Raw genomic sequence first — 143,440 nt, 5'->3', positions numbered from 1 at the left:
ACAAAATAACCAATGAGCAAAACTGGAAGAGCAAATGAGCAAAACAAGGAAGAAATTAAGCAAATATTTTAAATAATACATTATAAAAACAACTAATAATAAAAATTATGTAAAATATTGTTATATCAACTTATATAATCAATAGTCTTTATTATATGATATATATTATGTAATAATAGATTATACCAAAAATAATCAATTACCAGAAAAATGCAAAACAAGGAACAGAAATGTAGCAATAAATAAAAAATATTAATATTTATATATATATATATATAATTGATGACTATACACACTCAAATCACTCAAGTCCAGATAAATGGGTAGGATTGCATCAGGAATGGCATCCGGTGTAAAACGTGCCAAATAAAAGATGCAGATCATCTGCACCTGATGGGAGCAACCGAAAGAAGAAGATATATGCTCAAATCAAATCACTACACTGATCAGTGAACACACATAACACATACAAAATGACATCACAAAGCTCTGCTAGCATCAAACCTCATTGATTCTAATTGACGTCATGATGTCATAACATTAGGTTTGATTTAATGGCAATGTTGTAGTTTTTTTTTATATGCAAGTTAGAATGAGTGTCATGATTTGATTTGAGAGTAAATAATGAGTTATTAAAATCATATAAATCATCATATAAAATGAATGTATTGCTTCAGAACACTTTTGATATACGATTTGAGCCACATGGTGTAATTGTCGTTTTTGGAGCTTGAAAGTTTTGGTTTGGTTGCTTTTGAATGCATGGACAAAAACAGCTGAGCTCAAATATTTTAATTTATGTTCTGAAAATGACCAAAAGTCATGCAGGATTGGAACAACGTGAGGGTGATTAAATGAAGACCGAATTTTCAGTTTTGGGTGCACTATTCCTTTAACTCATTATTTGCTCTCAAATGAATTTTTTTTAAAATAAAAATAATAATTGATCAATTCAAGCCCTAATCAAATATGGGGTAATACCAATAGTATAGTTACAGTATATTATGTTTTATTTGTAATTTTTTTTTCCAGATAGGTACCAATATGGCTGAGTATCTGCGACGTGCAAAAAACACCACTGAATTTCCATATATCCTGATGCTTGGAGACAAAAACCAGTGCTTTCAAGCCTTTGTTGTTATAAACGGAGAATCACTTGAGCAAAACACATTGCTGGCAGCAGTAGATGTTTGCTTAAAGGCATTCTACACCTTAGATGTCAATTTCCCCAAACCGTGTTCCCCAGTGTGGGAATTTTCACAGACTGTGTGGACTTTCTGGAAATGAATCCCCCGCTATAAGGATTCCGCAAGCATACATTTCTCATACATCTGTCTAAACTTCTTATATTGCTGTAGATGTTTGCATTTAATGCATTCTACTTTTAATGCATCAGAGCCAGGGTCAATGAAAGAATTAATATTTTTACTATGACTACAAAAAATGATTAACTGATTATTTTGACTGTGATTTCCTGTGCTTGTTACACAGCTTGTTGTGTGTTATATTAGAAATAGTGGTTGAATGCAAAAAGTTAATTTTGTATCCTTTATAATTGCACTTAATTTGCACAAACTCGTACACACACTGAGAACTGTTTTTAGTTGTGCATATTGTATACTGAAATGTGTTCTCGTCAATAATTTATTGCCATTTTATTTTTACTCTAACACACACACACACACACACACACACAATTACTAAAGTTGTTTAAATGACCAAGATTTCTGTGTAAATTTCCAACCCAGTTGGGTTCATTTGAACCCAGCTTTTTAGTCATTTTTAACCAATAGTTGGGTTAAAAAACATTTAATGGGTCATACATTTAACCCAACCCATCTGGATCAAAACAACCATACATATATATGTATATATATATATATATATATATATATATATATATATATATATATATATATAATAGTAAGTCAATTAAACAACTAACAAAACAAAACTAATGTGAAATATTTCAATGTCAATTAAAACTAATGAATAATACGAAAATAATTAACAAAAAAAAAATCTACTGTTTCTGATTATTTGTTAAAAATACGATATTATATATTAACAACAAAAAGTAAGAGAGGAATGGACCTTACCTTTGTGGAAAAAAACTAAAAGACGCACAAAATTAAGGCACTCAAAACATCTACTTCTGAGTATAACTTCTCTTCTCCTAGTCGGTCAATAAGAGACAAACTGCATCATTAATTTCTCGCATCTCCCCGGTGAAGCGCGTAAAGACAGCGCTTCATCATCAGCGCTCAACTCAACAGTGCGCGCGCATGATCTGAGCTGATAGAGGTGTAATCACATTATCCTGTTGTGAATGCGCTGTGTGTGAGAGAGAGACGCGCGCAGGAAAGAGTGCTGAGTGTGCGCGCACTCGCGTTCTAAATGACTTCCTTTATGCTGAATAAGAGACACGCCCTCTTTCTCAGAACACCAGCCTCCGAGTTACCGTTGCTAAGCAGCCGGCGGGCGAGGCGATGTGGAAACGCCAAAAGTGCTTTTTATCAGTGACCATCTGGTTCAATTCATTTGTCTATTTTTTATTTATTTTTTTTAACCTTGATAAGAGAGAATAAGCAAAAGGTGATTGTTTATTAGTGGTTAATAATTGTTTACTTGATTAAAAACAGACAAAAAAATCCAATACAATTCAATTATTGCAATGTGTAAAAAAAGATGGTCGTTATGATATTGTCTTTATCGTGACATGAAAAAATTATATATTTCAATTGTAAAGTGTTTGAACATCATATTGGTACTCCTTTGCAACTGACTTTAAGCACTTTTTTTATTTTTTTAAATAGTGAATATTAAAGTGTTAGTTCGGCCAAATGAAAATTCTCTCATAATTTTCTCACTCTCATGCCAGCCCAGATGTGAATGACTCTCTGTCTTCTACAGAACACAAATTAAGATTTGTATAAGAATATTTCAGCTCTGTAGGTCCATACAATGCAAGTGAACGATGGCCAGAACTTTGAAGGATCATTAAGCACATAAATGCCGTATAAAAGTAATCCATAAGACTCCAGTGGTTTAATCCATATCTTCAGAAACAATATGATAGGTGTGGGTGAAAACAGTGTCAATTATTAAGTCCATTTTTACTATAAATCTGCACTTTCACTTTCTTCTTTTGTTTACTGGCAATTCAAATTCTTCATGCATATCGCCACCTACATGCCAGGGTCAAAGGTGGTCAAAAAAAAGTACTTAAATATTGATATTTTTCTCACCCACACCGATTGCATCACTTCCGATGATATGGAATTAACCACTGGAGTCTTATGGATTACTTTTATGCTGCATATATGGGATTTTTGAACCTTCAAAGTTCTGGTCACCATTCACTTGCATTGTATGCACCTACAGAGCTGAAATATTCTTCTAAAAATCTTAATTTGTGTTCTGCACAAGAAAGTCATACACATCTGGGATGGCATGTGGGTGAGTAAATTATGAGATTTTGGGTGAACTTAAATGTCCTGAAAATAGTAAAAATGCAAATAAACTTGATGGTCCTAAAAGTAGGCTTAAATATGAACAGGACATTTTCTTGTCAGGTTTCGTGAGAACCAAACGTATATAGATGTAAGCATAATAGGCTACTTACAACTTATTCTCACTGAATTATATGTACAAATGTCTCCAATAAACCCTCAATGAACTGATAGAGCTCTTCTTCTTTTTTACAATGGATTACAGGCGACTTTTACTCCACACAAGCGTTCACGAAGAGAAATATCTAGCCAATTAAATCAGAGCAAAGCTAGAAAGATTTACACTCGCCACAGAAATTTCCAGTAGGCCTACAATCATTTCCAGGCCTGTACGTTTGTACGTTTTTAAAATTCCCAGATATTTCCATATTTTACATAACCGTGGGAACCCTCTCATTACATCCAAAAACACCACAGCAAAATCTAGTGACAGTCTCCGATGAGAAAGAGATAAATGATGATGAAGAGAAAGCGCGTTTATCTCTGAGGGCGATTTGTGACTGTGTGCACGCGCGCTCAGTAAGAACAGCGCGAGAGCGAGGAGCGATGAAACAGCGACACCTACCGGCACATCAGCTAAATTAAACGAACGCTTTGTGGTCATATAGAATGTTGTGTGCAATGGAACAGTGCAGGATTGGTTGCATTATAATGGATTGTTAGATTCTGCCCGAGAATGTTCCTAAGAGCATCTCGCGTTCTAACATGGCCAGTGCGTGTGCCCAAGAAACAGTGCAGAATTTAGCATTTCTAATATTTAATATTTGTATATCTTCGATCAGACAACTCTAATGTAATATCTGGCTGCAGACAATTAAGTCGCTGGACTATTGAGTACAGATGTGACATTCGTAAGGCAGTCAAATGAACATTTATTTGAAGAATGCTTCTTAAAGCAAAGACTTGATCTGATGGAAGATGGTCCTATTACTCATTCGGGCTGAGTTAGAAAGAAAAGAGAAAACAAGAGATGTATCTTAAAGGCTGTTTTTCAAGAGAAAGCCTAGACATGTCTGCACAACACTTTTGATAGCCTAAGAAGTAAAAGTAAAACATTTTGCAGTTAAAAAAAGAGCAACATTTTTATCTGTTGTATTGGGGTTTTAACCCCTGTCCACCCAGACAATAATGAATCTAAAAGAAAGAAAGAAAATTAACATGCGTGTTTTCTATACATTCCTCATTCCTACAATAAAACAAAATCAAAACAATCAAATATGGAAAATGAATTTCATTTATACAGTTGCTATGACCTAAAAGCACAGACAATAGAAAAATAAACCATACCATTATGCTCAAATCAAACGGATTCACCAGAACAATAGAAAATCAGAATAGCCACTCTGGCTGATTACATTTAAAAAGTACGTTATGCCGTTTTTTAAATGTGTTTTGTGACTACATTCCTTATTTGCGATAAATGCTCTCTCGTCTAAAATTGACCGATATAACTGTTAGCCGACTTTAAAATCAGCCCTGCATAAATGGCACATTACTGCTAAAAAACAAAAACAGAAAACTTGGAACACGTCACAATGTCGTATCCATAATGCACATCTCACTTGAAGCACTCATCACATGCATTTATTGTCACATAACATCTGACTATTCCCTCACACACACTCTCGCAAACACACACACACACAACAAACATAAAAACTTACAGTTCCAAGCTTTTATACAAAACCAGGAATGCAATGCCTCTGGTGTATAGTTAAGCATGAACAGAGAAAGCCCTTTTTACAATGTTTGTATTCAGCGTCTGCGTATTGGCCAAACGGGACCAGAGGGATTTCATCAGTAACTGAACGTCTGTGCTGATAGAACCGGCCGAGATCAGTCTGTAACGTCTCGGTTCTTTTACAGCAATACGCTTTTAGGAGATCCAGAAAGCAGCAACAGGTTCTGCTGGTTGATAAAAAGCAGCGATTGGTGTCCTTTCTTCACACCGAACGAGGCCCCAAGAACATGCAGATCTTTACACTGCTGCCAATGTAGACAATGTCTTTACAAATGAAAAGGGAAAGTGGAAACATAATAATAATAATAAACATGGACGCAACACTAACAGATTACATTTGGCTTGATAAACTAGAGTGGAGTTGTAACATTACAGTCACTTCATATAATACTACACCAACTGAAATTCCACCTTTTAAAAAGTTTGTATATTCAAAACATAATAAGCTTTAATTTGAACACTATGATTTGCACCATTTGAAACCAATGATATGCATTAATATTCAGAATCACAAACTAGCCAGGCAGAAAAGTTCAAATCAAAACATTTAATAAAGAGATAGCATGAAAGCCTCAAAAATCAAAGAAATAAGGTTCATAATAGCTTTTGAATTTGCTGAGGCAAAAGGTTTTCATTCATTGTTATAAAATATACATGATAGAAAATTAAAATAAACGGTAAAATACTTCAGAAATAATCATTATAATAAAAAAAATGCCCCCATCCATACATTTAATTGGTAACATGAAATATTGTGACCCTTTTACTCGAGGTGGATGCCAAATGTCAATACAAAGTGCATAAAAAACAGCAGCATAAGAGATGTGGTGTATCAGACAAATGGTGCAAACTAAAATGAGATCCTTTGAATATAGAGGTTCAGTGTTCAGCAGAAACCAAACTGTAAAGTTTCAGACCAGTCCTAGATTAAATGACCATTACTGGTGATTCTGTCAAGAATTAATGAAGAGAACTGATGTAAATGGGTGTTTTTTGGCATTCCTCACAGTAAATGTGGGCCTTCAGATCTGTTGTTAATGGCTAGCATTGTTCGCAGCACCTGATATGTAGATGCAGAGCACAACACTGTGGATATGGCAGACAAGTAAACATAAAACCAATCAAAATCAAGCCGGACAGAGACCCAGAGTCATAGCACACCTTTAAACTGATTCCGAATGGTTGCTTCAATGACATTGCCCTTTGGGTGATAATCATGAAAACTGTCAAGAAAATGTGCTGGTCATATTTAGCCTTAACTAACTATTTTGCATACAGAAAATTCCGATTTTTTGCATTGTGATTTCAATGATTCTGAATCATTGCATCAGTGTCCGGACATTTTACTTTTAGTATTCCCATTAATTTCAATGATGATTCCGATTACTGTAATGTATCTGGACGTTTTACTTTTACTGTTCCTAATGTTTTAAATGACGATTCTCATTACAGTAACTCATCCAGATGTTTTACTTTTACTGTTTCCACTGATTTCTGTGACAATTTTAATTACCGCAATGTATTTGGATGTTTTACCTTTACCATTCCCACTGATTTCAATGATGTTTCTCATTACCGTAACGCATTTGGATGTTTTTACCTTTACTGTTCCCATTGATTTCAATGACGATTCTCATTACCATAATGCAACTTTTACTATTCCCATTGTTTTAAATGACAATTTTCCTAACCGTAACACGTCCGGACATTTTACTTTTAAAGTTCCTATTGATTTCTATGACGATTCTCTTTGCCGTAATGCATCTGGACGTTTTAATTTTACTATTCCCATTGTTTTAAATTATAATTTGCATTACCGTAATGCATCTAGATGTTTTACTTTTACCATTCCTATTATTTTCAATGATGATTCTCATTATTGTAACACGTCTGGACAGTTTACTCTTAGTGGGGGAGATGTGTCTTGAAAAAAAAAGTCTTAATGTCCCTAAAAACAGGCATACATTTTTTGTATGCAAATTATAAATTAGTATAATCTCTTTTGATTTAAGAGTAAAATAGGACCAGGATATTTCCTTAACAGGTTTTGTTACAATAACCCCTCTAGTTCGAAAGACCTAACCAATTACCTTAACCTGATTGTGGTCAATTCATTTAAAATTTTCATTTAACTAAGTTGCTTTGTTTTCACATAGTTTGATTATGCAGAAAACTGAAGAATCACTGGGAATGGCAGATCTATACATTTTAAATGTCAAGCGTAGCCCAACATATAAGAGGAATGAATATTAAAAAAGCAACTGACAAAGCAATCAGCAATAGTTACAAAATGAAAATAACTCAATAAACGATACTTCTGCAAATTCATCCTTTTTGTATTAAAACGTCTTGGATAATTATGTTCAGACACAAACCACCCAACTGCACTGAAAAAGGCACAATTTCTATAATAATAAAAAAAAGAAAATGAAACACTAAAATTTGTTCACTGCTTCCAAACATGTCCTCTGTACAATAAAAATCTTTTGGTTGTGGAATAAAAGAAAAAAAAAAAAAGATCTGATGCAAAAAAATAAAACAAACCAACATACAGTATTGCGGCAGCAGCAGCAAAAAATTAAGTTGTAAAAAAAATTTTGTTTTGTTTTTGCATACAACTGTTTCCTGGCATCAAATCCACTAAAATTACTTTTGATAAATTGGCTAAGTTATTTGAACATTTGAAGAGCGCCTCTTTTCTTAGAATCACTAATGTGTATAATCATTCATTCAGGCAACAGAAGCCTAGACATTGTTTTCTACTTGACTGTGGGGTAAAGGGGACCTAACTGGCTATGATTCCTCCATTTGGAAGCCAGAAATAGAGTCCTGTCCTAGATATAATGATGACGATATATTCAAAGATGACATTGAATAGCGATGCAGTTTTTCCTCTTTGTTGGCTTTGTTTGTACAGTGTTTGAGCCTCAGACAGTGGGTATCAGACCATGGCACGGTAAGGTCCCTGCATCTTGAGGAACTGGATGATGAATGAAGGGCCTCCAGCGACAATCTGGGGCGGAAGGTGGCTGAGGGGGCAGTTCTCTATGCTCATGATGGACAGCTTACTGCATAGGGCCAACTCAAATGGCAGACTATGCAAGTTGGGGTTGTCATTAAGGTACAGGTCCTCAAGGTTCTCCAGTGTACCTGTGGTTGGAGGAAAATGGAGAGAATGGCTAGTTAGCTTCTTTTAATTTGACATTTAAAAATGTGATGCTCCACCAAGATGCGCAGGTGTCTATATGGCTTAGCCAACTATCTTGCGTTCTCATACACACTGCGATACCATTCAATACGTCGAGAGTCATAATTGGATAAAGACTAAAACTGCAAGTATAAAAAAGTTATTCTGCAGGATCACTTGTCGGTACGGAATCTAAAACAGCTCTGATCACACTGAGAAAAGCTCAAGTCTGCACTAATTTAGGTGATTCTTACAGTCCTATTTTTTTTCCAATATCAAAAAGACAAATGTTACATACAGAAAATTAAGTCAATTTTGGGGCCATCAAGATTTTGTTTTAGATTGTGAAATTTTTATGACAGTTGCGAGCATTTTACCCCCCAATTCTCATTACTGCAATGCAAAAAAGATGGTCATTATGATATTCTCATTATAGCCATGTGAAAAAAAAATTGGAATGTACTTATGCATCATAGTAGTACTCCCTTGGTACTGCCTTTTAATTTAGCTGATTTTAATAAAAATATATTTTGTTATGTAATGACAGTTGGGAGTAAAATGTGCAAAAAATGCAAGAAGTCATGATGGTCCTAAATCTAGGCTTAAATTTCTTTTTGCAAAATATAATTGTATTGAATTATTCAATAAATTATACATTGATTTGTGTTCAATATGACCACGTCATATTCTTGACAGGAATCGTGAGATTCACGCATTAGGCGACCTGCTTCATTAATTGTAGTGAAGTAACTTGAACACACAAATAAAAAATCATTTATACAAATATCGATCTAAAACATTAATAATCGCAAGAAAAAGGATGATGACTTGTTGACATTGTTTTGCCAATTTTTTTTTTTTTGAGGGCAGCAGTAACGATATACCAATCTCTTCAGGTAGATGCTGCAGTAGGTTCTCTCCCAAGCCCAGGTACGTCAGGTTGGTCAGGTGACCGATCCCTCTTGGCAAAGTGGTCAGCTGATTATTGGTCAACACAAGTTTCTGAAAATTAAGATGAGAAATTACTCAGAATACCAAAACGATCCACATCCACTCAGTCACCCTAGCACAACCTCAGTCAAACCCTCACTCAAGCACACACATTACCTTTGTTCCAAAATCTAGTGATCTGCCAACCTAGAAGGCAATGTTAGGCATCAAAGGCATTTGCAAAGACTGTTCCAAACAATAGCAGACAGCTAATTTTGGACAAAATCTTAGGCAGCAATGTGTAGTTAGTTATCGCATTGTAGAGTAGAGTATTGCATTGTTAGCTTAGCAGCATGCTAATGTAGGACCAAAGGGCAGATCCTTTCTACTTGAATGAGGGAACAATCTCAAAAACAGTTGGTTAAAATGACTATCAAAGAACAAATTTCAGGGGGCCTGGGTAGCTCAGCGAGTGAAGTTTTAATTAACTTAATATGTAAACAAGTTATATATCTTGTTTACAAGTTATTATTACTAACAGTAATTCTTTAACAGTAATTAAACAATTGACAAATTTGTACTAAACACAGCCTAAATGTATTAAAATACACTGAACAAAGAATATTAGAGGACAATGCCAATACTAGCATTTCTTGAGTATAATAATGTTAATTATATTTAAACAGTACATGAACATATTATTTGGAGTCCTCCATGTGCATTTTGTGGTATTAATGTTAACAATTAACCGATTAATTGATCGTTCATTCCACAACGATCGATTGTGAAAGTTTACATCCATTAATTCTAAGTTTTCATTTCTGTTAGGATACTTAGAAAGCAGCTGCCAATGCAGACAATAAGGTAAGTTTTTGGAACACAGCTATAAGGTATCTGCTATGGATCAGGGCACTGATACAATTGTCCTACCTGTAGATCTTTAAGGTAGGCAATCTCATTCGGGAGACACTCCAGTTTGTTTTCTTCGAAGTCAAGCTCTCGTAATTTCCGTAAATTCCCAATCCCATGAGGCAACTTCTTCAGGAGATTGTTGGACAATATGAGGACCTAAAAGAAACAAAATCAAAACAATGAGCTAAAATAATGACCCTGAACAACATGAGACACTGTGCCCAACTAAATCTCAATGTATCTGTCTGCTGTAGTAAAACAACTATGTGGAAACAATGTAGAAAGAACTAATAAAACAGAATGCTACCTCTAATGACACAAGTCCGCAGATGTCCTCTGGAATCTTGGTGAGCTGGTTTGTTGCCAGGTTCAGCTCCACCATGCTGGTCCATGTCCCAAAATCTAGCGGGAGGGACGTTAGCTGGTTGTCCTGTAAAAATAGTTTCAAATGAATTGAAAGACAAGTAAACCAACTTTCTTAGCTATTTTAACATAAGTAATTTGCAAAATTCATGTCTCTATGATATTATGGTCCTTAAATAGGGCTTGGGTCCCTCCTTCAATGCCAGTCTAATGGGACTTTTTTTCCCATTTTATCATCCACAAGGTGAAAATCAGATCAGTCTGATCACTTGGAAAACTAATAGAACATCTCTCCTCAAAAAGCCATTCTATTTGAGGTGTTATTCATGTTCAAAATAGATTTGTGCTACAGACAAGTGTCAAAGTTTAATATTAAGGGTTTGTTCAAATCCCTTACCAAAGTATGACCAATATTAGTGATGCTTGCACTCAATATGAAATCAAATTTGTGGGCTGCACATGTTCAACAGTACTCTATGACCTCCTGTGAACCAGAAAATGTGTTCTTACCTTCATATTGAGCTTGCTGAGCACTTTTGCTCTGGAAAAGATGCCAAAAGGGATCTTGTTGATACGGTTGTGCTCCATGTTTAGAGAGTAGATGGTGGAGAACTGGGATGGGCCGCCCACTGGGTAAGACTGGAAGCAGTTCCGTGCCAGCGTCAGACTTGTCAGGTTCACCAGGCTGGAGAGCAGCCCCTAAGGAGAAAAATTTATGTAATACATGGGTGACAAAGAATAGAGAATACAAACGGACAATGGCGCACAGTCAGCGCTGACAACAAAATAATGCTAATTATTAAAAGCACAGAGCACGACAGCTCTGAAATCTAGCCAGGCTGCATAAGACTCACCTCTGGTAACACTGAGATGTTGTTATTTTCGAGGTTGAGCTCTTCCAGCTCTCGGCACTTGGCTAAAGATCGAGGGATCGCTGATAGACGGTTGTACCTCAGGCCTAAACGGTTTATACTTGACAGGTTACCTGCAATAGTGAAGTAACATGATAAACACCGACTCCACTTTTATGCTTCAGTTTGTGATCTAAATGATCCCGTTTACACCTGGTATTAAGATGCATTTCTGGTGATCCAATCACATGTGGTCAGCGCTACACACAGGTCTAAACGGGGTCCAAAACATTTTGGATTGGATCACAAAAACCAAATACGGAGGTAGTCAAAAACTCATGTGACCAAATCACATTTAAGATGTAAACTGTAAAATAATGGTAAACAGTAATGGTGCTAAAATTTGATTTCAGATGAATCTGGAAGAAACAGCGTTCTGTTTTTTTTTTACGCATCTTTTATGACTTTGTTGCTCTTTAATATCATGTAGTAACACACTGACATAGTGATTTATGTGGTCACAGGAGATAGAAAGAGTTGATCTACTAACAGCTTTCAAAATAATCCTATAATCTCTTGGCATGCAAGGCCACTGATCCATTGTACTAAATTAGGCCTTTTTGAAATACTATTTAATTTCTAAAAAACAATAAGTGACAAAGCAAAAATTGTAAAGGAAAAAGCTTTGCCCCCCCATCTTGAATAGATCCTCACCTATAGTTTCAGGTAGGTCAAGAAGTTCGTTGTGCTGCAGGTCAAGGTTGGTGATCTGAGTGCAATTGCCAATCTCTTTAGGAAGGTGCTCCAACTGGTTGTGGGCTACGTCCAGCGTAATCAGGTTACAAAGCTCGCCTACAAAACAACCCAGAACATTGCGATATTACTATTTATATTAGTGACTGAATACACTGAATACACAACATAGTACACTGAATAAACTACATAGTACACTGATGTTTGTACTATGTTGTTTTTATGTAGCACCATGGTCCTGGAGGAACGTTGTCTCGTTTCACTGTACTATCTGTATATGGTTGAAACGACAATAAAAACCACTTTACACTTTGAACTCTGTCAATTACCAGCATTATTTTTGTCTATTACTATTAGGTGTTGTAAGTATAAATTGTAATGGTATGCAGATGTCCTGCACTCTGTGACAGCACTAGACTCTTTAAACAACAAATAAAAATGTGGCCACGGGCAGTTGTCAAATTATTTGATAAGCATATCAGAAGACTTGGATGTGCTTTCTGTTCATCAATAATTCTCATAACAGGAAGCTGAGTTTGAAGAGGATCATTCAGGTTTAACGGCATATTCAGATACATAACAGTTGTCAGCTGAAGGAGCTATTTTGCTAGTGTTGTTTTTGACAACCGTGAGAGGATGCACTACTGCTTGGTGATGGTTTCAATGGAACAATTGTGTCTAAAATGGTGGCCAAGTCTGACGGATGTTCCAGAACTGCTAACATCACTTACATCACCTTTAATGGACAGTTGAATCAGACTAAGTATTAAAATAATTGCTCTCCAAAAATGAAAGTTTGGTTATCATTTACTAACATCGTTCCTAACCTGTATGAATTCATTTCTTCTGTGGAATACAAAAGAGATGCTTAGCAGAATGACCTTCCCTCCTTCTCATATTACAATGGCACACAGTGACCAGCGGCTGTCTGGCTTCAAATAGGACAAAAAAGCACCACAAAAGTATTCCATATAAAATTTTTGAGGTCTCTAAAGCCATATGATAGCTTTAAAGGTTTAGTTCACCCAAAAATTAAAATGACTTACAAACGCTCATGACATCCCTGATGTGTATGACTTTTTTCTTCTGCAGAACACAAATGAAGTTTTTTAGAGGGATATCTCAGTTCCATACAATGCAAGAGAATGGCTTCCAAAATTTCAACCCTCCACAAAACACAAAGGCATCATAAAAGAAATCCATAAAACTCTAGTGTTTTAATCCATATCTTCATAAATTATATGATAGCTGTGGGTGAGAAACAGATCAATATTTAAGCCATTTTTCCAAGAAATTCTTCTCCCTGCTCAATGCATGAAGAACATGAATCACCAAAAACACAAGAAGAATGTGAAAGTTAAAGTGGAGACTAATGTATAGTAAAAAAATAACTTAAATATTAATCTGTTTTTCACCCACACATAACATCCCTTCTGAAGACATGTTTTTAACCACTGAAGTCATATGGATTCCTTTTATGCTGACTTGTGTGATTTTGGGGGCTTAAAAATTTTAGCACTCATTCACTTGCATTGTATGACAAAAAGAGCTGAGAAAAAAATCTTGATCTAAAAATCTTCATTTGAATTCAGCAGATGAAAGAAAGTTATACACATCTGGGATGGCATAAGGCTGAGTAAATGATGAGCTAATTTTCATTTTTGGAAAAACTATCCCTTTAAGTCATTATTTACCAAAAATATAAACTATAATAACTCTAAAATATAATTCTCGCATGTCCATATTCAAACTTAAAGACATATCACATTAATGTTGCCCAAATGCAATTTGTTCAGGTGTGTCTTGTACCAAAGAGACAATAAGTGCAAGTGAAATTTGTAGAGCTCGACCAATATATAATTTTTTTTTTTACAACTGATACAAATTATTTGAATGTTTACGTGTCCGATATTAGGGTATCTGCAGATTTTAAAGAATTACATTTAAGACTTTTTAAAGGCCAAATTAAAGAAAAATTTAAGACCACTTTTGCAATTAAAAAACCCCAACAATAATTCATTAGCTGGTAAATACAAAACCACTGAGGCTACTTGAATGTCTCTGGACATGTTGTTTTTTCATATTTTATTGTGCATTTTACAACTAGTTAATAGAACATTAAAACTCTAAATGAAATCATTAAGAATGCATGTAGCCTAAAGTATTTAGCCTTTATTGTGACACTTCTCTATAGTCACTTGCTTTCTAGCAAGACATGATGCATTAGACCAGTGCTTTGGCAACGTCACCACTTATGTCAAACACGGAAGTGGTGGAAAAAACCATGTGCAAAAAATAAACGTTTATTGGATTACGTTGTTGAAAAATTATTCAGAGGGCTCTAATTGACTGCTGTGGCTTCAAGATCATCAACTGAGCTGACTGGACTGAGATCATTTCAACTCACAAGCTTGCAGCATACATTTATAGTGAACATGATTACATGTTTGTTATTAACACCTCTCATCTGTCAAATCTAACAACAGTCAGCAGGCTTTCTCCCACCACTTCCTGCACATGCGCTGACATTTTTGTAAATAAGTAGATTGGTCTATAGACTTTATTCATAGTAGCACCATGTTTGATTTTTAATGGTAATGGAAATTAGGCTGTGAGGGATAGACTTATTATTTCTTCAATGGCATGCATGGTGTAAATCTGTAAAAACCTCCAATATCCCATCTGATTTTCCACAACTCATGTTGTCTGGAGTTTTTCGTCTACCGAGTGTCCTTGAAAATATATTTTTTCAATGCTTTGTACACGGAACGATCCAAAAACACTTTAAACTGCAGTATTCTCATCGAAGAGACTGTACGTCTATCCCACACAGCCTTGTTATCATTATCATTAAAAAATAAAAGATACCGCTGCTGTGAATATGGTCTAGCATGTGCTGAATAACCTTTTTATTTAATTTCTTGGCAGATACATTTAACAAATACTTTAACAGGTAGTTCATTTAAAAATTATATTTCTGTCATCACTGCTCCCTTAAGTCTGAATTAATTTTTCTCTGCCACAGAACAAAAAAGGAGATGTTAAGCAAAATGTTTAGTCTCAATTCACTGTCACTGCATCTTGTTTTTCATTCAATGTAAGTGAATGATGACTGAAACTCCCTAAAATCTCCTTTTGATATCCACTGAAATAAGAAAGTCATACAGGTTTGCAACAGCATAAAGGTAAGTGATGACAATTTAAACTTTTTATTATAATATCTCAAATAAAAACTCATCAGTTACCTTAAAAATGGCTGTTTAAAGTGACAAGATATATTGTAAATGTTAACAGATTCAATTATGAAAGAGAAGGAGAGGAAGATACGCTGTGCTGCTTTCCCCCTGATTGGTCTGAATAACTCGCAGCATCATGCAGGATGCTCTGTCTTGTCTGTCTGTGCGCGGTCAGTGTACTCCGCAATGTTTTTACTGCATGAGAAAATGGACATGTGGCATGAGAACAGTGTCAATTGCATTGGCAGCCCTAGATCTAGGGAGATGGAGATGAGCGATATAACTGGTGTAACTCTGCAGCTGAGTAGGTCTGTTAGCTTTACAATTATTGTCAAAGGTAGTGTAAAATAAGGAAGCACAACGATTTGAAAGGAGTCAAATGACCGCTCCAACCTCGCACGCTTGCAAATTGTAACGCTGACCACTTTGTCGATTATAAGCTGGAGCGACAGTGTTATAGATGCAAAATAATGCCGTTTGTGTTGGTTTATGCATGAGTAACATCGTAAATTCAGTAAGAATACACTTCCCTGCGCATGCTCACACTAAATTCAAGCGTCAGCTGCTAAATGCTGGATGCAACAGAGAGAGAGAGAGATGATTTTTACTTGCGCAGATTCTGCTGTTTTAAGTGTCTCCACTATTCATGCCCCAAAATTTAAGACCTCAGCAAACAAAATGTTCTTGTAATTTATTTAAGATATTAAAGACTTTTTAAGGCCTTAAATTAAAAAAAAAAGTTGGACACGCAGATACCCTAGATATGCAGAACTAATCTTTTTTTTTTTTTTCTCATTTCACCTTTTCACCGATCTGCCACAACATTAAAACCACCTGGCTAATATTGTGTAGGTCCCCCTCATGCCGCAAAAACAGCACAAACCCACATCTCAGAATAGCATTCTGAGATGATATTCTTCTCAACAAAATTGTACAGTGTGGTTATCTGAGATACTGCAGAGTTTGTCAGTTTGAACCAGTCAGGCTATTCTCTGTTGACCTCTCTCATCAACAAGGCGTTTCCATCCACAGAACTGCCACTCACTGGGTGTTTTTTGTTTTTGGCACTATTCTGAGAATATTCTAGAGACTGTTGTGTGTGAAAATCCCAGGAGCAGTTACAGAAATACTCAAACCAAACTTGAACCAGTGAGTATTGACGCTGACTACCACCCCTGGATTTGCGAGTTTGAATCCAGAGCATGCAGAGTAACAAAATTGGCCCGGCTGCAAGGGAGGGTAGAGTCACATGGGGTAACCTTCTCATGATCACTATAATGTGGTTCTCGCTCTCAGTGGGGCATGTGGTGAGATGTACGTGGATGCCGTGGAGAAAAGTGTGAATCCTCCACACGCTATGTCTCAGCGTTAATGCGCTCAACAAGCCACATAAGATGCATGGATTGACGGTCCAAGACACGGAGGCAACTGAGATTCATCATCGAGAGTCACTACGCCACAACGAGGACTTAATTGGGAATTGGGCATTCAAAATTTTGGAGAAAAAAAGAGAGAGAGAAAAACAGCCCATCTGGCACCAACAATCATCCGTGCGATTATTTAAATCCTGCACAACAGTCTCTACAATTTACTCAGAATGGTGCCAATTTCCAGTGTGCGGCAGTTCTGTGGATGGAAACACCATGTTGATGAGAGAGGTCAACAGAAGACTGGTTTGAACTGACAAAGTCTTCAGTAACTCAGATAACTGCTCTGTACAATTGTGGTGAGAAGAATATCATCTCTGAATGCTGTTCTAAGATGCGGGTTGGCGTAGTTTTGGCGGCACGAGGAGGATCTACACAATATTAGGCAGGTGATTTTAATGTTGTGGCTGATCGGTGTATATTACAAGAGTTAAAAATAGAGCTTGCACTCAAGTAGGAAAAATCTCAGATGAACATATTTTTTAAGAGGCCCCAACAGAGACGTCAAAAAACACACAATGTGCAAAATCTTAAACAATAAATATGTAATATTTTAATAAATCGCAACAACAACAGCAGCAACAATAATAATAATAGGCTAAATAAACTGGCAATGTCTAATGTTTTCAAACTGAGAAAATAAAATAAATAACAAGGGAGTCTAATAATTTTGCATGAATGTAATTGTCATTATAAACTACAATTTTAAAAAGGTTTAGGGGTTGTTTCATAGGCTAAAAACAACAAGTTCACTGGGATAAGTATGTATTCACAGGAAAGTGCAAATACATAGTAGCAATTACAGATTCCATCTCGGGGCATCAAAATGATTAATAATTCATTTGTAATTCAAAATTATAGAGGATGTCTAACGAAATACATGCTGACAGGGTGCTTTTTTTGTTTTACAGTGAGCAATGCATCTGCAGTCTTTTTGGCATGAATTTCCACAGAGCTGTAATTATGCAGATGATGGTTAATAGCTGGATAATAGACGGTTAAAGTTATATAGTAAATGTTAATATAATGGCTATTTTGTTGGAACATGCCTGAGCATCAACCTGGTGAACAGCAACAAGACTAAAGATCATAGCCAACAGAGAATTATATTAAACCATTTTATTTCCAACATGCACTCATCCAAGGCTCATCAATTTAATTAATTTAATGTTACACCTTTGGGACAAAAATTATATCAGATTAAAGAACAATGCTTGAATGTTGGAAGAAAAAACTAATTATCGGTCAATCTCTAGAAATTTGAGCGCATAAAGCCTTCAGAAGATATGGAATATTTAACTTTTATGGCTCCTTTATGTCATTTTCCAATGCAAGGATAAAGAGTCGAGTGAAAATCTTCAAATCTTATTTTGTGTTCCAAAGAATAAAGAAGATCACATGTTTTGGAGGGTGAGTAAAGGACAATAGACTTTTCATTTTTCTGTGAACAATCCCTTTCATATTTTAAATTTCCAATCACATAGTGCACTGTTTTTGAAGGAATGGATTTAATCATCATGTCACTCACCAATCTCTGCAGGCAGCTGTTTGATTTTGTTCTCTCGGATGCTGAGCATGGTGAGTTTGGACAGGTTCTTGATGTCCTTCTCCACTGTGGTGATACGATTAAAGCGCAGGTAGAGCGTGGTGAGGGAGCTGACGCGGTAGACCACAGCGGGGATCTCCCGTAGTTTGTTATGCCGTAAGTCAAGCATGCGCAACTTCTTCAGGTTGTCTAGCGAGTCGGGTAGGCTGGTGAGAGAGTTCTCGCTGAGTGCCAGCGTCACCAGTCCCGACAAGCATCCCACCTCTGGCGGAAGGCTTTGCAGCTTGTTGCTGTACAGGTAGAGCTCAGTCAGCTGGGTCAGCTCCTTGATGGAGGAGGGCAACAGATGGATGGATCTCTTGGACAGGTCCAGGCGCATTGAATTCTCCTCGCGACACTTGTTAAGTTCCTTGATGACCTCGGCATTGCTGGATTTTTTGCGTGTGCTAGGCGGCGGGTTGGGGCGCTTTATCGTACTATCCAAAGTAAAGGCCACCGCGGGCGAAGCACCGCTTGTGTCTTTCTTCCCATCTTTGGCATCTTTCCCTTTGGTTTTGGATTTCCCTTCGGCTTTGGGTTCCTTCTCCTTAGAGTCTTTATCTTTGCCCAGAGTACTGCTCATGGCGAAAGTCCCTCGGCCCAATGGCACATGGGACTCTCAGTCTCTCTCACTTTCTATCTACTTTTTTGCTCGTTATTCAAGGGCCGTTCTGGTGTTGAACCAAAGGGAGAGGCTGTTATATCTGTGTGTGTTCATTCATACCTGAGTGTTTGTGGACCGAGGCAGTCAGTACTCCTGTTGGGGTTAAAATTCCATAAAGGCAATGCGTGTTTGTTGTAGTTGGTGTGGCATGGAGACCAGTAGCCTCATGCTTGTTTGAACTGCACTCCTTCCTTCAGCTGCTGTACACAGACAGGTTGCCAGGATTCACATCCTTTGGCTGTTACAAGAAAAAAAAAAAAACATTTTTAAAATTTTAAACATTCCTTAAAGTGAAAGGGCAGGGTTAGAGCCTTATAGACAAAACTTTCATTCAAATTTAGGATGTGAAAAAGGCATTTAAGAGCTTCCCTCAATGACGCAAATGTATCAGTTGGTAACCAATAAACATACAGTTGTTTCCTGTACATTTACACCACAAGAAAATTCAGAAAGGAGGCCAATTAAGCCAAATCAGATTCAAATCAGTTTCATCTCTTTTCACAAGATGCATCAGATGCTCCTTGGAGGAATTGTGGGAACTTCTTTGCCAACAAATCTCAACCACAATATACATCTGAAGTCAGAAGTTTACATACACTTAGGTTGAAGTCATTATAACAAATTTTTTAATCACTCCACAGATTTCATTTTAGCAAATTATAGTTTTGGCAAGTCATTTAGGACATGTACTTTGTGCATGACATGAGTAATTTTTCCAACAATTTTTTACAGACAGATTGTTTCACTTTTAATTATCACAATTCCAGTGGGTCAGAAGTTAGCTGTGCCTTTAAGCAGCTTGGAAAATTCCAGAAAATGATGTCAAGCCTTTAGACAATTACTCAATAAGCTTCTGATAGGAGGTATACTAGATTGGAGGTGTACCTGTGGATGTATTTTAAGGCCTACCTACAAACCCAGTGCCTCTTTGCTTGGCATCATGGGAAAATCACAAAACCACAAGTCTGGTTCATCCTTTGGAGCAATTTACGTATGCCTGGCCTATGTTTATCTGTACAAACAATAGTATGCAAGTATAACACCATGGGACCACAAAGCCATCATACCACACAGTAAGGAGATGAATTCTGCCTCCTAGAGATGAACATAATTTGGTGCGAAAAGTGCAGATCAATCCCAGAACAACAGCAAAGGACCTTGTGAAGATGCTGGAGGATACGGGTAGACAAGTATCTATATCCATATATAGAGTCCTATATCGACATAACCTGAAAGGCTGCTCAGCAAGTATGAAGCCAATGCTCCAAAACCACCATAAAAAAGCCAGACTACAGTTTGCAAGTGCACGTGGGGACAAAGATCTTACTTTTTGGAGAAATGTCCTGGTCAAATTTTTGGTCTAATGACCATAGTTGTGTTTGGAGGAAAAAGGGTGAGTTGCAAGCTGAAGAACACCATCCCAACTGTGAATCATGGGGATGCAGCATCATGTTGTGGGGGTGCTTTGCTGCAGGAGGGACTGGTGCACTTTACAAAATAGATGGCATCAGGAGGAAGGAAAATGATGTGGATATATTGAAGCAACATCTCAAGACATAAGCCAGGAAGTTAAAGCTTGGTCACAAATGGGTCTTCCAAATGGACAATGACCGCAAGCATCTCAAGGACTCTCAGTCTGTGAGAAACAAGATTCTCTGGTCTGATGAAACGGAGATTGAACTGTTTGGTTTCAATTCCAAGCATCATGTCTGGAGGAAACCAGGCACCGCTCATCACCTGTGCAATACCATCCCAATGGTGAAGCATGGTGGTGGTAGCATCGTGCCGTCTGGGTGTTTTTCGGCGGCAGGACTGGAGGACTTGTCAGGGCTGAAGGAAAGCTGAACGCAACATCTTGAACACCTAAAAATGGCTGTCCACCGATGCTCCCCATCCAACCTGATAGAGCTTGAGGGTGAAGAATGGCAAAAAATACCCAAATCCAGGTGTGCAAAGCTTGTCGCATTACACACAAAAAGACTTGGAATTGCTGCCAAAGGTGCTTCAACTAAGTACTGAGTCAAGGGTCTAAATACTTATGTCAGTTTGATATTTAATCATTTGTTAAATTATCAAAAATCAGTTTTTTGCTTTGTCATTATGGGGTATGGAATGTAGACCGATGAGAAAAACAATATTTTAAAGCATTTTAGTATAAGGCTGCAACATAACAAAATGTGAAAAAAATGAAAAGCAGAAAATCATGCAGATACTGGTAAAGAGCTTCAGTTAATGTTCACAAAATCATTACCAAGTGAAATTCAAGGACTTTCAAATAATTTTTCATTTGTTTTCAAGGGCTATGTTCCGAGATTTTTAAATACAAATATTTTATTCATTCAATTTATGTATACAACACTTACAACAAAAGTGTATAACTTGTTCCGTAAACAGTAATCCATGTGACTCATGTGCTATGTTCCATATTTTCTAACAAGGGTTAACACTAATGAGGGTTAAATGGGTTATATCATCAAATTTGTGTGAAAAAAAAAAAAATATATACTATTTAAATTGTGAATTAATAAATTTTTAACATGCTGGGAAAATCACTATATGCTGCCTCTGAACTTTTCCACAACATTTTGTATTTAAAACAAATATTAAAATTATTAAAAATATTTAAATAATAAAAAAAGGTTTAAAATTGATAACACGACCCTGCACTAATTCTTGTATTAACATTTTGTAAGAAATAACCTATTTTGTGAGACACAAAGCTGTCTTTACACAAGGGTCACTAGACCACTCTCAAAACAGAATCCTCCATTGATCTGCATTCAAATCTCAGAATGTTTTATATCTCATTGAAGAATTTTTTCACTCTGTAGAGTAATTTGTAATTAGAACTGATAGAGATTAGGGCTGGGTATTGATACAGATTTCCTCAATTCACATGGGTTTATTTCAGTAATCATGTCCCTTTTGCTTACATATAAAATAAATTATTTCCCAGTTAATGACGTTATTTATCCAGGGGACCTTTTAACTAGGTACCGGTACATTTGGAGAATATAAATATTACTAATTATATTTTATAACGTTTTTCATAATTTGTACTATTTACAAGTATTTACATTGATTTGTTGAACATGTGCTAAAACCTCTTTAACAAAAAACTGCATTTCTGTAAACAGCACCTTTAAATGAGCGTGTTAACTAGAGAGCACTCGAATGGCTTTACCTCATCTCTGCGATGCGTGATTAAAATTAAATGTTTTTTGTTATTGTTTTTGATCAACAACTGACCGTAAAGAGCAGAAAGGGTATTAAAAGAGCCATTATTCAATGACAAATTGGTCATGTGGATCTCTTCTTTGAATACACATTTCACGGAGCAAGTTTTATTCTCAACATGTTGTGAAAGGATCTCGCTGCCCAACACTTCACGACTAAACTACACAATTACTGGTGAGTGAAATTTAAATATTTACCAGCCAGTTGCCAAATATATTCACTTTAGTCACATTGTGCGAAATTTGTTTGCAAATGCAAGTGATTTCCTCTCATTGTAATTGAGTGAAAGATCGTTCTTGGGATTTAAGAATCAATATCGAGACCAAATGAAGATCGCAATTCATATAAAAACAATATTTTTACCCACCCCAAACTGAGATCACATTTTTTCCCATTCTGATGGTTAATGTGTACATTAACTGAAGCTCCTGACCCGTATCTGCATGGTTTTATGCATTGCACTGTTGCCACACTATTGGCTGATTAGATAATCCCATGAATAAGTACTGGTGTATCGTAGGGCTGGGCAACATGTAAATATTTTAGCGATAACTGCCTTAAAAATATTGCAATATCTGATTACATCGTCAACCCCCCTGCTGAGGGTTGGTGAATTTTTTTGCTTTAAAAAATTTATTAATTTATTTAAACACGAATAACTTAAACAAAATACATTTCTAAATTCAAATAGCATTTTAAACCAAACGAAGAAAAAAAAACGAATAAAATAACGAAGTGCTCAAAAAATCTTATTTAACCACCAAACAAAGACAATTATAAATGTAAAGACAATAATAATCCAAATAAATAAGCCTAATAATATCCCTTCTGTTCCCAAAATAATGGTGCCAAATGTGTTATCGAATTTGTGTTTTGGAAATACAGCTAATGCTACCTAAAGAAAAGAAAATAAAACTAAATTTTATTTTCAAGGTAGGGCTGGGCGATAAAACGATATCGATATTTATTGCGATAAAGAAACAAAATCCACAATAAGCTTTTGAAACAAAATCCACAATAAGCTTTTGAGGAATTTTATTTACTGTGTGTCGCTAAAACACAAGCAGTTCGGCTTTCTCAGGCTGCGTTTCCACTGGGGCACGAAATACACTCAAAGGCACTCACAGTGCTAGGAGAGAGCTTGCTCCGCACCGCTGCTAATCCTACGATCCACCTTGCGAGCATGACGCTCGGCTTTCATATGAATTCATTGAAATTGCTCTCAGCTTCGCTCACAACGCGCCAGTGGTAACGTAGGGTCAGACTGGATTAACTTGCTAATGCTAGCTGCCTTGCTAACAATTAGGTTATGTCAGACACCGGATTGATTCCATCCGCACTGCAAGAATTCATGACAACGGTTGCACCCTCTCATCATCTCTAGTGAAGAGCGCGACAGAACAACAGTGATGTGGACAGCAGCTCTGATCTTTCTGCGCTGTGATCTTGAATATTGATCTCTAGCACCAAACATGCATAATTTCTGCCCTGTCCCGTTCCGCATGCATTGCCTCTTTTCCCTGCATGCGTGTAGACATGAAGCACAGCATGAGTTAACGTGGTTTCAAAGCACCTTCTAGACAATAACTTTTTCCCTTCTAAATGTAGCTTTATTAATCAGCATGTTACGAGCCTTTAATAATAAACAAATTGATTTCTGTTCTAATTTTGTGAAAATTTATTCGATGTCTGGAATGGATAAGGAAAGACTAAAATTACTAATTGGTAGACTAGTCTCTCACTTTAATGAAAATATACAAATGTTTTTAAAAAAATTGTTTTAAACGTTTTCTACATTTTCTCTCGGGACACCCCTGAACCCACATTCAGCATCATTCCACAGTCACAAGGGCTTCTATGCCCCAAACTTGGGTATCTGAATCTAAAGAAATATAAAAAGATTTATCCAACAAATACTGCACTGCTGTCACTATGCTTCAGAACAAACAGTTGATCTTTTAACGTTCATTTTCAATTGTTAAATTGGTAAAAGATCCCACAGACCCCCACTGCTCTGGCCGTCTCTGGACCCCCGTGCAGTTTTGTAGAGACTATTTTAACTGTTTAGAATAAATTTTTTCTTATTTTCTTCCATCAACTTTGAAATAAAAAAAAAGAAAGTGCAATGTGTAAATGTATATCATGATAAATATCAATACAATATGAAAAAGATTATCATGCTAAATATTTTGTCCATATCACCCAGCCCTAGTACAAGGTGAACGTGTCTTGCATTACTTTATGACTTAATCACTTTCGTCTTTATTTCATACAAATACATATATACATATACCTTATACAAGTTTTTCACAATTCCTGACATTTAATCATAGAAAACATTCCCTGTCTTAGGTCAGTCAGGATCACCACTTTATTTTAATGTGAAATGTCAGAATAATAGTAGAGAGAATGATTTATTTCAGCTTTTATTCCTTTCATCACATTCTCAGTGGGTCAGTTTACATACAATTTGCTAGTATTTGGTAGTATTAACTTTAAATTGTTTAACTTGGGTCAAACGTTTTGGGTAGCCTTCCACAAGTTTCTCACAATAAGTTGCTGGAATTTTGGCCCATTCTTCCAGGCAGAACTGGTGTAACTGTGTCAGGTTTGTAGGCCTCCTTGTTCACACACACTTTTTCAGTTCTGCCAACACATTTTATATCATATTGAGGTCAGGGCATTGTGATAGCCACTCCAATACCTTACCTTTGTTGGGCTTAAGCCATTTTGCCACAACTTTGGAGGTATGCTTGGGGTCATTGTCCATTTGGAAGACCCATTTGTGACCAAGCTTTTACTTCATGGCTGATGTCTTGAGCTGTTGCTTCAATATATCCACATCATTTTCCTTCCTCATGATGCCATCTATTTTGTAAAGTTCACCACTCCCTACTGCAGCAAAGCACCCCCACAACATGAATTTGTGACTATTGGGATGGAGTTCTTTGGCTTGCAAGCCTCACCCTTTTTCCTCCAAACATAATGATAGTCATTATGGCCAAAAAGTTCAAGATCTGGCTTTTTTCTGGCTCTTTTGGAGCATTGGCATCTTTCTCGGTGAGCAGCCTTTCAGGTTATGTCGATATAGGACGCATTTCACTGTGGATATAGATACTTGTCCACAGGTTTCCTCCAGCATCTTCACAAGGTCCTTTGCTGTTGTTCTGTGATTGATTTGCACTTTTCGCACTAAACTACGTTCATCTCTAGGAGACAGAATACGTCTCCTTCATGAGCGGTGCGATGACTGCGTGGTCTCATGTTGTTATACTTGCAAATTATTGTTTGTACAGATTAACGTGTTACCTTCAGTCATTTGGAAATTGCTCCCAAGGATGAACCAGACTTGTGGAGGTCCACCATTTTTTTATGAGGTCTTGGCTGATTTCTTTTGATTTTCCCATGATGTCAAGCAAAGAGGCACTAAGTTTGAAGGTAGCCTTAAAATACATCAATAGGTACACCTCCAACTTAGTACACCTCTATCAAAAGCTAATTGGCTAATTGTCTAAAGGCTTGACATCATTTTCTGGAATTTTACAAGCTGCTTAAAGGCACGGTTAACTTAGTGTATGTAAACTTCTGACCCACTGGAATTGTGATAGTCAATTAAAATCTGTCTGTCAACAATTGTTGGAAAAATTACTTGTGTCATGCTCAAAGTAACGACTTGCCAAAACTGCAGTTTGCTAATATGAAATCTGTAGAGTTATTAACAAATTAATGGTATTAAATGTATTTTGTGATAAATATCAATATCGAATAAATCGATTCAGAATCGTTTGAGTATGAATTGCGATGCATCTCTGAAACTATTTTTCCCCCACCACTAATATAATGGCCTTTCAACTTTAGATGCTTACATTCTTACAATTTTACTCTTTTAAATTGGACGCAGGTAAACCCAGCATGACTGAGACTGCAGCCTCAAATAAGCTCCCTATAAATCCTAATGCTGTCAGCAAGACGCTGGTTTTACAGAACACGTCTGCCATGAGGGAAGTGTAAAACAAAACGAACATTAGCAGATTAATATCTAAAAAAGCATAGAAACATTCAACCCCATACACATCAACTTTTATACAGAGAAATCACTTTGCTGGCTTTTAAATTATGTACCATTCATAAAATGGTAACAGCTAGTTCTTCCCTTTTGAATTGAACCATCTGAAAAAAGGGTAGAACAATAAATAGGTCTCTATATTATTATCGGCCAATATATGTGCCTTTATTACTGATGATTTAGCTGATAAAGGAAGCAGATTGGGCTCCATTTTCCAGTTCAATTCAATTAATTCAAAATAAGACTCTCTTTAACTATGTCAGGTTACAAAAGTAATTTAATGTTTTCAAATTGTTGTCTTCATACAGTAAAATGTTCCGATGTCCAATTTTACTTGAAGATTTCAAAATTCTAGATTGGAGATTTCATAGTGAACAGTTTTTCTAAAACAACAGACAAAAAAATATAAATTCATAATATTGATCATCGTAGTTTTTCTGCCATGATAATGTGCTTCTTCACTCCAAAATCAAAAGAAACAAATAATAATTATATTTTAATTATTTCATAATCAAGCCTGTTAAGACCATTTCGATTTTTTACATTGTGACATTACTTTCATAAGTTACACACATTTTACCCCAAAATTACTTTTACCTCAACACAAAAAGATGGACATTATGATGTTTCATTACACAATGTGAAAAAATATATATTTAAATTTTAAAATATTTATACATTAAAGTAGAACTTCTTTGGTATTGCCTTTTAATTTAGCTGATTTTAATTAAAAAGAAAATTGTAAAACATATTTTTTGCTGTAATAGAGGGGAAAAATTACAATGGGAATAGTAAAATAAAACGCCTGAAAGCATTACGGTTATGAGAGTTGGGGGTAAAATGAACTTAAAGGAATAGTCTGGGTTCAATACAAGTTAAGCTCAAACGACAGCATTGCAGCATAGTATTGATTACCACAAAATGTGGTAATGTCAACAAAACCTAAAACTACTGCAAAAATGACAATTTAAACAACTTTACAGCTTGAATAATAGAGGAGTTTAAACGGACGAATTAATGTGTATAAAGCTTCACATTTCTGCATTTAAACCCACCAAAAATTGGCTCCATTCACTTTCATTGTAAGTGCCTCACTGTAACCTCGATTTTTGATCTTTTCTTTTTAAAAGAAAAGGAGGGACTAGCTGAAATAAATTTTTGTGGTAATCAACATCATGACACAAATGCCGTGTCTTTATGCATTTGCTTAATAATTTGTGATTTGTGTTACAGCAAAACACATAAACAGTAAACAGACCATAGATATTAATTTCTCACTGGAGTAGTTTTAGAGCTTGTATGAATATATTTGCCTTATTTTTTAATGTATCTCTGCAGTGTGTGATGCTTTCATGGTTTTTACTGGTTGTCAGTATGTCACAATAGAATTTTGTTAATGGCAACAGAACTATTAATAACGGTTTCATTATTGTTGAACTTGGGCCTGTTCAAGTGTAACTGTTGACGCCACTTTTAAGTGAAATTGCGAAATGTAATTTTTTTTTTATAGAATACATTTTTTGTTGTGATTATTCAAGTCAAGCTGATTACACCATTTGTAAGTGTATGTAAGATTTCTATTTATCCATACAGAACTCCAGAAGTGGATTTGTGGAAATTTATAAAAATGCTAGCTGCACCAAGTTAAATGCATTAAGCTGAAGACATCTTTTAGTTACTTTGTTTACTTAGATATTTTTGTAAACAAAACAAAAAAAACAGTATGCAGCTCTATTATCTAGGCAAGTACAAGTATCGGATCGGGACTCTGTATCGGCAGATATTTAATATTTAAATATCGGGAGCCAAAAAAGCTGATTGGGACATCCCAAGTGTAATTTTCAGCATAAGCCAAGAAATATATATTTTTTTTCATATGCAAGCAAAATTGGCCTTATCACTAAAATATACCCAAATAAATCAAATCAGGAAATCTGTATCGATACACAGCCCTAGATTATTTATGATCAGGACATGTTCTTGACAGATTTTGTGAGAATCACCCTACTGGCATTGGGGAAGCCACGATTATACAGTTTCACTATTAACCACAATTAAAGGTGCAATATGTAACAATTTTCATGTAATATTTGCCTTTTTTTGCCAATGTGTGAACGGCTTGTAATGCAACTTCAAAAATGAGCCCTTCCCAGACTTCCTAGTTTGCCTATTAAAGCCTGTAGACTGATTTTCATGCAAAAGGAGAGGGTCACTTTTGCCGGAAAAATCCAAAGGATGTGACGTTTATGCACGCTCCCGAGAGCCTCGCCTCAGACAGTAGCTTAATTTCCGCTATTCAACAGGGACGACAAACAAATTGCAACACTAGGTAACATTATCTTAGAGATGGAATCCAGCAAACGGCCGGCTCCCAGCACAACACCAACTCCTACACAAACTCAGAGTAGGCTAAAAAAACAAAAAACATTTGTCCATTAAATCCAGTCTGTCTAAGCGGAAATGTGATCATGGTCGAGCGAAGTCTAGAGTAAACATCGGCAGGGCATTTGATTGATGGAGGGACCTTCATTCGGTTTTGGGGATCAAAACTGACCCTGAATTGTTGTTCATCTTATTGCACAGGTAAGCTTACATAACTGCAAAGCATGTGAAATATAACGCCATAAGGATAGATCTGTGTTTTCTAATTTTTTAATTTTAGATCATTTGATCTTGAATGCAAAGTAACTGTCATAATGTTAATCTGTTAATCTGTAATTATTCAGCCGGGTAAACTACAATAACACATGAAATGAATGCCAATGATAAAAATTAATAAAGATAATGCAAAAAGCTCCATTCATTAGTGTAACGGAACTTGGTTATACAGAAAATATATACATTCTATTATTATAAAACAACAGCACATCGATATATCAAAATGACAGTTGTGATGGAATCACATCATTACCGATTTATGTATCTATTTTATAAACAGCTAATGTCACCATCAACCAAATTTAGCTAACAGCTATTGATAAATTTGGCTAGCTAGCTAACACCGACAAAGGCTATCGTATGCAGTCAATGTATCATGCAAAGAAAAGTGATTACTTCCAAATACAGTCTCTCATAGTCAGACTCATATACAGTCTCAAAGATTGTAGTAAACAAATCATAACTGTGTACTCTTAATTATGCTACCTCATCTGTCAGCATGATGTCGGTGAATCACGTTGTCTCTTTGTACGCTACGTAATTGTTTTGGATGCTCGCTCGCTCGCGTCCCTATAGAGTGTGTGCACGAGCAACAGGTAGCTGGCTGCAGTTCACTTAATGGCCACAGGTGTCATTAATAACAAGGTTTTCTGAATCTTACATACTGCACCTTTAAAATGTCACGGTTAATTTAACTGCAAGGATTTAGAATCCAGGGTTAAAAACCATGAAATGCTTTATTTAGACATGGCAAAATAGAATACATAATGTATAAATAAATAATGTAAAGCTATTCATAAGATTTTGTAAGCCTAAATGTGAAAACTCTTCTGCCTCTGTACTGCAGCTGTTGCTATGGTTACGGACGGTGGTCGCATGGTGCTTAGCAAGGTGTCACAGACTGAACATGAACTTTCGTTTCATTTGAAACTGGGGCTACTACACACAAACACCAAAATATATCAGAAGAATTCTAACAAACTCATATCCACCAAAAAAGGCAACTTAATTCAGCTGTTAGGGAGCATTTAAATGACTGACTGAAGACAACGGGTGTAAATTATGCAGACAGAAGTCATAGAAAGATACACATCCTACAAATGGGACCGGATGCTCCACTAGTCATCCATCAACAAACTTGTACATTTAATATTTTTAGCTGTGATGATTTTAAAGTGATTAAGAGATGCTAGTTTTGATTAAGCGTGCAGACAGCACGTGCAGTTACTATCAGCAAGTAAACTTTGAAAAGTTGCGTCTTTTTGTCCTCATTGTTTAAAGCATTGCTGCTATACAAATTATCACAATTATCTTTTGAAGCACATCACTGAGCTCGGGATGCACATAAGTGTTTTCATGCCCTAGATTGGAGCATCTCTTATTGTACATCTCCTATTTATATTTTGTGTATTTATCCGTTTTCTTATTGTAAGTCTGCCCTCATATCTCCCCCCGAAATACATCCACTAAGACATTAAGTTGTGATATGATATGCATTTTTGCATCAGTGCTGTTGTATAAAAAGAAAAATTGCAAATATTCGTGAACTGGTTAACCGCTATCTTTTTTTCTCAGATGGTAATTTCACCGTCAAAAACTCACACCGCAGAATCCCTAAGGTGCATCTCTAGTTTGAAACATAAAACAGAATAGTTAATATGCAGAACACTGCAGCGAATCTGGATGCGTGTGAGATGCATGTGTGTGGTGGGCGAAGACAGTTCAATAGCACTGCAAGGCAGGGGTGATCCTGCATTACTTTCTCCAAATATTGCATCTGACTGCAGGGAAAATCTCATTCCTGAACACATTTTGACCCTGAAACTAGATGCATGTGAAGTCTGCCCTTCTGAACAAGGAAAGCTGCAAAGGACTGTTTGTTTTCAATAAAAATAAAGAAATAAAATAAAACATTGCTCATTCTTCATTCTTAAGCATCTGACACATATGTATCAACACAAGTTAAAATGTGTATGACATCCAGCCTTGTTCTAGAAACTTTGGGTGCAGACTGCTCAATCACACTGACAACAAATCAACAGAAAACAAACACTTTGTTTGAGACAAACAAATGAGATACACTCCAGGGTAACTTATTTTGATATATAGATACTGGGCCTTCATGTGCAACCATAGAGAAGGTGAGCTGAATTTGTCGAGTTTTGCATGCTGCACTTCTGGAAGATCACAAAGCATACCAGACTGTTCCCCTACATAAATCTCCATCCATAATAAAAGGATTAAAGACTAGCAGAAGTGAAAAACAGCCTTATCTGATGTGTGAGAAAGCTCAGAGTGCAAAGCGTCTGTTTTGATGAGGCTAGCTTGCTAACAATTCCTTGCGAGAAAACCACACAAACCTCACCGTCATTTATATCAGCTGACATGACATACATTAAAAAGAAGAGAGGAAAATACTCAGTCAAATCACTTCTATACGACGGCACAGAGAGCAAGATTGAAAGCTTTCTAAGGAAATCTCAGAGCTAACATTAGCCACCCTTCAGCTGCAGCTAACAGCATTAGCCTCACACACACACACACACACATACATACTAACACAGACACACACAAACAACCACACAGACACACACACACACTAACACACAAACGCACGCACGCACGCACACTAACACAGACGCACGCACACTAACACAGATACACACAAACTCACACAGACAGACAGACACACAAACCCACACACTAACACAGACAGACAGACAGACAGACAGACAGACAGACAGACAGCACACACACACACACACACACACACACACACACACACACACACACACACACACCACTATCACAGACACAGACACACCACACTATCACAGACACACATACATATCCTAACAAAGACACACGCAGACACATTCACTAACACAGACGCGCGCACACACACACACACACACACACACACACACTAACAAAGACACACACACACACTAACAAAGACACTAACAAAGACACACACACACACTAACAAAGACACACACACACACACACACACACACACACACACACACACACACACTAACAAAGACAGACAGACAGACTAACACAGACACATACAAATAACAACAACAAAAACACAAATGTCACCTCATTTCTCACCAAACCCGTACATTTTGAAATAAGCGGTCTCATCTTGACGGGACGGCAGTGTATTGACGTGTTCAGAACCGTAAATGTTCGTTCTTGTTGTCATACAGGCCCTCTTTAAAAACAAACTGTCATCCGCCAAACGGAATTCGGAGCTGCTCGAGCTCAAAGCGGGAAGAGCTGAATCCGCAGCGCGTGAGCGAGCGAGCGCGCGCGCGTGCGTTTCTGCGTGAGCGCGCAGCTGCTGCCGTGTTTTTAAAATGTGTATTTATTTTCCATTATTTTTTTACATATTACTTTTCCCTTACTGTCTTTGTTAACTCCACATAATTGATTTATATATTAAATATTTATAAAGTACTTTAAACGCTTTGGAAGCATTGCTAATGCTGTTAATGCCAATAAAGCAATGTTGCCTCTGACTCTGTATGACCATTTTGAGACAAATCACTCTTTTGTTTACTGTCGGGTGGCTGAGACCAGACGCATTCCGCAAGCATAGTTGGGTGTCTCTCTTTCGCAAGCCTACGGAACAGCGCACGCACGCAAGCACGCATACACACACACACAAAAGCACGCGCGCACACACAGAGCAGCGGCCATTCCGGGACTGAACAAAAGAGTACGTTCTAAACCCCCGATAGCAGCGTCGATCGCGCTTGACCGCCGAACGTGGACCTTTGTCCGGCGAATACACACTCGATCCAGAGCCGCGTTGAGCCGTAAAAGTGCGTTACCTTTCAGAGGTGTGACTCGGCCATCCTTGTTTCCTCCTTTCCAGCAGTGCAGCTGCAGCTCGCGCTCCCCTCCCCAGCCGCCCGCTAGCTCGCGTCACACGCACGCATTTTAGACGCGTCACGAGACTTCTGGAGCACCCTTTAATTTTTGTTTTGGAAATATCGCAATAAAGACAAACGTAAGATATAGCCCGGGGCGTGATCAGCGGCAAATGCTGCACATTGAAGGACAGGAATAATACAGCGTATTGACGAATGAATGCAAGAATTCAATCATTTTTTCATGTTGTTGTAATTAATGTGTAATTATTCAGTAATATTGAGCTAAACGGTGTGAATCGATGAGAACTAAGCATGAGCTTAATTGTCATGAAAATAACACATCACACTGCAAAAACATTAATGGTTCAAAATATGGGAACTGTATTTTCTTTAGGTAAATGTAGTTTTTCTCATATTTTGGAGTGAAATATAACCTGAATTAATTCTACACACTTTTGGTTGTAGATATAGCTTATTTGCTATGTGGGTAAATTATTTATTGTTAAATACATATTAGGGCTGTCAACTGAGCAGAGAAACTAAATTTGAATTGTTACTTTAAATATGTTAAAAATTCGAATAATATTCCAATATTAATGTCAGATAATTCTTAAATTGATGTTGTTTCCTTAGTCCACAAGAGGGTGCATTAAAAACATAAAACCATTCAGTACGTTATTTTATTGCAAAGAACATTCCTGGCTGTTAAAAAAGAGCATTCCATTTTCAACTAATGTGCATCAATATTTATAAATAGTGGGGGTATTCGCAGTGGTATTTGGCTGAATTCGGTGGTGAAGTGGCTCAGAATATGAGCCCAGGCCAGGGGCTGTTCAAACAGACAGAACACAACAGACTGGAACCGAACGTGATTTTATGTCACAACTAGCTCGTTACAAGCCACAACATAAAAGAGGGATCAGACAACAAGTCTAATTCATTCAAAAGAAAATGTTTTTTTTTTTTGTCATTAAACAAATACCACCACAACCAATAAATAGTAAACATGAGTCTAGGGATAACGAAGGGAAAAACACAGAGTTAGCAAATTATATAACTATAACAAAATCTTTATGCTACACGATATCAGAAAAGCAAAACAAGAAAAGAGGATAAATGTCAATGAGGTCTTACTGGGACCAGCCACTCTTAAAATATAAAACTATCCCAGCGAGGCCCTTTCCCAAATAACCCACAACATTTTATACTTCTTGCTAATTAGCATGGGGAGAACCAATCAAACCCCCCCACACTCTGCTCCAACTGAATCACAAGATTCAGGGACATCACACCTCTCACTCCAAAAGGAGGTTCCCCTAAAGAACCGACAAAAGAAAAGAAAAAACAATTGCACACATACAAAACTACTGTTTAAAATGCGAATGTACAATAACATTGATACTTATCTCCTTAAATTCTACTCGCTCTCAGAATCCTGGGCCCTCAGAGAGGGAAAAGGAGAGAAGGGAGAGAGAAAAAAAAAAAGAATAGATGCCCACCACTAATGGGACATCTTATATCCGTGAGAGAGCATCAGCAATTATGTTATCCCTGCCACGTATGTGTTTAATCTTTAAGTGGAAAGGCTGTAAAATAAGGCTCATAATTCTTTGATTCTTACCACGCATCCGATCCAAGAATGTCAAAGGATTATGGTCAATGTATACAGTAATGGGACCACAGAGTGAACTCAAATGTTGAACGGCTAAAACAAGGGCTAAAGCCACTTTTTCCACCGTTGAATACACTTGTTGGTGACGATTGCATTTTTTTAAAATATAACTGACCGGATGTTCAATTTCATTAGAATTTTTTTGTAAAAGAACAGCGCCAGCACCATAAGCACTAGCATCAACTGCAAGTAGAGAAGGTTTCTCAAAGTTAGGAGTAACTAATACAGGTGCGTGCATTAGCCAACAGAGATTTGGCATTATCGAAGGAATACTGACATTGTTCTGACCATTTAAAGGGTTTCTTTGGACTTAGCAAATCGGTCAAAGGGGAAACTACATCCGCAAAGTTCTGACAAAACCCTCTATAGTAACCCACCATCCCAAGAAATCATCGTAACTTACGACGGGTAGCTGGCATGGGAACACTACAGAGAGCATCCACTTTTGCGTGGTTTTACACAACCCCGGCCAATCACCTTACCCAAATATGTCACAGTGGCCTTTCCAAATTCACACTTGGCGAGGTTTATCGTCAGATTGTCTTTAACTAGACGCCCAACAAGTTCTCTAATTTGACAAAGATGTTCCGACCAAGAAGAACTATATAGAACAACATCATCCAGGTAAGCCTCACACCCTGTCAGCCCGGACAACACGTGATTGATTAGCCGCTGAAATGTAGCGGGAGCATTTCTTACCCCAAAATGCATAACGGTGTACTGTAGAAACCTATCGGGTGTAACAAACGCAGAAAGTTCTTTAGCACGAGATGTTAGGGGAACTTGCCAATATCCTTTCAGGAAGTCAAATTTGCTGATGAATTGTACAGAGCCAACACGGTCAACACAATCATCAATTCTAGGCAAATGATAACAATTAGGTTTTGTCAAGGAATTTAGCTTCCTGTAGTCGGTGCAAAAACGATACGAATTATCAGGTTTGCTCACTAAAATACACGAAGAGATCCAAGAACTAAAACTGGATTCTGCTAAGTTATGAGCAAGTAAATACTCCACTTCTTTCTGGAGTAATTTTCTTTTTACAGGGTTGAAGTTGAACATCTTTCCTGACAAAGCGTTTAAGAACCTCATTGCTTAATCTGAGAAATGCATATAAGAGTGCAAGACACAATGGCCAAAGACCTCCACCAACTGTTGTTGTGGGCTGTTCACACCAAACGCTTTTGCAACATCCATTTCTTTTTCTAAACACACGCTAGATGAACATCTTGTTTCGCTTTGTTTTTGTTTATTCAGCATATCGTGCAGGAGCACTGTTTTAGCATTTCTTTTAAACTGCATTTGTTGCACTGTGTCTTGCCTTTTTAGCGCAAGAATGCGATCGATCTGAAATCATCGTCAGTTCTTGGCACACATCCAAAATTTAAATGCACAGTTTTAGCATTTGAATGTGCATTTTTAACTTTTTTTAATTTGATGTATATTTGAATTTTAATTTGACAGTTTGAATACAGATTATAGGCTACAAATCTCTTCTTTCTTAGGCTATGTTAAAATCTCCAGAATATCATTCTTTACTCTAACTGTGCCAAAAACAATCTTTTTCATTCGTGTTTTTTAGTTAATTCGGTAGTTAGGCAAAACACAAAATGGAGACATGCATAAAGAAAAAAGGGGGAAAAAAATAAAATGTATCCAAAAAATATTCATTAGTATGGATTGTTTTGTTTTTTATTAAAGAAAAATCTATTTCAGACATTTTTGGATCGTGTTTGAATTAAGGGCATTTCGCCTTATGAATGTTATTTTACCAATCATACAAATAATGCATAAATTATGATTTAGCCATGTTCATCAGCCATAAATATTTCACATTTATTCAAAAAATATTTTCACCTATTTTTAGGATTCATGCATTTCAATTTCATAAAATTCTATAAAAAGTAATTCTATAATGTTTAACTAACTTTAATTAATAACACAAAGTATTTTATCACTCAAGTTAATTGATGTTATTTATTGATGTTTAATTTAATTTGATGTAATTTTGTTATGAAATTAAAATGTAAATCATATAATTATTTTTGAGTGTTGTCTGTTTATAATAATAACAATGATTATGTTTCGTCACAAAATTAATAACATGTCAGTGGCACGAGGCGGCAGCAGCGGTTTGTCTCGAGACAAACGCGCGAGTAGAAGAAATTAGACCGGAAGTGCGTATAACACCAGCTGATGAGATAAACGGTAAATCCATCTACTGCCAAATATTGTATTAGTTATATATTTATTTAGAATGAAGTATTATTATTGCAAACTTTTGTCTACCAGAGTGTAAATATATATATAAAGAAATAGATTTTGGGGTGAAATTTCACCTGCACATGTTTTTGAGATTGATCCAAATAGCCACATATCCTGCATAATTATTATTCTGCCTTTGCATTAACAGCTACCCAGAGGAAGCACCATGCCTGAAGTAAAATCAATGTTTCGAGAGGTTCTGCCTAAACAAGGTGAGCATTTCAGTCTTTTGTGTTTTGTTTTACCTAGATTTGCATCAGCATATGAAGCCTTTCACAATCTCACCCTTATACAGACTGAGCGAAAGACATCCCACATGACACAACTGTGTTATGGTAAATAACAGACAAAACAAAAGCTGAAAACAACATTGGCCAGCTATTGGTCTCAGGACCGGAGATCACAACTGATCCTGATTAAATTAAGCCCACCCCTCCATGTTTAGCTGCAAGCACCCACTACATGTTGTTTAAAGTTTGTTCGATTATATTGATCAGTGTTCGTCCCATCTGCGCAGGTCAGCTTTCCATGGAGGACGTGCCCACCATGGTCCTGTGCAAACCCAAACTTCTCCCACTGAAGTCTGTGACGCTGGAGAAACTGGAGAAGATGCAACAGGAAGCACAGGAGCTCATTAAACAACAAGAAATGGCTCTTAGGGAAGATCAGCAACCAGAAAAAGCTGAGTAGGGTAAACTATCAAGAGATGAAGCGCACACTTCCATTACAACCTAATATCAGCACATATCACTGATAGAGTCAGTCATAATTCATGTATGGTCAACTGCAACAATGAACTGTCAGATTAAATCTATCATTATCTTTGTTAATTTGATAGATATATATTCCTGCATGGGCTTACTTATGCTTTTGTTTGAGACCATGTGTTTGTTAGATATGTTTTCATCACTATTTTTTAAAAGGCAAGTCTAATATTCAGAATGGTTGCAGCTCTAAATGGATTTAATGTATAGATTCTCAAATATGTTGTAAATATATGTGCAGCACTGTAAAACTGCTCTGACATCACTGTGAATAAGGCATTTCTTAAAATCCGCAGCTCATGAATTCGTGGTTCTGCACAGGCTTTATAATCTTTCTGGTTTTGTCAGCACATTTTATTCTGTTTCTGTCATAGTTAAATATATTTCTCTTCATAACTACTTGTGTATTTTTTTTTTTTTTTTTTGCATTATGGTAGTGAGAACAATGTCATGATGTCCCAGTAATACACTTCATTTTCTATCTGCAAAGTAAAATTTAAATTTTTTCCCTTAGAGGTTGGAATGCAAATATAATTACAAAATGTGTGGAAAAAATGGTAAAACTGGAATTACATTTATGACTCCAAAACTAAAATGACTTAAATGTAAATGTTTATATTAAAAATGGCACTAAATAGCCCTGAAATTTAACACCATTAACTGGTATCATTTAAATATGGTTAACACATTAAAGGAATTTTCTAGGTTCAATACAAGTTAAGCTCAATCGACAGCATTTGTAGCATAGTATTGATTACCACAAAAAAAAAAAGAAAAAGAAAGTACAAATCGAGGTTGCAGTTAGACACTTAAAATGAAAGTGAATGGGGCCAATTTTTGGAGGGTTTAAAGACAGAAATGTGAAGCTTATAATTTTACAAAAGCACACATGATTTTATTCTGTCAAAACTCATGAATTATTTGAGCTGTAAGTTGTTTAAATTGTCATTTTTACAGACGGTTTAGGATTTGTTGACATTACGTTGTAAAATTGGCTATAACTTTACACAGATAAGATTAGTAAGTGATTTTATCACATTAAAAGCATGTTTCCATGCATTTTGTTTACGTCTTGTGGCTATACTTTTGAAAAGGTCATTCAAAAATTGGCCCCCTTTCACTTCCACAGTAAGTGCCTCACTGTGACCTCCATTTTTACTTTAAAGAAAAGGACGGACAAGTTGAAATAATTTTTTTGTGGTAATCAACATTATGCTATAAATGCTGTTGATTGAGCTTAACTTGAACCCGAAGCATTTCTTTAACTTCTGCAGCCTTTTAATATTAAAATAAATATATTGAAAAATTACAACTACTAGAAAAACGTAACAAAAAAAGAATAATTTTAATTTCTATACGACTATCATATTTACATATCAAAATAATTACTCTGAATTGACCTGGGAATTTCTTTGAGGTTCGCTCATATACCTTCACAAAATTCCTCCTAATCAGTGAACACAATATTTGTTTTTTATTATTTATTTGTCACGCACAAGTACATTAGGTACATTTCACACCCACCACTCTACCGAAATATAAAAATAAATGTTCTTGACACAGTTCTGTGAAATGATCCCAGCTGCTATACATTGCTCAGTTTCGCCCTTTTGCAGTGACCATCTGAAATTAAATCTTTGAAAGGTCAAAGAAAAAAATTAAAGGAAAAATAAACTCAAGCACAGTATACAAAAAAAGCAGCCTAGAAGGGAGAGAGAGCTCTGAACTTATGTGCCTGCTCTCTTCCATTTATAAAGCTTTGTACAAGTCTCTAGAAACACTGCTAACTGGAGAACAGGAGTGGCAGTGAACTCAGGAATACAAAACACAGAATGACGAAGTCATTTTAAGTGTGGCACTTTCAGGATTAGTTTATAGAAGTCGCATATCAGAAGGATTGGGGGAATTACGTCTCCTTCAGATTTAAAAGTGCATGGCCCTTTGGTACCATTGTGTTCTGACAGGAGGAAAATTAAGTACTTTAGCCTTCATGACAAATACAAGCAACTCAAAGAAATATAAAGCTCCAGTTAATGCTAAAACTGGAGCAGCTGCCATGGAAATGGCTTGTGAAACTCCTGAACTCAGTAGCTTTAAAGTTTAAGGCGCCCGCCATCTCCTTCACTGATGAACCTCTTCCGGCCCCTGGAATAGAAAAAAACAAAAAGGTTAAATTCAAGTTAAGATCAATTGACAGGATTTGTGGCATAATGCTGATTTACCACTAAAAGTATTTAGCAGCATATAACTGCATTTACAGTGAGGCACTTACAATGGAACTGAATGGGTCCAGTCAATATACATTCAAATACTGTTTCAAAAGTATAGCCACAAGACGTAAACAATATGCAAGGTAACATGAATTGAATGTGATAAAAACATTTACTAATCTTATCCATGTAAAGTTGTATTCCATATAGCGCCAGTTATCCCTGTAATCTGGAAAACGCTGCAACAGTGAATTCCTGATTTTAATCACACTAAAATCATCTTAACACAATGCAAAGTATTCAGACCGCTTTTTTCACATTCTGTTGTTGCAGCCTTATGCTAAAATTCTTAAAAAATAAATAATTCCACATGAATCTACACTCCATAATGACAAAGAAAAAAACAGATATTTGTAACTTTGCAAATGTATTAAAAAAGAAAAAACTGAAATATCACATTGACATAAGTATTCAGACCCTTCACTCAGTACTTAGTTGAAGCACCTTTGGCAGCGTTTACATCCTCAACTGTTTTTTTGGGTATGATGTGACAAGCTTTGCACACCTGGATTTGGTGATTTTCTGCAATTCTTCTCTGCAGATCTTCTTGAGCTCTGTCAGGATGGATGGGGGCCGTTGGTGGACAGCCATTTTCAGGTCTCTCCAGAGATGTTAGATTGGGTTCAAGTCTGGACTCTGTGAATGAGTGGTCCAGCCAGAGTTGACCCTAAGCCACTCTTGCTTTGTCTTGGCTGTGTGCTTTGGGTCGTTGTCCTGTTAGAAAGTGAACCTAGCTCCGGACCAGGCTTTCATTAAGGATATCTTTGTATTTTGCTACGTTCAGCTTTCCTTCAACCCTGACAGTCCTCCAGTCCCTGCTGCTGAAAAACACCCCAGACATGACGCTTGGAATTGAGGCCAAACAGTTCAATCTTCGTTTCATCAGACCAGAGAATCTTGTTTTGCACAGTCTGAGAGAACTTTAGGTGCTTTTTTGCTAATTCCAAGTGGGCTTTCAGGTGTCTTGCACTATAGAGAGGCTTCTGTCGGCCCTCTCTGCCATAAAGCCCAGATCGGTGGAGTGTTGCTGTGATTGTTGTCCTTCTGGCAGTTTCTCCCATCTCCACACATGATCTCTAGAGCTCAACAAGAGGAACCATCGGGTTCTTGGTCACCTCTCTTACCAAGGCCCTTCTCCCCCGATTGCTCAGTTTGGCCGGGTGTTAAGTTATAGGAAGAGACCTGGTTGTTCCAAACTTCTTCCATTTAAGAATTATGGAATTCACTGTGCTCTTGGGAACCCTCAATTTAAGCCTTCCCCAGATCAATGCTTTGACACAATACTGTCTCTGAGCTCTGCAGGCAGTTCCTTTGACCTCATGGCTTGATATTTGCTCTGATATTCATTTTCAGCTATGAGACCTAATATAGACAGGTGTGTCCATTTCCAACATACAATGTGAAAAAAAAAAATGAAGGGGTCTGAATACTTTATGAATGCACTGTATAATGTTTACGTCTCGTGGCTATACTTTTGAAACAGTATGTATTTGAATGTTTATAGACTAGCCCCATTCATTTCCTTGTAAGTTACATAAAGTTTACTACTTAAGGTTAGGGGTTTGTTGTGAGTATAAGCAATAGTGGTGCATTTCCTTCAACTCACCGACAGGGACAGAGGTCTCTGAGTTTTTTATCGATGACACCAGCATTAAAACTCTGTTCCACAAACTGCTCAAGGAGAGAGTAGGCACATGGCACGTCAATACTTATATCTGCCATGTCGAGGTAGACCCTCTCAAATCCCTGTATGAGAAGGATGTCCTGATTACAGCGAGCACATGTAAAGCTGAAATTATTTAAATGACCAGGAGATGGCACCATACCCGTCTCAACTGATCCACAGTCATGACTGTGGAGGCACTGAGAGACTTCAGCAACTGTAGTATCATTTGAAGTGTTCTGTCACCTTTAGATTCCAGAACCATGATAAGTGCCTGTAAAAGTGCCACAACTTGATGAAAAAAGAATATCATTTGTAGCTTTACAGCTTTTTTTGTTGGTAGTCTTACCTCATAAACAAACTCATGATGGAAATGTGGGACTTCCAGTTCTCTCAGGCACCGTTCTGCCTCCAATGTATCACCTGACAACAGGTACTCCTTTAGCAAGAGGTTAACCTGCAACAACGATTACGCAATCCATCAGTGACATTTCACAAGCATTCTCGAGTTATTGAGGCTGAATGCATGTGTTGATGCTTAATGTACTGTAAAGTATTTCAGCTCGCCCTTTTGACAACAAAGGACGACGTTATGTAATTTAGCTGTTGAATGGGTGGGTCCTTGCCTCTTTGATGAGTTGATTGACGGGTCTTTGGCCACCGCCTGAGCCCCAGAGGTTGTCAATGCGTAGGCCGGTCCATTGGCTCATTCTCAGCAGCACGGCTGCCCGATCCAGAGCAGCTCTGACAAATCAAACAAACATAGATCAAACAAAGTGCCATTTTTATGACTTTTTGCACAAAAAATTGGAAATGCTTAATTTCTGCCTCAAACAGAATAGATTGCAACAGTGCCCACACACTTTTTAGGCGTCTTGGTTCTGAAAAATATTTTTCCAATAGGGAATTCATAAAATCCTTTATAAGAGTTTAAGCCATGAACCAAACCAAACAAGTCAGAAGTGAATCACAAGATTATAAACTTTGATTTGAAGCAAAAAAGTATTTGACAATCAGATAAAAAGTCAAATGTTACAAGACTCTGTACTTAAAGTATATATATATATATCTATATATTTATTTGTTTATCCAATAACTTGTTTGAAACAGCACAAGCCATGATACTATTTCTGAAGTGACATTTTTGAATTACTAACGGAGGCTTGGACGCATCATTTGGTTAGAACCAGCAACGGCAGATTCTGATCTGTTGCGTAAGAAAGTAGTTCCATGCACAAATGCGTTTTTATGACCGTAATCAGTTTTTCCTCATTTTTAAAAATGTACTTGTTCATTGAACTGTTGTATATAAGCAATATCACACTCGCAATTGTGCTATATGTCCCTACATCAGCACTGCTGTGATTACCTAAGGCACTCGGCCTGCTGATGTAGAGCCATATCGCACTCTTGGTCATGTAATATTGCTTAAATATATATATATATATATATTATGTGTGTGCAAAAGTTTTAGGCACTTGTGACAAATGTTGCTTAGTGAGGATGTCTTGAAAAATAATCCCATAAATATTTTCATTTATCAATTAATATCATACAAAGTCCAGTAAACATAAAAAAATCTAAATCAATGTTTGGTGTGGCCAACTTTGCCTTCAAAACAGCACAGTTTTTCTTGGTTGTTGGCAGATAGGATGTTCCAAGCTTCTTGGAGAATTCACCACAGTTCTTCTATCTATTTAGTCTCAATTGCTTCTTTCTCTTTATGTAATCTCAGACCGACTCAATATTCAGTGGGGGGCTCTGTGGGGACCATGCCATCTTTTGCAGGGCTCCTTTTTCTTCTATTTGTAAAAGGAATGTTTGGAAGTCTAAAATGTATATTTCCTATTGACACAATAAAGCTGAAGATATAAGTAACCATCCTAAGACAAATGTTTTTGGGAAGCATCTTATGTGCCCAAGACTTTAGCACAGTACTGTATGTATGTATGTGTGTGTAATATATATATATATATATATATATACACACAAACACACACACACACAAATATCTGTGTTATATAAGTAATCTGACTTGATTGGGTCATTCACAGTGTGTCATGGAAAAGCTGAAGAGCTCTTTTGGCGCACTTTGTTTGCCATGATTCTCTGTTTGGTGGATCTTTCAGGATCGTGGGTAGTGTAGTTCTTTACCAGGAATTCCATGATTAAACTTGTTTGTTTTTTTTTAAAGTTGAAATTACACCATCATTTTTATGGTAGGCGCATATACAGTTGATTAACAACCTAAGAGCTCACGGTAGGTCTGTCTTCAAAGGTTTATAGTTTATCGTTAAAAATCAATTCCACTATGGAAAACATTTGAGATTTATATTTACAGAACCGAATGTTGCACTCTATTACAAAAATAAATACAGATTTCAAACAGGTTTCTTGAACATTCCCCCTTCTGCCATTGTTTGCCAAACACATACTCCCACCCCAAACTCATGCCATTGGTTGAGCCAATTTTGCTATGTCGGGCTGCTTGAGATGATCAAAACACATTTTAACATTCGGTCGAATAAACCTACAAATTAATGCTATTGTACTTATAGGACAAAGTATGTTGATGGTAACAAAATTACACACGTCACCTTTAAAACCCACTAAAATACCTGGCATATTCACAATCTACTCGTCCTTTGTAGCCATCTATGAAGCTTTTGGGCAGGATGTTGTCCGCAACTGCTCGAGCAATGAACTGGCCAAGCATCTGAAAGACAAAATAATATTTTATTATTTTTAGGTAGAGATCACTCATTCTAAGAGCTTTCCACTGAAAGCGACTCAATCTGTCATGTTTACACAAAATCCTCAGGACCCATGAGCTCATTGTTTTGCACTAGAATCCAAAAAAGGAACTTGAATCAGTTAAATAGAAAATTATAAAACAACCAAAGTTCCTTATCAAGACTTTGGAAATGAGCAATGGGACTTTTTGTAAATACCACTGGAATTTTATTTGTCCTACTTTAAATGTGTCTTGCAGTAATACACCTCATTAAAATGTCAGTAAATGGCAGTATTTTCTGTTTTGGGTTAACTATTTCTTTAAGGGCACAGTTGAATTTAACAAAGCCAGCATCACTGGCATTTTCACATTCTAGCTCTTGAACAACATTTGCACTCATGTCTAGATTGGGCGATGACAGGAAAGTGTTGGGTAAATGTGTTTGTATAGCAGAGAGTGTTTGAAGGTACAGCGCTGACCCAGCATTCTGCTCACAGCGAGACAAAAGCACAAGCACTGGTGTTTCTATGAAGCCAAAGGAAACAGCTGAAAGTCTCTTCTGACTGGCTGATCTGCCCCACCAGATATGCCACAGAAACCACACAGTTTTCATTGTCAACCGAGCAAACTCACTTTCAGCAAAATAAACATGACACAGGAAGACACACCAGAGCTTAATAAAAACCGTGCAATATGTCACAGTGCAAAAATTAAACCGATGCCTCTACAATTTTAGTATGCAACGCGTTGGTGTTGTTGCTATATAATACTGATACAATTAGATTTTACATTTTCTGGACAAAATGCCACCACAATCATGATTCTGGTTGTTACTAGGGATTTGCTATGTGTTTGCTAAGGTTAAACTTATGCACATTATCTCTAGTGTGTTACCTGTGGAGCACCTGGCGTGTCCAGCACCAGGTCAGGTAGCTCTTTGAGCAGTTTGTGGAAAGAGGCTTCCACATCGGCAGCCGTCAGTACACAACCACAGAGCTCACTGAGCAGTTGTGACGTCAGCTCTCTGTGGCTGGCTTTCGCCTCAAGTGCAAGTGATATGGCTAGCATAGGCACATTGCCACGCATACCACCCAGGTTCAGCTCGGCAAGCAACTCCTGTGGAAACAGAGCAAACTTCCTTATTAAACAGCCAATTGGAGTGCAGCATTCTCTAGGTATGTTTACTCAAAGTAAATTGTGCAATAATGATTAGATATCTAATGGCAAAAGCTGAAGCCTCATGATAATGCAACACAAACAGTCATAAAACAACGATAAATGTAATCCTCCCCACAACTCACCACCACTTCATTAGCATCACCGTGCTCAAAGTACTCTTGTACGATAGGAGTGACCGTCTTCTCGAAGATCTCTTCGTCCAGAGGGAGGACAACTGTCTCGTACACGCAATTTTCCTGGTGGAACACAATTTTGGATAGGTTGTTACTTGACTTTACAGTTAAAATGTTTCAATCTTGTATTGGTCAAGTGTCTTCTGATCATACAAATTCACAGGTTAAAGTTGGCCAAATATTTGCACGAAGCAGAATGCAAAATTTCTTCGTATAAGTTTGCGTTTCTGGCCTTGTGCATTTGGATGTGTAGGAATAGAAGTAAATAGAGTGCAAAATGTAGTGAGACCATGACTATTCCACAGATTTTGGCAAACATTCAGCACAGAAAATGCAGTAAAAGTCTGCAGATTCCATCTGGGCCTTCATACAAGCAAGCATTGGGAGTCAGAATCCAGTGGTGTTCTCACCTGTTCCGCATCGTAATTGGGATCTTTGAAATCAACCTCATCTTCGTCGTAAACTTCCCCAGGCGTTCCCCAAACACCTTTACCACCTGCTCCTCCTACGGTAAAGAAACGAAAATAAAGATCTGAAATATGAAATACAAAACAAAGTGCATTGGGGGAACTTTATTGATGTCATGTGCCTCCTACTGAAGTGAAAGTACATACTGTTCCTGCCGTTGTTATGTTAACCACATAGGGTCGTCCCCTCTTAAATAATTCCACAAATTAGAGCTGGGGCACTTTAATTCACAGCTTGCAACATCATCTCTCGATATGTGCAGAGTGAGCTCTAACCACAAGAGCCAAACTGATACTGAACTGAGAAAAACAAACCAATTACAATCCATCATATTCTCTAAGGCTATAACAAGGGATTCTTTAGATAGGTGACTAATAATAGATGGCTGAGCACCAACATTTACTTGGAGGTCTTATTAATAATAAGCTTAGACAAGATATGAAAATTGCAGGTTGAGCACGTTCTTGTCTGATTAGTGGTTATCAGAGTAACAAGGGAACTCTAACAAGAAAATTTGACAAAAATAATTACAGCAAAAACAGCCTGCAAGCGGACATTCCAGCATGACATTAGTGAAATGTGTAGACGCTTTGATAGATAGAATAAGTGTAAGGGAATACATGTAACAGCTTTGAATCCTGCTAACTTTTTCAATAGCATAACAGTAGCTCAGCCATTTTCACAATATTGTAACTTTTCCAGTAACAAGTTACTTTTTCGAAAAAGTAGCAGTGTAGCATCACAAAAACAATTGACATATTTTATATTGGAAACTCCAATTCATTTTAGTGAGTCTGTTCATTTGGATGGTAAATTAATCACTAAATCACTTGAGCCGCTGCACAGCCTTAAAGGGATTTTGCCATAATATAAGTCAGTGTTTCCCAACTTTTTTCTGCCACGGCACACTTTTTACAACTAAAAAAATACTACGGCACACCACTATCTCACAGGCTAACCATCGTCAATATTTTTCATTTTCAAGATCTTGTCCACTTGTCCACCCATCTTACTAGCGTGTTTACTTGTAATGTTTGAAATTCGGCTATGCAAAAAAAAGATGTGGCAAGTCACATGTGGCAAGAGCGCTAAATGGATAATGAAAAAAACCAAACATTTGCTTATTTTTTTTAATTTGTAGATTTTCTTCTTGCAATGCCACAACAAATTACAGAGATGCAAACTCATGAAGGGCGAAAAAGACAATCACTGCTCCAAGATTTTTTTGATCTGTGGATAACTTTTTTTTTAAAGAATAAGCTAAAAGCGCCAATTCCAGCTATTTTAGTGATTCAAGTTTATTCAAATTTACAATTGTGCAGAATTATCTGCAAAATAAAGAGTATTTTGGTGAGGCTTGCTTCTGTATCACAAATTTGTTCAATTTTATTGAAACGTCACTAGGTGGCGACAAATGAGCATCTTATATGCTACGAGTGAGTCAGTGAATAGTTTTGAGTTATTCATGACCGAAATCTACCAAGAGATTTTATAGTGATTAAGCATTAAAAGAACAAAGCAGATCTATAGTCTTCCTTCAGCCTGAGCATCATTTTTCATCCAAAAAGACAACAAAAATAGTCTTGTAATAGTGAGTTTCAATAAAGTCCTTAGCTTCTTTATTAAAACTTGCATGACTACAAATGTACTGGCTTCAGTATAAGAATTATAAACACAAAGCAGATCTACGGGATCATTTTCCTACAGTAGCCTATTTAAACTGCTGTGCATGGCTTTTATCAGAAAAGACCACAATAATAATATTATAAATAATGTTTTTGGTCATTGTAAAGTGCATTTCACATGAGTTGAGTCGAGGTGTCAACGGTCCGTTCAATGCCAGCATCAAGCGCCGCACTGAGTTGCAGAAAGCGTCACAGAGGGGTGATTTTACAAGTTTGCCATGTAAAAAACGGGGAGGTGTGCACAAACTTTTAAAACGTGTATTTGGAATAGAGAAAAAAGCTTGCAGTTGCTTTGATAGCAGAAAGTAATAAACGTTATTTATTTAGAAATGTATTTTTAGGTCTAAGCGTTTTCTTGGTGAATTTAAATTAGTTCTATAACTGGGGTCTCTGATATTCGTAAATTATAAGGTAATATTTATTTAAAAGAAATGATGAGACATTCGATGTCTCCCCAAATTTGGACACTTTTTAAATATTTCTTGTTGTTTAGTACTCTCAAAGACATTATTGGTGTGAAAGCACTTTGGTGTAATGTGACGTCACTTCATAGACTTCAATGTATTCTGCATCGCTGACGTGAGTCATGTGAAAGACCCTTAACGTGTATAAACATCACTCACTATTACACATTAATCATTGCTCTTCACAATCACGAAAGTGACCGAATATGGTTTCAAAATGGCAAGTTTGGATCCCTGAAATGATCATTTTTTTTTTTCCATACATTTATTTTGTGGAATTTGATCATTTTCCACAGCACATCTGTCAATCCATTCATTCCCAATGTGGCCCAGTGGTTGGGAAACACTGCTATAAGTCACAGTCATCTTTCTTTTTAAGTTAAATATTTTGTTAATTGCTGCCATTTATCACTTTATTTTAACTCTGTTACATAATTACTTTATATTTAACCCTAACTCTTAATGTTGTCAGCCTAATTGTTCAATGTCACCCTCATTTAACATTCAGCAGGATGTCATTTAATTAACTGATAATAAATGACCATCTGATATAATAGATATATTTAAAATATTTTCTTCTTTAAATAGCTTCAATGTGTTCAGTCAATGCTATCTGTTAAAATAACACCTCATTCGAAGTAAGAAAAAGATGCAGCCAAGAAACTGATCTCAAATAACAACAACTCTCTAGCACAACTGCAAAAAAAAAAAAAAAGTGGTCTCAATTCTGCACTTAAAAGATCAGAAGATGATTCGATTATTCGAATGATTAATCAACTAATCAGTTGATGCAATTAATTAACAGCTCTTGGCTTGAGTTTGAGATTGTATTAGGCATGTGCTAATGAACAATTTTGTTTGTATTTTTTTTTTTTTTTTTAAAATAACTTTAAAATGTTTTACTTAATAGAAAAAAATAAAAGGTCTACCCTCTAAAATATTCTGGACATTTTCTTTTTGAGTGCGAGCTGCGCAATAATCTTCCTTTCCGGCTGCATCAGGCTTTTGGGTTACAGCAGGAGTATGTACATGAATACATATGTCGAAAACTTTAAAAAATATTCTCCGATTTAAGGGCCTTTCAGAGTGACTGGGAAAATAACATTACTGGCGTTCGCTCAGTCTGAAAGCAAAGCCTCCAAAGAAGATTGTCAATATGTCTTAGTACACTTTTCAGGCCTCGTTATGGAAGCTGTTCATATGTGCAGGAATGATATCCTCTTGTGTTTATACCTACAGGCTTTGGAAGAGTGTTTTGCACTTCCAAACCAGGTAAAACATTTTGCTGAGGTTTCTGGCCAAAATGAGTCAACAGAAACTCCTGTTCTGCTAGTTGACTTATACAGCACTTATATTATGGGAATGGGATGGACAGGGCCAACTGTGCCAAGCCAGAGAGCATAAAAGAGAGAACATACCATTAAGTAATCTTGTGGGTGGTCATACACAGGGTGGAGTCAGGATGGGGTAGGAGGTGAAGAGGTCAGGAAAGGGAACCACAACGCAATAATCTCAGCTAAAACGCATTCAATCTCCCACCCCTCAGTGTAATCATGCATCTCAGATGATGAAATTATCACAGTCAGACAGAAAAAGAGTCAAGACTTACACAACAGCAAAAGTGTATTCTGCAGGCTGGGAAATGTGTTAATGTACACAGAATCAACGCATAATCAACGCAGCTCTGTCTGTCTGTGCTGACTGTATGTAGGAAATCTCTGCAAGCAAGCCTTTTCCAATCAATTCTGGTCTGTTTCACTCAGGGGCATTCAACCCTATACAACAGACCACCAGTGGGCAAAACAACAAGTGTGTGTGTTTATGCAAATATATGCTCTGCTGTTTGTTTGCCAATTAGCATATTTACGATATTTTAAGCTTCTACGATGCCTTGGTCCTGCCACGGAAGAAAAAAAAATGGTAATTTTGATCTCACAATTAAGACTATTTCTTGTAATAACAAGACATAAGCTCACAATTGCAATAAAGTTGCTATTGTCAGTTAAAAAAAAAGAAAAGCCACAATTACAAAAAACAGGTAAAAACTGTGAGAAATAAACTCACAATTAGGAGAATCAAGTCACAACTGCAAGATATCAACTCGCAACTATGAAACAAGTTGCAATTGTCAAATATAAACTCGCAATTAAGAGAAATAGTCAGTACTGCGAGATAAAGCCTGGTCGTAATTATGAGAAACAAGACGCAACTGTAAAATATTAAAGTGCAATTACAAATAATAAAATTGCAATTGTGAGACATGAAGTCAGAATAATTTTTTTTATACAATGGCAGTATCAAGGCATAAGATTCTGTACTATTTATAGACCACTATTTTAGGGCCCTATGATTTCAGCGTTGCAGAAGACAAGGACAGAATCGCGAAAATACAGTCATAAAAACAGAATTAACTATAAAACATGGAAGGCCACAGAATTTGACATATTTGGGATCAAATGAATGTATAAATGCACAATTAATCAGATTAAACGCATGATATATACTATTGTGTTTTTTAAACCACAAAAGGCTGAGATTTAATTAAACATGTATACGGTTTGCATTAGTTGCACACTTCAACGGTAAGCGATTGTAAAAAAAAAAACAAAGAAAAGCTGCTTAAACACTAAACGCATAATTGACATCATATGCGCTCAGTGTGTATAAATGACAAAGAGCAGAGCACTTTATTCATTGTGATGCATGTAGCACATGCAGACTATATATTTAAATCATAACGTTTAGCAGTTTAATAAGCACATTAGCCCAAGAAGCTGCTTTTCCAGAGGTGAGAAGTGGTCATTGAAAAAATTTGTTTTTTTGCCAAACAGCAAAATAAAATCTCCATAAAAATTGATGCGTGAAATTGAAAACAAATAAAAATATATATTACATCTGTATTGTAAAATGTAATATTCAATGTAGAAGTAGTTATAATGATAATAATTACATTATATTTAAGTAATATCTTAAAGTTCATCACTGCTTTCATTAATGTATTCCAAAATAAATAAATAAATAAAAAAGGGGTTTTGGATTGTGCTGTGGGAATCAGCATAGAAGCATTTCATTTGTTAAAAATAATGCAAGTGTATGTTGAAAAGTGATTGTTCTGTTTTCATTTGATTACAATTCTATGAATTTGTTTGATTTGAGAGGTATTTTAATGATAAAATGTCATTAAAACCTGGAATTCAGAGAAAATAAAATGAAAAACTGTGAATTTAGTCAAATATAAAATATTTCATAGGGTCCTACTAACGTTAGTGATGCTGAGAGCAAAGCTACCGTGACCACAGCTGTCACTTCAACGTCCATTGTAGCCGGTGGAGGGAGAACATATAGATTCAATGCAAATTGTCTTAAAATGTTCCCATGGCTAGAGTTCGAAAACAACGTCATATTCTGCAAATATTGTAGAGGGCAGAAACAGGTGGGCATCTCGTCCTTCGTGTCAGGAAACACGCATCTGAAATAGTGATGGTAATTTGCAAACGAGTCTGCTCTTGTAGGTGAACGTTGGGAGCCGGCTCTCATATCAGAATCTATTTATACAAATATATAAAAAAAATTAAGATATGAATAATCAAAAGATTTCAAAATAACGAAAAAAACAAATTAAATAATATAGGCCTCAATGCTCAAGCGCACACATTAGTTCTGACTGTCAGCTCAGACTAAAAGCCTCACCTGTTGTTCCTGTCAATCAGACACGCAGTGTCAACCAATGAACCAAAGATGCGTGAGGGAGGGCGGAGCCAACTTATGTTGTTCAGATTGTATTTGATTTGTTACATTTATATGCACTTTGTTTATATACATTGAAAAGTTATACTTTAAATGCACACGTGAAATAGCATCCTTCTTTTTTACATTTATTTCAATTCGTGGGATGCTGCAGTTTTGCAAATTATTTATTTTTCTTTGATATGGTGCATTATTCTATTATCAGTACCGCCGCTACCTACATGCATACTACGCAGTTTGCGTAGGGCATCAACTCCCTAGGGGGGCACCATCTTACCCTAGGATGGCACCAGAAAGTCCACCGCTGCCCTTACTTGTTCGCTATACGTTATTCAAGGACCCGAAATCAGTTGCGGAACACAGACAATAGCTTCACGCTCATATCACACGTAGGGCATCAATTTGGCCAGCGGTGGCCCTGTCTATTATGCTGTTCAGACTGTATTCGTTTTGAATGGTTAGATTTATATGCACTTTGTTTATATACAATAAGTTGTACTTTAAATGCAAATGTTTAATAGTATTATTTTTCTTAACAAATCAATGCATTTTTAAATACATTGTGGTTAAGGTAGAGTGTAATTTCATTTAATAATTTAATTCAAATTGTTTTAACACCAATTATGAAAAGAGCCAGAATGCCCTTTGCTAATCTGAAAAGAGATAGTGGAGCGAAACATCTCACGGCAGAGAACCATCAAGCTCGGTGTCAGCAGCCTTGAGGAGGCAAGTGCTGCAGTCTGAGGAGGAGAAGAGGAAGCAGCTGAAAATAAAGATAAACATTGCATACTTTATCGTGAAAGAAGAAGAACCTTTCATCAAATTTGGGCCACTTATCAGACTCCACCACAAAAATGGAGTTTACATGAATCCCACATACGACAATGTGTGGAGATGATCGGTCAAATTGCTGACATAATGAGAGATCGCTGGCTGACCTCTAAGTATGCCTGACGGTCAACATACAAAAGCAGCTGGACAACTGATATCCTTTGATTTTAGTAGGCATGGGTTCAATGTGTGATTTGGGAGGTATGAGCTGTTCCACAGATGTGTGTCCCTTAGTACACGCACACACACACTCATACACACAGTATAAATATGTATGTAATAAATTGTTTGTTAATAAATTCTGTATTTCATTTTCAATGTGCTCCTAAATTTCTTTGTGTGCTCCTAAATATTTTCATTTAGGAGCGCATGTACTCCTTGGGAAAAAAGTTAGCGTAGAGCCCTGTAGTGGTCTCAGACTTTTGAACCTCACAGTATATCTCCATACACAGAACGCAGAAAAACCTACATATACCCTATATGGATCTTGCAAATATTTATCTACTCGTGTTTACAGAAAAACGTAATGTGCTCTACAACCATATAAATGAACCCTACTCCCACATGCACTGGACATCCAGAACTTTCCACCAGCTCCAAACAAACAATCCGCAACAAATTCCAGATGTCCAAGTTCAACTTATTGCTATTTATGTGCATTCCAGAACTTCAATTGAATCCAAATATCTGCATTCCAGAGAGAAATCACTGTGAATACCTTTCTTTGGCAGTCCTCGTCCCTTCCCCATCCTCGACCTCCTGTTCAGCAGTTTGCCCTTAGGACTGGTGGGAGGAACCGCAGACCGTACCACTTCTCCGTTATCGCTGAGCGAGTCGCCCCTGCCCGAGTCCCGGGAGGAGTTCTTCCTCAGACGTCTCTTCACCTTGGCCTTGAGTTTCGCCTCATGAATGGTGCCGGTGGGGGCCGTTATCCAGTTTCCATTGACCTCAGTTTCAACGTTTCCAGTAAAGGCGCTCTCCTCGTCCCCGGAGGGGAAGGAGTCGCTAAGATCGACAACCTCTGTGGAAGGAAAGGATGACAACAGTGTTTGAGACTATTGGTGGAATGCAGCAAACAGTGATGCAGATTATCAGCTGTTGGAGAAGAATAAGTGCAATATATAGTGCAAGACCTTTTAAACATATCTAATAAGAAATATAGCATTAGCAATTATTCTGAACGAGTTTAGGCCCCTTAATTAACATTAGCTTCAAATTAGGTTTGTGGATTTGATTCCTAGAGGACACATGCACTGATAATATTTATATATTGAATGCACTGTAAATCACTTTGGATTAACAATCTTCTGACAAATGCATAAACAATCAATGTAGCCTAGAATAACACACCAGCCTTTGTGAGAGTAAAAACGAATGCTTCTATTTGCAACTTCGCACACACTTATCATGACAAATACCACATCTGAGAGCAATGTGGCTAAAGCACTTAACTATAAACAGTAGGGCATAAAATCACCAAATATTGCATTAAAAGTCAACTTACCAACAGGGTTTGCATTGAGCCATGCCTCACAATCAGTTGCCATGGTAGAAAAATGAAGTCACACTGGGAATGGAATGTGTTATAGCACCTAGGATGTAAAAAAACAACATGAATACACTTATTTCTGTCCACTGCATGATGAATGAATACATGGAAATATGGACTGCAGTCAGCTGCTCCAATCAGCTTCATCCATCTGGATCATAATAATGCAAGACCAGTGCAATGAATGGATAAAATTACCATGCAGTCCCAAACAAAGTGTATTGGCAAAGACATTTCAATTGTAATTACCGATTTAAAATTTGATGCAGCGTATGCATTTAATGCATGTAAATGAGTGCACGCGTAAAGCACGAGCGCAACATAAACAAAAACAAAGCCTGGCTAAGAGCAACGGGCAAACGCAGTTCTTTTACTTTCTTTGATGACGCAGGTGACCCTAAATTAATTTAACTCTTACATGTCGAGCAAGAGGTTCATTTTAAACAACACATAGTCGATAAAGGACACATCCTACGTACCTACTTTTTCTCGTTGTCCAAGTTTGCACGTATTCTCCTCCGTTGATGTTGATTTTGTGTTATCTGCCCAGCAACTCGATAGCGTAATGCTGACCTCCGAGCACTCTGATTGGTCAGAATAATGGAGGCGGATGGTAAAGTGGCCAATGAGAAATAAGATGCGATGAGGCAGGTCTTTCTCGTATTTTCGACGGGGTGTTCGGTGAAGCTCGGCTTGTTCCGCCGCCCGGTGTTAGACATTGGAACTGCAGTGATCATTATGTAATAGACTGCGCATGGACGATCATGAAGTCTGTCTATGTATCTGTCTGTCTATCTGAAGGACTCACTCATACAGTAAATTCATAAATCTGGCAAAATTATTTTCCCAAATGTTTATTTCAATATTTTATTTACAACCAAAGCATCCCGAAGCAACTATATAGATTTTTTCTTCCAGAAATCAGGATGCCATTAATACCACAATACAAAACAACTGGGGAGAAAAAACCTTCCAGAAACATTCCAATATTACTAGCATTAAAACACACACCCTGCTTTGTCTTTACACAAATAAATCTGAAATTAGATAAATTAACATGGTCCAGTTCAAGTTTCCTTAAAGTCTGAGCTTTGCAATGACAAAAAGCAAAAATAAAAATAATATGACAGTCACTACATATAAATAGCTTTTCTTTTTATGTGTTCAACTGATTTTGAGACTGAAGGCTTTGCACTTTTAATATAAGGCACATTGTGAATATTTCAAGCATGAATAAACACCTGCATTTAAATAGAAACAATTCAAAAATGATGCAAATAGACAAAAAAAAAAAAAAATCCTTTAGAAAGCATTAAAAGAATATTCACAAGTATAAGTACTGATTAACCTGAGGATAATTTACATTTCTTTACATTTAAATACAAATTTAAATTAGGCACAAAGTTTATATTTGTCCACCACAGAGGAAAATCAACAAATATGCAAGCTTTAGAGTATGAATGAGGCGCTTTAGACATATGCAAATAATGTAAACACTACACTTATCAGTGTATTTCACATTCTGATACATATTGTTCACAGTTACTGGGTTTCCATCCAAAATGTTTAGCACTTTTAAGCACATTTCGTAAAATGTTACTTAAGAAAATACGAATTGTTGCACGTTTCCATCCACTAAGTAATGCACATTATAACTTGTCATGATGGAGCAGCTGAATGACCTCTCCCTGCTTTGGGGACTTTTTTATTAGCAAGATTGGAGCAAGTATCTCATTTTATTAAATGCATCCATGAGACACTGCAGAATAAGTGTAATATCTGATATAATGTGGGCTGAAATACATGCGATGCACACACAACACCACCAGTCTCTGTATATCTGGGAGCGCCCAACCTAAAAATTGTTCTGGCAGATTGTGAGGACCAGGGGTGTAGATTCCAGGGGGAAGTATAGATCCCCCCATGATCAATGGAAATATGTAAATGCTTCATGCTACAACCCGCCAATGTTCAAGCCAAACTACGCACTTGTGAGAACCCACTTTATCGACCAGCTGTGGGTTAAACACTTCCGAATGACAAGTGCTACGTTGTGCTAAGGTCGGACCTTTCTGTGGGCTAGTCACATCAAGCTAACGCACACTCATGAATGAATTGTCAAAACACGTCATCGTTTCGTGAATAAACCATTTCTATCACTTTAACGTGCATTTTAACTAAAGCAAAACTCTAGAAAATCCACTTCTCAACTCAACTCAACTCAATTTTATTTATAAGCACTTTCAAAAACCACACTGGGTACCAAAGTGCTGTACATGGAGTAATAAAAAATAAATAAAATCACATTAATACAGCTTAAGAATGCAAAAAAAAAAACATTTAAAACCTATAAAACAAGAATAAGATAAAATCTACCTAGTACAAATTATAATGCAATTAATTAAAAGCTAGGGAAAATAAATACGTTTTTAAGGCACCCTGGAAAGAGAATTCTTCCTAGCACATTACATTTTAAGCGAATGTAGAAAGTTTATTCGCATATCAAGCGTTTCCATTCAGGTTTTCTTTTGCACAATTTCTAAATTGTGCAAATTGATGGAAACCTGCCAAATGTGATAAAAATGTCTGGACCACACAGGATACACACACCATCTTGTGTCAAAGACATGAGGGTGAGTAAATGATAACACAACTCTGAACTGTTTCTTTACAAATTGATATTCTTGACATTCTTGGGCATACTGAGGATCCAAGCGCTCTCTTTCTTAATTGATTGTGTCTTTCTGTCTCACTCTCCATGGCTTTTTTTAGTATTCCCAGCAGTGCTGTCCTCTCATGAGTCTCACGTTAGCTTCATTCAGTGTTTGGCGACTCAGTGTGAAAGTTCAGGAGACTTTCCTCCGCCAGCTGCGACAGATACTTCTGTAAAAACACAAAGAACCTGAAAGTTAATTTCTCAAATGGCAGTTTACCATTAAATTACAGGCATAATACTATGCTCAAGAGTGAGCAGTGCAAAAGCAGGTGTTTCCAATTAATTCTCTGTGAGTTAATGCGTTGACGTCTTTCCGAAACATTTTGAAAAATGCATATAGCACTGAAGTGTCTGATGAATTCAGAGCTGAAAACAAATTCTTACATGTTACTTAATTTAATTTAGATTTCGAATGCAGTTTGTGTGCTTTTATTGAGGCTAGGCTGTACCTTAACAAGAATTTATTAAATTGATATTTTAGGGATTTGAAAATAATGTTAGCATTTTTTTGTACTGTAATCATGCAAATATGATGCCATTTTTGGGCATTATTGAAGGCAATCACAGACCAGTGGTTCTCAACTGTTGGGGACCGGGTGCCAATCCGTATACATTAAAATACTCACTGTTTCAAAAGTTTAGTCATTAGACGTAAACAATATGCATGTTGACATGATTTCAGTGTGAAAAAATCACTTACAAACCTTTAATGTGTAAAGTTATATAAAATGTTACATCTTCGTTGCCATGACGGCATAACGCTGTATTCCTGCAAAAATGATGACTTAAACAAATTTACAGCTCAAATAATACTTGAGTTTTAACACAGGAATTAATGCAAGTGCTTTTATAAAATTACAAGCTTAAAGATTCTGCCTTTAAACCCTCCAAAAATTGTCCCCATTCACTTTTATTGTAAGTGCCTCACTGTAACCTCGATTTTGAAAAGAAGGGAAAAAGATTATGCTACAAATGCTGTCGATTGAGCTTACACTCCAATAGCAGCAGACTTCTGACAGACACATATGGTAAGAGCAGCCATACATTTAGTGCAATAGTTTGGTTTCTCTGTCAAAAATGGCTGACGGCATCTATTCTGACTTTACATTGAACCAAGTATATGGCGCATTGTGTATAAGCGTTTCACGAGATGTGTTACCATTAAACAGTGAGAGTTGAAACAGAAGAAGGTAAAATATGGGAAGAATGCAGGTGTTTCCTGTAGTGTTTACAGTGTGTGTCTGTCTCTCTCATCTGATTTGCTCTTGTGGTGTTAAACTCTCACTGTAGTTCACAGTAGAACACAACACATCTGGCAGACAGTGGCGGCGAAACAGGTTTTGTAAATGTTGTCATCGGAACTGTGCACATGGTGTGCCTGCAGTGCCTGTAATAGAGCGAACAATGCCTGCCCACTTTTTCAGCCATCTTGGTTCTGGAAGTATTTTTCCCATTCATTTTTTCCGTAGGGATTTCATAAGATTCTTCATGAAATTGCTGTAAGCCATGAACCAAACCAACAAGCTCTGAGGTGAATTGTGCCAATACAAACTTTGACTTGAAGAAAAATAGTACTTGAAAATCTGAGAAAAAGACAAAGGCACAAGACAGTGTACATGACGTCTTTTATGAGGGCATGAACTACAATTCTATGAAGCATCTAAAGTGAAGTTATTGAATTGGAAATGTCTAAAGCAATTGATTTAAAATGGTTGATTTTGAGTTTATAAACAATATATTTTAAGTTTATTGCAAAATATTCATATCTACACTAAAATATCAGCAGTTTGAGAGTGTAAGAAGACACACTCGATTGCATGGAAGTGAATGATCGCTACAGAGCTCTTGTGGTGAGCTTTGTTGGCTGCGATTCACTGATTGGTGGATCGTATGTACTTATTCAGCACAAATTCCGCAGGATGTATTGATCTGGAAATCGAGTGTGTGGAGTATTTGCTGTTCGATGAAATGACAAAATTGTAATGTCAACAATGGGAATGGGATGTAATGGGATCTCAGGCTTCTTGCTGTGAAGGAGTAAAGGACTTGATAAGAAACTTTATCCCACCTTGAAGACTGTAAGAAGCTCCTCAATCTTACACTGTGATCACACATATGGATCATTTTTCCAAGTGGAGACACGGACATACACGCAATGCACAGATCAGCTATCATTTATCTCACACACTTCGCTTGTAAAAAATCCCAGAGCCAATCCAGGGCCAGTGCCAAACTGGGTCTCGTTAATTTTCCATCCAACAACAAAATCACAAACTTAGGCCCAAAATATCTGTCATTGTATTCTGGCATTTGACCAAACGCAATTCATAGCGTAACACTATAACAAGCATTGGAGTAAACTGTCTTCTGCTATGGTCAGCTTTCGATTTTAGTTTTGCATCTGTGCTTGCGTACATATAGGGTATGTTTCTGGCCTAAATCTACGTTTCTTAGATCAGTTTTTTAACCAAATGTCCAGACATACTGACTACGTTTATCTAGCCACTAGCAAGCAGCTTATTGCGAGAAAGTGTTCCAGTTTACATGCACTGTATAAGCATGTGGTTCAGTCAGTAAGCACCTTTCTCCACAGCACCGTAATTTCCCCACGACGCTTGTGTAAAATCCAAACATGGGTTCCGAGGAGACTTCACTATTTTATTATCCGTTGCTTTGCTTTATTTCCAGATATTCCAGACTTGTTGCTGTACTTGGTTTCTTACTTTCCGTCACGACCTGCAGCTAAATTGCACTGCAATAGTGGGGTTTCCCTCTTATGTAAAACTCCAGGATTTTCCCAAAGTATGAGTGCATATACACGAATGTGACGGACAGTCAATATTTGACATTTGTTTGTATTAATGAGTCTAGTTTAAAGTGTGTGTTATTTTCCCACTGTACTCCCAGAAATGTTAAATTCTTTCCACTGAGTTGGCATGTTGTTAGGCTCTATCCTATGACGTTTATCATCCCGGTCTGTTCACGCACATGCACACTCTTCAAACACCAAACATCACTTATGCTTTTACCTGGCAACATTAAGCTGCGCTCTTGGAGAGAAACCTAGGTGTGTTAAAACGCTTTCTCTTAATCCCGCCTAATAGCAAGAAAATCAGCGTTCTAGTTTACATGACAATTCAGAACGGCACTTTCTGCAAAAACCCTGGAATAAACCATTTTCTAAGGTGCATGTAAACGTGGTCACTGAATCTAGATCACTGGAGTGGTGGTGGCATAGTGGACTAATGCACATAACTGGTACTCAGAAGGTTGCTGGTTCAATCCCCACAGCCACCACTATTGTGTCCTTGAGCAAGGCACTTAAGTCCAGGTTGCTCCAGGGGGATTGTCCCTGTAATAAGGGCTCTGTAAGTCGCTTAGGAGAAAAGCGCCTGCCAAATGCATAAATGTAAATGTAAATGTAGATCAGAGGCCAGAAATTTAAGTTTAAGCACTGACCCTTACTGAAAGTTTAATAGTAAGAAAATCAAGCATTATTTCCAGCCTGTAAGCATTGTAATGCAGAAATCTCTCTGGTCCATGTTTTGACTCTTGAATGGACCAATGTTTGGTGCCATTAACCATAACCTGTTCTTTACGTTTCTAATTATGTCAGATCTGATAAACTTGGCTTGTGTGAATGATGTCATCCAATGGTAACACTAATATGTGTATATTCCGCTGGTCATTTGAACAGTGGTCTTTGATGTTTTACTGATGCCGAGGGGTGTAAATGCAGCATCACATAATCACAAAATCTTTCAGGTAGCGATTCCATTTGTCATATATGACTTATTGTCATATTTGATGAACATATTTAATATTATGATGAATTTATTTCACAACCGAAAGTGTCTATTAATTATGAGGGTAGTATTTTATTGGTCATGTGATCACAAAATGGCGGCCTTCGTGAGGGGCGACCCACTCTATGTTGAATCAAACATTCTCCTATCCCAGCTTAATATGCAGAGCCAACTATAAGTAAGTCATTCATATGTTAATGTTCTTGAAAACTGTAAGCACTTTGTCGCTACAGCGCTATGAAAATCCTCTGTTTGTTTAAGCGACCAGTCTATACAACACAACGCCATTGACTCGACCAATGGTGTGAGTTGGGGCGGGACTATCTCTTTATTAGGCTGTTTTGAAAACAACGTTTATTTTTGCAATTCTATTTGGTGGTGCTTGTGGTGCAGAAATTACACACTTCAGCTTTAAGTTAGTGTACGTTAATTTCAGCAAATTTGCAAAAACTTCTATTTTCATTTAAATTTATGTCAAAGACACTGTATTTTTCAACATTTTATTTTGTGTCATTTAATTAAGCCATTTTAAACTGGGAAATGTCTACTCTGCTGGATTATTCAACATTGACATGTATTTTACAATTATATTGACATGTAATTTTAACTAATTGTAATTAATAAAGTTTTATTTTTTTATTAATTAATAAAAAAATTAAATATTTTTTTCTATACTGTATATTTTTATATTTATATTATTACAAGTAACAAAAATATATGACAAAACCTCCATTTGCAGACACTGTAGGCACAAAATATTATTTAAATAAAATAATGTTGTTGTTTTTTTTATTCTAAAATGCTAAATATTTTTTGTTTAGGGTTAGGTTATAGTAATCAATTTTAGCTGCATTTAAAAACAATAATCATTTGGACAGCCAAGCAAATGTGTGTATGAATGACCTGTAGATTCCTGTAGTGAATAGTGCTCCGACAGTGTGATGTCTTCGCTGTCTGTTCGCTGGTGTAAAACAAGCCACACAGGTTGCAATAAAATCCTGTCTTTGGCACGATGAACTCCACACCTGCCAAAAGACAAAATGAGAATTCAGAACTATGTCAGACCCATGCAACAAACATTCTCAGCAGTTCTGATGTGTGCACATGCTGCTTTTGGGGCCATAAAAATGTGTGTGTATAGGGCTGTAAAGTCAGCTCTTCAGTGAGGGAATCTGCTGTGTAGCGAGTGCACAAGCTTAGGCCTCCAGGGTGTAATTCACACCTCACACTCTAAAACGGGATGACAAATGCTCCACTGACATCAGCTGGCCTTTAATGTCTGCCCATATCACAGCCAGAAACTTTCATTTATAATCACAACATGATCAGTGGTAATGTGATGAGTCCACTGTCCACTTCCTGCCAAAGACTGTGGCTATTAACTGCTTGTAACAAAGAATAAAAGTTGGGAAAGGAGGAGGCGAGAACCAGCTTGACAATATAAATAATCTTTTAATAAAACAAAAAGACACATGCAGGGCAGCTGCCCGTAACTCTCTCTCTCCTGAACTGCTGCCTCCGGTCGCCTTTATCCCTCTTGGGCTTGATTAGCCTGATTAGGGGCTGGGCATGCAGCATCACGACCTGGCCTGCCCTCCTACCTGCCACACTGCTCCTTTCTTAAATTAATTGTTAATGTTTATTAGAGTTATTGGTGAAGACGTGTTCATTTGAAGTCAAAGTTTGGTTGGTGTGATAAGTGTGAAAGCTTATTTACGAACTTGGGTGCTGTTCCTTGGTTCAGTTTTTGGGCGTTTTCACATTAAAGTTTTTGGCTCCAACCTGCATTCATTAGATGTTAGGGTTCTTTTAATTTCATTAGTGTGAAAGTAAAGTTTTTATTTGTTTATTTTCGAGTACAGTTCATATGGATTCATGTACAGTTTGCAATTGTTATGGAAGCAATTAGGCCTAATTTGAGGAAGTTAACTGCTATTGATGTTGAATTAGTTGCCTATTATAGTATTCATGCATTCCTCATTGATGCTTTTCAGTGTATAAATATTAAGGTAGATGATGATGACATTTTTTATTTTTTAGCATCAAAAGTTTTGATCCAAACACAGGGCTCAGATCAATATAGTGCTGGAAGTTGTGAGTCAGTCACCTAATGATATGCTGTGTTCACTTATGGCTTTCTCCTGCTCTTGGGAGGGTGAAACAGCAGAGATATCAGTCATCTGAGGTGAAGGGGCAGGCAATGATCCAGGAATATCTAGAACAAAAAACATGGGTGAAATGGAGTGTTTCAAATATATGTTAATCATATATTTGAACCGGCTTAAAGAAATTAACCATTCAAGTAATGCTAAACACACTAAACACTATTGTGGAGAAGAAAAAGGAGACTTTGAATGTTGGATTGCCTGAGTTTCCAAAAAAAAAATTTAAGTTTGAAGGTTATATGCATTAGGTCTTACAGACAGAGAGTCAGATAGATTGGTTTATTGATTGTCTGCAAGGGGAAAACCATAAGTCTGTTCAGTAAGAAACAATACAGCACACTAAGTCAGAACAGGTTGAAGGACTGTGTCAAATTTTGTGGATATATCTTAAAAGCTCTAAGAGGAATTACATTCAGACATTTTGGTCTTGGTTAAGGGTATTTGAAAAAACCCTAATCCTTAGTTTGCACAATAAAAATGTGTAGGCTTAATTAAGGCAACAAATTACAAGTAGTGGAATTTCAATACAGTGCTGCCTTGTAAACACTGTAAGTAAAAGCGAGACAATTGTATTTGTATCTCTACCATGCCAACTTCTATGATTTAACAACAGCCAGTTGTACCTCTCTTTTGACTTTCTTGTTTGTGAAGTGGTTCTTTGCTATCCTTGTCCACCACCTTTTTTGCATCATTGCATGAGTCCATCACTTTCCCACTCTCGCATGTGCTGTTGTGGTCTGGAGAGTCCACCAATGTTGGTGTTTTTGTTTTTATCTCCATACCTATGGAGGTGCAGGTCTCCAAAGTGCTTTTAAACTCCTGAGAGGGGAACTGGTTGAGTTGAGAGACCAGATGCTCTGGGAGAGATGTTCCTGGGGATGTCCCACTAGAGCTGGGCGGAATACCACTGGAGCTTACTTCTGTAACCAAATCTAGAGGTGGAAGTGTAGTTGGGTCCATTGTAGGCTCCTCACCTTGTGTTGGGGGCTCTGATTTGGAGATTGGGCTGACTGTTGACTGACTAGGCTCCACGGGCTGGTCTTCCTCGTGAAGATCAGGTAGATCAGGTTCAATGATGGAGTCTTCTTCTCCTCCAACTTCATCTACTGTTACCAGTTCCTCCATGCTTTTAGGATACCAGCTCTCCTCCTCTCCATCATCTCCACTATCCAGTTGCTGAGAATCAAGGAACAGTGCAGATACAACCTTTCAGCAACAAACAATGGTACACATGGATCTTTAGGGTATGGTTATGCTAAAAATAGTCTAGCAAGCCAGACATTTGACAAACTGACCAACATGTAAAACTAATAGGTTTTGTATTCAGAACTTGTCTCAAGTTTCAAGCATAGCTCTTGAGTATTTTTCAAAACCATGAACCTCACAAACTTGGGTAGATACAGCAACTACAGTAGTTCTACCTTGGAAGCATTGTAGCAGCCCTGTTTAACATAACTTTTTTGTTGTTGCCAAAATTATATAAATCCCTGCACCCAAAAATCCATACAATCAGATGCTAGCAATCTTAGTGTACAATACACATCAGTTTGAGACTAAGATTATGCTACTTAGTTGGCTGTATTTTGATGGCTTATGGTAAACCAGTGGTGGTGCTGCAGTGGCTAAAGCACAGGGCTGTTAATCAGAAGGTTGCTGGTTCGAACCCCAAGGCCACCACCATTGTGCCCTTGAGCAAGGCACTTAACTCCAGGTTGCTCCGGGGGGATTGTCCCTGTAATAGTTGCACTGTAAGTCCCTTTGGATAAAAGCGTCTGCCAAATGCACAAATGTAAATGTAAATCAGAAAATGCAGGCCATCAAATAAATTAATGGGGGTGTTTACCTCACTGTCACCATTTCTTTCTGTGGACTCTGAAGGTTTGCTTTTCAAAGGAGATGCTGATCTCTCTTTGGTTGGATATTCTTCCTTCTGTGATACACAAACAAACTGCACAATAAATAATATTGTCCATATTTCATATTGAATTTTTTTATATATATAAAACACAGCAGTCATCTTCCCAAAATAATTTCATGTCAACTGCCCATATAGTGTAAAAATGTATATGGAAAGACAAAGAACATTATTAAACAATTTAAATTTGAAATATGGAGGACATGCCTGATTCTCAGACTCCCTCTCCTCCTTCTCTTGTCTCCGACTCGGCCTCTTGCTGCGTCCTCTGCTCTCGGCCATCCGGTTGGATTCATCCGTCATGTCTGACTCTGAATGTCGAGGTCTGTGATAGTCTCCACCCTCCCGCCTTTTAGATTTCCCATCATGTCTCTGATGTGGTGCCCTACTCAGTTTATCAGTCTTGTAAAGTGACTCCTTCTTGTAGAAGTCATCTATGGAGTGGTAGGAAGAAAAAGAGGATCCCTGGGGGCTTCCACGGGAATACCAGTCCCTTCTCCGGTCGTCTCCAGGCCCCATTCGTGAACTGATCCGGTCCCCAGTTTTAAGGTAGGACTTCCTGCGCTCAGGAAGCCAACCGTTGGGTCTTTCTTCCTCATCATTCCTCCAATCATCTCTCTCACGTGGGCCATCGTCGCCTTGAGGGTGGGATGTCCAGTCCCAGGAGGCCCGGCACGGCCCCATGCCGTTGATCCAGTCAGGCCGACATGGCAGTACCGGTGGACTGTGTGCGGAGCTACAGGAAGTGAAGCTCGGACTGTGGGAGCGAGGACTCAGAGAACGACTGACGGGACTGCGTGATCTTCCTCGTTCTGGTAGGTACCTACACGCATAAGCAACCGTTTTAAAACTAAAAGTTTTAAAAGTAGTGTCTTATAAATATGTTATTGTGATTCTCACCTGTCAGCTTCCTGCATTTCATCTCGATCTCTTTGTGAATTTATGTCTTGTATTATAGAGTCAACATTTTTACCTGGTTTCTGGATTGGAGAGGCAAACAACATTTTTTTAGGGAACCCATTCATGAAGTAAACAAAAAAGTAGGGCTTCATTTACACTGTCAACCAATTGAACCTTCGCTAAGCCCCGCCTTAAAAGGGCTTCTGGCCAATTATGTCTTAGCAACTGTTGCCCTGCCACCATTTCTCTGAAACGAGTTGGCTATTTTCCAATGACAGCCAATGGAAATGTGTGTTTGAGTACTTTTAAGTGGGATTTTATCAAAATAGTAAAAAAAATATAAAACATGTTGTTTCCGTGTCATTTGTAATGGTGACACAAATATGCATCACAATGTCACTCTTCATACCAGCCAACGTTATTCAATCCAGTGCGGAGTTATGCAGAGCTTGTCAGAGCGAGCGACCGTAACTAAGTGGGAGGAGCTTGGCGAATGGTCAATTTATATGTTTTCACAGATATCTGGTGCAGATTGTTACATGCATGTATCCAATCAAAGCACTTATTAGATCATATTTTATTTGCATATTTTAAAGGTCACTTTCAAATGTGGATCTAAATCAAGTTCCAGTGGGCACTTACACTGAAGTGAATGGGGGCCATTGTGTGAATGTTAAAATACTCACTTTTTCAAAAGTTTAGCCACAAGACGTAAACAATATGCAATTTGTGTGCACCAATATCCACACGGACCCACAAAATGGGGCAAAACGAATCTATTACTTGCGTGACCCACTAATCTGCAGTGAAGATCACTTTGGGCGACAACACATTGTATGCCGGTGCATTAACGTAAATGGGAAGAAAAAAACAAATGTTCAAAATATCTGATCTGTGCATTAGGATTTGCAGTTTAAATGCAACCTAATTGTACAAAGACCGCTTGTTCTGTCCAAGTGAAACCTACCTTTAACTGTAGTTCCTTGTATCTTTTGGACATGCGGATCAGTAGTTTCTGTCCATTGAGGGTGGCTGGCTGCAGCTGGTAGTACTGTACCATAGCTTGAGCTGCCTCCACGTATGCCATTTCAAGAAAAGCCTGATGAAAAAATACTGCTAAATCAAGCATCAAACATAAAATGTGTCAAATGAGATCCAAATAGATCATTTGACATACCGGTACTCTTTTTAATAGTGTAGTAAATCTTCAAGACAGTTACAGGAATATTTTATGCACATGTCAAACTTGGTTGGCACTGAAGTCAGAATTCGAACCATTAGGATCGGTCCTAATGGGACTAATCAAAAAGTCAATCTAAAATTTGAGTAATGAATCACGGCAGGTGATTGAGAGATCATCTGAGTCAGGGTTCCAATGTACAAAGTGTTAAATATCATAACATGCTTGCCTAAATCTATCTCTGCTGATTATCAGTCTGTCCTGCCAAGGCGTTAGTTATGACAAAGTATACGATACAGACTATGATAAGTCATTACATTTTATAATAGGTTTGAACAATTTTAAAGATCCCATGGCATCAAAACTGCCATTTTGAGGCTAATTTTGATGAAATTAACCTTAAGCAGATAAACACAAAATTTACAGTCTTTCTCTTCTGGGAAAATGGACCAAAAGTCTTTGACTCATCTTCCACTACACAGATTTTTGTCCAATCAAATGCTCTCTAGACTGAGAATGCCCCTCCCCCTAATGCCACCTCACACCGACTAGCAAGTAGCGAATTATGGCTCATGACTGTGACAAAGGACGAGACCCTTTGATATATCCTGCCCAAACCTCCTGTTTCATAAGGAAATATGTCAAAACAGGGAAGAAAATACTTTTTTTATAGAAAACATGGCATGACATGAAGTAGAGAATACAGTCTCTACACTAGGACTGAATTGTACAGTACCTGATGCGTTGAGCGCATGAGGATGTAGTTGGTCACTTTGCCAAAAGGCAGGCCAAGGTTGATGACGTCATTCTCTGTGCAGCTTCCCTCCGGTAAGTTACAGATGTGGATGACGCGGCCAGGAAATGCTTTACGCTGAAGGAACTGAGAGAAGACAGAGAATGACACACAGTTCACATTTTGAAAGACTTCTTTCTCTAGAGTCTATATTGTTTAAGATCAGAAGTTTTTAGGTTGTGCCTGACAGCATGGTTTTGGGCTCTGATTGGCTGTAACGTTTGTTTGAAAGAAGTGATTGTAATTGGCTGCGATGTTAAGAAGAGAAAGATTAGTGGTGGACATTTTTAATTTCAAGAGAATTTTGAATTTCATTTATTGCTGAAACATATTTGAACGTGTAAAAGGTTTGTGAATCCCAGTTGTATTATGTGGTTCATACAGGATGTTTGGAGATAGAGGCAATTAGATTGCTTGGTTAGGGATGCACATCATCTGGAGTTATCTTCACCTCTGTCTATCTTGAGATGAGATGAATTCAAAATGATTTTAGAGCATTATGCATCTGTCGTGCTCCATAACTCCCCCTTCTGGCACAGAAATAAAACAGTGGCCTGCAGTACAGAGGCTACCCTTGAAATGTATGGATATCATGGTAACAATATGATTAAGTGGCATCTGAAAATAAATGATGCTAGAGAGCTTTTCTCAAAACCAACTTTTTACTTTACACCAACTAGACCAGTTTTAGACAAAGGTCAGTTTTAGTGCATGAATGAAGTCAGGTCCCCTCAAGTTCACACAGATGTCCTATAGCAGAGTTTTAATATGGACATGTTCCAATGACAACCAAAATGTGTCCAGATACTTCTTTAGGTCATAATTTGTTACTTAAACCAAGCTTATAAAAAAAAAAAAAGAATACTTCAAACCTTAAACCCAATTTGAAACTTCACTTGTTTTGCACACACACAATTTGTTTTTATACATAATTCATATATATATATATAAAATTATTTTAAGATTTTCCCATTTTTATATATATATATATATATATATATAAACGTGAAAATCTTAAAATAATTTTTTAGAGCAATTTGAGGTATAAGGTGTTTTATTTTAAACATTTGAGTGGTACATTTGACTTTTTAACTGATGTGACATTATGATAGATTTTCAGTAATTCACTTATTACAAATAAAACAAATAAATAAATGACTATTTATTAAATTAGACCATAGGTATATTATAATAATATAATATACTAGTCTCATATATATATGAGACTGTTACAGTGCATCCGGAAAGTATTCACAGCGCTTTTTGATTTTTCCACATTTTGTTATGTTACAGCCTTATTCCAAAACAGATAAAATTCATTATTTTCCTCAAAATTCTACAAACAATACCCCATAATGACAACATGAAAGAAGTTTGTTTGAAATCTTTGCAAATTTATTAAAAATAAAAAACAAAATAATCATATATACATAAGTATTCACAGCCTTTGCCATGACACTCAAAATTGAGCTCAGGCGCATCCTGTTTCCACTGATCATCCTTGAGATGTTTCTGCAACTTGATTGGAGTCCACATGTGGTAAATTCAGTTGATTGGGCATGATTTGGAAAGGCTATATAAGGTCCCATAGTTAACAGTGCATGTCAGAACACAAACCATGCCATAAAGTCCAAGGAATTGTCTGTAGATCTCCGAGACAGGATTGTATCGAGGCACAGATCTGGGGAAGGTTACAGAAAAATGCCTGCAGCATTGACGGTCCCAATGAGCACAGCGGCCTCCGTCATCCGTAAATGGAAGTTTGGAACCACAGGACTCTTCTTAGAGCTGGCCGCCCGGCCAAACTGAGCGATCGGGGGAGAAGGGCTTTAGTCAGGGAGGTGACCAAGAACCCGATGGTCACTCTGACAGAGCTCCAGCGTTTCTCTGTGGAGAGAGGAGAACATTCCAGAAGAACAACCATATCTGCAGCACTCCACCAATCAGGCCTGTATGGTAGAGTGGCCAGACGGAAGCCACTACTCAGTAAAAGGCACATGACAGCCTGCCTGGAGTTTACCAAAAGGCACCTGAAGGACTCTCAGATTATGAGAAACAAAATTATCTGGTCTAATGAAACAAAGATTGAACTCTTTGGCCTGAATGGCATGGGTCATGTCGGGAGGAAACCAGGCACCGCTCATCACCTTGCCAATACCATCCCTACAGTGAAGCGTGGTGGTGGCAGCATCATGCTGTGGGTATGTTTTTCAGTGGCAGGAGCACTCTGGACCTCAGACTGGGCGAAGGTTCATCTTCCTACAGGAAAACGACCCTAAGCACAAAGCCAAGATAACAATGGAGTGGCTACGGGACAACTCTGTGAATGTCCTTGAGTGGCCCAGCCAGAGCCCAGACTTGAACCCGATTGAACATCTCTTGAGAGATCTGAAAATGGCTGTGCACTGATGCGCCTCATCCAACCTGATGGAGCTTGAGAGGTCCTGCAAAGAAGAATGGGAGAAACTGCCCAAAAATAGGTGTGCCAAGCTTGAAGCATCATACTCAAAAAGACTTGAGGCTGTAATTGGTGTCAAAGGAGATTCAACAAAGTATTGAGCAAAGGCTGTGAATACTTATGTACATGTGGTTTTGTTGTTTTTTATTTGTAATAAATTTGAAAAGATTTCAAACAAACTTCTTTTACGTTGTCATTATGGGGTATTGTTTGTAGAATTTTGAAGAAAATAATTACTTTAATCAATTTTGGAATAAGGCTGTAACATAACAAAATTTGGAAAAAGTGAAGCGCTGTGAATACTTTCCGGATGCACTGTATATTATATTATCTAGACTATATATATTTACATATATAAACAAGGTGTCAGGATTTAATTGACAGCAGCAGGTTTTAGATAAGCTCAGCCCACATGAGTGCAGAGGCAGAGAGGGGGGTCAATATTTACACTACAATTTACACATGGCAGGAAGAGTATTATGGTATCATAGTGTAAGTACCACAGAGATCAGCAGCGTGCATGAAAACAAATTAATTATCACGACTGCTGATCTTTAAACAATGAAACTTGTGAAACTTACAAAGGTTCTGTTTACCATGAACATAATTCTGCCAAGATCAAAGGGAAATGTTATCATACTGATGTAATATCTGACCAGATCACAGCTAATGTATCGTACGTTTTTGTACTGCATGCAAAGATGAAAACAGAAAGAAAGCCATATGGGTTTAGGATGAAACGAGTGTGAGTAAATGATGAAAGACACTTTTTTTATCTGCCTTAAACGGTTTGAGCAGCAGAGCTGGTGATAATTATATGAATGGTTCTCTGCCAGATCTTCTCTTCACCAAATGTGCCGAAAAGGTCATGTTAGATCTACCTCCATAAACAGATACAGAAATAGCCCTTCAAACAGGCTGTTTTTATGTCTGCTATATAAGACAGAGCATAACTCTGAGTGGCTTCTATTCGCCAGTCTCACAAATAGCAGCTGCAGTGTTTTGGAGCTTGTTAAGTTAGTAAAATATTGTTGAGTGGCTAGAGGTTCTGGCAAGAAACAAGGTGATTATTGAAACACTGAGTCAAACATAACTCTAGCATTACATTGAACCACTGATGCGTAGTGCTTGATGTTCATTGGCTAGCATGGAATGCAACTCATAGAGACTAGTAGGGATCTTAAAGGGACAGTTCACCCAATAATTACAATTCTGTAATTTACCCTTGTTGTTCCAAATCCAAACTCCAAAAAATGAAAGAAAAAAAAAAAAGAAAAGAGTATTCTGAAGCCATATGAAAGATTACAGATCAGTTACACATGAACATTTCAAAAAGTTGCTCAAAATGTAAGAAAATCTTCCCAATCGCCAGAGCTCACCAATTTCATTTGCACTTATGCATATTCCAACTTGCCATGTCAAGATTTGTCAAGAAACATGTTTTGAACAACTTGTTCTCTGGAGTGATCCGATAATGACCAGCAACATACTGTGCTACAAATACATTCCTTTCTGCTTTCTTTATCTAGAGAGGGTTTACACTTCTTTACACTTGCACTGCAACACGTTCCTCTAAAAGCTTTTGAGGGCAGTTTCTGTATTTCACAGAACTCCTGGCATTCCCCCTGCCTTTATCCCCCAAGATCAAGTTACCAATCTGTGGGCTGAAATTGAATTCCCAGCCCTCAAAGAATTCTGGAACACAGCACATACATCTTGATTACTTGTCTCCACAGTTGGGATGGTTGAAAGTGAAAATACTGAACCCCCTTTTTCTTATATTGTCTGTGTATGTTTAAGTGATGGACAGATTCAGCCCGATCTCATGAACATTGATCATGGTAACATTATTGCAAAGTGAAATTACGTGCTTCATTACATGTTTCGCGTCAGTTTACCATTGAAAAGTCCGGGGTTGACCCGGTGTCGTAATCAGACTAGATTTTTAAGGTGAATATTATCTCCAGTATATTCACCAATGGATATTAAACCAATAGTGTCTTTAAAGCAAATGAGAGGTAACAAAATAAACATCCTTACCCTAAAGCAACACCTAAACCTAAACTCATTTTTGGAAAAAGCAAAAATGACATTTTCTGAAGCAACCATATCATCTCATGCCACTTCTCGGACACTTTCGTCTCACGTGTCAGCTTTCGTGTTTGCGTGTCTTCAAAGTCCAACACTCTATCAGGGATGCCTTTCCAAAAGCATCAGCATTAGCCAAATATGGGTACAAGTTCCACCTGTGGTTGGATGCAAAGCTCCAACTTTGACTTCGCTGAGGCTTCTATATTTTTCATTCTATTTCTGTCAGTACTTTGACCACGTATACATGCATTTAAGAAAATGGGGTTTGGGGTTTTCAGGGTTTTGCAAAAGCCATTGAAGGGATTAAAGACTCTTTATAGAAATTGCTTTATCGAAACATGGTTTTTGTCGGAGAACATGGCTTTTATTTATTTATGTTAAGGCATAAGTGTCATTTATGTTTTTAAAGAGTGTGCATGTGCGTACATGCTCAATTGCGTCGGGGGAACACCGAAGTCTGATGTAGAGGGAAACCCCACTATTGTAGCGCATGTACAGTATTTGTACCATTACACAGTGCAGGCAGCGTTCCATGTGTTCAGCAGCTTTCTCATATTAACCAGCTTTCTGGAGTACATGTAAAGGAGCTTTAAAATGTAATATTTGTGTAAGTTATTACTTCATCCCCCCTGTAACATCATTAACGACAGCTCCAATTTGTTGAAGCAACGTGGTTTGAACGATGGATGTGCGACATGGTTATTACGGTTTCGGGAAAAGCTTCAATTGATCTTGACAAGCTACAGTAGTTAACTTCTCTAACGATGCATCGTACTTTTGTGATTTCAGCAGTGATTTACCTCGTTGTATGGGAACCACACCCCAGACGAGCAACCGTGGATGCTAATAACATTGGAATAAATGTGTGTCGGTGAATCTGTAATACAAGTGTTACAACTGATAATTTTTCCAATGATGCGTTACAGTAAAAGTGTTTGATATAATAAAATAACAGTGTGAGTATTAAAGCAAAAAATAAGCGTTTATAAAGTCACTGAAGTCGTGATTTGTGTGAAAGTGAATAAACAGTTGTTTTAGTGCATACAGTGTTCATTTACTCAGGAAACTTCCACAAAACGTAGTATTCGGCATGTAAAACTCACTTTGCAAAAATGTAGTTATAGTAACTTTCATTCTATGAGACTAGGTTGGAAAGATTGCATGGAAAATGTGGATTACATGGATATAATTCAGGACCCTTGTGTCTATTTTTTTTATTTAAAATGTTATATTAGTTTACATACAAGGACTATCCTTTCGGCAACTTTTCCTTTGTATCTGACATGACTAATCTTAAACTGAAAACACTCCAGTCTGAGTTTGTTCAGCCGGTCAAACTATAAACTGCAAAGTACAAGTGCTGCCAACATAAAGCTGCTGTAAGACAGGTGGGTTTTATAGGAGCTTACATTAGCCCATGACTTCACTTTGTTCACCTCCGAACTAAATCATAAATAACGACTTTAAAGACCTGTTTCTGAATCAAGCTGGCCAACTGCATCAAATACCATCCTGGACAGAACATCTATTCAATCATATGAACAAGGTCAGAGCAGCACAACTATAATCTAAAACAATGCTTCACGGCGTCCATATGTGAGGATCCATCAATCACACTCAGCATACATAAACAGCCGTCTGTCTGTAAGCGCTACTCGCATTACTACAGTCTATAAAATCACAGATTGTGTGCGAGATGATTCTCTGGCAATGAGATCAGATCGATCAAAATAGACTTTAGATCAAAAAACTTTGGTGTAGTACATGCATGCAATATACAGTGGCGCAAAAATATGTGGTCACTTATGCTACACTTAAAAATGTATTAATGTTTTGCATTACAAAACACAATATCAAACTATGTGGCATTTACTCAAAAGCACAATTTTCATTTACATTTATTTGATTATCATATGCAATGACACTGTTTAATTTACATGTATGTTTGGTGTAGCAAATACTTTTTCTATAATACAGATTGCAATCCATTGTTACTTCACATAAATAGTTTTAACCCCAGTTATATTACACTATGACACATAAATAAAGTACATATTCATGTTGTTATAGAGTATGCATTATTTTAACACATTTTTAGTCCTAATCAAGTGTTAGAAAGCATTTTTCCCTTGAAAAATATAGCTTAGTATATGTACTGTGTTAATGTACTGTATAATTTTACAATGCATTATAATCGAGGTTAAACCAATTACAAGAGTGTGCAACTGATCATAAGGTACGTAAATAAAGTAAATATAGTCCAAACTATGTTTATCCATTACAGAAAATAATAGTGTGTTTATGCCCGAGGCAGTCTGTCTGGAGCAGTGTGTGGACAGTTGTTATTGTTTCAATGTCAAGGCCCTATTTTAGAGTGCTAGTGCTAAACTCAGCACTATACATTAATTCATAATTCACAAAGTCAATGGGCATGTCCATGAACTTTTGGTATTTTCGTGCAAGCATACACTATGTCTAGGCGCAATTGGGTTTTGGCGAAATTCCGGGCGCAACATGCATAATGGGCTTCTCCGGTTATTGGACCAGCAGCGTCCTATCATATAGTCGATTCCCTGCCAAGCACCAGCGATATAAACAAAGACAGCACATTCATAAGAAGTTGGAAATATGGAATATTTCTACATTCAAATTACATTTCAAACGACAACAAAAATATAACCAAAATCATACCAAATTCAAACATTTTATCCACTCCAACTTTCACCGGCACCTTTTGCAGTGACTTAAAAATCCCTCCTCAACAACAGGTGAAAAAATACCAATACAAAGAGTTTGGACATGAACTTTATTAGCACCTGCTGTTGGAATCTCTGAACTGTAAATGCAGGAACTTAATTTAGACTTTGTGCTGAAAACAGACCAGCTTTTGAAACATTTTAGCACAATGGCATATTTCTCAGGAAAACAGCAATTTGCACTTTATTAACATGTGATACACCCACAGTTTGAACGCATAAACCCAAAGATAGTGCAAACACTCCCACCCTTATATATATATATATATATATATATATTGTTTCTATACTTTTTAACAACTTTAAATCAATGGTTTTACATTTTCCCCTCTATTTAATTTGATAATGTCATTATGGGATTGTAGTTCATGCCCTCATGAAAGACAATAATTACATAGTCTTGTACCTTTGTCTTTTTGTCCAATTTTCAAATTTCAAAATCTTTTTGGTTAAAATCAAAGTTTGTAATGTTGCGATTCACTTTGTAGCTGGTTAGTTTGGTTCACGTTTTCTCGCGCTTTTATAAAGGATTTTATGAAAGATGGAAGAAATTAATGCCGAAAATACTTCCAGAACCACAACCAAGGCTGAAAATGTGATGGGCACTGCTGCGTTCTATTCATTCTTAATAAGATTATGAAAGAATAAAACCCCACTAAACAGCCGATCTTCTTTTGTTACCATCAATCATTTTGATGTTCTAAATTAAATCCATCATTCAAATCATTTTTAATTGATATGTCACAATGTCAAAAGTCCAAAATTAACATTTAGCAAACATCAAATGCAAAAACAATTAGCTTTCCTGAGTAAATAAAATACAGAATAACAGGCCTCTTGGCTGGTAATATTTTTAGGAAATGGAACATAATTTATGGTTTAAATCAATTTAATAACAATAGATCTCCCTCACAGACACAAGCAAATCAAATTCAAGACACTTTATAAAGAAAAGCTCAAAACAAAATGCACCTCGGTGAAAATTTTCCTTATACATTTACTGTAGATACAGTGTCTGGTTTTTTTTTTTTTTCATAATTTTTGGACTCCAAGTGGCGATATATAATCGATAAAAGCATGATTTTAATAGGAAAATAACTTTAGTGTACACGCAGAAAAATAGAAAACTTTGCAGTTTGAAGCTAAACGAAGGAAACAAATTACAGGTTATTGACATACATCAGTCATTTGTATTGCATAAATACATATGGAATGAGTAATTGTATTTGTTCAATGGCGTTTCTCAAAATAAAGTGTTGGATAGGAGGCTAGCTAATATTTGATTTGTAATTCTGTTTGTTAGTTGATTGGTCTCTATGGAATAAAAGTTGTGCCTTTACGAAACGAGCCAGAGTGGTATATCATCTCACAATTTCACCATCTTGAACGAATTATTATGAGCTGTTATGAGACTATGTTGGTGGTTTTGTGCTAAACTGCATTTCGCCAAGAGACTTTATACTTAGAAGCATATTGTTCTGCACTGTGGAAAAACAGCTAGATCATTTTGTTGTCATTTACATTTACGCATTTGGCAGACGCTTTTATCCAAAGCGACTTACAGTGCACTTATTACAGGGACAATCCCCCCAGAGCAACCTGGAGTTAAGTGCCTTGCTCAAGGGCCCAATAGTGGCATCTTGGTGGTGCTGGGGCTTGAACCCCCGACCTTCTGGTCAGTAACCCTGAGCCTCAACCACTGAGCCACCACTGCCCCCTATGATGTTGTCATCACATCATAATTGTGGCTGATGAATTTTCACAAATCACTCAGCATTGGCAGGTGTGACAAAATGTTTATTTTGGATATCCAAGACAACAAAAACAAGTGTTCAGTTTTCACATGGAACCAGATCTGTCTAGCAGAAATGAAGCCTGGTGCATTCCTGCCTCATTTCACAACAGCTTAAAAACTGCTGCTTGAACCAAGTACAATCAGCCACACATCTCTTACAGATACAGAAAGTATCCTCTATTAATGCTTGTGAACCACAATTTGCGCCATTCAATTCTGCTGGCTTCCACCTGTTCCCTAATGTTCTAGTTGTGAAGATGGCTCAGTTGTCCCATGAATAATAACCATTAGACAATGCGATAATAAGCAGTAAGTAATTTGTCAGTCAGTGAAAACAGCGTGACCTACACATAACACACTCTTATCTCCATTCTCTTGGCTCCATTACAAAGTCAGTGAGCTAAGAGCGGAAAATAACAACACTATGAGTTCAGCCGACAAACATTCAGAGAGATAACAGCCTCTTCAGACAGAGTTGGGTGAAGTTTTCAATACTACAAAACACTAAAAAGTTGTTTACCCCCCATATCTACCTTATATATCCATTTTGCTTAATGTGTCTTTGTGCCGTGCTAACCTTTGTCCCTGATTGGTGCAAAGTAAATCCCGCCCCTGAGAGAGGAAACGAGGAAGCACTTCCAGTTGAAACATCTGTGGAAAACAGGAAACAAGCATTTCAGGTATCAATTTACAACCCCAATAACAAAAAAGTTTGGAAAATGCTAATAAAACAAAAAGAAGTGATTTCTAAATTCTGTTATTTGATGTTTTACCTTGTTGATTGCAACACACTACAAAAAAGTTGGGACAGTCGAATGTTCAACGCTGTGTAGCATCAGCATTTCTTCTAATAACACTTTTGAGAATGGTGCATTATGAATTGCACAATATGACAACGAAGGATGAATGGGTAAAAAAAAAATGGATGAATGGGGGAAATACTGCTTGCTAAACTTAAACTTGTGTTTTCATTGACCGAACACTTAATAAGTGTTATTAGAAAAATGGTGATATTTCACAGTGGTAAACAATCGACTGTCTCATCTTTTTGGAGCGTGTTGCTGATTTGAATTTATCTGATTTGAAATTAGTGTATATTGAAGGTAAAACATCAATAATGTGTAGTTGTAGTGCTTTCAATACAGCAGAGGCTCAATAGAATTTACAAATCACTCCTTTTGGTTTTTATTAGCATTTTCCATACTGTCCCAACGTTTTAGGAATATAGGTTATATTTTTAAATGACAAATGTTGACTGCAAGTGTTTAGAATATGATGTGCTGAAACTGTTCCAGTTTCTTGTAGGTAAAATGGTTTGACAAATGCACATTTAATGAACAGTAAATCTTGTCACATAATATTTAGTATGGATAATTTGTGAATAGAGACCCAGGGTTTCTCCCCTCATAGGGCCTGGCTTGTACTCTTGTTCATTGTAGTTGAACATTGTAGAATTTTTCGCCATTGAAATACAAGTGCCAGCTTTACAAGTCACATTCACAGGTTGTGTGACAAATAACCGACAGACAAACCACGTATGGCGATCTCTTTCACGCCATTACAGTGGCAAAGGGCTAACATACAACGCGAGAGAGCACTTTGAAAGAATAATCACATAAGGACACATTAACACGTGAAAACTGGTGCACAGTATCAAATACACCAAATGTAAGATAGTCGTAACTTTAGAAAACACAAAGACAAATCTTAGACATTTTTCACCAATTTTGAAATTCTCGCTGGATGCTTTATTTGATCGAAATAGAGGACATGTCCAGGAAGAAGAGGACGTATGCTCACCCTATATTAGTTGGAGGGGGCGTTCTCCTTCTAGAGAACAAATTATTGGACAAGAACTTGTATAGAGTATGCCTCTACCAGCAAGATAATCATTGATATTTTCGGTCCATTTTCTGAAAGAGAAATACTAAATTTCAAACGTGAAATCTATTTCCGTCAACTTTTAGGAGTACACCAGCATACAGATGGCCTCAAAGCTAACAGATATGATACTAAAAGCCACACAACTTTGATTTCAGACCATCTATGCCATGGCTGGGTCTAAGGGGGGCTAGTGGGGGCATTGCTGGTCCTATGAAGAGACAACCACTTGCCCACCCTGAAGATCAAAATAAGCAAAGTAAGAACAATTTGCATTTCTTTCTTAATATGCAATTTCACAGACTTGATTGAAATATACAGTATGTGGTCATAACTTGTTTTAATATTCATTTATGAGAAGAAGACACCAAAACATGGAACCTTTTCAATGAAAATGATCAAAACTTTGTCTTCGCCTATTCAAAAACAACTGTTGTAATAATACACGTCAGCCAGTGTGCCACTCTGTTCACTGTCTACTCCCCCACTACCAAAACGATGATCCTAAAATTAGAGTCGTCTCTCAAATCACGGCCCATACCCCTCAATCTCTTGAAATTTCAGCACTCACGTTGTGAGGCAAATGAGGAGATTTAACTTACCTTGACCGGCAGCTGTTGAGTATGCCATAGTGTTGCTCAATGCTATGTTGAAACATCCCTCAGACGACGTTGGAAAGTGCACTGCTCCGAGCGTCAGGCTGCAAGGGGGACAGCACTGCTTTTAGATCCTAAATCCCACCACAACTGGGCTGACTATATCTTGTGACACAGTTCGAATTCAGGTCATAACATCTTTATATGGTAGAAAACTCTTTATAAAACAATAACTGTGTTCAATATAGCGACTGGTCGTATTCATAAAACGCTTAACAAGAGTTTCACAGGCAATTAATGGTACAAAACAAGGATTTAAATAGACCACATTCATACAAGACCTTTAAACATATTTTGTTTCTCACCAAGTTGGCAACGATTACTGTTTACAAAAACAAAAACTAAAAGAAAACCGAAATGAAAATAAAAACTAGCATAATTGGAAAAACTAAACTAAAATACTTATTCATTACTCCACAAAGCTAAAATAAAATGCCAAATTAATTTTAGTTTTTGACCCACAGTGTATTATAAAATTTGAAGTCTTTACATCCTGCCTTCACTTAACATGAAAATGCCTCTAGATGGCACAGAAATCGAACACCATTTATCTAACAAACATATTTAAATTAGTTAACGTATTAACTTTGGTAGCCCTATAATACCCTATAATATAGAGTCTAAATGAATGAATACTATACTAAATTTAGAGGACAAACTCAAAACAACAAATAAATAAAAAAATTATAATAATTCAAAACTTACCATTATCAACTAGCTACTAATATCAACTAATATGAGTTGTAGCCATTCATGTGTCGGAATATGTGGATTGTTTATCACCATTATAGACATTGTTAGTTCCCCTACCACGACACTATACATCCATCAATGAAGGTTTTAACATAGTATATTCCTCTGTACTCACCTCTCAGTGTAAAGCGAACAGTTTTGCAGATGCAACTTGCCCTTCACATGCTGGTCCCAGTCCTGAGAACAGCACACACACAGAAACACATAAACACACAAACACGATATGTCAGACAGATACTCTGTCTTCACTGTGATCTAACTACATGAGAGCGAGAGATTCCACTGGCGTAGCCGCTACGTGGCCATTTAGAGAGTTCATGGTGGAGAGAGGGAGAGTGACCATGAGAATGAAAGCAAATACAACTGACTTCTGCAGAACAACTGTGTCCTCGCCCTCCAAACCTGTCTCCTCTCAACACATGCCAGCTGACACAGAAACATTCACACCCTACTGTAACCAGTGAGCCCACTGATTTAGCCAAGTATCATGAAAAAAACTTGTCAGTTCTGCAGAAATATCATGAAAACAACTATTGCTGAAGTCAAAGGAACAGAAAAAATAGATGAATTGGACATAATAGTGAAGTATAAGCAGCCAACAAATCCCCAGTATGCATGGTATTCCTTAAATAATGTTGATGCATCTCAGGAAGTTGGTTGAGAGAATGCCCAGTTTGAAGAAACTAAAATATAAGATATGTTGCATTTTTTGGACACCACATAATTCCCATACTTTAATATTTAAATATGGGGTGATTAGGTGTGTCCAAACTTTTGACTTGAAGAGTATCTGGAATTTCACATACGTTGAACTCATTGCTTGCGATACATTTTCCATATGTAAAATGACGACCATTGTGAGATGGCCTTTTAAAGAATATTTGAATTTTTTTCAATCTCACAAAGCAAGTGTGATCTACTCACCTTCAAGTTGTAAACCTTCTTCTCACAAATGGTGCACTGATAGGGTAGGTGTGAAGGAGTTGTCCCGTGATAGTCATTAAGCTGGTGGGGTTGTAAGGACAATGTCACCCTCTCATCACACTGGTGGAGCTGTGGCTGCTGTTGAAATCCCCCTTGCTGCCCTATGGGTGGCCCAACCCTAGCTGGGCCACATGCTGATTTGAACTTGGGATCTGTTGTGGGTTCCTCAGGGTTATAAAGCTCTGCTCTTGGGCCCACAAACACTGGTCCGGTTGGTACCCAAGGCCCAGAACCTGCTCCTGTACCGATGTCCATTTTGCCCAGGTTCATCTGGCCTTTCCATTGCTCCTTAGGGGCTGATGAGGAAAGAGATCCCAGGTTCTGATCATTGCCTCCTCCCAAGAATCTAATTTGTTGAGTTGGGGTCTCCAAGGAAAAGATGTCTCTCTGAAAATTGCTTTGGGCATTGTTCCTGGGTTGTGAAGTTGCTCCACCATTCTGTCCTGCATCACATGCCTTATTAGTAACCACTGAAGCCCCTCCCAGATATCCAAACGGCAAGCGATGTTCTGTGTCCGTCAAATATGTTCCGGCTTTTTTACTGTAATCATTGTGCTGGTTGAATTTCTGATTGGACGCCCCTAGTGTGGTAGTGGGCCTGATCCCAGTAGGATTTGGGTTAAAACCACCACTAACAAGTGTTCCAAAGCCAGCCTTTGGAGGTGGGAAGGTTATAGGTGGTGGTGGGAAGGCCCCACCATGTGCCTGGGCCATGCTGGAGCCCCGGAGCTGGTTGAAGATAGGCTGGGACATGGCAACATTGGAGAGGACCTGATTCAGGACAGTGGCTGCAGCAGCGTTGTTGGTGGTCTGGGCGAGTTTGAGACGGTGGAGGGTGAGCTGGGCCTGAAGCTGAGCCAGCTGAAGACTGGCGGGACTCAGCAGCAAGTTCTGACCTACTCCACCTAGAGCTCCCCCCAGAGGACCAGATTTACTATCAAGCTTTTCTCCTGAGGTACTGTGAAGAGAAACATGACAAATAATCACTTACATGAAAACAAGCCCTAAACAAAGTTAATCCAGGGTCATGTATACCAACATGTATACCACATAACCTGAACTATAGGCAGATGTAATTTCACAACATTGAATTTTAGTTAAAATTGAATTGTATATATGCAGTACAACATAAAGGTGCTGGTCATATAATTAGAATATCACCAAAAAGTTGATTTATTTCAGTAATTCCATTCAAAAAGTGAAACTTGGATATTATATTCATTCATTACACACAGACTGATATATTTCAAATGTTTATTTCATTTAACTGACAGCAAATGAAAATCCCAAATTCAATATCCACGAAAATTAGAATATTACTTAAGACCAATACAAAAAAAAAGGATTTTTAGAAATGTTGGCCAACTGAAAAGTATGAACATGAAAAGTATGAGCATGTACAGCACTTAATACTTAGTTGGGGCTCCTTTTGCCTGAATTACTGCAGCAATGCGGCGTGGCATGGAGTCGATCAGTCTGTGGCACTGCTCGGGTGTTATGAGAGCCCAGGTTGCTCTGATAGTGGCCTTCAGCTCTTCTGCATTGTTGGGTCTGGTGTATCGGATCTTCCTCTTCACAATACCCCATAGATTTTCTATAGGGTTAAGGTCAGGCGAGTTTGCTGGCAATTAAGGACAGGGATACCATGGTCCTTAAACCAGGTACTGGTAGCTTTGGCACTGTGTGCAGGTGCCAAGTCCTGTTGGAAAATGAAATCTGCATCTCCATAAAGTTGGTCAGCAGCAGGAAGCATGAAGTGCTCCAAAACTTCCTGGTACACGGCTGCGTTGACCTTGGACCTCAGAAAACACAGTGGACCAACACCAGCAGATGACATGGTACCCCAAACCATCACTGACTGTGGAAACTTTACACTGGACTTCAAGCAATGTGGATTATGTGCCTCTCCTCTCTTCCTCCAGACTCTGGGACCTTGATTTCCAAAGGAAATGCAAAATTTACTTTCATCAGAGAACATAACTTTGGACCACTCAGCAGCAGTCCAGTCCTTTTTGTGTTCTGATGCTGTGTCTTGTTCAAGAGTGGCTTGACACAAGGAATGCGATAGCTGAAACCCATGTCTTGCATATGTCTGTGCGTGGTGGTTCTTGAAGCACTGACTCCAGCTGCAGTCCACTCTTTGTGAATCTCCCCCACATTTTTGAATGGGTTTTGTTTCACAATCCTCTCCAGGGTGCAGTTATCCCTATTGCTTGTACACTTTGTTTCTACCACATCTTTTCCTTCCCTTCGCCTCTCTATTAATGTGCTTGGACACAGAGCTCTGTGAACAGCCAGCCTCTTTAGCAATGACCTTTTGTGTCTTGCGACCAATGGTCGTCTTTTGGACAGCTGTCAAGTCAGCAGTCTTCCCCATGATTGTGTAGCCTACAGAATTAGACTGAGAGACCATTTAAAGGCCTTTGCAGGTGTTTTGAGTTAATTACCTTTTCACAATATTCTAATTTTCTGAGATACTGTTTTGGGGTTTTTTCATTAGTTGTCAGTTATAATCATCAATTAAAAGGAATGAACACTTGAAATATATTAGTCTATGTGGAATGAATGTATACATTATCCAAGTTTCACTTTTTGAATGGAATTACTGAAATAAATCAACTTTTTGATGATATTCTAATTATATGACCAGCACATATATACAACGTTATCACTTGGGAAATGTTGTTTTCAAATGTTCATGCACCCTGAAATCAACCCTACTCTGCTGAAAAACTGACAAGTGGAATCCTCCATCAGACATTTTTGTATCAATTCAAATGAGTCCACATTTTCCTGTGGCGTAAATGATAACTTTTAAAAACACAGATTCTGGTCCCATGAAAAAATAGTGTTCACAAACAATGGTGAGCACAATTCGGAGGTTGCATATTCGCTCTTAAATAAAAAATGTATAATCGCTGATGATCTACTGTTCATACTGCTCATTTTATAGCTTTTATATTGAAATAGATTTTTAAATTATTGTAATAGTACACATTTTGTTTCCCTAATCTGTTTGTGAGAGCACCTGGGAGTCCAGAGTGGAGCCTTGCATGTTTGTGATATCTGAGATAGATGGTCCATTTTTAGCAATAAACTTCAGTGTATTAAGGCAGTTAGGGTTCTGATGTTCCACAAGCTCAGACGATATTATCATAGGATTATCACTTTGCATATCATATTATCCAACAGCTCATTGCGTATCACATTTTTTTCTCAGTATCGTGCAACTCTAGTGTAGGCCACTTCCAGCTTCTGCCACTGGGGGCAGTGGTTTGTATTTCAGTAAACAGACTGATTTCAGCAGCAAAACTTTTGACCTACTGTTGCCGAATTGTCAGTGCGATCAGTCTGATAACCAAGTTCAACCATTTATATGCTTAAAAAAGTCAAATGTTATTGTGGTAGCTGCGAAGTTACTAAGCAACTATTTAAATAATTCAAATCATTAATAGGTATTACATTGTAATGCCTGAAAATACTGAAATTGTCTTTGTTCAACCCAGAAACATTCTCAAGAGTACAAACTCTTGACTCCATGTCCCTGTTTGAGTGGACTGATTAATGTGCTCACATGCTTGCTAAATTTAGCAAGTGCTACTATCAATCAAAATAAATGTGCAAGTCTGATACCATCCTCACTGAGCGAACACCCTCATAGCCAAGAGCCAGAGGTGGCAAAGAACCAATGGAAAGTTCTTAAAAGTGCAGAAAGAAGAAACTAATGTCACTAGCCATGTTAAAGAGATTTTCATAGATCTTTAGCCTCAACAGTTGTGATCTAACTAAGAGAAGCAACAAACTTAGCTAGTAGCATGACAATAGTTCAACAACTCTTTTCAAAACACTCTAGTTTTTGTGTGCATGTGAGACATGTCAATATTAAGTGTACAATTATCTGTTCAATGCAGATAAATTGAATGTATGTTTTATGCCATCACCCTTATTGTGATACCCATTGTTTTTGTGCTAGATCAATGCTGCCTTATTTAAAAAAAAATTAAAAATATATATATAGTGATAGCTACAATGTAGTTAGCTACTTCTCTTTAGTAGCTTGTTATTGAGATAACTAGCTTTTCTTTAAAAGGTTATCTTTACTTTAGTGCGATAATGTTATAAAAACTGTCAAGAAATCAAGATGGAAGAAGACAGGTTTCTCAGATCAACTCAAATCTGAATTTGTGCAACTGAATCTTTTGGGGATGGATTAACACCTCTCCACTGTGGTGCTGGAGTCATTTAAGATTATGATATGGATTTACAGATCGTAAAGTTCACACATCAATACCAGCTCCAAAAAGCTATGCCATCTTTCTGCACACCAGAAGATGGAAGTTAAGATAATAGATTATGTCCGAATTTCTTTACTAAAATACTGAAAAAACAGCTGGACATGGTGCAATGGTCAAAGACATCTGTCTTATCCATGTTTAAACAAAACATTGGGAAAAGAAAGCAAGCGGACACAAAAATTAAATTTCACAAAAAAAAATTATTCTGCATCCTCTTTGCTACCTCAATTTATTTAACCTCAAATTCAGTCACTGAATTGAAATATAAACAATATTGGAAACGCTTTACAGTGATGTTTCCATTGTTAAGGGTATATAGGGGTTCAATAATGACTAATAAGTCATTTACAAATGCATTATAAATCAATATTACATGGCTCTCTGAAATACTCGGTTCTGATTGGTCAATGGCACCATCTATTGGTCTGATATTTCTCTGTAACAACCGCACATGCACATTTCAGACTGCTTATGCAGGTATTATGAACCTTTGCTGCTTCTCGGATCACTGTGAGATCTCTACAAGTAAGCTAATAAAATAGTATCAAATCAATGTTTCAATGCATTTATGTATTTATTGGCAATTAGTCAAACGAGGTGGATTTCAGCTATTTGGCGATTTCTTTCATGTCACATAATTGCCTATTTTCAATGCAAATAAGGATTGTATGTCCATGTATTTATTTATTTGGTTAGTAGATGTGTAATAAGCAGGATAATGTACAGTCCGTCAGCCGGACGTTATTGCAAAATAAACCCTTTCAGGCTGATAGACCCCTCCGGTTCGCATCAGGGTCCTGATCACTCTGTCTGGGTTTATTTTGCGATAACAACTGGCTGACTGTACATTATCATTTATTTAATATGCAGTTTTAACAACATTTAATAAAATGGAGACTTTCATGTAATACTTGCTAAATAGTGAGCCATTTTACCTCACATCTTATAAATGCTTAATAACACTTAATCAACATTAGTAACCTATGGAAATGTACCTTAATTTAAAATGGACTAAGGAGTAAAATTATTAGTTTCCAACAGTAGAAACCTATGTACATAAATTTAAAAATTGTTTATTTGTTACCAGGGTTTATTATGTAGGCTGTGAATAAGCATGAAGAAAGTTGTTTTACTGAGGGCTTTAGATAACAAGAACAAGTTTAGTTGGGACACCACACACACAGTAGTTAATATAAGCACAAAGTAAAAATTATATAATCCCTCTTTTAAATCTGATTTATTTATTAAGCATTTATAACATGAAAGCAAAAATATTCATTGGGAAGTATTCCATTAAAAATCTGCCCTTTTTATTCATGCTGTTATAACCAAAAATGTATCATTTATAATTCATTTGTAAATGGTTTATTAGTCATTAATAAGCCTTTTTATAAACTCTTAACAAAGGTAACATTAATTTAAAGTGTTCAAAATATATTTTTACTTCAGTTCAGAATGGCACATAACAATACTGTAAATACATAACCACTTGGCATTGATTAGCATATTGTAGACTCTTAATAAAGAGTGTTGTTGGACATTACACCAATACCATTCTACCTTCATGACTCCAAAAATACAACCTTGACGCACACTCATCTACCACAGAAAACCAATACGGCTTTCACGGCTGCCAGCTTGAAGCAGTCCTGCACTTGAGACGTCTCATAAAAACATGGGATCTAAGTATCAGATGCCCTTGTCCAATTAATGCCAGCCATTCTTGAGACAGTAGATGCTGGGCATAATTGTACACAATTGTGTGCGTTCAGTATCTTTACACCAATCAGGGTCATGGGATAGACCATGCTGCATGACTCTGTGTATTTCTAGCTAATCCAGGGATAAGATAGCATGAGTACAGATGTCACTTCCCGCTGACCTAATGATTTAGCCACTGTTGTCCTCATAGCAACTGTTCCATTTTTATTAAAGCTGATTGTCTGGCTGTCATTGACTGGTTATGAGTCACATGTTGTGGCACCATACCTCAGTTTATGAGACAACATGTCTTGATGGAAGAGTGGACATTAAAACAGCACTGCTACACATATATAAACTAAATATACTCTGAAACATGGGTTTGAGTCCAATGGAAACCAGAAACTGAATTCACATAAACAATGAAGGGAGAGAATCCGAAGTTGCATTTTTGCTTTACGTTTTTACACCACGGACATTTAGGTTTAGTGTTGGGGTAAGGGTATATAGCTCATAAAATATAAATTTCTGTTGATTGTATTACATAATTCACAACTAAAACAACAACTTGCTTTTGGCGCCACTCTGTGGACATTTCAATTCAACAACACTTCCAACTTCGGCCACTGGGGGCAGTGTTTCACATTTCAGTAAGCACTGACTGATTTCAGCTGATCAGTCAGTGCTTACTGTTGCTGAGTTCACAATTTAATCAGTGTGCATGTAGAGACCGATTTTCACAATCAAATCAATTCCAGATGGACACAATCAAGTCCTAGCCAACATTTTATTCTTGTTTAATATCTTGTTTCTCTCAGAAATATGGAGTTATATATAGAGTTTTAGATGCTTAAACATCTTAAACTCTGCCTGTTACATATCATTAAATCCCTAAATTTAAATTAATATTCTGTACCAATGATCTTAAATAATAATAATCTAATCTAATACAGGTAATCTCAAAATTGGCCAATAAATTGGCCTGGCTGACTTTATAAATTAAAAATGGCCTCCACTTCGCATCAGGGTCCTGATCACTCTGTCGGGGTTTATTTTGCGATAACAACTGGCTGACTGTACATAAAATGGAGACTTTCATGCAATACTTGCTAAATTGTGATCCATTTTACCTCACATCTTTTAAATGCTTAATAACAATATTAATACATTAGTAACCTATGAAAACATACCTTAATGTAAAATGGACACAATTAAATAATTTATTAAGGAGTTTCCAACATTAGAAACCTATGTACTTAAAGTTCAGAATGGTTTCATTGTTATCAGACTTTATTATATGATATATGCTGTGAATGAGCATGAAGAAAGTATTTTTGCTGAGGACTTTAGGTAACTTTAGTCTAAGTTTAGTTGGGACCACACACACACACACACACACACACACACACACAACACACACACACACACACACAGTAGCACTATTCCTTTGAAATCAATGAAAGGAAAGTGACAACACAAGTCAAGATGGTAGTTAATATAAACAAAATGTAAAAATAATATAATCCCTCTTTTAAATCAGATTTATTTATTAAGAATGTATCACATGCAAGCAAAAATGTTCATTAATTGGCAAGTATTGCATTAAAAAGCTGCCCTTTTTATTCAAGTTGTTATAACATATCAATAATTTATAATGCATTTGTAAATGACTTATTAGTCATTAATAAACATATTTATAAACCCTTAAATAAGGTAACATTAAATCTAAATGTTCTAGCTCTGTGTGTAAAAATAACATTTGTATTTAAATTCTTACAACACGCTTTCTAAGCCTCACTAGTGAATTAAATGCAAGCATTGACCAGGAAAAGCAGCTGGGAATAAATGATGCATCTGTGACTATCTGGCCTCAAAAACACTTTTACTCATGTGCCTAATAACAAAAATGGAGCCTGATCTAACCCTTAAAATGTGTGTGTGTGTGTGTGTGTGTGTGTGTGTGTGTGTGTGTGTGTGTGTGTGTGTTCTAATGTAGTGAGTTTGATTCAAAAATATTTTCGGCGACTCAAACTAGTTTATTGGTAACACTTTATAATAAGGTTCTAATCGATAACATTAGTTAATACATTAATTATCATAAACTAACACTGAACAAAATACTTTTACAGAATTTCACAATCATGGTTGATGTTAATTTATAAATATACAACTGTTTGTTGTTACTTCATAATACATTAATGATAACATATACAACTTTTATTATTACAAATTTTAAAATGAACTTTAAATAAGTGTTGTAAAAGTATTATTCATTGTTAGCTTGTGTTAACTAATGAAATTAACTAATACAGTTTTATTTTAAAGTGTTACCAGTTCATTTAAATGTTACAACATTTCAGTGTACATTTAGGCATCACCATGTCAGTTGAAATAAGTTAGTTTTAGTGTTGTTAAACTCAAAAAATTGCTACCGTTTGTTCTCTGGTCTCTATTTAAATGTCAATATTATTTATAGAAGGTTTATGCGTGTAATGTTGTGGCATGCGTGACCAAGTTTTATTGCTCTAAAGAATAGTCATTGAATCACAATGTTAAGTATTAGTTGAACTGAATCCTTTCATAGTGCTGATTGTAAACAATATGCTTTTTTCATTCTGATTGCATTCTGGAATCACTACACAGCACTTGACCAATTTATGGTGTTGAAATGTCATGAAATAATCAAAAACCTGTAATAGAAACAAAACGTAGAGGTTCAAAAGTTCTGATGGCATGTTTCTGCCTGATCTAAACCTTAAAATTACTTTTGTTGCTAACCTAATGTTGTCTAGTTTATTTATACATAAATATATTAGACAGGTTATATTTTTGACTTGAATCAATCCAGTTTATATAGATGTTACCACATTAAGTACAATTGTTAGGTTATGTATATATTTTCCTGTGAACATTATTCTTGATCTTTTCCCTAACATGAATAACTAATGAGTGTTTCGATGAGGGAATCAGTCTACACTGCCAAACCCTTACAAACCTCGGATGCGTGTATATTACCGTATTCAATTACTGCGTGCATCTGGTGTCTGAAATGTTATGTATGTCAAGGAATATTCTGGGTTCAATACATGTTAAGCTCAACTAACATAATTTGTGGCATAATGTTGATAACCACAAAAATTATTTTGACTCGTCCCTTATTTTCTTTAAAAAAAAGCAAAAATGAAGGTTACAGTGAGGCACTTACAATGGAAGTGAATGGGTGCCACTTTTTGAACAGTAAAATAATCACCGTTTCAAAAGTGTAACCACAATACCTAAACAATATGCGTGTTAACATGATTTTAGTTTATTAAAATTGCTCACTAACCTTTTCTGTGTGAAGTTATATACAGTTTAATACTTCTTTGCCCTGACGACATAATACCGTAAACGATTTAAAAACCTCAAAGCTTCAAAAAATCAATTCAAATTTCTGCTTTCCAAAGCTCCAAAAATGGCCACATTTACTTCAATTGTAAGTGACCTCGACTTTTGCTGTTTTTAAAGAAAAGGAGGCGCAAGTCATTTTTTGTGGTAAATAACATTATTATAATAATTTCTTTAAACAGAAAAGCTGCAGTAACACTTCTTAAGAAAATACTGAAATACTTTACAATGTTTTTTTTGCCATTGTGAAATATTGTTTCTAATTAAACCAGATTTATACCAGGTTTTTAATGTAACTGTAAACAATACCAACCATTTACACTTAGATGAATTTGAGTTCATTCTAATTCTAGTTTATTACTAGTATATAACGTGTCTATTTAGTAGAATATAAATACATTTTTCTTAAGTTGACAAAATGCAGCTGTATTAGACCACTCAACAAACTTTTCCTTAAGCACTTTATAAAAAACAACATGCATGTCTGTCCTTATGTACAGCTGCACATCTGCTCTGTCAGTCTTCTCTAATCTCAGCACAAAAGACCAAAGCCTTTTCTCCTCACTTTCACACTCCCGTGAATGTGGACTGCAGATATAGGAGGAAACAATAAATTAGCCCCTTGAGGTGACTGACCAATCCAGGCCAATCCGGATTTAAGAGAGTGCTAAATCAAAAAAATCCTGCCGCTCATTTTACAATCCGGAGCGGAACACACAGTCCACACGGTGACAAGCCAATCCCAGCCCTGGCTCTTACCTATCACAACTCTCCAGATGAAAACTCAACCGGACAGCACAGTCCACCCCTCGACCCTGATGCCGTCCCGTGACCTCGGCTCAGATCTAACTGCATGCGGTAACTAACTGTGCGCTGGCTGTTTGTACTGTAGGTCGCCGTGCCATGTGTGCTGCTTCTGCGGGCTGGTTTGGCCTGGAATAGTGGCCGGAGTGATGAAGTGTCACATGTGCTTTGCAAAGTGTATGAAGGGAAAGCAGGGAGGGTGATGTTACATGAACGTACACCTAATGGATAAAATCATTCTCAAATGAGACATTTCCTATACAGCAAACTAGTTTTGATAAGCCTTTTAAAACCTAATGCAGCCTGTTAATTAATCGTTGTTGTGAGCTTTTAACTTTTCATTTGAGCTCTTTTGTGATCATTTCATTTGCACTCACAGAAATTGTATTGAAATGTACATTCTGATTTCATCTTGTATGGAACTTTCCACACCGTAAAAAAACCCTCCAGAAGTTAAAAAGTGCTAACTTGCGATTGTTGGTTTACAGACAGGTTGATGTTAAATAATAATTTTGACTTGAATAAAACCAGATAAAAGTGATATTCGGGGTTCAATAGAAGTAAAGCTCAATTGACAGAATTTCTGGCCTAATGTTGATTACCACACAAATGTATTAATTTATTTACATGAATTCTTCCATTAAAACATGTGTATTATTTGAGCTGTAAAGTTGTTAAATACATTAATTTAGCAAAATAACAGGGTTTACGGTTGTAAAAGTTTATATACTGTAACTTACATAAAATGTTAGTGATTTTATCACATTAAAATCATGTTTACATGCATATTGTTTACGTTTTAACGTTTATGGATTGGCCCCATTGGGTAATGTGTATGAAACCAGTACTTTGAAAATGAAAACTATGATTAAAAAACTATGCTGAATTAAAACTACGATTAAAACTATTTATCCAAGTCTTTTTTTCTCTTTCATTTTTTTTGTTTTTTTTAAATGGCACGAAAGCAAAAGAGTCATGTGCAAGTTTGTTGGATGATGTTAGGGTATTAAATCGTAAATGTGATCCTTGTTTGGCATCAGTCTGTGTTTGCCAAGACACCCACCTATACGGTGGCCATGAAGTGCACAACAACAAATAATAAAATACAACGGCAAATCCAAAAACAAGAGCAAATCAGAAAACACAACAGCATTTAGTCGAAACTGAAAGAGTAGGTACCATAGCCTCTCACCTGATTGGCTGTGAATGAGATCTAGTCTTTTCTTCAGGATTGGTTCACTGATTATATCAAAATCCATGCCAAAAGGTCACTGACTGAAGAACTAAATAATTTGGAGTGTTTTCTCTTTCGGGAAAACAGTAACAGGAAACTTTTTAACACAGAGAGTAAAAACAGTGAGCGGGAAAAGTTAGTTTTAGGTACAACGTTCATCTATGGTCTTCTGGTTCATCTAATGCGTAAGAGACCGCCTTAAAAGTCCACAAACTGCACTAAAACGTTGGCGTCCAAGCGTTCGTCCAACTTTCATGCTCTAACTTAAAAAAGCACTGTTAAAAATAGTGTATACATATAATTGGAAAATGTATCCATTGGCGGCAAACGGAACCTTTATCATTTTTATATTTATAATAGTGTTTAACACACACAAATTCATCAAGATGTAATTTTTACATTACAAAGGTTATAGCAGGCTGCCAGTGGTGTGAATGACTAACTTACATTGTTTTCGGTTTGTTTGTTTTTAATAACTGAATAATGTATAATTCCACATCCTGGAAAAATCTCACCTAAATTATGTCAGCATATTTAATCAGTGCTCAAATTGAGGGGGGGCTGGGGGGATCCGGGACCCCCCATAAGGTATTAGGGACCCCCCATAAGAAGTAAAAAATAGAATTATGGGGGTCCCTCAGATATTTTTATTTTAGTAAAAAATAATAATAACAAATCTGATTAAATGCATGCAATGGATATGGTAAATTTTGTGAATTGATTATTTACAATAATTGTTTTAAAGTCTCTTTAAAATGTAAACGCCCCGCCCCACATCTAAAGAGTGCTGTGCGCATGACATCGTTGACTGACAGGACTGTTTGATTGGCGCTGCTCCGTTGAAGCTAATTTTAACTTTTAAAAAATGGAGAAAAATAAACCTCCTCTCGAGGTCGGGAAGAGAAAGCTTCTTACCGACTTTTTTGAGGGGTAATTGTCTCTCTCTATATATCTTTCTACTTTATATCTACCCACACCATATCGGGGCTTTTGTATTCCTTGCGTAAATTGGAAACATTTAGGCTTAAGTTACTATTTTTTTCATTATTAATAGTCCTAGAGATCCGGGAGTGCTAGAGATCTCGACGGAGATGGATAACAGCTTTTTAGTAAAGGGAGCGATCGTTGTGTGCTTTCTATGCTTTCTAATTTCCATTCAGAATTTTTATAAAACTTGTTTTTCATGCTGCCAGCCAGGACCAATGGCCACGTAAACACAAAGTTTCGAGAATTACATACGCATTTATGCGGGATTCACTCTTGAAATAGGAATAATTGACATTGATTGCCATGGAATTGTTTGTTTCTGAATAAAGCAGCCTTTTTCACTGAAATGGTCGTTGAATAGTTGCTGACTTACTCATAACAGTGCTTTTCCGCCACCTACTGGACGTAACTATGTAAAAATCGCATGTGCTGAAATAGTTGAAAGATCCCCACCAACACACACAGACTGACAGCCTGTTTTGTCACAATCTATATGTTTAATATCCAATAAACAAGTTTCATCCATTTAATCAAGTCTTTTGGAACAAACATTATTATCACAGTGTCACATAATCCACATTAATCATCCAGTTGTTTTTAGGGTAAAAACTACATTGGTAAAAAAAGCTAGAATCATTCTGTTGGATGTACACTACTGTTCAAAAGTTCAAGAGTCTCTTCTGCTCACCAAGCCTGCATCATCCACTGGTTCCTGAAATTACTTTGATGTTTGTTATGGATGAATCCTGAGTTGACTTTTGAGAATCTCCTGGACATGCCTATGTTAACCCTTGTGCATCAATTAAAAAAAGTTACACATAGGTTCATTATGGACAAAAATGGCCATGTCCAAAAACTGTCATAAAAATATTATAGACTTATATTTTTTTCCACTTTCACTGACATAATTTTTTTAACCAGCATCAGCTCTAATCATAATGACCAAACATTCATTCATTTTTAGAATTTTAACCCTTTAAACGCTGGTTTGTTTACATAATGCCACTGTTGTTTTTTTAGGTTAAAATGAAAAATAGTAATTATTTTCAATTTAATAGATGCTAAGCAGAATTTTTTTTCTTTGATTATTAGAGCCTCGGATATGTCAATGATTAACAACAACATTCATTTTGATGCTTTCATATTTTTTATGCAGTATCAGATTTAAAAAAAGCTACCACTTAGGTCCATAATGGACAAAAATGGCCATGTCAAAAAGTGTCATAAAAATATTATAGAATAATATTTTTTCTACTTTCACTGACTTATATTTTAACCAGCATCAGTTCCAATCATAATTACCAAACATTCATTTATTTTCAGAATTTTAACACTTTAAACGCCGGTTTGTTTACATAATGCCACTGTTGTTTTTTATAAAAAATATAATAATTATAATTATTTTCAATTTAATAAATGCTAAACAGAATTTTTTTTATTTTTATTATTAGAGCCTCAGACACATACAAACCACACTCTGAAATCCATACCAACACACTCACACAATTAGATATTCATAATGTATCTAATTGGCTCTATAATATGCATAAGCCAAAAACAGCAGAAAACAACAACAAAAGCGATGATATGCCAAACCTGAAAAAAAATGGCACGATCTGGTAAAAAATATTTAAAATGTAAATTTTGAAGCCTTGCCAACATAATGAAAGCATGTTAAACAAGATTGCATAATTTTATAGTTAAATGGCACTGGGATTAAAAATCGCAGTTTTAATGGGTTTCAATGTGCCATTTTTGTCCAAAACAACGCTAAGAGGGAGTATTTTGTGTAACTAGTGCAAAAAATATTTTTTTAAAGAAAATAGGGTGAAATATTAAAATTCCAATAAAACTTCACACCTGTGGAAAATTTTATGCAGTTAGCATTAACACAGACAAAGTTATCAAAAAAACAAAACTGAAAAAGCCAAAAATGTCCACAAGGATGCACAAGGGTTAAACTTATAAACTATTCCAAAGACTGTATCCTGTTTGCCCAGTTGTCCTGTACTCTTTGAGTAAAGTTCCTGCACCTGGGTTCATACCTATCTACATCATTACAGCCTGATAGTATTTTTCCATTCTTTTGCTAATGTTTAAGTAATAAAAAAGTTGTGAAGATAGATATCCTTTTGAAGTTACTCACTGCTCTTTTATCACTGCTTTCGGAGACATTATGAAATAATTATTCCTGTGCTACTGTTGAATCTGACAGTGATACCATCCAGTGAGTCTGGAAGCCATCTGATTATTTTCTACTGTTTTTGAGACATTTCAATGTATTTTGAAGTTACTTGCTTTTACGGGTCTTCAAGAGCCTTATATGTAGTGCCCTGGTATATTTGCCATAGTTGCTGTTTTGGGTCTGCTGCCCTCTAAATCCAGTATTACTTTAGTAAGTAATTTAAAAGAATATATATATATATATATATATATATATATATATATATATATATATATATATATATATATATAACACTGTACTCATAATTGGACATGCTGGCTTCAAATGTAGAAAGTGGGCCATTACGCCAGCAGTCTACTGCAACCTTTAGAATGAGAAAATGCTTTTTTAATAACCGTGTTTGTTATGTTCGTGTCAATTGAATGAACGCGTGGATACCGGCGTTTTAGCGGTTTGTGTAATTTTTTAGACGGTCCCTTACTTTCCTTAGACTAACGTCGTACCTTTTCCCGCTGTTTTTGCTCTCTGTGTTATAACGAGTTGTTTTACTGAGTGACAAACCACTAACAATTTTCAGTAACTGAGCATTTGTAATGAATTTTGACATAATCACCAAAGTGAGCAGAGAACCAGAGCTGCGTTCAGCGCCGACAAAACGTTGCACAACGTTTTTTAAACAGAAACGGTGATGCGTTGAACGCACTGTTCTGATGACGCAAGAGTTGCAACTATGGCAGCTGAGAAGGCCATTCTTTGTGTTCTTTGTGAAGAATTTTCGGGGCGTGATGAAGTCGGTATAAATATGTGTTTAATACTGCAAAATATGCCCGATGTTACAGTTACTGCACTTGCCGCCCAGAACACGAGAGAACTTCCCAATCGAGTGAAGGGATTTGTGGAAACTGTGATGGAAGCACACATCTTACCTAATTCAGACTAAAACATCCATTTAGCCTCACATACTGACTTGATTTGTAGTTCATACTGTTTTAATACCCTGTATTTTCTTTCTCATTTTTAGGAAAAGCACTTAATTACCATTGTTTATTTCTATACCAAATGTCATACACTTGCAATGAAGCTAAAAATATAGCCTAAACAACTACATCATTATGTTGATATCCTATATTTTACAATAAAACTTACGACAAACATGTCTTCTAATATCCTCAGTTGATGCGTAAACCGAGCTGCATCGAACACATTTGTAAAATACTTTATTTGAACCCATTGTGTGAGTTCACTTTAATTCCGCGTGCTTTATATACATGTTGCTGCTGATTGGACTGCAGTTCTGACACACCCACCAAACAAGAGAAAACGCATCTCAAACCCCGTTGCACGCCGGTGCACGCCGTTTCCTGGAAACATGACGTTCAACCCGGAAACCGTAGCAAAACGTTGCGCACCGTTTTGAACTTGTGCCCTGTCCCAAATGGCGCACTTCATGCGGACTTTCGGTCTCGTGGACTTAAATTGCGCGTGCTCGCTGAGTCTACGAGTCCGTAGGCCGTCCCATTTAGCATTTTAACGCTCTGAAGTGTGCTCAGCAGCGCCCCCTTTGTACCCTTGAAGCGGTCTTCCGCGAAGCCCGCATAGATCCAGGCTTCACGCACTTCAAGTACCCAGGAGTCCTTGCGAAAGGCCAATCAGACAACTGGTGTGAAGAGCGCTTTCGCTCACGGACGCAGACAATTGATAACATGGCTGAGAAGAAAATATTTAAGTGTAAGTATCATTATGGTTTTTATGACTGTGTACATTTTACCAGTTGTTACCTACAGTTTATACAAACATTATGGTCATCGACCAGTGGTTGATGTCTGAAACATAGTAATAGCGCGCTGAATAATAATAGGCTGATCGCATAACGATTCATTATATAGAACCGAATGGCAGGGCTTTACTGAGTCATATGTAAGTGAAGTATGGATATTTAAACCTGTAAATTAAAAACGACATAAAAAAAACAAGGTACACATAAAAAATATAAAATACATATACATATATATATATATATATATATATATATATATATATATATATATATATATATATATATATAAAGAAAAAGAAAATTAAACAGTAAATCAAATAATAATGACTTAATGCATTAACTGACTTTTGACAAGTTATATGTTTATCTACAAAGTCAATAACATTTACTTGCTTACCCTTTCCTCCGTGCATAACATCAGCATTTGTATGCATGAAAAATAATCTTGTCTTCTACGACGTCGAAATGTGATTTCTCTGCATGGCAAGCCATCTCGCAAACACAATAGTAAAAACAACAACAATAGGCAGCATATTTCCCCGAACCGAACCTGCAGCTCCTGTCCAACAATAACCACACTTCACGATCGAGTCTGTTCCAAAAATACTTCTCAATGCGCCCTTGTGGACTTGCGCGAGGGGCCCTATAAGTCTGCACTACATGACGTCACCGAAGTGTGGACTCTGAGGAAGTCCACAAGTCCGGAGTGTGCCATTTGGGACAGGGCCTTGAACGTGCCCCAGACTAGATATTCTCCACAACCAATCAGGTGTGAAGCTGTTACCTACCCTTTACATTTCGACTGAATTGCTGTTGTGCTTTCTAAGTTGTTGTTTTGTTTACGGATTCGCTGTTGTGTTTCGGATTTGCCGTTGTGTTTTATTATTTGTTGTTGTGTTTCTGAATCGTTATTTTGTCTTTGGATTTGCCATCATGTTTCTAGATTTGTTGTTTTGTTTTGCACTTCACGGCTACCGTACCCACCTGACTCTGGTCTTCAGCACTTCATCTGTCAGCTTTCTCTCTCTGCCCTAGTTTTCACATTTTTAATTAGCAACTTCACTAACAGATGAGAGCTATCACCTGCTTATCGCGATAAACTGAAGTGCTGACAGCATTTGGAATAAAAAATGACACCTAACAGAACATTTTGTTTTTTTAATTTGACCGTTTTTAATTGTGCGTGTGTGTGTGTGTTTGCATTTTTTTGTTGTAGACTTTATTAATGCAAGATAATTAATTATTTTATTTCTAAGATTTAAAACATTTAACATTAAAACGTTAAAATAATGAGCAGAGCAACTTTTCATAGGTAACAGGTTAAATATCCTGTTTATAAAACAATATATAAAATTATTTATATAAAATGTTTTAATTCCAATACCATCATATTTGTGTAATCGCTCTTGGGAAAATAAATAAACATAATAAAAAACACATTTGCAGATGCCTACATTAAAATAAATGTAAACCATAGGAGGAGGGATTTTAACAAAAACTGAAGATTTAACTAAAAGTTTATCTGAAAATTAGCATTATTCAAGGGTATTTTTGTCACTTGTGTTTTAAACGTGACATATTGATTAATTACGTTTTTTTTAGCTAAAACAATGGCTTGACATTTTTTGTATATTGCCATTTCATTTAAATTTAATTTCATTAAAATTTAGCTGAAAAGCCTTTAATAACATTAAATACATTTAAAAATTGTTCCTCATTTTTTAACATCTAAATGAATTGCCAATTATAAGTCAAAAATATTATTTAATATAACTGAATAAGCCTGACTACTTTAGTTAGTTATAATGTTTAGCTAAAGAAAAAAATGGTTTCTTAATTTACAACATTTTACACTGACACACACGTTTGTGTATATATATATACACACACACACACACATACAGTATATATAAATATATTCTTCTTGAAATCAATGAATAGAAGGTTCCCATTAATTCATCTTATTTTATCCTATTTCTACTTGATCCGATTAAAAAAAGTCCTTTTGATGTTACAACCTGACATAGTCGGTTGATTCAGTCACAATAGTACAATATTTTTTCGATGTAAGCACATATGGTTTATTGTTACAAATTTCAGCAACACTCCGCATTGACTTGTATTTAAAACATTATTACGTTACATACAGTAATGCTTAACATATGTACTTTCAAATGGTTAGATATGTTCATATACTGTTTTCATCTACTTTTCCATGTACTGCAATCAACTTTTCCCACACCCATTTATTTCTTATTTTCTAGTGTAATATTACGTGATATTTGTGATTTTATAATGCTGCTCATGGCCAGCCATAAACAGACTTTTGTACATAAGCGTCCCAGCATCCAATTCCCTGCGAGGTGCCAATGAGACAGATTTACAGCCAGCCATCTGTTGGCATTCTGCAGGAACGACAAAACATGGCGCATTTCAGATTCTTTCCCCTTTTTAAGCCACACAGGCCCACAGGACTTTCCGTCAAAGCCTTCACTTAAATTCTGATGGGGTATAATATGTACTAAAAAATAATAATATGTACAAATAATATGTAAGCTGTTGTTACATTTCTTTTAAATGTACTGGGTGACAGTGCAGTGCTGCAGTTTTATTTTTAAAACAGAGAAATAGTGAGGTCTAAAAGTCTAGCACTGCCATTTTTCTTATTTAATACAATTAAGTTTGTATTATTATTAACAATTGTTCTCATTTTACTTTAATTACAGCATACATGCAACGTAGTGCAAAACCTGATGAAAACAAGTGATTTGAGAAGAATGTCTCTCAAAAGTTTTTTTCAGGTTTAAATTCGATTTTAAATCCCAGGTTTTTAATGTGGACCCAGACATTTGAACCCCAATGTGTCTAATACAATCGTTGGAGTAATTTTCAAATGACTGATTAGGTGATTCATCAGATGACTCCTGACAAACTGTCATTTCAAGTGAGTGATTTCATTTTGGTCATGAGCGGATAAAAAGGGCAAATCCACTAGATGGTGCTGACAGATTTCTTACTGTCACCAAAGAATCCAAGGTATTAATTGTATTCTATGCTCCACACATGAGGGCAGTGTGTGCCGGATGAGAAATCTATCAGTTCAAGAAGACTCTGCTAGTTCAAATGAGACTAACACAATTCAGAGTTTACTTTCAATTATATTTTGATGTAACCACCTAAGGCACAAGTTCACTGACCATTATATTCATAGAGCTGAATACCTAGATGCCACATTTGGCATACAGATTCTGGCAAAGTCAATGCATTCAAGCAATCAGGCTTTATTCTATTATGGTCCATCAATATAATTTACAAGAGAAATTTGTCTGTAGTTTATGGGGGAGTTGTTAAACAGTGTGAAGCAGAGGATAATTAACAATGGTAAAGTCACTGTAATTGCCTTAGCATGCACCACTAATAATAATAACAGCAATTCTTCCAGGTTCTACAGCACATAAAATATGTAGACTTGCAGACTGATCAAATTGTGAATTTGCCAAAATTCAAAAGTTTTGCTTCTGAAATCGGTCTGTTCTTAGCAAAACTCTAATCATTGTCCCCAGTGGTTGAAACTGGAAGTAATTCTGAACGCATGGGAATGTGTGAGCTCCAGTTTCCAGGTGAAATGTCCATAGGGTGGCGCCAAAAGAGTGTTTTATTTTTAGTTGTAAATGATGTAATACAGTCATATTTGATTTATTTTCCCCTATAACCCATGCCCCAACCCTAAACCTAACTGTCAGCAAATTAAAAACATACTTTTAGTGCAAATATGCAACCTCTGAATCACACTCACTATTTTTTATGTGAAAGCAGTTACTTCCTGGTTACCATAGGCCAGAACCCATGTCTTGGAGGTCTGTTTTATAATCAGCATTTTGGTTGCATTGCACACATATACAAATATACCAAAAAAAGGTCAAATGTAACCAAAATGTAAGCCTTACCGAGCTTTTTTCCATTGTCCGTTTCATTGCCTTCTCGTTTTGACCATTGTGCCTGTCTATTTGGATTACCGATTATTGGATTACTGTTTTGCTTTGTTTGCCTGGTTGGACTGATTACTTGTCACTACTACTTTGCCTGATTCATACTACCCATACAACATTCTTGGGGTATATCATTAGTCATAAAGGTGTTTAGATGGATAATTCCAATATCCAGGCAGTTACAGAATGGCCAAGACCCAATACAGTTAAGGAGCTACAACGTTTTCTGGGCTTTGCTGATTTCTACAGGTTTATCTGCAATTACAGTCTCATCTCTGCCCCTTTCCAAACGTCTTTGAAACGTCTTTGCCTGCTCAAAGGCAAACCATCCAAGTTGACATGGAGTGACATGGAGTGCTGAAAAGGCCTTTGAAGCCTTTTTCACGACTGCCCCCATTCTCAACCAACTGTTTATAGTGGAGGTTGATGCATCAGACTGTGGCATCGGGGCGGTTCTCTCTCAATGCCACGGTAACCCTTTATCCTTGTGCCTTCTTCTCACGTAAACTGAACTCAGCTGAAAGTACCTATGATGTTGGAAATAAAGAGTTACTGCGTGCATGAAGGCTGCGTTAGAATTGTGGCACCACTGGCTTTAAGGATCTGTCCATCCATTCCAAGTAATTACCGACCAAAAAAACCTTGAATACATCAAGGGAGCAAAACGACTCAACCCATGACTAGCCTGATGGTCACTCTTCTTTACAAGGTTCCAATTCACAGTCACCTACCACCCTGGCAGTAAGAACAGCAAAGCTGAGCTCTTTCCCATTGTCATGATCCTCCTCACAGCGTACCACAAAATGAGTCCATCTTACCACCTTCCATCATCATTGCACCCATAAGCTGGGACATATTGGAAGAAATTCAAAGAGCCAAACAAACAGACCCTGCACCACCAGAATGCCCACCAACCAAACAGTATGTACCACACATTCTATGACAAAGCACGATCTAATGGTCCATACCTTCCTCAGCACTGGACACTAGAACTATATCTTTGTACGTAACTCATCCTGGTGGCCTACACTCATTAATGATGTCACTGCATATGTTAAGGCATGTCAAGTTTGTGAACAGTCAAAAACCCCAGAAAACTGCCAGCCAGCCTTCTACAACCACTTCCTATCCCTGAGAGATCCTGGTCCCATCTGTCCATCTCCTTAATCACCGATCTGCAAAACTCAAATGGGTATACCACCATATTTGTTATCATTGATCGTTTTTCAAATTCATGCATATTAATCCCCATGAAAGGCCTACCCACTGCCATGGAGACCACTAACACTCTTTTCCACCAAGTATTCAGGATCTATTGCCTGCCAGAAGACATTGTGTCTGATCGGGGACCCTCTAGCAAGCAGCTAGACATTAACGTCAGCCTCACGTCAGGATATCATCCTCAAGTAAATGGACAGGTGGAGAGACTGAACCAAGAGATATCTCAGATCGTACAGCAGTCATGAGCAGCAGTAAGTGGAGTGACTTCCTCCCATGGGCGGAATATGCTTAGAATTCCCTCAATCACTCCTCTACTGAACTCACTCCCTTTCAATGTGTGCTGGGCTACCAACCTCCAATGTTCCCTTGGTCAAGTGAACCCTCTACGGTGCCAGCAGTGTATGATTGGATCATGCGGAGCGAACAGGTGTGGGACAGCGCGCACGTCAGTCTGCAGCAGGCATTCCGGGCCCAACGGATCCAAGCTGATCGACGGAGGTGTCCCCACCCCGACTACCAGCCTGGTCAGAGGGTATGGTTATCCACATGGGAACTCAAGTTGTAGCTATCCTGTAGGAAGCTCAGCCCCAGGTATGTTGGTCCGTTCGGAATTATTAGACAGATCAATCCTGTAACATACCACTTGGAGCTTCCTGCTAACTATCTCTCCCTCCATTCATGTGTCTTTGTTGAAACCGGTCCACCCGGCATCTGGCCCCGGAACCACGGATCCTGAACCTCCTCCATTGGAGATCGATGGATCACCTTCTTACATGATCAAAGAAATCATGGGCTATCTTTGTCGAGGGTGCCAGTTGCAGTACCTGGTAGACTGGGAATTCTACAGTCCTGAGGAGAGATCATGGGTAGCCACCACAGACATACTGGATCCCTTCTTGATCCAAGACTTCCACCAAGGGTACCCGAATAGTCCTGCACCACGACCAAGGGGACGACCCAGAAGGAGAACACCAGAAGTTGTTCGTAGAGGGGGGTTCTCTAATAAATGAGGCTGGTATCCATTCAGCTGACCGCCGGAGTGAGCCTCTCCCAAATATAGTTTACTTCCTGTTTGCACTGTATAAATAGCCATGCATTTCCATCATTACTTTGCATAGTATTGCCAGTTATTTCACTACCTTACCAAGCATTTTTCCATTGCCTTCTTGTTATGACCATTGTGCCTGTCTTTTTGGATTACTGAATTAATGTTTTGCTTTGTTTGCCTTTTACTTGTCACTACTAATTTGCCTGCTTTATGTCTTGTGTCTTGGAGTTTTCTGCTGTGTTTATTAAACTTCCTGCATATGGATTCTACCTCCGCCTCTATGTCGAGTCCCTCACAATAAAGGACTGTGTGTTGTGTTTGTGCCAAGAATAGTTGAGAATTCGATTTGCAGTAATGTGGTGTGACCCAAACCACAGTATTGTCCAAGAAGCAACAGCATACTATCAAGAGTTCAGGAATGATTAACATGCAGTCGTGGTGTCAGACATTCCCACGAAACACTTTTAAAAGGTCAAAATTTTGTCATACCATATGTTGACTTTTACAAGCTTTCTAAACATTACCATTTCAGTACAGAAATACAACTTTAAGACTGGTTTAGGATCTATGAAATACCCATAGTTGCATGCTTTTAATCTTTGGACATGAGATACTGGTACGGTTACAAAAAAATGTGAGATACCTACGGAGGCAGCTTTTAAGGCATCATATTGGCACTCATGTCACAAAGACTGTTTTAAAATGTAGGTATAATAATTATGCTGTGTCTTTGTTTTGGGCACTTTCTAAGGGGGCATTCAGATGTGTTCTTGAGCTAAAATAAAAGCTAGACACAGCACAACGAATAGTACAATGCAAAGTGTTGCAAGATGCTTTTAACGGTTAAAATTTTCATTATCTTAAAAAAAAATATTGCTCTCATGCGAGAAACTGAAAAAGAGAATAAAAACATTAAGACACAGCATAACGATCAAATACATCCATCAAGCGCATGTTTACATAGTAAAACAATAAAAAAAAAAAATAGCAGACGTACAAAAAAAGCATGTTTGTGTGAAAGGCAGCATGGCATAAACCCTTAATGGAAAGGCGATCCCTGAATGCAAAACGAAATACGAAATGGTTAATGAGCCGACAGAAAAATGTATAATAATTAAATGTCCAGAAAAATATTGAAAAAAAATATATAATAATTATTGCATCATTAGCTTAGCCACATGCTAACGTCTAACTCAATATCCTTGCAAGTCGTCTTCCGTAACTGGTTTCAATTGAGCACCAAGTTGCTGCTTATGTAGTGTTCTGACATCTAGCCGATCCAAAATAATTCAGAATTTTTTCTTGAATCAGGTGATGTTTCAGTAGCACTCATTTACATGTGCTATTGTGAACAGAAGTGAAACAATACAATGGTGCATGCATGGATCAGACTGCATTAAAACCATTTTTTGTTACTGATAGGCCTATAGTCTAATTTAAACACCTCTGATTTGCCACTGCATTCATGCGCACAACACACATGTCTGCGATTGGTTACACTGCTCTGCTGCTGCAAAAAGACACACAAATTTGCATTTGGAGTAGACCTAAATGGAAAGCTGTGAAAAACACTTTCCACTGTTAGTTAATCATGGCAGCCATAGATGTTATCTTAATAATTTTATTGATTCGTTTACTGCCCCCTATGAGGGCAGTAAGTAGTGAGGCAGCAAACTAGGTATTGCAACCGAGCAACAAGCAGCATGTTCAATGTTCCTTTGTGTCTAAGTGTTCTTTTGGCACTTTTCCACTGCACGTTACGGTTCGACTCTACTCGCTTTACTTTTCTGAGTTTGCATTTCCATTGCAGTTTAGTGCCACCTCAACGTGGGTGGGATTATATAGGCTGATCGTCATAGTTGCGCCACCTCTACTGCTGTGACATCATCTTAAACATGACACAAACTGACCAAAACAATAACACGACCGCTAGCTGTTAGCTACTAGCTCATTGTGCTGCATAAAGCAGTTGTTGCATGATGATTTTACACAAGTGTAACAGTTAAATTGGCCTGGTTGTTTTAGAAGCAAGCTGGTCATCTAAATAAAGTGAAGCTTTCAAGTAGAGTGTAGAGTTAACGTAACAAAATGTACCATCCTCCATTGTGGATCACTCTCCCTCCCATTGCTTGCCGGTTTAGATAGCGTCTATTTGGTCGAACCACTTCCACTTTTCCTTGATGGTTCTGTAGTCACTTTTAAGTTTTTTTAACAGCTGATACACTTCCTGAGAGACTTTTTCATTTCACTCATTGCTAACGAGTAGACAGTCTGCACCTCGTTTATTGACCACGGCGTGGTTTTGCGCACAGCCATTTCTTTTTTCACAATTCAAATGTCACGTGAACAAATGAAACTGTTATTGCCGTTTATAACTTTAAACTGTTGGGTTGATGTCGCATGTCGGAAATCCAGTGACGCTGGTAGTGGCGATTCTCCCTGACCAATCAGTAATCTGCAGGATTTTGACATCACATTTAGTATCACCTTGGCTCGCTTGGAGCCTCGACGAGGTGGTACTAAAAAGTATCAGGTACAAGGTACTATCCACAGTGGAAACCCCCAAAAAAGTGAGCAGAGTCGAGTTGAGTCGAGTTGTAACCGTGCAGTAGAAATTCCCCATTTGATATGCTTTACCCATATGATTGGTTGGTTTGGGCAGTAAGAGGCCTGGTATGGGCAGTAAGAGGCCTGGTATAAGCCTCTATGGTGACATCCACAGGAAAAGACGAGCACATCTACCTGCAGGTTGCTGACAGTACATATCACAGTACGTGTTAAGGGCAGGGACCAGATGATCACTGAGCTTTTGGCTTGGGGACCACTGGCCTTTGAGTATTCTCAGGGCTGTGGAAAGTCCAGCCAGCTCAGCACATCATAGTGTGGACAACATTCAACATTCACACACTCTGTCCAAAACAGACGGCATTCAATCTGTTCAACGCTGTGTCATGTTCAGTATATTTTCGCTGCCAAGGAACCCTTCAAATAGGGCTGGGATAAACGATTATTTTTTAAACGATTAATCTAGCGATTTATTTTTCGATGCATCGATTAATCTAACGATTCGTTTTTTTCAGTCCGATTCGATTTCGATTCGATTAATCGACATGTGACAACACCGGTAATACCGGTTTCATCGGGGGTGGGGGTGTATAAAATGTAAAAAAAAAAAAAACATTTGCCGGGAGTTTGATTGACTGGCGATCTGATCAATCGATCAATCATAATACGCCATTTTTGTCCAACAAAGAAGTCAGGAGAGAGAAGATTAACATCGGTGGATTTGAATTTGAATAATGGATTGTAAGCTACTGTACTGACATCTTTTAAAACAACAGTCCTTCTGATGTAGGCTACATTCATGTTTAGCCTATTTGATGCTATAAATTAACCAAGGAAAAGATGATCGGTTCACGAGCAGCTTTAACTGAGGCAATCTGTCACGACACATTAAAGAGCCACAAAATAGTAGGCCTATTTATGGTTTAATTTTCTTTGAATGACCAAATTTGAAAGCTGAGACTTTATTAAATGTTAGCAGGTAACATTTAATAAAGTGTCAACTTTCAAATTTGGACCTGTCTGTCAGCGCGTTGTCAGTGTCCTCAATGTATTTTTCACGACATTCATTCATAGCTATAAGCGCATTATTAATAGCTATAAGCGAAAACTTTAGGTGTCGACAACGTATTAGCCTACTCCAACATCGAGTGCAAAGTGGGGAGTTGAAAAAAAACTTACGGTGCTCTGTCATCTGCAGCTGTAACCGGGTGGAGCCTCTTCAGGTGCTCGTGCATTGCCGTGGTGCTAGAATGGAAGGCCATCTCCATTTTGCAAAGACGACATATCACGGAATTGTTTCCTTTTAAATTAAAGAATTCCCATACTTTAGAGGAACGAGCGCATGCCGCCTTGCACTTCTGATAGTCTGAGGAGCCACTGGTGTTACTACTACTCGCCGGCGCCGCCATCTTTGTTTTGGATCCGACGAATCGACGCGCATATTTTGCGTCGGCGTCATCCCAGCCCTACCTTCAAATAAAGATGGAAGGGTCGACTTTTCATGAATTGGAACAGTGGTTCTCAAAAATGTTTGACTCTCAAGGCCTGGGTATACTTTGTTTTTCTGCGTTCCGGATTGGATTGCACATGGTCAACTACGTTGCCTTTCAAATCATATTTCTTTGACCACAATTGAATACGAACACGTTTGAGGCATGCACACGAGACATGCGCAGACGATGCGCACAGGAAAGGAATGCCCATGTGTCAAGAAAATCTGGGACAAGGGACAGTCCGCACAGACTTTGCTGAAGACGAAATTTGCATCATGCATACTGTGTACAGAGCGATCAGCAACGTGGACAACCAAAGTATACTTTGGCCTTTAGCAGATGTGCACCGATATATTCTTTGGCATTTAGTGTATGTGTACAGGAAGTGTGATGTAAATTTCTTCATCAACAGAGTGCTCCAGCCTAATCTTTCTAACAGCGTGTACTCTGAATGCATCCGCATGCACCTGGAATTATATGTACTAATTGGTAGGTCCATGAGGTGGGAACACACACAATTGAGCCATTGCTTTTACAAAGAAGTGCAAGAAGAAGAAGTAATCACTGGTAAACAACATAAGATAAAGGTGGAAACGACAACAGTGGAAGTGCACGTAAAAAGTAAGGAGGTCCAGAAATACCTGCATTTTTGTAAGTTGAGTCTGAAGGTCTATAAAGATTCATAGCAAGCATGCGCCAACCGTGTATGCACACACAGCCAAATGGAGAATTCTTTGAAAGGCTGAGCATTTGACTGTACACATATGCTACACGTTCTCATCAAAACCGAAGTATACTTTGACTGTAAGTCCCCTCCATTTTCCAAGACAATAGTTGTAGTCTTAGTTTAACATTTAAGATAAGGTATTTCCTCTGGTACTTCTGATGTAATGATGACAACGCTGCTTGACTTAAAACTTTATTAACAGAAACTAGGAATGACAATAGATTTAAATCATTAATCGCAATTCATTTTGTGATTCTATAAGTTTCAGTTCAACAGTTGTTGGGAGTTGTTGAATAAAATATAAATGTCCATTTACACATTGCAATACGTGGAATGGACAATAAAATTTCAGCATTACAACGGAGAGGAAAATTATTAGTTGATAACTACTTCATTTTGGTCTGTCCCTCACTTAAAGCTACTGTATGACTTAAGAAAACTTGGAAAATTGGGCACACGTCATGTGGACCACTTTTATGGTGTTTTTTTGTGTTTTTGTCCTTTATTGGAGCTTGGGAAGTGTGGCCACTTTGTTTGAACTAAAGTTCAAAGTATGGAAAACAGCTGTGTGAAGACTTCAAAAATTCTCCTTTTGAGTTTTAAAGTAAAAAAGAACCATGTTTGTATTTGTCCTGATTTAAGAGTGATAAATGATAACTATACAAAGAGGTAGGGAGGAAGTGAGTGAATGTTAGTGTTGACTTGGCAGAACTAAAATAGATTTACTGGCCGATTTTCAGGCTAAACGATTTTGAAATGCATCTTATCACAATGTCACAGCAATTCGTACTGACATAAGAGCACATTTGTATCTTCCTATTTATAATGGGCAATACACAGTCCTGGGTCTCACAAGCCTTGGGAGATGTTTCCAAAAATAAGCAGGTTTTATCAGAGTTCAGGGGAAGATAGTTGAGGCATCCATTCCTGTATTCTTTACACCCGTCCCCCCACTTCTCCCTGTGACTGCCCCAACTCCCACCACCCTGTGAGTGAGCTCTTTCCAGCACTTGTGTAGCATTTTACCATCTGTCAGCACCATAAGCCTGTGGATGCAAATCACGCCCGGTCACTTCCCAGCCAATCACTGAAGAGTACTACCAAGAAACATGTCCTAACCTTCCAATCAGAATTCAGTGCCTCATCCACCTGCTACCCCCCAACTGTCACTTTCCCCACATGGAAATCTATGCCTAGCAGAAAGAACACACACACACACACACACTCCTTCCTCTCTAATCCAGAGTTCCATTCAGTTTGGAAAGACAGAATGTTTAACTTCCTACTTGGAAAAGTGCAATAGAATGAGGATGAATGACGTCATGCTAACATGGCGGCACCCCGGCAGATTTATGATATTTTCTTTAAAGGATATAAAATGCATCAATGAGTCAATTCCTACATTACATGAAATTTAAACCAATTGAGCAAACATTTGCAGGCATTTGTGTTAATTTTCCTCTCTTTTGATAATTGTACACCTGCAGAATAAATAACATTTCTTTGCATTGTTTATCCTCGCAATTTTGTTGCTAAGTGACTTCTTTGTTGACAATTGAACACCTAATAAGGTAATGCCAGGTAATAAAAAACATGTCTCAAGACATCTGCAGTCTGTTGCATTCGTTATGCTGCATCTAGCTTTTTTAGCACAAGAACACTTTTGGTCTGATCAGCCATTAAGTAATCTTATGAGTGTATGTAATTTTGAAAATGTTTCCATAGGGGCCATGTTTTTGTGTCTTTCTGCGCTGTTTTAAAATAGTATTTCTATGTAAATGTGTTAGACAGAGATCTTTGTCTGTTGCAGCCAGTCTCACTCTTTCTGCAGCGTCTTGTGTAGGAGTGCCACAACCGAGCGCAAGAATGTGTTCGCTTTAATTGGCTGTGATGTTGTCTTCTGCGTATCTGTAATAGAAGGCCTTTTTGTTCGAAAGTCGAAATAATGTAGGAACTATGTTGAAGGCAAAAAATAGAAAATGTTAAAGCCAAAAAGTGGATAATGTACTGTACACATATAGTAAATGTTAGCAATGTTGTTTATAATTTTAAAGGTTAAGGCTTGACATTGGTAGCTTGCAACAGCAGTGAACGTTAGCTTTAAACTGCTAGTACATCTGAAGCTGGACAGATAGACTGCTCCAATTTCAAACCATGAGTCAGATAGAAAGTTTTAAAGTGTAAAATTCATGATCAAAAACACATTACAGAATGACTGCTCTAAAATATCTCTCAATAATATGCAATTATCAGAAATGAAAAGAAACAGTATATGCACTTCACATTGTTGATCTTACAGCTATAAGGTTATGGCTATAACTACTGAAGATTACAGGACACATGTGGACAGCTGCCACATATTGAACTAAAGGAAGCTGAATGATTAGTATGAAAGCCATTAGGATGAATGGGCCGCACCACTAATCACTGACAGTGAGCAAAGGAAAAGAGAGTTGCCCATTGGTGTTTAACAACAGCATTGGATTTAATAATAGAGACAAATGAGGATGTTACATCTGCTGTTGTGCCGTTACACACATGCACTGCTGGCAGAAGACAGAAGCTTCTGAGATGCCACAGCTTTCACTTCAGGTCATGATCATTTAAACAGAGAGAGTTTGAGCTAGTTTAGAGAATACTTCATATGATTAAGAATATACATCAAGAACCCTATTTAAATTATACATTTGACCCCAAAACCAATCCAGACACTTCCACAAGTGGTCCTCAACTGGTGGCTCGCATACAGCAGAGGAAACAATAGCAAATGCAAATAATAAAATTATAAATAAATAGGCAAATAAACTTGTAAAAAGGGAGGAGACAACTCTGTTGTTGAACTCAGAAGTTTAATCAAGTGCTCAATCAAACTTTCCTGTATATTGGTGCATCCCTCCTCCTTCCCAGGCTTCGGCACCAATGTAACAATATAGAGATGGGCAAGGAGGAGGCAGGAACCGGCTGAACTGTCAAAATAACGTTTAATGAAAACTTAAAAAGACAAACATGGCAGCTGCATGTGGCTCTCTCTCTCGCAAACTGCCATATCCGGCTCGGCCTTATCCCTCTCCTCGGCTAATTAGCCCAATTGGGGGCTGGCCGTGTGGACTCACAGCCCAGCCCTACCCTACTCCTCATTATTTGTGTGTGTATAGTATTTGTTGAAATACAGCTGGATGTACAGCTGCAATCTGGTTCATCCTAAAGTGATTACCTTCATCATTAGGCTTTTCCACGCTTATCACAACATCTTCTGAAGGGTGCGCCAGCCAGGTTGATTAGTCCGACTTTAACCTAGTGGTTGACCCACTGCTCTTCTCTCCTTTACCACAGCAACTGCGATACTCTTTCTGTCTCTTGGCCGACTGTACTGCTGATTTTCCTGCACTGCTTTCCTTTGATGTCCAGTGTCGTAGACACTCCAAAGGATGAACTGTATCCTGCTTGTTTCCATTGACCACATGTCTGACCATGTGATCTTTTCTTTGTACGCCATGCTGGTAACATCAGGCTTTATAACTCCCTGGCAGGCCGCTCTTATCCACTCCTCAGTCTGATTGACCACCTTCCTCATACTTTCGGTGTCTTTGAGGGTATTGTCAAACCACAGACTTTTGACTGGTTTCTCTGACAACGTTGGGATCTCCTCACCCCCAAGCTTGGTTTTGATGTTGTTATCTTCATTCCCTTTCCTTAGAACCAGACTCCTGGACTTGCTGGGTTTGAATGTCATCCTAGCCCATGTCATAAGCCCCTTAAGGGCCTCTAGCATCGATTTTCCCTCAATAATTGACTGCATTATGATCATGCTATCAATGAATGCTTGCATAGGTGGTTGTCATACTTTAGACCTCATCACTGGTCCACAGATTGGCCTCTCTGCAGATTTCATGAGCAGGTGCATCACTGCAGCGAACAAGATGACAGAAATTGTGCAACCAGTTATAATTCCAACCTCTAGCCTTTGCCACTCTGTTGTGTAGCTGTCCCCCATGAACGTCATATTGAAGTTGCCAAAGTAATCTTTGAGCAGATCATGGATACTGCCTGGCACATGGTACTTCTTCAGGGTGGTGGTAACCAACTTATGTGGGATCAAGCCATATGCATTTACCAGATCCAGCCAGTGGACTGCTAGATCTCCTTTGTGTTTCTTTGCCTTCCTAATGATCTGGGTGAGAGTGTTGGTTTGTTCCATGCATTCCCCAGTTATTCCCCATATACAGATCAGTATGCGTCTTCCTCAAATGTTTCTCTACCTCTTTCTTTGAGCACTGCAATCTGCCAGTTCTTGTCACTGAGCAATCTTTTGGAGAACCTGTATGGGTTCAGCAGGCTCTCACACTCTCCTAGTTCCTGTTCTCTCCTCAGATCAATATGCATCTTCCTCAAATGTTCTTCTACCTCTTACTTTGAGCACTGCAATTTGCCAGTTCTTGTCACCAAGCAATCTTTTGGAGAACCTGTATGTGTTTGCTGTAAACTCTGCGCTTTTCCTGGCTCTATCTCCTGTTATTACAATGATTCTTAACTTGCCGCAGACTGAAAAGTTGCTTCCTTAATGGATATCTCAACTCTGCAATGCCCTGCCTTGTAAAACTATTTGCTGAGTTGCCTGATGTATTTTCTTATGGCTTTGATCCTCTGCTCTCTCTGTGATGGTTGCATGGTCCCAGCAGTCACTTTCCCGTTCTGTACTCCAAACCTCTCACAGCCCATGTTGTACAGGATTGTTGTGAAGGCCTCCAGCACCGCGTCAACATCAGTGTCAAACTGCTCCCACTTGCCTCTTTCCGTGACTTTAGGCCACTTCAGCATCCTTCTCCTTCCTGCAATCCCTTCCTTTCTGCTGGAGCCATACATGCTCCCACTAGACTGGCTTGGCCTCACCTGACCAGTCACCCCTTCAGTGCTGTCTTCATTCGCCCCAACCACCTCCTAGAGGTCCCTCATGCTGTGGTGTGTCTCCTGGCGTGGCTCCTCCACCATCTTATCAAGGCTCTCTGTCCTTGTGCTTGTGGGTTTTTGCAGTGCGTTTGGGCAGCCCATCTTAGTGTGATGGATCTTTAGCCCCCACTCGTTCTTCAGCACTTTCCCACAGCTGCACATTTTATAATCAGTGTCTAATCTTGTCGTCAGTCTCTCTTGCCTAGTCGTCATCACTGTCACTGTTGCCCTGCAACATATGGCATGACCCCCAGAGAGCCCCCCACTGAACATCGAGTCAGCAATTGAGACTAAATAGATGGTAGAACTGTGGCGAATTCTCCAAGAAGATTTGAACATCCAATCTGTCAACAACCAAGAGGGGTTCGCATGATATGAGCGTGAATCGATCGTCTGTGTTCCGCTACTGCTTTCGGGTCCTTGAATAACGTATAACGTGCGAGTAAGGGCAGCCGGTGGACTTTCTAGTGCCCTCCTAAGGTAAGATCGGTGCCCTATGCAGACTGCGTAGTATGCGTGTAGGGAGCGGTGGTCCTGATAATAGAATATTGCGCCATTTCAAAGAAAAATAAATAGCAATTTGCAAAACTGCACCATCCCACAAATTTAAATAAATGTAAAGAAGGATCCTAATTCACGTGTGCATTTAAAGTATAACTTTTTTAATGCAAATAAACAAATAGCATATAAATGTAACAATTAAAAACGAATACAATCTGAACAACATAATAAGTTGACTCCGCCCTCCCTCACATATCTTTGGTTCACCGGTTGACACTGTGTGTCTGGTTGACAGGAACAACATTTGAGGCTGTTAGTCTGAGAACACAGTCAGAATGAATGTGTGAGCGCTTGAGCATTTAGGCCTCTATTATTTTCTTTTTCATTCTTTGAATTCTATTCATTTCATTTCATTCTATTCATTTAAATCTTTTGATTATTCATATCTTAATTTTTTAAATATTTTTATAAATAGAATTGGCTATTCTGATATGCGAGCCGGCTCCCATCGTTTCCCTACAAGTGCCGGCTCTTAGATCCGACTCGTTCACGAATGACCCATCGCTAACACACACACACAAAATGACTTCCTTAAATAAACCCTATAAAAATAATGTTAGCGCAGCAGTAAAGCCTGAAAATATCACTGTTTGGCAGTCTGCCTGCTTCAGTCCAAGAACAACTGTGTTCTAACATATGAATCCTCCCATAGTCACACAAACACACACTAACTAAAGTAAATAGGGCTGAGACTATCAGCAAAAGTCAATTATTCTTTTTAGTACAAAAGATTATACAAATTTTATTCCTCAGATGTTGTTTTTAAGACATCTACAATACACATTTTTTCTGGAGAATTGTGAGATGATTATTATTGGATTTTGTACTGTACTGGACAATTTGCCCAAAACATGGTACAGTATCTCAGAAGGCAGCATAATTAAGGTTAACTTTTTGGATAGCCTTGGTTTCTGGAGTGCGCCAATAGTCAGGTTCCATTAGCATATTTTAGGATACCAAGATGCAAATAAAGTTTGCAAATATTTGCTTAAAAAACATACATGCTCGCTTTTTTCTGTAAAAGGACATGGTAAACAAATTACGATGGAAACACATTTACAGACTATATTGTAATAAAATTGTGGTGAACCAACCTGCCCCTCCCTCTCATCATCGTCCCCCGGCCTCTGAGGGCCATCCTTCAGCCAGGCTCATGACGGGATTAGACAGCAGAGACAGGAAGCGCATAGTTAACAAGCCTCATTTGACTACCACTCCTGGAGTCGCAAGTTCAAATCCAGGGTGTGCTGAGTGACTCCAGCCAGGTCTTCTAAGCAACCAAATTGGCCTGGTTGCTAGGAAGGGTAGAGTCACATGGGGTAACCTCCTCGTGGTTACAATAATGTAGTTCGTTCTTGGTGGGGCACGTGGCGAGTTGTGCGTGGATGCCGCGGAGAAAAAACATACACGCGCTAGGTCTCCGCGGTAACGTGCTCATCAAGCCACGTGATTAGATGAACGGACTGACTGTCTCAGATGCGGAGGCAACGGAGATTCGTCCTCCGCCACCTGGACTGAGGCGAGTCACTACACCACCACAAGGATTTAGAGCACATTGGGAGAATTAGGCATTCCAAATTGGGGAGAAAAAAATGTAAATTAAAATAAGCCTCATTTGGCAGTGGGGGAATGAGGCACACCTGACTGTGTGTTTAGCCTCATCACCACTGCTGATAAAATGCAGAACGCGCCTCTTCTCGGGTAGCCGGCTTCTATTCTCCATGTGTGCGCACACTGATATCCTCGTAGGCCCAGGAGCAGAGCGGGGAGGGATCGTCCAAGTTAGATGCGTCACCGGGGAGGACAGCGTGTGTTGTGGCCGACTGTCTAGAGGCTGGGCCACCTTCAACCCTCACACCTGTAGCGGGCATGGGAAGACAGGTCATCTAGGACACCGCCGCCCCACACATCTCAGACCCAGGAGGTGAGCGGGTGCGTCTGTCAGACCCTGCTAAAGCCTGTTCCATATCTTGGACACTACTCCAAACTTCATGGAGCCCCATTTCAACATGAGCATGCCAGGATCCCCTTTATTTTGATCAGCATTCCCCCAGAACTCCATCTTTCCCATTTATTATTTTCAATAAATGCCTCTCCGAGGCTTGACGCCACACCCACTATGTCTGTCTCTTGCTCACCCCGCCACAGTAATTTATATAGGAATATAAATGTGCATCAGTGCCACAGTGGCTTCAACTTCCATTTGTATTTTGCATCAATTTGCCCAGAATTGTATTCACAATTGTTTTTGCCATTTTCTGATTTTGTGCATTAATTACATTTGCAGCTTCAATGGAAACCTGGCTTATAATGACTTAAAATAATGCCCACTTAGGCAGCTCACTAGGTTATGGAACAGAGCCATACACGCACATACTGTAGACACAGACGCACAAACTGTATGGTTCAACTAATAAACTTAACATGTCCCTACCGGCAATAACTTTGCATCTGGGGCCCATTTTTAACCATTTAATATCTACCGCCCACCAAGAGAAGCCTTGACATGGCTTCCTCCCCATGGGCCAATTGATTAGGCAAGATCAGCTGATGATGAAATATAACTTGGATGTTCGCAATGTGTACTGACAGCTGAACATAGTCCAGACATCAGTACGTCATGGTCAGCTGGGGCCTTGAGATGTCATTAATGCAATGCATTACACTTACACTAACTCTTTCGGTCTCATTCAAATACATTCATCCATAAAATTTAATGGAGGACACAGATACTTACCCTTTATCGAGGCAAACACACAGGCAGGCTTATGATATTGGACACTATCTCTTGGCCACATGTCCTCCAATAAAGCAATGCATAGACAGTCTTTCTGTCTAAAAGAACTCCCATGAGATAACAGGGAGGTGACTCGTCCTGATATTAGCTGCTCAGAATAGACCGGTGACTGACTGCATGTTTCCACAGACACTGGGCTACTGATTAAATGAACGCAGGAGTGCAAATGTTTTAAATAACAGCCTCTGTATAGAGCTGCAATTAATGAATAGTCTTGCATTTTCAGACTTTAGACTATAGGCATATGGTCTGTTCCACATTGCAGTTTATTCTGGCCAAGAACTGAACTGCCAGACATTGACCAATCAAAATCGAGTATTTCAGAGAGCCGTGTAATCTGATATAGATTATTACAATAATAGAATGGTGAGGAAAAGGATCAATTCAAAAATTAACGTGGAAATGTCTGCAAATGGTTATTAATGAAAATGAGCAGCCTTTTCGTTATCTCGGACATCCCTATTTGTCATTGAGCATATTACTTTTCACCAGATAGTTCCTCCACTTCACATTTTTTTGTCAATAAATCAAAAATATTGTTAAAAATAGTTTAAAAAATGTATGAAACTGGCATGAATGCACTTGGCATATGCATTTTAAGGTAGACTTTTTATTAAATGATGTCAGAGTTGTGAACTATCCCTTTAACATAGACCCAAATCCTTAATCAACACTAACAGCGCCCACCAACATGTTACATCACCGTTTTGGAAAGAAATAGCAAATCTACCTGAGTTCTGTGCTCGCTCATGCGTGTGATGTTTGGGTGTTATGCAAGGTGGGCTGTGGGTGTACATGACTCACTTCGACCCTTAAAATGTCTACATGACTCACTCTTCCAGCTGCCTGATATTTAGATTGTGAGTCTTAAAAGACAGAATGAACATGTTGAGAGCACCTTGATGCATCCACCCCGCAAACAATCAATGCCAACCTGCAACTGTGTCATCAGACTGCCTCCAGAGGGAAACATCAACTCTTTTTAATCTCATCAAGTAATCTAAACCTTATCGTGCTAAACGAATCAAACAATGTTTGGCAGTTGGCTGCCAAGTTTGAGTGAGTCAAGAAGTGTCATGGAAAGCAACTGTAGGGAAATACTGCGGTTGAACACTAAAATGCACAGTTTGGACATTTTGATATGAGCTACACATATTCAATTGTTCAAGCATGAATGTGTGAGGTGGAGATTGTAACATTGCAGATTGGGTGATGGCACTACGAAGTTTTGGTAATGCCACTATAGCTAGCACTTATTTAACTATTTGTCTGTCTTTCAGGAAATCAGTGAGGACTGCTGGCCAAACATCACACAAATTACATTTCATTGGAGAAGCTGATGTTTAATATAGTGTTTCCCGACTTTTTGGATCATTCCTATGTCCTTGGCATCTTTTCATTTGGTTGCTAATAGGTGAGGAGACTTTTGGTATGGCTGGGTGGGTTTCTGTTACGAGAAAGATCATATGGTGTCTCAGAGAAAGACAAGCTGTCACAGGGTCTGTAAAACACGGCTGGTCTGTTGGCACCCTGTCCTCTAAATTAATTTTAAAGCCCTCAGAGGATAACTGTAGCTGCCATTATGTCTAAGTACTTTGTTTTTGTTAGCATTACATTTGAAAATATAATCTAAATAAAACTATTAGGTTACTGCGAGATTCCTACAAGGTCTACGTGAAATTAAGAGAAATGACCTGTCAAGAACATGTTGCGATTCATATTTCACTAATATATATATATATATATATATATATATATATATATAAAACAACAATATAAAACCAAATTAATACAATTTTTAAATATATATAGCAACCTATTTGTATTATAGGAAGGGGCTCCCTCACAAGGCGGTCATCATATGTTGGAGTCCTTGGCTTAAAAATCCTTGAAAGCCCCTGGTTTAGATTTTCTTCTATTTTTGAGAATGATCATCTGAAGACGTCTAATAAAACTCATTCAAAAACAAACTAATAAAATCACCGTGTTGGTGGTGTGTGAGAGAGGAATTCTTACAGGTGCTGACACCAGTGGATTAAGGGGCAATTATTTATGTTGTGTCGATCCTACTTATGTATCCAACTGGCTCAACAATAGCTATAGGCTTCCGCTGTCTTGGCATTGATCTAATGGTGACCTATTTTCAACAGTCAACAACTCAATGTTGGCTAGCTGCAGTAACACAGTACATACTACAGGCCTGATAATGTGATTATCACATTGTGAAGAAGCAAAATTATATATCGACCTATATGGTCTCGTCCTTTCAGCACAATTAATGGTGAAATGTGGCATTTCATGCGATGCTGGCGCACCCAGTAATATATATACCAAGCAACTGGCCACACCATGAGACTGCACAGTGTAACAAGCTAGCAGGCCCGTCTCCGTTTCAGATATGGTTGAACTTTACTGGCTTAATATGGAAAATGAAGTCGATCCATCCGTCTAATATGTTGATCTGTATCTAAATACACCACAAATCAAGCATGAATGTCAGGGTTTGAAGGAAAGATGATTGATAAACCTTGAATTTAGGGCCTTGCACTACATGTTAGCTTTCTTTAGTGGTGTCAATGTGCACCATAAATGATGCATAGGAAACAGGTGTAGACAGTAAATAATAGATGCAGGACATTTAGACAGGAATGTTTTGTGACAGACCGTGTATGGTATTCACAATGGAAACCCCATTATCACAGTTGTCTGGTAGGCAAAGGAAGTTAGCCCTTGCTGATGGATGCAGTGACTACACCATTATGCGGTAGGTCAAAATTTCTGCTGGTGAAATCAGTCAGCACTTTCCAAAATTGGAACCACTGACCCCAGTGGAACGTATGTGAGCTCCAGTTCCTGGGTGAAATGCCCAAAGAGTGGCACCACAAACGAGTTGTGTTTTTAGTTATAAATGTAATACAGTCAACAGGAAAGCATATTTTACTCACCCTACCCCCAAACCTCAAATCTTTACCTAACCATCGGTGGATTAAAAATGTAATTTTAAAGCAAAAATGCAACCTCAGAATCTCACTCACCATTGTTTATGTGAACACGATTACTTCCTGGTTTCCATGGGACCAGAACCCATGTCTGTTCAGTATCCACCTTTTTCCTGTGGGTCTTACTTGGGAAACGAATGTGTGTAGGCCTTCCGCCGGAAGTTGTTCTATATCAGGGGTCGGTAACCTATGGCACACATGCCAGCATTGGCACGCGGAGGGGTAATCACTGGCATGCCAGCAATGGTGAGAGAGAAGTAGACTATTTTATTTATATAAATTCCTCACCTGCATTCCAGTCTACATCTTGATTTAATCCTTCCTCATGATAATGCAGCGTGTTTTCATGAGTTGAATTGGAGGCTAAACTAAAAGTTAAAGTGTGACAAGACTGCAGTATACACAACAGACTCGTTGTAACGAATGCAGGAGTGAAGGCAGACGAGGAGGTGCGGATCCAAAAGCAGGTTCTTTATTATAAATCAAAGTGAGGGCAAACAAACAGGAACAAAGAAATATCCACGAGGGGAAAACAACATGAACATGAAAAACATCCACAGGCAGGAGAAACAACCATAACATTCACGTACAACAACATTCAACGACCGACAAGGGAATGAAGGAACAAACAGGGTTTAAATACACAAGGACAAGGGTAACAAGGCCAATCAACAAACAGAACTCTGAAACAGGATAACGAGATAATTAACTAAAACCAATGACAAACAAGAACTGAATCAAGGTAATCCAATGAACCAAAAAAACCCAGATACAAAACATGGAGGGAAAACAGGATGTGACAAAACTAGGAACTGAACAGGAATTTTCAAAATAAAAGTACACAAAAGAACAAAGGACAACAATGAACATGACACTCGTGCAGCACGTGCAAGCCATTCACGCATCACGAGCTGGCAATGCTTCACTTTTGGTTAATCGCGCAAGTAAACGTACCCGCTTTGATTTGGTCAGGCAGCGTGGATGACAGCCTACATCTTTTTACTTTCAGAAAAACACAATGCAATAAGGAAAACACCACTATTAATCTTGGAGATTTCACATACAGGTACATCCTCAAACCATAGTCACACTCAAAATTACATAAACGATAAAAGAGAAAACATCTTGATTGTTTTTAGCAGATTTAACATTCTGAACAAGTTCAGATTGCAAAGAAGTGACTTGTTACAATGTTGGACAGTATTCCAGATTGTTCTGCACAAAGCAAATTTCAGCACTTTATAAACGGCTATGTCACCCCCAGCTCTAGTGTGCTGAAGGGTGCACAATGTTGTGTGACTGGATCACAAAAACACAAACAGAAGTAGTCATTTGAGGTTTAAAACACCATCCTGATGCAGCCGGATGGCAGCGAAGCACCACCTCTTGCCAGTCAATCACCAGGTGACCAAATGTTTACATTTACATGCGGATTAAAAATTAAATAAGTGTCTGATCGGACAACTTCAAAAAGTGATTACACACCCAAGGATGAGAACTTCTCAGCACTTCCTCAGCGTGTCTTTCTGATTTGAACATGTAGGGTGACAAGATGACACACACACACACACACACACATCTGAAGCTGAACTAACAAAGATACTACACTGAAACGACTCAAAAACTTTGCTAAAAAATCTCAACTGCATCTGGGAGAAACGGCTTGACGGTTTTTTTAGCGCTTTGTCTTCATTACTTTGCAGTTTATTATCGTACAGTAACACAATGATATAGTGACTGATGTAGGGTATGTCCTCATGAAATCATAGACGCTCTCCTCAAATCCCAACACCGCAACGATGGAAGGAATGGACGTATGCTGCAACAACAGCGGTTTACTTGACAACGGAAGTAACGCCCACATTTCACGATAAGCATCACGGGACGTGGAAAAAGGTGGATTAACCAAGATTGAAATGATAAAATATATATATCTGATTGGGATGGCGCTTCTTAGTAATTGGGCTGAATGGGGTTGATTTCAAGGTACATGAACTTTCAGCAACATGTTAATTTCACGTATGAATGCAGATAATATTACAGTTCCTAAAAGTGTTAAATTAACTTGACTCTTGTAGGTTCATTCATTCAAAATCTGGCTACTTAGGTTATGCCTTCCGTTAATAGTTAAACTGTAGTACTCTCAACACAATTAAACAATGAATTTTATTTTTATTTCATAAAAATCCATTACACTGAATTCTGCAATCTCCACCCCAATAATCAGTGCAGAAAATGACCATCTGCAGGTTCTGTCTTCACCTCAAAAATTATTAAATTCACATCGACAGAGTAAGGACTTGTAAATCAAACCATTTGGGTGTCATTCTATTATTAGCACCCTCCGTACTCTGTCACCATGTCGGAGCTGTGTCTTGTATACATTCTGTTTTATTTGTATGTTAATCATGTGCTTTGATTCCGAGGTCTGCTGACAGAGAGTTCTTAGAGGGGGGTCTTTGGTTTCACAAGTTTTTAAAGTCTGTCCAGAGGAATGCCCAGCACACTCCCTTCAATGATCTGTAGAATGGAGGATCCACCCTTGGGCATAAATATCTGTATCACTTCTGCATGTTGCCAGGCAAGGGTTTAAGTGTGATTTTAACTCCATGTTACGGTGCCTGCTAAAGATGATCAGTAGTTCTTGTTTAGAAAAGGTATTTACAGTGGCCTCAAAAACTATTTTGAAACTAAGTCATTGGCACTATATAACAATACCATACCAACAATCTGCCACTTCTATAGAGACGTCACCCTTAAACCTAAATTATACACTGGAAGAAGCCAAATGTCTTCTCTTAAACGAACAAAAGCACATAAGGCAAACGAAGACTGCATTAATACTATGCATACTGTCATTTAGAAATGAGTTTGTTGAGGGTGACGTCACAAAAGGTTGTGTATGTAGGTATGTTTTCTTTGTTGCTTTTATAATAGCCTTGGAGAGACAGGCTTCATATAACGTTATGGTAGTAATCTAGCTCGCTAGCTACAATCTCAATAAAAACATCACTTCCAAACCACATCCACAGTTAGTTTTAACTAGAGATGCACAATTAGCCGATTTTCCACATGCTCGGCCCGGACCGGTGACCGGCCGGTCAGCCTCACATCTTTCACATTCCAAGCCGGTCCGTTTTGTTGCCAGCGGCTCAGGCAATAACGTCACAGCCGCACGTAAACCTGTCATGTTTACCATATATTCACTGTGAGTGAAGAATACATAAAGTTTGAAATGTGTAATAATTGTAAGGCCAAAGTAAACCGTGGGGGAACCACCACAATAACTTTCGGATCAACAAACCTAATTAGACATTTATAACACCATCACCCAGCTGAAAATGCCCATTTTAAAAAAGAAGCTAAAAAGTGAAAGCAGCTAAAGCTATCCAGAGCTCAGAGCCAGCCACAAGTCAGCAGCCTCTCCTATCATTCCTTGGAATGAGCAGCGAAAAGACCAAAGCAATTACGAGGAAAATGATGGAATTCATGGCACTGGATGACCAGCTGTTCTCCATAGTTGAGGACAGAGGGTTCAGAAATCGGAAAAAATTTCCTCGATACAGAGTAGGAGGTACTTTCCAACGTCGCGTTGCCCGAGTTGTTTAATCTCTTGTCATGTCACACATGCAGCCTGTTATCTGTCAACATTTGGGTACACAAATCCGGGAGAGGGGAAGGGGGGTGCTGGATGGCAGAGGCAGATATTTCCAACAATACTATACACAAAAGTAATTTGTTTGTTTACCCCAAACTGAGGGAAGGATCCAAATGATTTCTCACTGATGCTGTCAACAAAGCTCAACTTGCATTGAACCTGGAAATCTTTTTCTCTAACAATCAAACTATATGCTGAGAATTTCATATCATTAACTTTAAAGTTAGTACAGAACAGTAGCTTGAACATTAATAATGTGTGCTCTTGAGTCTTTAAATTTGTCTCTATCATCATAATAGCAGGGCATGACCCTGAAAGTCACAGATTATTTACAGCTTGACTTCTTCAGATACAAATTTATGAGTGAAGCTCCATGAGGCTTGAGTTTTATGACAGAGAATGCAACTGGACAGCATATATATTCCCTGAAGACTCACAGATTTTCGTTTTTACGAGTTTGCCTGCTGTTAAACATTTGTGACCCTTAAACTTTCTTTGTACTGGGCACATATGGTTTAGCTGGACCTAAAGTACCATTTTACAGCATACCACAGACTTGAGTTCAAGTTTGTTGAAACACTAGAAAGAACATTTAATAGAGTACTTTACACCTCGAACATTTACAAGCCTAAACTATACCATGTTACAATTGAGAATATGTGAGAAATAGGGAATTCAATCCAGATATTCCCATCATGCGAGGGTTAATTATGAGAAAAATACTTTAATAGGTTGTTAATTAGCAGAGATCTTATGAATAATCATATTTGGCTGAGATGAGTTACAATATCACCATCAATCTTAATATCAGACTTAATATGAAGCTTGAAAATATCGATATTAATTGTGAACCATTTTAATCTAGTCTATACTTTTAAAATACTAGAAATTGTTCGCTTGAGAACACGAGAGCTTGGGTCGTTTGGGTTTCCAAAACATAAACCCATATAGGAATCATTGCATTTATGAGAATGTCAGTATACGTGAATGCCACAACAAAGTCAAATTACCAATGGGAAACCGGATCATTCTGAATTATTGTTATTGATCAAAACTTGTCATTGTGAATGTTGACTGTACAGTTCAGTTTGTATGCATTTTTTTAAGGCAGCACATTGTATAAAGACACAAACTGCACATGACATCATAAAGGGGCACAAATTAAATGAACAACTAAGCTACTGGTTGTAAAATATGACAGCAGTAGAACGTTAAAGCCGCGTTCCTGCACATAGATAAAAGCAGGATGCCTTTTTGGTGAGCACACATGCTACAAACTACTTCAGCTAAGCAGTTCACAGTACACTGGGCAGCACTTGTGCAACCCTGTGGCATGAACCCAGAGCTTCATGCCATAGATTTTAATGTCTTTGGAGTAAAACCATAAACATCCCTGGAATTAGGGCATATGATGGGTCTTTTGTTATAGTCTAACATGTTTAGTTACTTGGGAAGAGAAGGGGGTGAGTTTGAAAGACTAAACAAGACCACATCGACCTGTGGTCACTGTGCAACATTATATGGGAAATTGAATGTGTAATGTTTTCACTACATTTGAAAAATGGAAATACAAGCTATTCAATAATAATTGCACTTTTTTTCACTTTTATTAACGCACCACTATTAATTTGAACACAACTGTATGTGAGATCATTTTATAGGAGATCATCCTATAATTTGCTGCAGTTCTTTAGATGTTTTCCCCTCTCAAATCAACTTTTAAATCAAATTACGTTGTTCCTCCGAACAATGTTTGGAATGGCCCATTTTACTTAGCAATTCTGAAGGAAAAATATTTTATAACAATGCGTGAAACATTTGCATCCCTTCTTCCTTAATAAAAGACAATTAATGACACCTGTTTTTCACAGATTGAATTAATTCTCGAATTAAACTCCACACTGCTATTATTTTGAACATGCCACTTTCAATGAATGAGTCAATTACTCAGAACAAGCAGTGTGTGCATGTCATGACAGTTGGGTCTGTAGTTTTACTATTACACTACTACATCTACAAGTACATTAGTTGCAATGCAGAAATATCACTACTACTAATAACAGTGATTTACCAGGTTACTTATGTTGTACTGCTATTTTTTTTTAACTCAAAACTGTACAAACTTTAAAATTGCATCATTTCTCCACTGGTTTAGGGGTAATAAAATATGCAATCCTGTGAATGCTCACTCTTGGTGCCACTCAGCCAGAAACTGGAGCTCAAATGTGCCCATATGCTCAACAAAAGTTCTGGCTTCAGCCACTGGAGGCAGTAATTCCAATTTCGGTCAGCACAGACTGATACCAGCAGCAGAACTATCAATCTACTGTCGCCAAATCCACAGTGCAATCAGTCTGCACTGTGAGTTTTCCCAAGTTGAATGTGAAAGTATTTGCTGGAAAAAGAAGCTTAATAACATTCATAGTTCACATTCCTGGTTTTATTGTGAACGATTCATTGGTGAACGTTTTTCCACAGAAACACGAATATAATTGTGTTAGTAATCTTTTTTCAAACTCCAATAACTTATTCCACCTCTAAAATGACTTTCCTTTTCAATAATCCTACGCAATTACATGCAAACTCACTTTGAATCACCTAATCAGAACCGCTTTGAACGCCTAAACAGAACCACGTTGCACTGTGGTGACTGTGATTTTGTCAAATAGGGCCCGTTTATGGATTAAGATCTTTTGTTGGTCCAGCAACAATATTCCTACAAAACAAAGACAGTCCTAACTCTGCCTCTAACCCAAACCAATAAAGTCAACATGATACCAAAACTGCCATTTCTTTTCAGCTGACAAAACCAAAAGCCCCTTAAATTTCAATCAATGTGTGCCAGCTGTGTTTCAAGAGAGGATTGACTGCAAACAATGTTATGGAACTCACACCTTTTAATGATCCAATCAATTACTAATGGGAAAGACACCTCTGAATTTGAAAGACGTTAAAGCTGTTAAGATGCTTGAATAAATGTGCAAATAATTTATATGCCATCTGAAATTAAGAATATGATTAGGTGGTAAGTAGGGCTGTTGAATATATATATAAATATTCACGATATATCGCAAATTAACTTGCGATATGATTTTAATGCTGTTACGATCCCGCGTTGTCTGCCCTGTGTTTTCTGTTTCACATATCATTTATCACGTTCTATGTCACGTTTTCCTTGTTGTCCGCCACCGTGTTTCACTGTCCGTGTAAGAAACTACATTTTCCATGTTTCCCGGCCCTCTTCACTGCCTGCACTGTGTTATTGTGCGCACCTGTTCGTGATTTTGTTATTACCGTGTCTGTCTACCATCCTGTTGTTTTCCCTTTCCTTTGTGGTTCGTTATTGTTGCACGTTTACGTTTCATGTTCATGCCAATGCTGTCTCTCTGTCCCCCTTTCTCGTTCGAGGTTTACCCTACCCTTCGTGGATGTTTCACTGTCTGTTCTACCCGCTGTGTGTTCTTTTGTGTTTGAGTTAGTTTTTCCCCTCGTGGACTTTTCTTTGTGTTTTGCTTATTTGTTATTTTGAAATAAAACGCATTTGGATCCTAACCACCCGTCTGCCTTCTCCTGCTTCCCGCACCCATAACAAATGCATCCATTGGTACAGTTTATAAAGACGCAGAGTGCAGAATAGACCAGGCACACTTCTGGTATTTGTGTGTTCCTATTACCTGCCCTCCAACTTGTTATCGATTTCTCCTGCAGTCATTTTTCATCACTAAGGTGGTCTAAAGGGTTCTCCAAAGCACGCAAATTCGCCTTAGCACACAATTATACTCTTCAATTGGTTCTATTAATTTGGCAATTTAGTCATTTTTAGAAAACTTGTAACTCTTAACCTTAAGTAACACCCTAACATAAGTGTGATCTTAAGAGAAAATTACATTTAAGGTGCTTTATACAACCGGATGCACCTAACCCTTAACCTGACACTAAACATAACCCTATACCTAACCCTTAACCTGACACTAAACATCAGCCCTATACATAACTCTAAACCTGGCACTAAACCTCAGCCCTATACATAACCCTAAACCTGACACTAAACCTAACCCTAAACCTCAGCCCTATACCTAACCCTTAACCTGACACTAAACATCAGCCCTATACCTAACCCTAAACCTGACACTAAACCTAACCCTAAACCTCAGCCCTATACCTAACCCTTAACCTGACACTAAACCTAACCCTAAACATCAGCCCTATACCTAACCCTAAACCTGACACTAAACCTAACCCTAAACCTGGCACTAAACCTCAAGTCAAGTGGTTTTTATTGTCGTTTCAACCATATAGTTAGTGCAGTACACAGCAAAACGAGACAACGTTCCTCCAGGACCATGGTGCTACATAAAAACAACATAGGACAAACACAGGACCACATGAGATAACACAACTAAATAAAATACCTATATATACCTATATAAAGTGCACGTGCAAAAAGTACGGGACAGTACAAGAAATTTCTAACAATGAACAGGACAATAGGCACAGTGAGAGACAGTGCAGCACCGACCAGTACACAGTAGTGCAAAAAGATGACAGTTTCTAAAAACGTAAACATAACATACTATGAGATAGTGTTCTATGCACATAGCAGTTATTGAGGTAGCAGACAGTTATAAAGTGACAGTAATTAAAGTGCAACTCAGGACACGTGTGTGTGTGTGTGTGTGTGTGTCTGTCAAACCAGTCTCTGAGTATTGAGGAGTCTGATGGCTTGGGGGAAGAAGCTGTTACACATTCTGGCCGTGAGGGCCCGAATGCTTCGGTACCTCTTGCCAGATGGCAGGAGGGTAAAGAGTTTGTGTGAGGGGTGTGTGGGGTCATCCACAATGCTGGTTGCTTTGCGGATACAGTGTTTTTTGTAAATGTCTTTGATGGAGGGAAAAGAGACCCCAATGATCTTCTCAGCTGTCCTCACTATCTTCTGCAGGGCTTAGCGGTCCCAAACCAGGCAGTGATGAAGCTGCTCAGGATGCTCTCAATAGTCCCTCTATAGAATGTAGTGAGGATGGGGGGTGGGAGATGTGCTTTCCTCAGCCTTCAAAGCAAGTAGAGACGCTGCTGGGCTGTCTTGGTGATAGAGCTGGTGTTGAGGGACCAGGTGAGGTTCTCCGCCAGGTGAACAGCAAGGAATTTGGTGCTCTTGACGATCTCCACAGAGGAGCCATCGATTTTCATTGGAGAGTGTTCACCTTGTGCTCTCCTAAAGTCAACAACCATCTCTTTTGTTTTGTTGACATTCAGAGACAGGTTGTTGGCTCTACACCAGTCCGTTAGCCGCTGCACCTCCTCTCTGTATGCTGAATCGTCGTTCTTGCTGATGAGACCCACCACGGTCGTGTCATCGGCGAACTTGATGATGTGATTCGAGCTGTGCATTGCTGCACAGTCGTGAGTCAACAGAGTGAACAGCAGTGGACTGAGCACACAGCCATGGGGGGCCCCAGTGCTCAGTGTGGTGGTGGTGGAGATGCTGTTCCCGATCTGGACGGACTGAGGTCTCACAGTCAGGAAGTCCAGGATCCAGTTGCAGAGGGAGGTGTCCAGGCCCAGCAGGTTCAGATTTCCAATCAGGTGCTGAGGAATTATCGTGTTGAATGCTGAGCTGAAATCTATGAACAGCATTCGAACGTATGAGTCCTTTTTGTCTAGATGGGTGAGGGCCAGATGGAGGGTTGTGGCGATGGCGTTGTCCGTTGAACGGTTTGGACGATACGCAAACTGCAGTGGGTCTAGTGAGGGGGGCAGCTGGGTCTTAATGTGCCTCATGACGAGCCTCTCGAAGCACTTCATGATGATTGGTGTGAGTGCAAAGGGACGGTAGTCATTGAGGCAGGACACTGAAGACTTCTTTGGCATGGGGATGATGGTGGTGGCCTTGAAGCATGTTGGAACGACGGCATTGCTGAGAGAGATGTTGAAGATGTCGGTAAGAACATCTGCTAGCTGGTCTGCACATCCTCTGAGCACTCTGCCAGGAATGTTGTCTGGTCCAGCAGCCTTACGTGGGTTGACTCTACGTAGAGTTTTCCTCACATCCGCCGTGGTAAGACAGAGCACCTGGTCGCTGGGAGGAGGAGTTGTCTTCCTCGCCACCACGTCGTTCTGCACTTCAAACCGAGCGTAGAAGTCGTTCAGCGCATCTGGAAGGGAGGCATCTTTGTCACAGGCAACTGATGTTGTCCTGTAGTTGGTGATGGCCTGGATGCCCTGCCACATGCGCCGCATGTCACTGCTGTCCTGGAAATGACTGTGGATTCTCTGGGCGTGTGCGCGCTTTGCCTATCTGATTGACCGGGACAGTTTGGTTCTAGCTGTTCTTAGGGCTGCCTTATTGCCTGCTCTGAAGGCCGAGTCTCGGGTCCTCAGCAGCGTGCGCACCTCCACAGTCATCCACGGCTTCTGGTTGGAGCGTGTGGTGATGGTCTTGGAGAAAGTGACATCATCAATGCACTTGCTGATGTAGCTGGTCACTGGTGCTGTGTATTCCTCCAAGTTGCTAGAAGCGCCATATGTTGCAGCCTCCCTGAACATGTGCCAGTCAGTACACTAAAAACAGTCCTGAAGAGCAGAGATGGCTCCTGCTGGCCAAATTTTCACTTGCTTCTGAAGCGGTTTTGGGCATCTGACGAGCGGTCTGTATGCTGGAATGAACATAACAGAGATGTGATCTGAGTAGCCGAAGTGGGGGCGGGGCTCTGCAAGGTACGCGCCTGGGATGTTTGTGTAAACAAGATCAAGCGCGTTCACCCCTCTCGTTGCAAAGTCCACATACTGATGGAATTTAGGGAGCACTGTCTTGAGATTCGCATGGTTGAAATCTCCGGCGACAATAAACAGCCCGTCGGGGTGAGCGTTCTGCAGTTTACGGAGCGCTTCCTTAGCATTAGCGCTGGGGGTAATGTAAACTCCGGTTATAATAACAGTGGTGAATTCCCGTGGTAAATTAAAAAGGTCTGCATCTAACAGTCACAAGCTCCAACAGCGATTAGCTAGAGACTAGCATAGAGTTCTTGCACCATTCCGTGTTGATGTAAACACACAAGCCACCACTGAGAGTCTTACCGCAGAGAGCTGTATTTCTGTCGGCACGAAACGAGGCGAGCCCGTCTAGCTGAATGGCGGCGTCCATGTCACTGAGCCACGTCTCCGTGAAAACAAAGACGCAGCAGTCTCTAAACTCATGCCGAGTCGGATATAGTCCAGTTTATTGTCCAGTGAGCAAATATTTAAGAGCAGGATAGACGGGAGAGCCGGCCGGCTAGGGTTTGTTTTTAGCCTAGCATGGACTCCCGCCCTCTTGCCGCATTTCCGCTTTCTCGCGCACACACTTACGACGTCCTTTCCCCCGGCCACCGGCATCAGGCGATGCCAAGGACTGGAGGCCTGGTCTCCGCAGCAAGCAGAGTATGCGTAGCGCCTCCTGCAGGTCATCATGCAGCTTGGTTTTTACATGAGTCTTATATTTCAGTAGTGTCTGGCTATGACACAAAACACTGGTTGCTCCGATGTCCAAGTGCCACAAAATTCTGGATTTTTTTTACAAAAATAGCACCATTTTGGATCCGGAGTGGCCACTGCATGCTACCGCGCCACCATCTTGGATCTAGCCCTATACCTAACCCTTAACCTGACACTAAACATCAGCCCTCTACCTAACCCCAAACCTGACACTAAACATCAGCCCTATACCTAACCCTTAACCTGAAACTAAACATCAGCCCTATACCTAACCCTAAACCTGGCACTAAGCCTCAGCCCTATACCTAACCCTAAACCTGGTACTAAACCTCAGCCCTATACCTAACCCTTAACCTGACACTAAACATCAGCCCTATACCTAACCCTAAACCTGATAATAAACCTCAGCCATATACCTAACCCTAAACCTGGCACTAAACCTCAGCCCTATACATAACTCTAAACCTGGCACTAAACCTCAGCCATATACCTAACCCTAAACCTCAGCCCTATACCTAACCCTAACCCTAACACTAAGCCTCAGCCCTACACCTAACCCTAAACCTGACACTAAACATCAGCCCTATACCTAACCCTAACACTAAGCCTCAGCCCTATACCTAACCCTAAACCTGACACTAAACCTCAGCCCTATACCTAACCCTAACACTAAGCCTCAGCCCTACACCTAACCCTAACACTAAGCCTCAGCCCTACACCTAACCCTAAACCTGACACTAAACATCAGCCCTATACCTAACCCTGGCAGCAAACCACAGCCCTATACCTAACAATAAACCTGACACTAAACCTCAGCCCTAAGCTTAACCATAAATCTGACCCAAAATCTCATCGGTTGGTAAAAATGTTGTTCAAGGGCCAATAAACATGTCCATCTTTCAGCTTTACAAAGGAAGTTAGGTTAAAGTTTCACCCCAATTGCTAAGAATAGCTGTGAGATTATAATAAGTTGACGCCACTTCTGTAGTCTCCATTTGTTTGTTGGCTGGTAACGGTTGCCAGTGTCCCTTTATATTACAGATAAATGTAATTGCGTCTACAGCATGTGCTGTGTCAGTTTCCTACATTAGCTAGAGTCATTGAATGCAATGTGTTATGTGACACCATATTGTCAAGCGTTATTAGACTGACACCAACACACACACTAATATAACTCCCGAAACACTCAAATCATTTGACATGGAACACTTGTAAATGTACCTACAGAGGCATGATAATGATTTTTTAAATCTGCCCTTGGAGAACCTTGAATTTTAAAAATCGAATAAAGACTAAATCTGGTTTATAAGCAGGTCTGCCTTGGCCTGGATTCTGGTCAGGAACAGATGTCCAATTAAACTTGGATAAACACCTTCTTTAATTTTAGACAATGTTTACCCAGGGACCTTTACACTTGGCCAAAATGTTCTCAGCATATGCTCGGAGCACAGCAGGACAGCATTACATATAATTCAATCAGATGCATATGAAGCTGTTAGTGAAGCCACACTGAGCACTTTCTCAAAAGGGTGTGAAGTAGTGATCAGGCTTCACGTTTCTAATGACATTAAATATGAACTCGTGCAGTTTTGGGATTCATGTGAGGATGAGATATCATGATGTATTTAATAAAGATACACAGAGTTGTCATGTACTTATATCTATATTTTTTGTTTTTGAGTGGGGACCAGTGACAGTCCTGGCTCACTTGGTGTAATGTGTACACTGGCAAAAAATAAAACAAAAAAAATCTTGCCTATATACTGCATTTCTTAATCAGTACATTTCTTAATCAGTATTTGTGTCTTGTTTTCCAGAAAGAAAAATATTAAAATAAAAAAATATTCAATATTCTTAAAAAAAAAAGATATTAAGTCTTGCAACTTTCTGCTTTCATCATTTATTCATTCATGTCATTCCAAATGTATCTTTTTCTCCGTGGAAAAGACATATACACTCACCAACCACTTTATTAGGAACACCTCAACACCTACTTATCTAAATCAGCCAATCGTGTGACAGCATAAATGCATAAAATCACGCATATAAGGGTCAGGAGCTTCTGTTAATGTTCACATCAACCATCAGAATAGTGGAAAAAGTGATTTCAGTGATTTCGACCATAGCATGATTTTTGGAGCTAGATGGGCTGGTTTGAGTATTTCTGTAACTGCTGATCTCCTGGGATTTTCACACACAACAGTATCAAAAGTTTACTCAGAATGGTGTGAAAAACAAAAAACATCCAGTATATGGCAGTTCTGCAGACGGAAACACCTTGTTGATGAGAAAGGTCAACAGAGAATGGCCAGACTGGTTCGAGCTGGCAAACTCTACGGTAACTAGAGTGGTGGTGGTGTAGTGGCTAAAGCACAGGGCTGTTAATCAGAAGGTCCCAGGTTCTAACCCCACAGCCACCACCATTGTGTCCTTGAGCAAGGCACTTAACTCCAGGTTGCTCCAGGGGAATTGTCCCTGTAATATGTGCACTGTAAGTCGCTTTGGATAAAAGCGTCTGCCAAATGCATAAATGTAAATGTAACAGATAACCCTTCTGTACAATTGTAGTGAGAATTCGTATGGAAAGATATTGGTACTTTTATTCACCAAAGTGAAATTCAACTGATCACAAAGTATAGTCAGGACATTAATAATGTGAAAAATTACTATTACAATTTGATTAAAAAAAAGTTTCTCATCAATAAATCCTCCATGTGCAGCAATGACAGCTTTGCAGATCTTTGGTATTCTAGCTGTCAGTTTGTCCAGATACTCAGGTGACCTTTCACCCCACACTTCCTGTAGCACTTACCATAGATGTGACTGTCTTGTCGGGCACTTCTTACACACCTTACATTCCAGCTGATCCCACAAAAGCTCAATGGGGTTAAGATCCGTAACACTCTTTTCCAGTTCTAGGTTTCTTTGCCCACTCTAACCTTTTCTTTTTGTTTTTCTGTTTCATTTACATTTACATTTATGCATTTGGCAGACGCTTTTATCCAAAGCGACTTACAGAGCCCTTATTACAGGGACAATCCCCGGAGCAACCTGGAGTTAAGTGCCTTGCTCAAGGACACAATGGTGGTGGCTGTGGGGTTCGAACCAGTGTACTTCTGATTATCAGATTACCAGTTGTGTGTTTAGACCACTACACCACCACCACTCCACTTTCAAAAGTGTCTTTTTCATTGCAGTTCTTCCCATAAGGCCTGTACCCCTGAGTCTTCTCTTTACTGTTGTATATGAAACTGGTGTTGAGCGGGTAGAATTCAATGAAGCTGTCAAATGAGGACGTGTGAGGCGTCTATTTCACAAACTAGAGACTCTGATGTACTTATCCTCTTGTTTAGTTGTACATCTGGCCTTTCACATCTCTTTCTGTCCTTGTTAGAGACAGATGTTCTTTGTCTTTGAAGACTGTAGTGAACAATTTTGTATGAAATCTTCAGAGCAATGATTCTATGGGACACTTTTCATGCCAGCGTAAAGCACAAGTGGTCAGTGGGTGGGAGTGTTTGCTCTATCTGTGGGTGTTATGCACGCAAACCGTTGGTGTATTGTACTGTATGTTAATGAAGTGGCACAAAGCTTCAAAGCTTTTTCCTGAGAAATAGGCATTACTTTTTAGATTTAATTCAATTATACATTTGTATTTATGATCTAATTTGTATTAGTAGTTTTTCACCTGTTGTGGTAGAGTGATTTTTAAGTCACTGCAAAAGTGGATGGTGGATGAAGCTGGAGTGGGTAAAATGTTTTAATTGGGGAGGTGGTTATATAGGAGTTTTTTTTAATCATTTCATTATTTTGATTATATTTTTGTGTAGTTTAAAGTATAATTTGAATTTAAAAATATGTTTGGTTTAAGTTTTTCTTGTTTCAATAAATTAATCACATATTTGAAGCAAAATCGATTGGCAGAAGTATGCAAAACAATTATTTATTTATTTTTTTTTATCCACAGCCTATGTTGGAAGGCCAATACTGTACTGAAGAACTGTACTAGTCATGATTTATGTGTCACTTACATTTTTATTTAACAGCCTACATCCAAATCCTTTTCCATGCATATAGGAGCAGGTCACTGTCAAAGAATACTGCCTGACATTCAACAAGTATGCAGTTAATGCACAAAGAATCCAAGATCATATTTCTATTTTTGTAGTTCATTGCATACAGCCCACTTACAATACCAAATTCGTATTAATGTGCTGTCTTGGTTTATATCGCTGGTGTTTGATAGGGAATGGACTATATAAAAGGACGCAAACGTGCAATAACCGAAGAACCACCTCAGAATTAAACTGCACTTGACCCAGCCCATTAGTGCTTGGCACACATCATTTCACAAAACCCACTTGCACCCAGAATTAGTGCATGCTTGCATGAAAAAACAAAACTTCATGGCCATGCCCAGTGATTTTGCACTTATGATTTATCGATTAATTGCAAATCGATTATTGTTTAATTGCTTTAATTTAACACATTATTTTTTTTATATAATTTACACATTAACACAAACACGTTAAATTGACATCCCTAATGAATATATATATATATATATTTATCAGTTTACTCAGTTACACCAGTTCTGTCTGGAGGAATGGGCCAAAATTCCAGCAACTTATTGTGAGAAGCTTGTGGAAGGCTTCCCAAAAAGCTTGACACAAGTTAAACAATTTAAACGCAATGCTGCCAAATACTAACAAAGTGTATGTAAACTTCTGACCCACTGGAAATGTGATGATAGAAATAAAAGCTGAAATAAATCATTCTCTTTACAATTATTCTGACATTTCTCATTCTTAAAATAAAGTAGTGCTCCTAACTGACCCAAGTTTAACTGTATTTGGCTAAGGTGTATGTAAATATCTGACTTTCAAATGTAGGTAGGGAAACATGAAGTGAAGTGTAAATACACTCACCTAAAGGATTATTAGGAACACCTGTTCAATTTCTCATTAATGCAATTATCTAATCAACCAATCACATGGCAGTTGCTTCAATGCATTTAGGGGTGTGGTCCTGGTCAAGACAATCTCCTGAACTCCAAACTGAATGTCAGAATGGGAAAGAAAGGTGATTTAAGCAATTTTGAGCGTGACATGGTTGTTGGTGCCAGACGGGCCGGTCTGAGTATTTCACAATCTGCACAGTTACTGGGATTTTCACACACAACCATTTCTAGGGTTTACAAAGAATGGTGTGAAAAGGGAAAAACATCCAGTATGCAGCAGTCCTGTGGGCGTAAAATGCCTTGTTGATGCTAGAGGTCAGAGGAGAATGGGCCGACTGATTCAAGCTGATAGAAGAGCAACTTTGCCTGAAATAACCACTCGTTACAACCGAGGTATGCAGCAAAGCATTTGTGAAGCCGCAACACGCACAACCTTGAGGCGGATGGGCTACAACAGCAGAAGACCCCACCGGGTACCACTCATCTCCACTACAAATAGGAAAAAGAGGCTACAATTTGCAAGCGCTCACCAAAATTGGACAGTTGAAGACTGGAAAAATGTTGCCTGGTCTGATGAGTCTCGATTTCTGTTGAGACATTCAGATGGTAGAGTCAGAATTTGGCGTAAACAGAATGAGAACATGGATCCATCATGCCGTGTTACCACTGTGCAGGCTAGTGGTGGTGGTGTAATGGTGTGGGGGATGTTTTCTTGGCACACTTTAGGCCCCTTAGTGCCAATTGGGCATCGTTTAAATGCCACGGCCTACCTGAGCATTGTTTCTGACCATGTCCATCCCTTTATGGCCACCATGTACCCATCCTCTGATGGCTACTTCCAGCAGGATAATGCACCATGTCACAAAGCTCGAATCATTTCAAATTGGTTTCTTGAACATGACAATGAGTTCACTGTACTAAAATGGCCCCCACAGTCACCAGATCTCAACCCAATAGAGCATCTTTGGGATGTGGTGGAACGGGAGCTTCGTGCCCTGGATGTGCATCCTACAAATCTCCATCAACTACAAGATGCTATCCTATCAATATGGGCCAACATTTCTAAAGAATGCTTTCAGCACCTTGTTGAATCAATGCCACGTAGAATTAAGGCAGTTCTGAAGGCGAAAGTGGGTCAAACACAGTATTAGTATGGTGTTCCTAATAATCCTTTAGGTGAGTGTTCATTAAATTCCCTTGCTTACATTTAAAAAATGTCCCCTTGCTTTCGATTTTAAAAACTGCCCCACGCTCCCTTTCAGTGAAATATCAGGAATGAAAATAAATAAAGAAAAGTTGTAAGCATCTCAACAGAGTGCCATCAGGCCTGAAGGACAGCACATTAAAACAGCATGGGGCCCAATCTGGAAGTATAGGCCTTTCAGGAAAATCTCATGCTGGTGCCACAAAACTGTCATACATTTAACAAAGATTAGCCCAGTTGCTTCAACATGTCATGAAGCAATGAACACATGCTCAGAGGTCTGAACTCCAACAGCAAACACACAATTCTACTAAGATGGAAACAAACAAGCATCACCACAAATAGGCTGATAGTGGTTGACACCAGCTGAGGGCCAACCAAAGCTCTTTCTCACCAAGCTAACATGGTGCCTTTTTGCTTGATGTCTGATAATGCTGATGTCCTATGTCCAGAGCTCCCAAATCATTTTGAACAATACAAGTCATTCATGGTTACTGGATAAGTCATTTTAAAAAACATTTCATATAGATTGTACTCACAACAAGCCATTTCTAGCAAATGTCATATTTATTTGAAAGATCTTATAAGATCATATTAACTTCCATTACTTTTCCAAGCCTTGAAAATTCTCGATTTTCCATGACTGTATGTCACTCCCTTAGGGAGCATACAAATACAGAATACTTTACCAACTTCACCAATTAATGCGGTTTTGATAATTAATTACCATTTAGATTCTAATGGCATCCATCGATCAAAACATCTGACAGCACCCATGCTATGCTCACTGAAAGGACAAGTGTTGTTACTTGAGAGATCACACTTCCTGAATAAACATGTCATGTGCTACAAGCCACAGGAGGAAACAAGAAACTCCATTCAGATATACAGTATAAACCACAAAATTTGGCATTAGAGCCATTTGGTTTCCATAAGTGGTCCTAGAACAACAATTTCTATGAACTAACCAGATCAGGGGTAGGTTTAAGGTTAGGGCTGCAGTTCCACCATACTTATCAACCTATTGTTTTTAGGGAAGTTCATGGTAAGTGTTAGCACTTTGCTTTTGTGACAAAGTTTTTCAGGTGTTCATGATTGCTCAAGTATACTGGGACACTGGATCAAAATTATTTACACTAGAGTTTAATTATATTAATGCTTTGAATGTTTGGATGTAATGCAGTATTTTATCATGTTAATTAAGCTTGTGTTGATACTTGTTTGCAAACCTTAGCTAGCTGTGATATATATCGGTTTAAAAAAAAAAAAAGACAAAGCTTAAAAAAAAGCTTACAATTTCATAGGTCAACTGCTACATTTACAAAGCTACAACTACATCAAACATCTCAAAACACAAGTGTTCCCATGCACAGATATGAAGCAAATGACAAAAGGCAACCGAATAGCCAGCAGTCTTAAGACCTGAATGCACAAAGGCATTCACAACATATTTCCCAGCTGTGATTTAAGTATCATTGGTAATACCAGCAGACAAGTGTGCCAAGGTCAACATCGCACTCAGGCCTTCACTAAGAGACAAGTTTAAAACCTTACACTGCAATATGCAGTGCTTGAAAGACCTAGAAATGTCCTATCAATCATCTCGAGAATGCGCATGCCCATTAGCTATACAAGTTGGGAACATTGAGTTTTTTAGCATAGTCTGAGGTAAAGCAGCAAAATTTATGATACCAGCGTTGTCAGATTTGAAATAAGTTCTTTAATCGTAATCTTGACTAACAGCTTTTGAGATTTTGGTGTTCCCCCATTCAAGTAGAGTTTAGCCTTACATAAAATTGTATATGGAGTCGACACTGGCTAAGATCCATGGCTTGACAAGTCCATAGATCAAAACTGCTCAGCTGCAGGAAGGGTAACAACAACAGCTAACTGCTTACAGCACAAAGTGTAGTAGTCAGGAAACGGGTATGAGTAAACTTTACGCCGCAAAATAAAATGGTGTCTCGGACACCCATCAGCCCTTATGTTCCAGGGGGTAAGAGGTAACTTCCTCTTCTGGGAAATAACTGGCAGAGTGATACAAGGAGAGCGGCTGAAGAAGAATAGATAGAGAGAAATCATTGAGAGCAGAGCTGATGAGAGGAAAGTGATAAATCCGAACACAACAGCCCGGAACATCCTGACAATACCAATCCTAATGCGGCGGCACATTGAGCTATTTAAAAACAATCAATCAAAAATGTCCTATCTTTCAGCACACCAGAGCAGACGACCATTCGCTGGCTGTGAAAAGGCTTTACACAGGCAGCTGAAAGCGTTTAATGCACCGCTCAAGAGCCAACAATACAATGACTGTTAAACAATTAAGCATTCTTAGTAGGAATGATGGAGGTTTCTCAAACAATATGTTATGGAATAATAATAGCCATGTACGGTATAACAGTGTGATGGTTTTATAAAGCCACAGCATGGACAATGGCTTCGAACTGGTGGATTTATTTATCATAATTTTTTTTAAGTGGTCATAGATTTTAGAAATTTAAATGTAATCTCTCTAATCAACCAAACCACATTGAAAAACACAAATAATTAACACTTGATATTAATGTTCCCTATTTGTTATGGGTTTATAAAGGTGTTCATTAATGACCAAGTCATTCACAAATGCATTATAAATCATTTATATGCAGTTTTAATAACATACTATAAATAAGGGTGACTTTCATTTAAAAAATGGCATTCACTCTCCATTTAATCTCACTATAATAATCTATTTTTGTTACATTGAGGTAAATCTTGAATTAGGGAGTTTTATGTTTTTATTAATATAATTATGAATCAGTGTGTTTACGAAGCATTTATAACAAGTTAAGTACTGCATGAAAGTCGCCCTTTTTATTCATGTTGGTAAAACTGCACATTGAATAATGTATGCTAATACAACGATAATGTAATGTACATTTGTAAATATAATTAGTCAATAATTACCTATTTATAAACCGTAATCAAAGGGAATGTTGATGTAGTGTTACATTTGCCAAATATATTGTATTTTCCAATAATAAGAAGAAACAAATCTCAATGAAATACTGTTATTATTGTGGTTTTATGTTTGCCCCTAATAACATGGGGCAATTAGTACCATGAGAGATTAAATATAAAACATACTTATAAAACATAAAATATAACCAACATAAAAATAGATTTTTGTGTCCCAAATATGCACTGTATCATTTATTATACCATATTGGTAAATCTAAAATGTAATAATTCAGATAATTTTACCAGTCCCCCCCAAAAAAGGAACAAGATGTTGTCTAGTGCAATAGAAATTTGGAGGTAATGTCTACGTAATTGTGTGCAAATAATATTTATTACAAAGAAATCCCTGCAAGGCTTAAAAGCAACCTTATCTTTAATCTGAAAAAGTATGACAGTCTGACGTAAATTGAGATTCTCTTCCTACGAGCATGTGGAAGTTGGTCATGTAAAACAGAAAATGTTGATGTGTTAAAATAGAATCAGCAGACGGTGCAGCCATATACAGACACCTTTCTAGCGCAGCAACAAAACTGCCGTCCAAATTTCAGTCACTAACACGCATGGAAGTGTCCCGTGATTCTATATGTCAATCCCTGGTGTCTCTACAAGGGGGGTTTCACTCAAGACTTCAGATCTGGCATACAGGGCTAAATTTGTTCGTCTGTACTAGTACGTCTGCAAGTTACTTAATACTTCAATTGGTACTTCAACATTCGGGCAAAAAGCAAGTGAATGTGCAAGACATTGTCAAAAGATAATTTGAGCTCATTGTTTGTTTTAACAAACAAGCGAGATCTTTTAACCAATGCACATCATTTTTTTTTTTATTTGATTTCGCCATACAAACATTATTTCAAACATATATTTTGTAACAGCTTGAACCAGTAGTGAAATGGCTTATTATCCTACACACAGAATTACACAAAACCAACTTAACATCAAGTACAACTGTTTTTGCATTCGACTGCTAAGCAGGGTCAGAAATTGTAATAAAATTTCTCAGAAAGTGACAAAAATGCCTTTAGATAAATTTGGGGGCAAAATAAATAAATAAATAACCGGTAGACAATATCCCAAGTTACAATACCACAAGTGCTCCATTTCCTCATTTCTTCTATTTGTGCTCGTAATAGATTCAACATGTGTCAAAATAAAGAAGATAAAGATAATTTCTCTAACTTTCAAGAGTCTTATAGATTTAATCAGACACTTTTATATTTTACAGAAAAAAATTAAGGCCTTCATTAAAAGTAGATTTGTCAAAGTTTCAAGCAAAGCATGTAAACTTAATGTACTAGATTAAAGCATGAGTTCACTGACACGGTTTGCAAGTTTTAAGCTTCATCAAAATGCTACAGCAAGACATTTGGAAATACATTTCGTTTCTTTAAAAGATTGCATCATAATCTAGTTTAAATACAGTTAAAATACTGTAATTGTTAGACAATTTAATTCTTAGTGTTAAAAACATGGACCACTTGTCATTTAAAAATCAATTAAATATAAAATTATTTTAAAAACTTCAGTAACACTTAATAAGGATTTATTTGGTATCACGAGGTAATGCACTAGCTTTCATGATCTAACAAATGGACAATCATTTTACAGCATATTTTACATTATAAGTCGTGTACACTAACATTAGTTCATGCAATATAAAGAACTTTAACAATGAGTAATTGTATTTTCATAATACGGTTCGGTAGCTCATCAAAGCCAATGCAACAAATAGAACTTCATCGTAAAGTGTTTCTCAAATCTTGTAAAATTTACGCCAACAGTCTTAAAATATAAATGAATACTAGAACATTTAAGCCTAAATGATTAAAAAGTAAATTAATATTAAATAGCACATTGCAATAATAATAATCCCAAACTACTGAATCTTTTTAATCTTTAGCATAATTAAAACCATTTTAAGCATAATTAAAAAAAAACTTTATGGTAGTGTATTTGTTAGATGTATATTATAGCTTTTCAGGATGTAATCTATGGGCATATATAGAATTTATTGTGCACTTATCAGCCATATGAACTGTTTTGCCATTACCCAATAAAAGTGTATTACTATATCAATTGCAAAATCACTTAATGTCTGTGAACTGTAACGGAAAAAAGTGTAACGTTTTGTTTACCGTTCAACTTTCTCATGAAGTGTGTTTTGTGTCTAGAATAAACATAACTTTAAAAAGTGAGACAAGGAAACTAATTTAAGCAGGACGGTGGAGGATAAGCATGTTTATGTTGGAGATCTGGACAATAATTGTGCTAAGAATGGCAGTGGATTTAACCTTTCACAAAAAGCACAAGAGCTCATGAAATCCATCCATCATTCCCATGTCTTGAGAAGAACAATGCGATTTCGAGCATTTAGATGATTTCTCACTAATTAACTTTTTCCCAACAAACCAGGAGGAAACATTTGCAAACAAGGGGATTTTCATACATCTCAGCGCAACACCATAAACCATTTTCCAATATCCCAGCAACACATTCTTTACCTCTGGAGGTGTTCAGTGGAAGATTTCACACAGTTTCCTGAATTGTTTGAGTGACCATTCTCAAAAACACCCTTGTCCCAAGTTTGCTTCATGGTAGAAAGAACTTTCCACCAACAGGAAAATCCAAGCAAATGGTCCCACCAAAATGTTGCACAGGAAGTTTTTCTGCACTGTGTTCTTCAGAACTGAATCCTAATGCAGGTTCTTCCTCTTTCCAAGTTAAGGCAATCCTGCTTTTAAGGGAAAGCCACAATCTGAAACGGCTCCCAATGCCCACTGTCAGGGATCAGCAGCGGTAATGGACTCACACTCTCTGCCAAGCACTCCAAAGTCTAAAAAAAAGTGTGTTCAAAGGAGCTGGTGGTAAATCTGGAAGAGAGCTAGAAGGATATGACAGGAAACAGGACGTGAAAAGCACTTGACCATTTGGGAGTCCCTGAGGGTCGACAATCCTGACAGCCCTCTACTTTCATTCTCTCTCTCTCAAGCTACCTTTCTGTCCCAGCCAATGATAGAGCAAGTGTGAGGAATGCCATTAACCAGTCACTCAAAAGTGCCGGATCAGTTTTGTCAACAGATCAAAGACTAGAGCACTGTGTGCAGATTAT

The 143,440-nt window shown here is 37.9% G+C and overlaps 4 protein-coding genes across 11 annotated transcripts in view; all 4 read right to left on the bottom strand.

Annotated features, from left to right (window-relative positions):
• The window catches only part of LOC127639353 (alpha-2A adrenergic receptor-like), an 8,539-nt gene extending 6,179 nt beyond the window's left edge, over positions 1-2,360 (bottom strand). Inside the window, exons 1-2 of one of the 3 annotated variants that reach the window (XM_052121308.1) lie at positions 2,100-2,360; positions 297-390 (exon numbers count right to left, since the gene is read on the bottom strand). The gene's annotated coding sequence lies outside the window, so the exon portion shown is untranslated. Of the gene's footprint in view, positions 1-296; positions 601-2,099 lie in introns of those variants that run through there. The other 2 variants (XM_052121307.1, XM_052121306.1) reach the window with 2 other exon arrangements.
• A 1,905-nt stretch (positions 2,361-4,265) lies between these two features.
• LOC127639350 (leucine-rich repeat protein SHOC-2) lies at positions 4,266-33,058 on the bottom strand. 3 transcript variants are annotated; one of them, XM_052121301.1, is made up of 9 exons: positions 32,965-33,058; positions 18,441-19,399; positions 12,211-12,348; positions 11,500-11,630; positions 11,156-11,344; positions 10,590-10,712; positions 10,301-10,438; positions 9,325-9,442; positions 4,266-8,403 (listed from the first exon to the last, which is right to left on the bottom strand). In XM_052121301.1, exons 2-9 carry the CDS (start codon positions 19,078-19,080, stop codon positions 8,195-8,197), a joined length of 1,686 nt encoding a protein of 561 aa, XP_051977261.1. In that variant the 5' UTR covers positions 19,081-19,399; positions 32,965-33,058; the 3' UTR covers positions 4,266-8,194. The 3 variants fall into 3 exon arrangements, with proteins under 3 accessions (XP_051977261.1, XP_051977262.1, XP_051977260.1); XM_052121302.1 differs by lacking the exon at positions 32,965-33,058 and adding an exon at positions 32,228-32,931; XM_052121300.1 differs by lacking the exon at positions 32,965-33,058 and adding an exon at positions 32,251-32,931.
• A 4,573-nt stretch (positions 33,059-37,631) lies between these two features.
• Positions 37,632-55,044, bottom strand: LOC127639351 (programmed cell death protein 4-like). 3 transcript variants are annotated; one of them, XM_052121303.1, is made up of 12 exons: positions 54,950-55,044; positions 54,426-54,513; positions 53,640-53,942; positions 46,137-46,231; positions 45,676-45,789; positions 45,269-45,490; positions 44,259-44,356; positions 42,267-42,384; positions 41,990-42,097; positions 41,804-41,914; positions 41,584-41,723; positions 37,632-39,852 (listed from the first exon to the last, which is right to left on the bottom strand). In XM_052121303.1, exons 2-12 carry the CDS (start codon positions 54,466-54,468, stop codon positions 39,801-39,803), a joined length of 1,404 nt encoding a protein of 467 aa, XP_051977263.1. In that variant the 5' UTR covers positions 54,469-54,513; positions 54,950-55,044; the 3' UTR covers positions 37,632-39,800. The 3 variants fall into 3 exon arrangements, with proteins under 3 accessions (XP_051977263.1, XP_051977264.1, XP_051977265.1); XM_052121304.1 differs by having other exon boundaries at positions 54,954-55,024; XM_052121305.1 differs by lacking the exon at positions 54,950-55,044 and adding an exon at positions 54,720-54,845.
• A 274-nt stretch (positions 55,045-55,318) lies between these two features.
• On the bottom strand, positions 55,319-143,206 carry LOC127639349 (RNA-binding protein 20-like). Of its 2 annotated transcripts, none has more exons than XM_052121298.1 (14): positions 142,833-143,206; positions 81,260-82,277; positions 80,451-80,512; positions 79,529-79,626; positions 77,623-77,696; positions 67,889-68,032; positions 66,940-67,071; positions 65,973-66,052; positions 65,280-65,895; positions 65,001-65,087; positions 63,781-64,333; positions 63,100-63,207; positions 61,896-62,017; positions 55,319-57,353 (listed from the first exon to the last, which is right to left on the bottom strand). In XM_052121298.1, the coding sequence occupies exons 1-14, from the start codon at positions 142,922-142,924 to the stop codon at positions 57,285-57,287; spliced, it is 3,255 nt and encodes a 1,084-aa protein (XP_051977258.1). In that variant the 5' UTR covers positions 142,925-143,206; the 3' UTR covers positions 55,319-57,284. The 2 variants fall into 2 exon arrangements, with proteins under 2 accessions (XP_051977258.1, XP_051977259.1); XM_052121299.1 differs by lacking the exon at positions 142,833-143,206 and adding an exon at positions 91,462-91,552.
• Between the last annotated feature and the right edge of the window lie 234 nt (positions 143,207-143,440).

The sequence above is a fragment of the Xyrauchen texanus genome, chromosome 48 (assembly GCF_025860055.1).
Source record: "Xyrauchen texanus isolate HMW12.3.18 chromosome 48, RBS_HiC_50CHRs, whole genome shotgun sequence".
NCBI lineage: Eukaryota > Metazoa > Chordata > Actinopteri > Cypriniformes > Catostomidae > Xyrauchen > Xyrauchen texanus.
Note: the sequence above shows the minus strand (reverse complement) of the source record. Positions and strands in the feature narration are given on the sequence as shown.

Excerpts from the sequence above, each read along its gene's own strand:
- LOC127639350 (XM_052121301.1), bottom strand. The coding sequence starts at position 19,080 with ATGAGCAGTACTCTGGGCAAAGATAAAGACTCTAAGGAGAAGGAACCC. Across the intron at positions 12,349-18,440 it reads ACAGCTGCCTGCAGAGATTG|GCGAGCTTTGTAACCTGATT; the intron begins GTGAGTGACATG and ends GTTGTTTTGTAG. Across the intron at positions 10,713-11,155 it reads TCAGCAAGCTCAATATGAAG|GACAACCAGCTAACGTCCCT; the intron begins GTAAGAACACAT and ends CTATTTTTACAG.
- LOC127639351 (XM_052121303.1), bottom strand. The coding sequence starts at position 54,468 with ATGGCAACTGATTGTGAGGCATGGCTCAATGCAAACCCTGTTG. Across the intron at positions 45,790-46,136 it reads CCAATTACGATGCGGAACAG|GAAAATTGCGTGTACGAGAC; the intron begins GTGAGAACACCA and ends GTGTTCCACCAG. Across the intron at positions 45,491-45,675 it reads GTGATGCTAATGAAGTGGTG|GAGTTGCTTGCCGAGCTGAA; the intron begins GTGAGTTGTGGG and ends CTGTTTCCACAG.
- LOC127639349 (XM_052121298.1), bottom strand. The coding sequence starts at position 142,924 with ATGAAGCAAACTTGGGACAAGGGTGTTTTTGAGAATGGTCACTCAAAC. Across the intron at positions 80,513-81,259 it reads AGAAGGTTTACAACTTGAAG|GACTGGGACCAGCATGTGAA; the intron begins GTGAGTAGATCA and ends TGCTGTTCTCAG. Across the intron at positions 65,088-65,279 it reads AGAGGGAGTCTGAGAATCAG|AAGGAAGAATATCCAACCAA; the intron begins GCATGTCCTCCA and ends TGTGTATCACAG.